Source organism: Vanessa tameamea, chromosome 4 (assembly GCF_037043105.1).
Source record: "Vanessa tameamea isolate UH-Manoa-2023 chromosome 4, ilVanTame1 primary haplotype, whole genome shotgun sequence".
NCBI classification, from domain to species: domain Eukaryota; kingdom Metazoa; phylum Arthropoda; class Insecta; order Lepidoptera; family Nymphalidae; genus Vanessa; species Vanessa tameamea.
The window spans coordinates 8359822-8504000 of record NC_087312.1 but is presented as its reverse complement, the minus strand read 5'-3'; the positions used below and the strand labels follow the sequence as shown (position 1 = coordinate 8504000).

Here is a 144179-nt window from a genome sequence, read left to right as displayed (position 1 = left end):
ACAGAGCCAACGGTCCTCCCCTAAAAAATAATAGTTAAGTTTGTTTCTAGTATTTAAAAATTACATATAATCATAATTGTTTTAATTTTTAATAATTATTTAACTACAAATTAAAAAATATCGATTTGCTATGTATACTATGAAATTTAATTGAAGTGAGTTAGGGGGTTATTGGCCTCATTTTATGGATTATATTTCATTTTAAACCAACCTTGATCGTATTGTACATAATGCCGGGCTTCGTCAGATCTCAAGGTATATTTCTTCATAACGTTGTCGTCCATTAGAGCTTTTCCCCTGAAGAGGGAGAAACATCCAGGACTACAAAGTACGCAGCCGATCATGTGCTCAGTCGCCTTTTGCAGCCAATGACCAATAGCGTACTCGAACATTTGATACCACACCATGGGACCTTAGAAAATTAAAAAGGTTAATAAATTAAAAAAAAGATCAACATTAAAGGGACTATAAAAAAAAATTAATTACCGGATCCAACAGGATGAATACGTCCACAGGCTGCACCTAAGTTTTTATTTTTCTTCATCAAATCGATAAGCAGTCTAACAGCGGGCGGTTGGAAATCAATATCTCCGTCAAGAGTTAACAAGTACGTATTTTCAGCCATGACTTCTTTACGATCTACTGATATCGGTAACTCCATAAGACGATGTCCGAGAAGGTAGTACATGTACATGACCTATAACAAAATAAATATTTCCTTATTAATTTGATTCCGCAGGACTAGTTTTCTTTGTAGCTAAGTTACTTACGCACATATTTAAGCTAGTTTTGATTATAAAGTGAACATTCAATGTTAAGACTACGTTTACCTGTGACCATCGTTTTCTGTGACGAATCTTTGCCTTATCTTTCAAGTGACAGATCATTTTAGTTTTTCCTGGTAATACCCACGATAATCGTCCCCCGTATGGAGCGGGATACCTTTTCGGCGGTCGTACACGAATTATAGTTTGATGAACTTCCGAAGCAGCTTCGTCTATTGTGTCCACGAGAAGCTTGACGAAACGGTTTACTTGAGAATCGTCATCACTATGGTCAGAAATTTCAAAAGCGTCGTCCAAGAATATATGAGCTGAAAATATAAGACAATAAATAAATATTTAAATAGATGAAATTAATCTGCATTTTAATAGATTTTGTAGTGGTTGAAAAACTTGAACTTTTTAAGAGAAAAATTGGAAATCCATTACGATAATATATGACGTCATAGAAATTGATAGATATAATAAAGATACTTATACGAAAATTCATGAAAATGTTACACAAAACAAAAATCGTACTTTCGAATTCGTAGTAATCTGGATCAACAACACGCAAATACTTCTGGGCAACTCGCCGAGCACACTGATCTTCGTCTAATCGTAGAATGGATTTTAAGAACTCCATCATTTCATCTTTAGTTTCGTGCCACATAGTAGCGCAACTGTAAATTCTCGTGATCTGATCGGATGACTTAATCGTTTTAGGAGACGAACCAGTGTTATCAGTATGAACAGAAATGGTTTCATAGTACTCATCGCCTTTCTCTTTTTCGATTTCAGCGAGATCCTAAAATATATTATACCACGATATTATATAAAGTAAACAAAAATTGGATATAATTAGTTATTAATATTTTATAATCAGGATTATGTTTATGATTATACCTCAGTTTTTACATCCTTATGATCGTCTCTTTTTCTATTGAGGGCCATACTTTGATCAATTAACAAGCCATTATACATTGGAAGTATGAACAATTTTTCAGTAGATGCCAAACGTTCCGCCTTTGGAGTCCATATATGAATCGTAATCCACGTCTGTGAAAGTAACCACAGCAACCATATCCATGCCATTTGACGAGATATGAAATCACTGAGTGAAAATACTAAAACAAATAACAATTAAATCAATCTCATAATAATTTAAATTGAAAGGTGATTAAATTAATCGTAGCAGTGATCGAAAAATAGTTTTACCTGATGGACTCTCGAAGAAAAGGTAGTCCGGAACTGTTCCATGGAATATACAAGTGTCGCCATTACGTAGACCACATGCAGCGATCAAGAAATTCACTACCAAAGGTATTACAAGATTAATCGGAAAAGCATAACTGAAACCTTGAATAAGGATTTTGCAAGCGAACTTTCCGAATATATAACAGAAATACGCGGCAAACACTTGAATTAATAATACGTAGAAAGCTGATTTATATACAGCTGCAACCTCAACCGAATCTCCTGTAAGAGTAGCGTTAGCTAGATCCGGTATAACTGTACTGCCGAGTTGAATTTGTACCTGAAAACATATTATATTTTTAATTAACTTATTGGCAATGAAAAGCAGTGTTTATTTATTATCATTAAATTGATGTAATTTAAAAATAAACTGTTAATTTTCACCTCTTCGACGACTATGTTATGAGGTCCAAACCCTGGGTTGAATAGTTGGAAGAACATAGCTGGGTCGTCACCTTCCATCCATATGGCTAAGAGAATACACATCAGAAATACAAGGATCTTCCAAATTGACATAAATCGATATGTATAATAGCGAGTGTGGTTCAGTTCTTCTTTTAATCTTCCCAAACTCTTGATTATCCCTAAAAGTGAAATAGTAAAAATGAACCATTTTTAAATAGTTGTGTGTTATCGTAAATATAATACAATTGAACAATTCTTTCAATTCTTACCGATCGGACTTTGGCGAGTCACATAGTTTTCCCACCATCCTAAAGATATACACAACGATGAAATCGGGATGAGCCACAAGACAGGTTTGTTTTCTAACAGTGGCCATACAATGAAACCAGTGACCTGTGCGACAATCGCAGCCATGTCGACGATAACTTTAACAAAGCGCTTCGAGTCACGCGAGTTCCGGGAGAGCAGACCAAGAATAGCAGGCACGATACACAGACAGTTGGTTATCATAGCACCTTTAACTACATCCAGTTCTGGAAGTATTACGAAGAACAATAATCCCATTCCTATAGTATGCAGAGATTCAGCAATGAAAATCTGAAATTATAACAATGACATAAATTGTAATCACAAAAAAAATTAATATAATTTACACATTTATTAATTAAACATTTATTTCTGGTAGTAGTTAAGTAGGTAGTAGTCTGGTAGAAGTAAGTTTAGAAAACGAATCTGTTTTTTATTATTAAGTCTTATAACTAAGACTCGTTAACTATTATATATATATTATTTAAATCTTTATTGCCGAATAAATTGTACCTGATACTTTATGCAAACTGAAGTTTCATAATTATTTTTATTGTCTTTCTATTATGAATGTATTTATGACATAAAAAATGAATAGATATATTTTTGTATAGTAATTTTATTTGAAATTTATATACTTATTTAAATATCAGGCTTACCACAATGAATTGTATGCTGGTAGGTGTCTTCGAAGATTTAAAAAAACATATTCTGACTGAGCGAATTAGTGTGCCTATCTCCGGGATCGCGAATGCTGCTAGGACCGCCCACATCCACGCAACTCGTTCCTCATCTGGCAGTGAAACTATAAATTGCTTATCTCTACCTGAAATAAAAAGACATAGTATATGAATCTGAACATATCATACATACGAGGAAAGCAGATCACAGGACGCCACATCATCTCATCTCATCACAAAAAAGTTTTGTGTCTTACCTAAATTCTTATTACAATATGCAAGTCTTTTATCTTTTTTTAGTTGCGAGGTCATGAAAAGTACCGTGCCCTTGGCTATAACGCCAGATCCCAAAACAACTATGAATGTTATTGTATACGCCAAAACTTTGAGTATCCGTACTGTAAAGTCCAAACATTTTTGTGTTTCCATAGACCCACTGTCCTGTTTCGGTGGGAACTCTCTGAAGACGTCCCATCCTTTTGTTTCGTGTACAGTTCTTTGACTGAAATAAAAAAAAAAATACGTTGATGCATTATACAGGCAGACCGAAAATTAGTTTACATTAATTCATTTAAAAACGAATTGAAATTCACAGAACTGGACGAATATATATATTTTTAATTATTGATACAATTTATTTTCTGTAATTATTTACAACAAAAATGTTATCTAGAGGTTTGTGGTTTCTTTTAATTTAAATATAGCTTACAAACTAGCATGTACAAGTATCATTTGATAAATCTATGTAGTTATCCAACATAATAATCAATATTATAAATTTGCCTCTTATTATTTTCTCTTGTTCCTGATATAATTTACACTTCTAGATTTCACGTGTCTAGCTAGCGTTCATATTAAATCAAGAAAAACAACTTTCACACGCGACCAACACAAGACGATATTCTCTCGCGTTATTATTGACACATTTTGATCGACTTCCTTCCTGAGTGTGTATGCATGACCTTATTAAATCGTATGTGTTAATCTACAATTTCTTATATGATACCGGTCACAATTATTTTTAAATATACATACATAGGGAAAAATTAATCTTCACCCTTTATTCAGCGTTGCCTACTTTTGGGTAACGTATAATATGACATGCACGTAACTATAGCGTTCGTAAATACAGAGTTCATATAGAGTAAAGAATTTTAAGAACGCATTCACGCTTTGTTATTTAAAAATGTAATTGTTGTTCTTTTTTCGTATACAAGTCGATCTGTTACAATGCCTGATAGTTTCGACATAGCGTTCTTGCTTAGCCACTGTTGTGTCAGGGGGTTTACGTAAGCTATGAGCGGGTAATGTATAATTTTAACATTGCGAATGTAGCGACCATTTTTATTTATCATTTTTAATTATGTATAAAGTTGTGTGAAGTCAAGTTAAATATCTGTTTAATTTAAATGTTTTAGCAAGCTGTTATGATTCATAACTATTATGATATAAATAAAAATCACTCAGTGTTAAGCAATTTCAGGTTTTTCATAATTTAATATTTTAAAGAAAAATTTATAACGCCACTGGCGGCATTAGAAAGTTGTAACGCTTAGTATGTCCCGCCTATTAATTTTCTCACAACATTTTTAAGACATTAGTAGGACATCCACGTAATTATATTGCAAGAATATATTTTATCGAATTTATTACATAAATTAAAATATATACATATTTCTTATATTTTTTTATCCATTTCATTGTGACTAGTAATTTTTAGATTAAGAGGATTTTATGACAGTAACTATATCAAAATTAGGAGAAAGCTTATCAAATGTCTAAACAAACCTGTAAATACTACAGTAATTGCTGTAAATCGAGTTGTTATTATTAGCCACATAAATAGGTTCAACTTCTACAAAATCTTGTCTCTCGTAATAGCTCTTACGGTCTTGGTCACTCATTTTTTTGCATCACTGTCCCGTAATAAAGAGAGCACTATTATCGCACATCACTAGTTATATCACAATAGAAAGGTATTTATTTGAGTTACGAGCAGGGAATGGGTCCTGACTGTTCGAATATTATTCAATAACTCATTGTTCCAATCAATCGAGGACGGCAAACGGTGCGATCGCAATAGCTACTGTTGGTGGCGGCACGCGCCTACCAAAGGCATCAGTGTGCCGTATTGCTGGACAAAAAAGGAATATTAATTTTTGTATTCGCAAACAATGTGAATGACATCTTCGAATGATGAGTAATAATTTATGTTCGTTTTTTTTAATCTATATTTAATTTGTTTGTTTTCGACCACCAATTAAATATTGACATTGTAGTTCAATTGTTTATTTATTGCACATAAAACCAACAGCAGCCTTATATTATCGAATGCTCCAGACAATTTAATCATCCACTATGACACAAAAAGTATGATGTTATGTACATAGCTTACACCTTTTTACTTAATATATTAGTGTTTCACAATTATCAAGACATAAAACATTTAACTACTCGTTAAAATTAGATTGAACAACAACTTTTTTAATTATGTAAGTTAATAATAACTTACGTAAAATCAGAACGCTATTATTATTAATATTTTTTAAACTATTTTTAATATATCTAATCGATATTATAAAAAAAATATGTTAAGAAAACGAAATAATGATACTATCGTTTTTAATAATATTTTTATATTCATATAAAATTAAGATGATAAAAGAAAATAACGATATATATTTTTCTAGCGATGTTTATTTAGCAGCATTGTGCACTGAGTTCTTCGTTCTGCGGTGGTGGGCAGGCGAAATTACATCGCCTCGATAATTATATTGTATTAGTAGCTCACACACCTGACATGTATGGTGCCGCGAGAAAGAAAGTGGCGTTCCAGAAATTTTGAGTATTTCATAACCTTATATATCAATTATCATTGTACAGAATATTACTATGCTAATACGTTAAGTAATACGATAACCTATATAAATAATTGTGCTCAACTTTAAATATAAAGTTACAAATTTGATCTCATAAATAATTAGTCTATATAAAGAGTAACTTCTTTAGATTGCATGATGTGTATATATAAATTAAAACTAGTTTAATAAAAAATATTTTTAGTATTTTTAATACAAAATATTCAATACCTATGTAATCTATTCCTGAATCATAATAAAAAGGTCCTGTCATTGCTAATATCACGATTCTGACGGCTATCATTAAAAGTAGAGTCTACCTAAATACGTGTCGTTTCCACGCGAATAAACTTAATCGACTTTAACATGACCTTTATTTTTAAGCCCATAAAGCTCATATTTTTATTATGTACTTTACTGTATACAAACAACACATCGGCTAATGACATCATGAGAAGTTACGAAGGCCCTAACATGACTAGCGTTTGGCGTTTAATCTATTAAAAACAATTTATAAGTTTTCAAGCTATTTAAGTGAAATGTAATAAAAACATAATAGAATATATACACAATAAAATTAATTAATATTTTTAAAATTTTTATTAATACAATGTTACGAATAACAAATCATAAAATAAAAACGTAAAATGATATTTCATTATATTGTTTTGTTTCTACATAAGCATGTATAAGGCAAATCTTAAGATTTCTCATTACGAAATACTTTCAACAGGAAAAGTTGTTAGTATGCGAAACACCTTCCCCAAATTCATGCCCAAGTCCAACGGTCAATGACCATGTCATAAAACGACTCATACACTTACAAGATTTTACCGATTTACCTTCCGTATAAATATAGCGTATGTTATTTTGTAACAACATCATAATCATTGTAGTCTAGTTGATGTGGTTGTATTTGATTTATTGAATCAAAAATCAACAAAACTTCTTTAAGAAAAAATAGAAATAAGCTAGCCAGACCCGTTTCTACATAATATTCGTCTCACGCACGACCCCGTGCCCGGTGTGTACTGTCCATCAGTTAAACCCAGACAAAATGCATCTATAGAATTATACACTTTATTTACATATTAATAAATGTCTAACTTCTTTAACCAGCTTATACTTACAGATACGACTTTGAATATATTAAAATAACGTTGAGCACATTAACTGGAAACGTATTAAAATGCAATATCGATGTCCTTAAATGCCTAAAAATGTTTCTTTTAGTTTTTGTTTACATAAGTATTCTTACAGAATTTTCCCGTTGTACATAGTTTTCTAAATAAATAAGTCAATCGTGATTATAAATGGCTTAACCATTACCGTCTTTGTAGGAAGAAGTGGGGCGCAAAAATGTGGCGCACTCGATCGAAAGTTGTGTCGTCAGAGTTGACAACCTTGGCATTTGAGCGGGTTCCGGCACCGGCCGCAGCGACCGATCGCGAACCGACCTCTAGCTTTATATAAAACGTAGCTATTGTTCACAAAATTTAACATTATCATATATCGTTAATTAATGATCTTGTATTCTTCACCAATTTATTTCTTGGTTAATTGATAAAATTAACAAGGAAAACAATCTTTAGATTACGAAAACTAAAACTATAAACTCTATTTAATATGGTTTTATCGCATGAAATTATTTTCAGGATAATAATGTAATATAGTTACGATTAATTACAAAACTCTCGTAAAATAACAATTACCCACTAACTATGGTAGCTAAGTTTATATCTATAGGTATGTTTTAATAACAAGTTTTTATTCTAATGAAACCCTTTTATAGATATTTTAATTTTATTTGAATTTAAAACTTGATCCAAGCTTACTTGTATCCACAATCTCTTATGACCTCTACAGGTAATAAATTCGATTATTTTTATTCTAACAGTAATATTAAATATATTATAAAGACTAGTGAAAATATATTCGTCTAAATTAAATTCTCACCTAATTATATTATTGCATACTTTTCACAAAATTACTCAACAGCTTTGTCAATGAGAGTGAGTAGCGTTCGTTATGACGCGATCTTCAGAACATTCACATTACTGATGCTGAGAATTGAGTCATACAGAATATTTCAAACATGAATAGCCAATAACATATTTATTTACTACAATTATATGATACATATAAATTATTCCCTTGAAGAAGACAAAATACTTATCAGACGACATAGAAATATATAATATTATACATTATTCTAAGATAAAATGCTAAATAATTGTTCAAAATTTACAGAATACGAGAAATATATAAACATATTCATTGTGTATATTATAGGAGATATGATGACAATTAAGATATTAATAAGATAAAAAAAACAAATGACATGTTTATATCACGTAAGTCAAAGCAAATAAATTCAATCTTGCCACGTATGATCGAAAAGAAACGGTTCAGTGAGATCGTTTAACAAACAAACGGAAACTTGCTTTCTAATTTATTGTTCCTAATTAAATCACGTGATTACACGTTACTTATTCTTTAAAATTATTTTTGATAAATTTTAGTTTCAGACAAAAGTCAACGAAATATTCTACGTTTAATCGAAAAGAATTTGGAAAACTTGATATAACAAAAGTTGCTACTTTCAAAACAAATCGTGAAAACTGAATGTTGACACAACAGCGACTGCTTGTTTAGCGTGACTAGTTAACATCAGAGATGCGATGATATCATACATTTGATGTTTATGTTAATTCATACAAGACTAAGGCGAATTGGGAAGACAGCTGGAACTATAACCTTGAGTTACAATAAGTATACTAGTTAGTAGACCATGGCAGTTACCAGACCTGAATTATTCTTAATTAAAGTTTATTACGGTTTACACCCGAATAAACGAGTCAGGGGATCCTCGCAAATGTATTTAATGCCTTTTGCGGGATGACCTACGTCCGATGTTATTTAATCATCTTGTAATAAATTTGAAAACTTTAAAAGTATCTAAAACGTTTACATCAATTATTTTTTTATAAGAAGGAATAATTCGATTTAAATAAATCGATCTGAAGTACTCATTCGCATTTAACTAGCTGTTAATAAAAATATATATTTTAAGTTAGCAATTATAAACCTTCAATTTGTGAACGACTTAGTGTTTGTCTTACCAGCTTTCGCTAGAAAAACGCGCGGCTTTCTCTAACTACGTTGACATAATTATTTATACATATGTCGTAAAGTACACTGCTGTATACCATGAACTCGACATGTAGTATATAATTTTAATAAGAAATAAACTATTTAGTCTAATTAAATTAATAGTAGTATAGATAACTATTGTGCAATAAAATTTATTACTTTACAAATTTTCTTTGTTCGAATACGAATATGAGATAGGTATTGAAGAAAGATCATAATAAATGTTAAAGTAAATTCTAATCTCTTTAGATTAAAAAAATATAATAGAGAAGTATAACAAAAAGTTTATATTTAAATGTCTATTTATAAAAAAAATAAAAAAATATAAATATATCTTCTACCATACACTATTCATAAACTTGAAGCTGCGGTTCAACAATACGTTGGCCTTTGTTTTCTTTGTCTTTGTTACTTAAAACATAAATATATTTTATCACATTGAATAACATTATACCTTCCTGTCCCCTACTGCCAATAAATACACCCGTATTCCTTTAATATTGTTGTCGTACTCTCTATATGAGACTAATACATTTTCTCTAATATGACGCATTCGAGTGCGACGAAGGTTATATCTTCGCTATTTTTGTATAATGTATAAACCAAAATACTATTTAGCTGAACTAGATGAAAATATATAAACATTGTTATAAGTATCTTAAATGTCATACGTTTAGTTACGTCACTAGAATCGTAAATTTTAGCCGGAAGATTTATTTTAAAACCTGTTACAACGTCAGCGGACTTTAAGATGGTTTTGACTATTAGCTTGTCTTTAAAGGCAATATACCAACCTCCCTCCATATGTGTCGTTTGCGAGCGGTAACAGCTCATCATCCGAATTGTCGCTCGTCTCCTCACGCCGCGACTTCCCCCCTGAAGTCGCCATTATTTGTTAGTTTCTGAAATATAATAATTAGAAAATAAACATATTTTTTTTGTATAAAGGTGCGTATCTGTATCTACTAAAAATAATGTTAAGGAATGCGTTGAAGTCTTTTGTAGCGACAGATATAATATATGTATATCATGACATTTATTTGTAAGCGGCTTTGCATGTGTCTCTTGTTGCTTACAAGGGGTTCTTAACACATTCTATTTTTGAATTTTCATATTTAGATTTTTTTTAACTATAGTTGTTTAATCGTTAATTTATATTTACAATAAATGAAATTTAATTAAAAAAAAACAGCGTATTTTTCTTGTAAGTTCTTCGAAGGTCTTATTTGTTATAAACAATAAGTAAAGTGAACAAATTATATTAAATTATAGGAACTCATACGAACTATAATTATAATATATATTATAAACTAACTTAACCTTACCCTACAAGCTATAGCGAAACGGGAATCGAAGCTTGTTTACAATTTAAAAAAATGCTTTCTAAATTATTTAGCATCAAACTTTTTTATTACTGTGAAATACAGTTAGTCGGAGAAATTGTTTGAACAAGTAACATTTCCCTTTTGCCTTTTTAATTAGTGAATCACGTTCCAGACGATCTGCGCATTCCGCTGCGAGCGGTCCCTTAGCCTTGTCGGTCATTCATCTTTCATAAAGACTTCGGCGTATTTGGTTTACAATTTTTCTAATATCACAAGAGAGATAATAAGAAATCTTAGTAACTTGTCTCCTAAATACCACCGACACAATTAAATTAAATGCAATCGTAGGAAATAATTTAATTTATTTATAAATACTTCAGCATTTTTTCGTTGGTAAAAAATGTTATTTACATTTATATGTTATTAAAATTCAAGAACTACCTTTTACCAACTTCAAAATGTAAGAACTTTTATATGATGTTATGTATATATATACCTATTTGTATATATGTCCACTGATTACTTGAAACTGCTTCTAATAAGATAGAAGATATAAATATATAACCACCGTGTAGTCACATATATATTGACTTTTTGTTTTTCGTAGTCGGTAAATATTTAGTAGTCTGTCATGAATATTTTATTTTACTTTACTTCTTAATAACGTGACAGCCGTTTTTCAGTTATTTAATCTACTTTATATTTATAGAGATTTGGGCAAAATCTTTAGGGCAATTTGTCTTTCAATTATCTTTTTTTTTTTTTGATGTAGGTTTAATATTTATTTTTAACTATATAACTATATAACTCACTTATTAAATGCGACGTATCTATTACAATTGGCATAGCGACTCTTATTAGATTGATGATGATTTTTCAAAAGTTGTTACGTCCAAGTCCCTAGAGCTAATTTTACGCAAAAATTATATAAACACATTTCTAAATAAACGTTTAAAAACAATGAGGTCAAGGTACTTTTTGAAACAATAGTTTAATAAAAAATAATTAACTAAATGTATAATAATTATAAGAATCTAAATCATTTTATTATTTATTATACTTTACGTTATGTTATATATTGCGGTGTTGGTGTACTAATTAACGTATAAAAAAATAATGAATAGGATATTCATATAAAATCGTGTGTTATATAAAAAAAATTACGAATGTACTTATAGAGAATATCATTGCAATGTTTCGTTTGTACTACGAGTAAATGCATAGTTCGTTGGAGCTGGAGGCGGAGGGCATCGACGACGGCAAGGTCAGCGACTTCCGCGCCTCCTAGCCAATAAAACAGCCTCTACTCACCGTAGTCAATATTTATATTACAATTTTGATCTAAAGAAATAGGAAAAGGTACATTGGATAAAAGTTTTAGCCATAATGTTTGTTTCCGGGTTCCTTTAAAGGACAACAGCTGTTTTAAGATCACCTGTTTTGACCAATTTTATTGTATCTTTGTTATATTATTAGATGTAAGAATTGTGTATGGATAGTAATGGTTTATAACTGCAACACAAAAGTGAATAATGCTGAGTAGAATATAGTCAATATTTTAGTTGTTTCTTTAGTTATACTATTTATGGCTGGTTTATTTTTAGAATTATTTTAATTTATTAGGTCATTGCCAATCAAACAGATATTTATTATATAAAGTTGATTTCGCGTTCTATTCATGTTTCAAAATTTAGCACGTAGCTACTAAGTATCGTAAGATTTGTACTGAGTATAGAATTCTACTCAAGCTCACTTTCACTATTGGCGGCCGCCAGCTGTTGCCCCTCCCTTCCCTCCATCCACTGCCTCAAAACCACCTTAGTACAACGCAACACTGCCTTACATTCTTAGCTTTAGCCAGTAACAGATTATTAAACATATTTTATGAATGCTTATCCATAACTAGTTCAAAGAATAAAAATATTCATAATTTTTCTCTAATGTATAAAAATCATTACCTTAAACACATTGATATTATAAGTAGAACTCATTTCACATGTAATACTCTTGTCCGATATTTTATTAAGTCACTTTTACTGTCTTTGATTTATTCAAGGCTATGATTGTAGTTTGAGTGGGTATCAATACGAATTAACATTAAAAAAAATGCTTTATTACAGTTTAAAAGTAAGCTATAATTGTGTTAGAATAAGTAAAGGTGACAGTTTCCTTCAGTTGCCTTTACCTTTGCCTCTCTATATTACTCTTTACGATAATTTAAAAAATAAACAAGTCTTAGGCTACGATTTGGGTGTTGTTTGGAATCATTTTTTACTTGTAATTGTCAAAAAATAATCACGATAGCATTACTTGCGGAATCTGACATGCAAGAAAAATTATTAATTACAAATCCACGAGGAAATCATTATTCTTAGACAATTAACACGCATATGCATATTGAGTAGGCTATGCCTTATCGATGTACTACAATTGCTTTTTGTAGGCTAGTTATTAGGGAACCGATTAATAACATGAAATCACCTTTATAAGTTAAGACCAAATATGAGTGTCTATTTTACATTAGTTTCGAACATTTGTTGTTGCTCTATCTAACTCATTAACACAATTTTATGCCTTTTATTTGACTCGTATTCATAGTTTTTTTAATAAATATAGGCAAATTTAATAACATGATTACCATTTTGTTAATATTATCTTAACTGACTAATGTCTACGCGGAAAAACTAAAATTTAACATAAATGATTGCTAATACAGGCAAAAAACCTTAATCAAAAACGAGTTTTGAAAATAATCTTGCATGTTTATAAATTGTGATTCATTGGTTTTGTTTTTCGTGTAAGCGTATTGGACTAATTGAGTAGCCTAGAATTAGTTCTCAGTATATGAAAAGCCGCTCTACCTGAAGTCTCGACTAAATAGGTAAATACTAGTTTGGTGTTGATTGCATTTTAGTTTACACAACATTTATAACCAAATAAAACTATATGTGGAATTTTCGTTAAGCTTATACTCAGCGTGCACTAATGATATCTGTTTATAACTTATTTATATTGAATCGTGTTTATGTTAGCGATCAATTGTAACAAAAGAGGTTTATCGGTGAAAATAATATCCAGTCTTGTCATATCCTTGTCTAGAATAAAAATATTATTAAAAAATATTTATAAAATATATAAAGTACTGACAAATATACTTTTATTAGAAAGCGTGTTTCTTAAGGTGAAGTTATCCGCAAAATGTCATTTATAGATCCATTATTTAATGTTATTCGATATTTGGCAATTAAAATAGCAGCGGAACGAAAATGGATAAATTAAGCGCAATAAGTTCAGCGATATCCGTTGAATTTTACATTTTTGCTAAATTTTTTTTAATACTGGCTTTATATTCTATATTTCTTCGCACAAGCATATTGTTTGTTAGACAGTTACTAAGAAACGTGGAGGAAAAGTTTTACCAGTACAATACTTTTAAATTTTTAGTTTCACTTAGATCAACCCATCTAAACCTGTAGTTAAAGTAAATATCAACTAACAATAAGTGAAGTTCGATGGATCTATTCATCGAACACATAACATGAAACACAAATACGGTGACAGTGAATCAATCCATAAGCATCTCTCTAGAAGAGCTGAGGTTGATTACTCGCTAGTCAGCTAAATACGAAACATGCACCGGCGACAATTAACTAAGTCTAGCGATTGATGCTATATTCATATAACTAATTAACTTAACTTAATAAATGACAAAATTATCAACGTCAAGACAAAACGAATCCATACTTACTTTATGTACCATATTAACAAGAATGATTAGTTTAAAGGATGATTAACTATTTGATTAGTTATAATTTGAGGTTTCTATTGACCAACCTTATTAATAACAAATATTCAACAATCACAGTTACGTCGTTTCAAATAAAGTTGATTTTTACTTGATTAAAAGTTTGCAAGCATCAATGATTATACATTACATGATTGTATTACAAATCACCCGAGACTGGTTGTAAGATAAAGTTACATAGTATACTGCAATTGCTAGGCCATTGATAGATCATGAGATAACAAAAAAAAAAATCGAAAGTAATCTTTATGACGTCTCACTCTCACATTTTAACAAACATTATACATATGTTTGTAAAAATGTGAGAGTGAGAGTGAGAAGCACAAATGTAATATTATCAACGACGATACTATGAATACGTAAGAATAATGCAGTAATATATTTTTTTAGTAAAAAAAAAAAGAAAACTTATTTAGCCTTTATTTTATTTCTGTACGAACGAACGAATAAAGATTATTTTAATATTCTGTATTGTTATAAGTAATTTAAGTCACCCATACTAAGAGGTAAAGTTTATAAACTGTATGACGCTACGATCGCGTTGATGTCTTTTACTCGAGTTGAGGCGAAGTTATAACATATTTTAGTAAGCGGTCGTGTACGCTTTAATGAATCAATAATATAATGATCGTAATATATATAATATTACAATAAATGGCTCACAATTACACCGCTATAAGTGAACCGGAATAGCTAACAATTATAAGATTACACAAAAATGTAAGCTGTCACTTGAACTATTAAGCCATACGTGATATTTTATTTTCAATGACCAATGGACATACAACTGTTTCGGTACATGTACTATTGTGAAAGTCTAATATTTCAAATTTGCAACGATAACAATTATCTTGTCAAGAACATAACTTTATGAGTTTAAAAACATGAAATGTATTTAGCCATATCAATTAGTAAAATTTTGTAACTAGCATTGCTTAAAGATAATAAAATATTTTTTTATTCAATAAAAAATATTCCTTGAACAGACCCATTTAGAGAAATGTATAAAAAATACATAACTTCGTAATAATGATGAATGAGTCAAGCCTTTTCTTGAAAAGCCTTATATTATTATTACCTTTAAACTGAATTAGTTTGATTGTCCTGGTCTTTCGTTTCGTCTAGTATTCGTAAAATAATATGGCACAGATACATTGAAGCTTTGAATATTGTGTTTCGACTCTAATCGAACAAGTGAAATATAAAACGCGCGATCGAAATCAATTGAAGAAGCTAATCATATTTATAAACACTGAATATAAATATTATCATGACAACGTATTAAAAAAAAATCGCAAGTCTTAGATCTTCGAAATTACACAATGGATTTTGATGCGATTTTTTTAATAGGTAGATGATTGATTCAAGAGGAAGGTTTACATGTATATTACATGCACAATATAGAGAGAAATGCTAGTAATTTTAGAGGTTTCTGAAGTGATGTCGTACATAAAAACATTTTTGCGTTTACATTGCTAACGTTGGCTGAACCCTACGAGATAGAACAAAATAATGTACTGTAGTATATTTAGTATCAGCATTGCACTCGTGAGCAGCCGGGGCGGGTCGCTAGTAAAATATAAGATGTACCTAAACCTAAAATTAGAAAGACTAAACACTACGCTAATTTTTTTTAAGGTTTATATATTAAATGCACTTGCAATTTGATATGATATTTTTACGAACATCGATAATTAAGGAAGTATAAAATAGTAATATTTTTTATATATAAAATAGTAATAAATCCATAAAATACCATTTTATCAAGTAACTTAAACGAAACACAGACTTAACAGAAACAAAGACTTAATTATGACCAAAGCCGGATTCGGCATTGCAAACGCAACCACTTGTTCTTAAAAGGCGGACTTTTTTTAAACCAGACGTAATCTTTATATGACACAAAATCTTTTTTATCGCTGGATGTAATATTTTTTTGGTATTTCTGTTATATTACATTCTGTTTAATTTATTGATGACATGTAAGTATTTGACCGGATCTGATGCTAAAAAGCCAGACATGGTTGGCAACCCTAGTCCTGAGGCTTCGGTACTAACTCGCTGTGGCTATCGATTCTATAGAATCGTTGTTCAGTATATGGTATAAAGCTCCAGTTTGGATCACCATTGGAGAAGTGTTTATTGTCTACGTTGTTGGCAGTGATAAGAAAATATATCCTTGGAAGTAGGGTTGTGTACTCTGCGCCCTAATTAACTTGTTAATCATTTTCCTTGATCTATGCATAAGCAATGCAGTGGAGGTCAATATTCAATTTAGTCGGTGCTTCTGCCGTAGTTTGACCTTAAACATATGATTAAATTTCATATATTCAACGGCAGATATTGCTATATCACAAAATTAATCATACTTTTTTATACAGCTCAAATTATTTTTTAAATATTAGAATCATCAAAATATATCATATACCGGTATTGAAAATTAGTATTGATAAATTTACATCAAATATATTAAACATGGAAATTTAATTAATATAATACTTACTGCTTCTGCTATATTAAATATATAGCAGAAGCAGTAAGAGAGTTATCGATATTAGTAAAAACTCATTCTTCTTACCAACCCATTTCACTGTTACATGGGACAAAGGCCTCCTTTCTTATTTTATTTTGCTGCTCCGGTGCGTGTTGTTCAATTATATATGTCAAAAACTTTATATTCAGTACATGCCGATGATCACAAGATTATCAACAATGAGCACGGATGATTTTTAAATACAAGTTAATCATATAAAAATTAGCTCATTCGGATTTGAACACACAATTTTCAGCTAAGATCTACGTACTCTATCCACTGGTCTATATTGGCTCTACGTTGCATATATTTTAAAATAAGTTTAACAGTGGCCTTTTTATAATCAAGGTAGGAATAATATGTACGTTCAAAGACGAAATAATGTACATTTATTATTGCGAAAGCGGACATCACTAATGAATGTTATAAGAACAATTAATATTAGCGTGCACATCGAATGTAACGTATGTAACATGTACGTTGTAAGTGAACATCGCTTTGAATGCGTAATGCAATATTTTTACTAATTATACAATTAATTTACGGAAATCAGAAAATGTTTTTGTTCCAGTGAGAACGACCCTCTGTCGGAACCGGATATACACGAGGCCTAGAAGGCCACGCTACCTCTTTCTCATACAATTATGTCAGTTTATACACGCCTACAGATGACTAAATGGAAACTATGAAATAATGTATCATTACCAACAACCATGTAATGTCATCTTCATAGATCATTACTTTTTTTATACTAATGGGTATAATCGTTCAAAAGATAGTAAGGTGATAATATTCCATTAACTACATTCGCCATATATACCATAAATGAACAGATATATATTTTAATTAATTTTTAATCATCAAGATCGTTAGACTACGATATTGAATCTTTGATTTCATTAAAAATATTCTTCTTTTACAACTGGTCATTTTAATTCGGCAATTAGCGTATCATTTTTAATTAATTGAAATTATCATAAAAGTGAAATTTTATAATATTAATGGTTTATTCATTGTTATGATATGGAATGCCCTCTGCGGCTAGTTACTCACTCTTACTTATGCGATACAACCACCTACATTCACTTTTGCTTGGCATTGCAATCACGATATCAGGTAAGCGATATGAAAGCTTCATATTATAATAACGTTTATTCGTGAATTACACTTTTATTAGCTAATATTTACATTTAACCTACTTCGCGGATTAGTAAGAGTTTCGAAGTGACAGATCTACACTTTCGAAAACGACACGATCTGACCATATCCGTAGAAACTTCTAAGCTCTGTCAAAATATTGTATTATTTTTAATTTAAATGTAAAATATATTTTTTATTTAAAAAGATATATCAGTGTATAGAGAATCAGATACATTGTGAGATCTATCGGATCGCCTCGCATACTTTCGCAGCTGATCACGTAACCTCGCGAACTACGAAAGGTCACACGAAAGTTTCACAAATTTTCCAACTATTGTTTAAATATGAAAAATACTTACGTTTTTATCCAGACGTATGTGAAATCCGGATTTACTGTCACTTCACAATTGAGTGGTATGAACACATTCGCGGGTCGCGCGCATGGTGCGTGTGGTCGGTCGGGTCGCCGCGCGAACACTGCGGTCTGCGACCGACAGTCGCTACCTCCTGACTCACTTGTAAGGCTTTTGGCTTATGGGTTTTCTACTTTGATCAAATTTATCTTAAATTGTCATTGCTTACATTCGAATTATATTTAATATATATGTAATGGAATGAAGATCTTGTAAATAAACCGATGTCATCAAAAAAAGAAACACGAAGCTACTAAAAAAGATTTACGCGCCTCCATGAAATCGTAATAACGTTTATGTAATTTTATTAAATTATTATCCAATGCAATTAACTAAAGTAATTGTATAAAATAAAGATACCATATTTTCGACTCGAAAGTGAAAAAAAGAATTATCATAACGAATATTATTTTGGAAGCAATATAATTTTCAACAAAATCATAAAAGTGAAAATTACACAAAAAATTAATTGATCAATCATTTTTCACGGTAAGTTTAAAAATAAAAAACACGAATTATTGCAAATAATTTATTAAAGCATATTTTTTCTTACAACAGTACTTATTGCATAAAATAGGCACAAACATATTGTATAAAAAAATCCAATTCCCTACAAAAATCACAGAATCATAATCCAAATAGGAGTATATTTTTTAATAAAATTTTGTCACTTGTATAGTTACAAATATATTTAAAGCAAAAAAATACTTTTACGTGTTATGTAAACATACCAGAACGTACATATTTAACATTAAACCATTTAGTATGACTTTACTTGATATTGTAAATACATATATTTTTTAATTAATTTATTTATTTTATAAATATATATATATATATTTAAATTTATTTATTTAAAGAAAAAGAAAGTATGTACATTCGGAAAAAACATGTCTAACCGTGCAACGAAAACAATAAATGCTTTTACAGTGCACTATGGATTCTATAGCAGTAGCAAAAAAAATTAGTTGGTTATATTATAATCAATAAGATCTTGAGTATAAAATCGTAATGAACAAAAATTTCATTTCTTGAAACCAAACAATAAAAGGATAAATAGGTCATAACATCATATCAATAACTGTCGACGGATTATGTTGATGGTGGTAGCGGTGGTAGCGGTGGTATCACTTGTAGATGTCCCGGAAGCGCACCGTGCTGCGTCGCGGCGCCGGCGCCACGTCTTCGTCGCTGTCGAGCGCGGGCTCGTAGCCCTTGTTCATGTAGGCGAGGGACGACCGGCCCGCCATGTCGTTCATCTAAACCATGTCATTTCAGTTACAATCACTGGCATGAGAAGGCTTGCAGTAATCCAACGGTTAAATTGATTAGTGGATAAAACTTTAATCAAAAATAAGTTGTAATTTTTTTTTCCATATTCCTGACACAAACAAAAATGTTAAAATCAAAATATTCTTTATTCAAGTAGGCTCATAAAAGCACTTTTGAAAGTTCATGTTACATTGTTGAATAAAATTCAAAGCTACCGTTCGGAAAATAGATTCTACCAAGAACCGGCAATAGTTACTCTTTTCCACCATTTTAATTACAGGTTACGTCAGTAAACAACTTTTTTAACTTTAATATAATTTTGTATTGTGTAATATATCTTGTTTATCAACGTTTTTTGATATGATAATTCTACAAACAAACTGACAGTTTATCGGAATCGAATCGTCAAATGTAACGATCCAGTTGTGATTTGGTCAAAGCTTGATCGGATTATTATTGTGATAAGTAGCATTGCTCCTAAGTTACGATCACGAATAGTCGAAGTCGGATCGAAATAGAATCGGGAACGTATCATTAACGTTATAAGTTAGTACAATTGCCGTCATGTTCTTTATACGATAAAATTTATTAACTGATTGTCAGCCTCGTCAGTCTAGCCACTGGCTATCAGCTAGCTCATGAGGCCGCAAAACTGAAGATTTTGGGTTGAATTCCCGGGATTGGCTAATAAAAAAATTATTGAATTTATTCGTCTACAAATTCTCAGTAGTAGTCTAGATTCTAGAAGTTTGGCAGTATTTACACTTCAGACCTTCAGATATCCAAGTGGAAAGCCGTCCTTCGTCTACTTTTTTCGGACGTGTTGGATTTGCCATCTCATTGGATAACGACGGAGAGAATAGTGCACTTGTTCTCATTCCAAAACTTCTACACAATAATATTGTCTTGTACGGTGTTTATTCTACAAAATAAAGTGTTATAATTACAACACTTAATGTTATCAGCAAAGTGTTAGATCAGTTATTGTAGCGAGACTGCAAAGGGCAATATGATATACAATCAGTCGACGTTACTACACGCAAATATGATTCTTATAATGGAATAGCAAAGTGATGATATTCCTTTATAACTACGTGTATTTAACTTGGAATAATAAACTCAACTTATACACCTAATAAAGTCGAATCTTGCAACATATATGATGGCTAATTTTTGTTTTATCTCACGCTCAGGTGTGAAGGAAAACACTGTGTGGAAATTCACTTGTATCGGTTGATATTCTAAATCGTCTAATCACATCAAACGACTGTTAGAATAAACTGTAATGACTTCTACTTCTCCTACTTGGCCGGTGCCCCATAATAGGATATTCTCTTAGAAATATACCTTTTATATGACTTTTCATGTTTCCGTATTTCAATGAAGAATTTATTACACAACACATACTATCAGCAAAAAACTACCATTAAAATACTACTAGATATTCGTTTTTTTAGTAGTTTTCTATATTTCTATTCCTTGTCTGTTTCCATGTTTTTTCTGGTTTACCAATTATTCGGAACGTAATCGGTTCGTTCCTATAACATATTTAATCTGCTACACCGAAATGAACACAAAGAATCTGCTACAGTGAAACGAAAACAAAAAGCTCACCGCCGTGATGGGGTCCTCGTAGAGATACGCGCCGGTGGAGTCCCGCGCGGCCTGCAGCTGCGAGCGGCGCTTGTCGGCCAGCACGGAGTCGCGCCGGTGCATCAGCGCGCGCAGCGTGGCGCGCCGGGACGCCGACGTGCCGCCCAGCGACGGCAGCCGCGACACCGCCGCTGAGGACAATTTTTTTATATTAATCTAAACTCAGTTATATATATTATCACGGCTAAGAGATTATTTTTCTTAAGATCATCTCAACGAAAGTAAACCAAAAATGTCGCATAAGGAAATGTACAGAAATTGGATGGACGTTACGGACTATGGGTCGTATAGTAACACCCGCCCCAACCCCTGCTGAGCGTGTGGCCTCACCGGGGTCGGCGGTCTGCAGTATGGTGAGGCGGCGCTTGAAGTTGGCGTCGAGGTTGACGGGCGCGGCCTTGGCGTCGCGCGCGCGCTCCAGGTTGTGCAGCGTCTTGCGGCGCGACACGTTAGAGTCGTCGACGCCGCGCCGCTCCAAGTCGTCCACGTTCAGCTTCTGCAGGTCTCGCGCGATATCCACCGCTCGCTTCTCGAACTGGGCGTCTTCGGACATGTCGTGTGGCTGTTTCGAGAACGTCGTACGATTTATTCGTGTATTTTCTAATCCAGCTTACGTCCGTAACTTGTTAGACTACGTATTATATTACTCGGAAGCGATACCAAAATAGGCTTACTTTTATTATTTCAAAAATATAAATTTACTTAGGTAGATAATAATGATATGATCGAAAAAATTGACTTTCCCAACAGTCATACATAAATATGTTCGCAATGACTGCAAAAACACTTTAGGTAATGGTACTTTGTATTTTTATAAGCGTAATAATTCGCCTTGTCTTGTATTACCGTACACAATACCCAGAAACATTGATATTTTTTGATTAAATTATTACATTTTAATTTTATTATTAAAAGATTTAGTTCTTAAACATAAAATAATGAAATTAAAAGAATACTACCATTAGATCTACCCTTTTAATGTCTTTCGATCTACATACAAATACTACTTTATAACAGCGATAATATTTAATACTATATTTTATAGATTTATATATCTCACCTTTTTAGTGAAGAACCAGTTCAGCTGGACGGTGGATAGCAAGTGTGTGAGTGTTCCCAGTCTATGGAATAACATTCCAATGAACTGAATGAGGAGCACCGAACCGAAGAATATGATCAAGACGGACCCGATTGGCTCAAGCATCAAAAACTCTCGATCTACCAGCACCTGTTACGAGCGAAAATAATTCATTACACATTTTAAACTTTCAATATCAGCTGGAACATTATTACCTTATATAATATATAACCTTATATTACTTAATTTCTTTTACGTTTTTGTTTTATTATTATTATTGGAAAAATTCTCAGTTCTGTTCCTCAACTCTAAACATGCCAAAATGATTGATCTTTGATTTTGATTTTTTCAATAATGTTCACATTTCTACTTATATTCTTGTAAAACTTTATCTGAATTTATTAAGTCTTTATTATTATGTTATTATTTTTGCACTTTTCAATGTGTTTTTTTTTAATATGGCGATATTTTTAATAAGCTATTAAACCTATGACGCAGCTAGATTTAATAATTATAATAATTACCGTATTAACATTCCGACTCATTTAGTAAATATTAACATCACAATTATTGAATCAACTTTTAATAAGATTATTTGTTTGGATTGGCTGGTACGAAAGCAAATTCGTTCGTTTTATACCGAAAATAATTTAGAAAAGTGACAAATTTATTTATGAAATATTGCTCCTTCCATAAGCCATATTAGCTACTGATGACAAAAATATTCAATTCAATACCAATATACTTACAACATTATCATTACCATCGTATGAGAGGGCTATTTTCTGACCGAAAGGCCACTTTAAATGCAACTCATCCTGTCGGAGTTGTAGGAGGAAGATCGCCATCACGAACATAGCGTTGAGCATCACAAACGCAAAAACCATGTTGTCACGCAATTCCTTCAAGTCATTTTTAATTCGTTCCTGTTAGCAAAACACGGTTATTAGTATACTGGGTACAATTTAAACATATTATCAAATTTGTTTAAATAACTATTCATAAGCACACACATACACAAAAAAGATCCACATATGGATAAAAATTACGTATACCTTCTTTTTATTAGTAAAAAGTTATTTAGATAATTATAAAGATTTTTATTTATTTGTAACAGAGATTGATTTTGTTCGATTTTGTTTGGCGGATGAGGTTTTAGCCACAAAGCCCCTATGTTCACACTCGATAGATTATTTTGCTGATGCTATATTTTAAAATATAAAGCACTTTCATAAATTAATCAGCTCCGTCAAGCCATTTGGACTACAGAGCGTTCCAAAAGAATATACATACAAAAACATTACTCTTGGGGTAAAAACCAGACACATCTTCTAAATTACACAACATATGCGTGCATACGTTTAATCTTAGGTAATTTATATATCCAGATGTGTCGCACTACAAAAGAATTAAAACAAAAGAGCCACCTTTTTTATGTTTGTGGGCGTGACAGCTACGCTTGACAATCGCCAAACTTCATACTACTTTACTAGTGTGCGTGTACTTAGTGGTCAATCGTTGGCTACTATTTTTCCAAGTTGACCTCAGCTTTGACAGTTAATCAACATTTGGATATTATGAACAAACGCTATATAACCTGTTCCTCCTTGTTCTCGTCGATGGGTCTGAGATACGTGTCGATCAAATCTTTCCAGAATTCAGTTTCAGCTGTCGTCAAAAAGTCTACCTCCCCCTTTTCCAGATTTGGATCTTCAATCCAGTATGGGTTAATTAAATCGTCTCTCTCCTCCTATAAAATTATTATTTATGATCAAGGTATTGGCGCAGTATATAAAAATAAATTAACAGTCTATAAATGCTGGGCCGAGACCTCCTCAAGAGGACTTTTGAAAATTATTTTTGGTCCTCACCTCCAACTGTCGTTGACTGATTGAGAGACACTTTTAAGAAACATTTTTTGGAGTGGGGTCTATAGGTTTCGTCAATAATATAGATGATAATTGTATCTGTTTAAATCCCATTGTCTAGACACTAAAAGTCGCGACCGGTATCATATAACCGGTAATTAATATATAACAATTTGAACAAACCCTAGGTATATCCGTGGAATCTTCGCTGTCTTCGTACTCAGGCAGCATCGATAACGTATCACCTCGAAGGCCCATTGAGGATCGACGTCTAGGATTTTTTTCCACCTCTGCCGGCGCACCCCTATAACAACAGATAAGCGAATCACTTTGGGGTTTAAATTGCGGAACCCATGCGTTATTCATAAATATTCGAGGGCTTTGAGGGTTTTGTAAAAGTCCCTGTGGATAGGTTAACCGGTAGCCCGCCAATCAGCTATGCTTAATATTGTTATGTTCCGTTTCGATGGATTTATTAGCCAGAGTAACTACAGGGACAAGGGACATGACATCTTTGTTGTGAAGGTCGGTAGCGCCTTGTAGATGTTAATATTTCTTACAGTACAAATATCTATCGACGGTGGTGACCATTTACCGACAAATGGAACATTTCCCATTTGCCTCATTGACTTTATTAAAATGCGAAGGCTTAAAATATATATTACATGGTAAGATTATATTGTTTCGATAAAGAAACTATAAGATGATACCAAAATAATTTTACATAAAAATACAACAATGAAGAAAACGTCCGATCATAAAAAAATACCAAAATGAAAAACGAAAATGCTTACAATGAATCTAATCTCTTATCAATCTTATCCAGCGAGTTCGAAATCTGCAGAAGATGCAAGTTCTCGCTGTAGTCTTTGGGGTTGGTACAACACAAACATTTGAATAAGCCGCCGATGCTGAACTCTATCGATCCAGAAGTCTCTTCGGATTTTCCGAACCAAGTCATAATACTCTTTGTGTCCATTTTCTTTTTTGCTTCTTCGGATTCCTTTTTCTCCATTTCGATTTCCTAATAATTAAATAATAATATAAGATTTAAAACAGTTTATTTTTTCAATTTCAGATTTTTCACGAAGCTAAGTGTCTGACAGTGGATGTGCAAGTTGTTCAAAATGTATTTTAGAATTGTTGAGAACCACTCCGATTTCAGTCGTTTTCACCAAACGTATTGACCGACTTAATAGCCTAACTTACTAAAATCCGTCCTGTTAGAGCGACGTGACCTTAAATAGTTATTAACGTATGACTACTTAGGGCTACACCTAAACACATTACCGTAACGTGCAATGTGCCACGTCACGACGTTGTGACTTATTATATGACGCGTGCCAAAATTTAGTTTCTTGAAATGGAAATCTTTCTCAATTACAGAAAACAATTATTTTCATTTTAGTGTAATGTGATAATTATATTTTGACATTATTGCTTCGAATGTGACTCTTTTGAAGGAATTCGATCATTAATTATATCGACGACATGTAGAAAAAAAAATAAAGATGAAATAATCCAGTACTACTACTAGTACTTCTGCTAGTAGTACTAGTAGTCACTGCTCAGTGCAATTTATGCAATATAAATAATGTATCTAAAACAATAAATACCTTTAAAGTCTTCTTCTGCGCCACTTCCCGAGTTCCCCACGACACGTTGTTGAGGTTACAGAGCGAATATATGATGAGCAACATGTACATGCTAGGGATGGTTATATAATATATGACCAAGTACGCTAAGCAAAAGATTTCCTGTGGATGTAAAGCGCCCGTCACGAAGAATATACCGAAAGTCGCCACAAAGAACATACTGGTTGGAGCCAACCATCCGTCCTGTACGATCTGGAGCGCTATGCCGACTATCACCATCAACATTATCATCGCGTAGACGCATGTTATTAGATTCGCCACTTGAAGCTGAAAGTAAATAAATTTCTATTAACATCACCCCCCCTCCTTAACGACTTATTTTTGTTTATCTGTGTGTAATTACCTGAATTTCTGATTTGCACATCAAGCACACCACGACGAATATGAAGATCGGAAGTAAATTGAGTAAGAGAGCGTAGATATTGCTCAAGCCGGTGAGGGCGTTTATAGCGCCTATCATCATGAGAAAGATGGTCCCGGGACCCAGGATTGTACCCAATATCAACATCGTCTGAAACATATTAATCATCAATCACATTATATATTATAAAATTAAAGTATTTCATGTTTATGATTTGGATATACACAATGTAATTATATTAAATACTACTGCAGAAATTAAACAATTGTCAAATAATATTGTTAATAGCGCAATAAACTACGTGGAAAAATAAATTATAACACAAAAGAATATCTTTGAATTAACTTTTCAGTTCAAAAGAACGAATGAACTTTTTAAACGTATTACCTGATATGCAATGTACAATGTAGATATATTATCGTTCATTTCGACAGTGCGTTTTGACTCAGCAAGCAGGTCGAAAATATTGGCCATGGTCGATGGAACCCATCGTCTGCGCTGGTTGAAGAACTCGTTGAAACTCTCCGGGCAGTGCGTGTACGCGTCGGACGCCGCCGAGTACTCCACGCGATAACCTCTTTGTAACAGCAATGTGCAGAGCCATCGATCCTCTCCTGGATTTCAAAATGTATCATTATTTACATATTTTAACGAGAAGTTAAACATATTTCACAAATCTGTTTTTAAGAAGGTTGTTCATAATACGAATTTAAGAAAAGTGTGTAAATATGATATCGGTAATTTCATAAGTTAAATTTTACTGTAGTTGTTCGATTACCAGCGATGACACGATGAAAGCTTTAAATAATAACATAAAATGACTCATTCACCTTGCTAATGCACCACAAACCACGGAAACAAAGATGATATGACCTTTGTAACTGTAACTGTACTTGCTTACTTAACTTTCAAAGTTGAACGGTTACCGAAACATTTTATTCGTTCACGTGACCTTGAGAAAATGACATGTCAAACTGGAAGTTCAACGCTCAGGTTGAGGTGGTGTAACGACCACATATATATATATATATATATATTTTAATTCAGTGTCGGCCTTCATATCATAAAACGAAAAGTTTCCTCCATTTCAAGTCTTAGTGTATTGCGCTTGTCATTTCTCTTTTATATATATAATATAAAACTAACTAAACAATAAGACATTCTGTTTGAGTATATACACATATACAATAGTATATATGTAGGTGGTATACATACTATTGTCGTAAATATGTCTTGAATGGTAGTTGTCGTGCTGTGGCGCCATCTACTGGCGAGTCACAAAAAGTAAATAAGATAGAAAACTTTTCCATGAAACAATACATATGTATATCCATTTTTATGGTAATTAAATAAACCATAGACTATAATTACCTTGATCGTATTGTACATAGTGTCGAGCTTCGTTAGATGTCAAGGTATACTTCTTCATAACATTGTCGTCCATCAGAGCCTTTCCCCTGAAGAGGGAAAAACATCCAGGACTACAAAGTACGCAGCCAATCATGTGCTCGGTCGCCTTTTGCAGCCAATGACCGATAGCGTACTCGAACATTTGATACCACGACATAAAACCTGAAATGTATTCATTGCGTATAAAATAGTCAAGTAGCGTTCATAATAATTTGCTTTTAATTTTATGAAGTTTTATAAATAAATATAAAATATGTTATTATTTTTCTAACCATTCAGAAGACAAATATATATAGCACATAAATATAAACATATAATATACATATATATCGAATAAAAATACAATACTAAATATAGCAGCTAACCTATTATTGCATAAACATGTATAATATTATATATATTTATTTTATATGAAAATATAAAAATAATTTCGTATCTTTTATAAGTTTGAAATTTCTTTTGTAAATAGCGTTCGAAGTTAAACTTATCTTGTTTTGTTTATTACATTTTTTTATCAATTTCCGCATAACACAATCAGTTCATGACACTTAAATTAGTTCTAGGAATTGATTAAAATCAAGATTATCTTTTATAACAGAACATACGTTTTTTGTGGCAATTAGTCTAGTTTACACCTAGTTAAATAGTAATTTAGTATTGACACTTACACAATATATTATGATATCGATGGAATCAAGATTACTAAAAAGGTTGCTTAGCTTTTACTTAAAACTTTTAATATTGTATAATTTCTTAATGTAATGACTGACCTGATCCTACAGGATGAATTCTACCACATGCAGCTCCAAGATTCTTGTCTTTTTTCATCAGATCAATGAGTAGAGTAACGGCACAGGGTTTGAAATCGATGTCTCCGTCAAGGGCAAGCAAATACGTATTTTCGGCAATATTTTCCTTACGATCTACAGAAAGCGGCAGATCCATCAGACGATGGCCGAGGAAGTAGTACATATACATCACCTTAAAAAGATAAATACATTCAATTATTTACCGTCTATGGTTTGAAAAATTTATGAATCCCTTGAGCTATTACTACCAACTACATAGATAATATACAAGATTTTAGAGACATGCAAAGTTTTAAATATTCTTCACGGTGAATAATTAAGACAGTTATTTGTGATAATTGAAACGAGCTCAAAATCCAAGCAGGCCTTAACCGAAGATAGCTCTGTCACTGGCAAGCACCGTCACATTTTATGATCGAAGTTCCAGGAAAATATCGTGAGGATACCTTCATTTGTCTATTGAAATTTTGCCACATGTGTTTCCATATTTTCAAAGATGAAACGAGTTCAGGCCATAGCCCAACAGTGAGATGTTTACAGACTGTTACTTCAACCGATCCATTAAATTAGAACAAGGTAAGAAAGATAAATATGTCAAATTTGTTTTCGACGCAATTTTTCGTGTATACAATCTTTTCTGCAAATTTTATTATGACTTAATCACATTAATCCATCATTATCAATTCAAACTTGGAATGTCAGATGCACTGTGACTAATTTTTAGGCCAAGATCGACGCGGATCAAGAGCTGATATCATTAAGGTTAAGGCAAAGCATTATAGTAACTCCTTATCAAACGGCACTCGTAACCAAAGATTATTCAACATACTTGCGAATAGTAAAATAGATACAATTCTAATTAACATTTCCAAAGGAAAATGGGATTCTTTTTAAAATACATACACTTTTAGTACAATTTCTTTTTAGTAGTTTCTGATAATTATTTTAAGAATTCTGAAGGATATTTAATGTATAATAAAAAGTATGATTTTTAAGTTATGTAGACCAAAATACCTCTATTCAAAGGACGCCTTAAATAGATATATGTACATATATGATTCATGAAACAGTGTAACCAATGCGTTCCTTGCCATTTCTTCGTGTTCTTCCCGGTTCTATACTCCGATCCCGTTTTCAAATAAAATGACGATTCCAAAGGTGCTTGTAACAACCCTCATTCAAATAACGTTAAATTTAACTTTTAAAATAGTGCTATACATTTAACTTCATAAAAACTGTATATTTAATTGCTTTAGAAAAATACCTGTGACCATCTCTTCCTATGTCTAATCTTGGATTTGTCTTTCAAATGGCAGATCAATTTATTCTTCCCTGGTAGAATCCAAACCAATCTACCGCCGTACGGTGTGGGATACTTCTTAGGGGGACGTAATCTAACGTTGGTGAGATGAACCTCAGACGCTGCTTCATCTATTGTCTCTACCAGACATTTCACGAAGCGATTCACTTGAGAATCTTCGGTACTATGGTCTGATACCTCGTAGGCGTCGTCCATAAATATGTGCGCTTAAATTAAATAAATAAATAATTTCTTATCCATAAAATGTCTTATTTAATAACTGTAACTAGTATTAAATTAAATACATAACAAGATATATATATAAAAATATAAGGAAAATGGTTTCACGAATCGGACAACTTAACATCCTGTTTTATAATTTAAAAAAGGAAACCAGACTGATAGTTCACGCAATGGTAAGTGAATCATCGAACAGACATTGGATTTAAAAGAAATATTAATATCTATTCCTCAGAGTCAATGCGGTATCAATAATATAAAACAAGATGTTATGTTCCTAATGCATGTTACACTGGCTTACTATAGAAATCAAAGTATTGATATTTTGACACCACTAATGATTACTAGGCGGTGTTTCCTAGCAATAGAATTTACATATATTAGACTTAAATATATTTCATTATACCTTCTAATTCATAATAGTCTGGGTCTACAATACCCAAGTATTTCTGAGCTACTCTACGTGCACTCTGGTCTTCGTCCAACCTAAATATAGACTTTAAGAACTCGATCATTTCGTCTTTTGTTTCATGCCACATGGTCGCACACACGTAGATCCTGCGTGGAAGTGTAAGATTAAGCAAAACGTTTAAATAGTTTTCAATCGCTTTATGGAAAGCCGATTACCTGGTTATACTATCGGAAGGTCTAACATCCTTTACAATATTTTCCACGCTACCATTCGATATTTTATCGGCGTCTGTGAAGTCATCGAGATCCTGAAAATAAATATTTTACTTCTTATAATCTTGTTCCATATTAATTAGAATAAATACGCTTCTTATGTACACACAACAGCTGTAAAACCTCTTTTAAACATACACATGTGGCAAATTTCATCCAACAGGCATATATATATAGATTATAATTCGATGTCAGGAATGTACAGTGTTAATGTCTAGGGGCTGTGATGATCACTCACCATCCGGTGAACCATTTTCCCGTGCGTCTAACTATATTATAAAAAAAAAACTTCTGCTAAGTTTGTTTTTTATGTTTTAGGAGAAGCGTGGTAAACTTACCTTCCTTTTAAAGTAGAAGTGTTACTTTTATTCTCTTCTTGGCTATTTAATTATATTGGCTATAAAAATCAACGATTGTATGTTTTTACAAACACATTATTTTTGGTTATAAAGCTAAAGTACTTACGTCGACATGCAATTCATTTTCATCATCTCTGGTCCTACTCAGAAGTAAAGATTGGTCTATTAGTGGACCACTGTACCAAGGTTTCGCAAAGAGCTTGTCCGTTGAAGCGAGACGCTCACATTTAGGTAACCAAGTGTACATCGTGATCCAAGACTGAGATATTAGCCATAGCAACCACACCCAAGTCATCTCGCGACCAATGTAATCTTTCAGGAAGTAGACTGAAAATATATATATTATTAGATTTTTATCTTATATGTTAACTACAAATTTCCAGAGTTTTCTGGTTAGCTTTGATATTATATCATATTCATTCCAAAAGATAAGCGCTATAATTTTTCAAATGGTAATTGTGTTTACTAACCCGGTGGTATTTCAAAGAACAAATAGTCTGGTATGGTATATCTGAAAGCGCATGGATCTGCATTCCTTAATCCACACAAGGCAATGAGCAAATTCACTGTAACTGGACCGACGAGATTTAACGCGAATGTGAAACTAAATTTTTGAATAAGAATCTTGCAGGCGAACTTCCCCGCCGCGTAACAAAGGTAGGCTGTCCCGACTTGTATGAGAGAAACCCAAAGAGCAGACAGCGGCTTCGCGGCTACTACGAAACTACCTCCTGTCTTCGAGTAATCTACTGCACCTTGATATAGTTTTTCAAGGATCACTTGGACCTAAATATATTATGCAAATTAAATCAATTACACACAAAATACTTAAATATTCAATTATGTCTTATAACTTACTTCATGGACTTTATAATCACGTGCTTGGAAGGACTCTTCAGCTTTCGTAAAGAAAGCGAAGGGATCATCATCTTGAAGGCTCAACGAAACCAAAATGCAGGAACCGAAGACAATTATTTTCCAAATCGAAAGTATTGCTTGTGAGAAATATCGAGAACTCTTGATGCCGTCTCGAAGTTCGCACAGGTACGACATGGAAACTAAAAAATTAAAACTTGTATAGAAACTATAGCACGTTCATAAATAACTAAATGTAATTTTTTTGTATATTAACTACGAACCCGAAGTATTTCTTCCCATATGTCCAATGAAGTTCTCCCACCAGCCAAGAGATATAAGAATACACGCAAATGGTATACACCATAGAGCAGGAGTTCCATCGAGAAGTGGCCAAACAACAAAAGCAGTCGCCTGAGCGGATATGGCCAACACATCCAAGATTATCATTATAGTGAACCGAGAGTCGCTGCGATCTCTTGTAAATGCGTTCAGTATCCCGGGTATTGTACACATAGCGTTCAATAACATGGCTCCTTTAACGACATCCAGTTCCGGTAATATAATCAAGACCAACATTGCAACCCCAATCGTTTGTAATGTTTCTATTGCAAATGCCTAAAATCATGTTATATAATAATTTACACAAAGTGGGATCGCACACCTGGTCTTAATCCAGACACCTTAGATACAAGTACAATTCCTTGGTAGGTACAAAGCAATAATTATTTAATTCTATGGCAACTTTTGTAGATGTTCATTATAGTATTATGTATCGAATTCATTTGATTTCGAGTCAATACGAAGATATTATCATTTGATCTCAAGCTACCTAGAAATTAAATAAATTCACGAGCGAAAAATCACGAATGAGATATCTTTTTTAAATGTTCTGAAAAGAAATAGAACAGAACGCCAATCTTTTAACGAAGATATATATTTTTCTCTCCAAAAACGTACTACTTAAAATGAAATAATGGGTTGACAATATTCATATTTGTAATATCATAACGTTTGTTACGTTAACAAAACTAGTAAAAACTTACCGCAATAAAATGTAGAAGCATAGGCTTTCTTGCTGTCTTGAAGAAGTATATCCTTAAACTTCTGAGAAACATGCATATCTCTGGCACGGAAAAAATTATGAGCACCGCCCACAGCCATGATATTCGTTCTTCCAAACTTAGGATTGTTATGAATTGCTGATCCAGAGCTGGAATAAAAATTATATTAATAAATATATTCTATTCAACCGGATAATAGTGACTCGAATTATAATTATAGCATACCTAATACTTTATTACAATGACTTATGAAGCGGCCTTTCTTTAGTTGTGAAGTAACAAATAGCAGTGTTCCTTTAGCGACTACTGCGGAACCCAGTACTAAGACGAATACGACGATGTATGCTAGAAGTTTGAGGATCTTCACACTGAGTTCGATCCATGAACTTGTTGCCATAGATCCACTCTCCTTCTTGACCGGAATCTCGCGAAATAGATTCCATCCTTTTGTTTCTTGGGCTGTTCTTTGGCTAAAAATACAAATATTTTTGAAATAAGATGCGAGCTTATTTATGTTACTTACATATACTAATATTTACGCATTACCATCATTATAATCTGCGGCACGTTTTAAATATCAATTATATGTCCGATTAGTTCAGTATTAAAATAACTCTTATAAAAACAAACTGTACTAAATATTCAAATAAAGAATCTCTTCTATTACAATTATAGTCATATTAAAACTTAAACAACTTTGCACTCGGTGGTAGTACTTTGTGCACGCCCGTCTTGGAAGGTACTATTCATCATCAGATATTCTTAGTATTATTGTGTTCCGGTTTAAAGGGTGATTGTGCCAGTGTCCTGGCATAAGGGACATCTTAGTTTCCATTACTGGCGAAGTAAGTAAAGGTTATTATTTCTTACAGAGCCAATATATGTAGGCCGTGATTACTTACCATCAGGTAGCCCATGTACTCAACCATCAAACTGATACTTAAAATATATATATATATATATATCATTTTTGTAAACACTGAGGGTAAGCTCATAGCTATATCAATAGTAAATATTACGCCACAATTTATAACAACGCCACAATTTTTATATACCTATCTTGGAAAACAAAATCACGAGAAAGATCAAAATTTCTTGCTACTGATTAATAAGTACATACATATAAACAATTTATCAAACAAATAACAATATCTTATCATTAATCAATTTATAAGTATTGTTTTCGCTTTGATGACAATTCTTAAGCCCTCTTGATTGCTAAATTGAGTATTAAATTCCGTTTGGTGTTATTTGTATCCATAATTCTATTTGTTTTTTTTTTTTTACTATTATATCGTCATGTTCGAAACAGACGATAAAGTTCATGATAACATAAACAAAATCATTTACAACAAAAATCAGATAAAACTTGAGAAATTCAAAAATAAATAAAATTACCAAATTGTTTATTAGAAACACTAATGGATGTCAGTAAACTGTAAAACATACATAAAATTGCACTAGAAAATGTAGAACTTTATCGCTAAGATCGACTGCTCCTTTGATAATACAGGCTTGTTCAATTTACTTAGTGGTAGGGCTCTGTGCAAGCCCACCTGTGCAGATACCACATACTCATCGTATATTCTACGGCAGCGATACTTAGTATCTATGTGTTCCGGTTTAAAGATTGAGTCAGCCATTGTAACTACAGGCACAAGGGACTTAACATCTTAGATTCCAAGGTTGATGGTGCGTTGGTTATCTAAAAAAGGGTCAAATTTCGCACGGCGCTAATGTCTATGGCCATTGTTGTTGCCAATGTTTGTATTTATTATTAAGACGGAAAACATCCAAAATGTGTGTTAGCATACTATTAACTATTGGTGTCAATTTATGATGAAATACAGCGGTATATACAAAATAAATAAAAATGCATACTCCAATTCATCGTTGTCGTCATAGAGGGGTCGGAACTCTGCGTCTGATTGGTCAGAGTCGTCGTCAGAAAGACCTTTGAATTTTTGACTATTTTTGGCCATAACCTAATAATCTGTAACATTTAAAATTAATACTATATACTTCAAAATTGGAGGCTTATAAAATGTAATAAAATTTCTTTTTTCATAATTAAACATTTTCAAAATGTTATATTCAGATTGAGTATCGGATACAGAATGGCGGTTAAGACCCGGTAAATATACAAAATGTATATAGTCAAGAATCAAATCTTGACTTTCAAAACAGTTATAAATAAATAACAACAAAAAAAATCTGAATTATACCATATGCTCTTTATTCTAAATGTTTATTTAATTACTATTATACGTTTAAATATTACAATTAAATATGAATACTACAATAAATTATATAAAATAATCATAATCTCTATTGAAAAACAGTATTTCGTTTCCATAAATATAAACGCGATAATGTCTATAAAAGATTACATTTAAGCCTGTTTCTGCTAAATGAGTTTTATGTGAAACAAAATATTAATTGTATATAATACAACACTATACCTTGCATGTATTACGCAGTTAAATCATGACAATTATAAGTAACACTCGTAATTAATACCAATTCACAAACACTTAAAATCATACCCAAAGCTAAGCCTCAAATACCTACATCATGTATGTAGTGACGTACTTGAACCACTTGATAATTAAACGCTACATATATTGATATAAATTTTATTGTAAGTACATTTACTATTAGCACATAAAGTATTTCAAACAAAACATCATATTTCAAAATTGACAATTTACTTTAAATAATATATGAAAGAAATACCTTTATATGAGTTCTCAAATCAAAATCAACACATAATTGAAAACCACTATCTTTTCACTATGTAAATTATATTTATTTTTATATCACAACTATCAGTTTGAACTTGTTTGTCACTCAACAATGCCAGGAGTCTAATAATATTCAATGCATTGACTTGTTATCAAAACAACGTCATTATAATAATATTATCACTGATTGGATTATCATTTATCGATTCACCGGCGACCGTGATTTCTTTCGGTTCTAAGGAAGCGACATTGATATAATCTTATCAGACATATAATTAATATGAAACTAATTTCGAATTCCTTTGTGAATCGATTATTTTACATATTTATTCATATTGCGATATAATGTTGCGAATAAATTGAAGGCTTTAACCAAAGAAATATATAAATAATGTTGCGCATAGACTACGGGGATTACCCGTATATTTTTTATACGGGTAATCCCCGTAATAAAATGGTATGTCATATACAACAACGAATATCTTTGTAACAGTCTCAATAAATTTATAGTATTATAAAAAAAATATTCCTGATTTGTTTTGAAAGATTTCATAGTTATGTATTTGTTTCTGTAAATGTGTCTTTAAGTAAAAATACCTTAACAGCTATGCACACATAACCATCAAAGAAAGGTTTATAAACATTGATACAATGTCATTATTTAGTAATTAGTTCTCATTTTCACTATTTAAGCTTTTATTACTAGAAAAATCTTGACTTTTGCTATAGTCGACCACATCATCCATTTTACTGAAGTTGCCCATAGCTACTTGCGCGATGGTGTCTGCAATACTAGCAGCGCTAGAGTAAGATAGCGGATTTGATTGTATCTTTTGTATTTCTTCATCTGTAATTTTACGGCTTTGACTATAATCTGTTACGTAATCCGGAAGCGTCGTTTTCTTAGTCAATTCTAACATTTGATTCAAAAAGGGGTCGCCACCGATTCGCGGCGAAGCACCCAGCTGGGAATAGTCTGTCGGCTGAGATTCTGACAAAATGGATTTAGATGATTCGCCTTTAGGTGTGCTTAAGTCCGTATGTTTCATAGAGTCTAAGGAGCTCTCCTTGCCTTTGCCTATACTTCCAAAGTCTGGAGGTAAATAATCCTTGCTACCACTTTTGATTAAATCATGCGGACTTTTCATCATCATATTCTGATCGTGACTCGCTTTCGAAGGTATTGGACTACTACTTGACAAAGGTTTAAGCAGTGACTCTTGCATCTTGAGCAAAGACGGGGACAAAAACATGTTATTAGCGGCAAGTGTTGATTTTGACATAGGGTCCGGTATTCCCAATATCCCAGCACTAGAATATTTACTTGCCGATAACAAAGCATTCGCTATATCTGCGGAGCTCATCATTAAGTTCGAAGCGATATTTGCAGGAATAGGAGCTGCAGATGTGGTACAACTTGTTGATGTACTAGTCGAGGTTTTTTCAAAGTTTACAATATTACTGGACAGGTTCTGTAATGATGCTGCGTATGAGGGAAGATCGGGAAGCTTAGAAGATGATAAAGCCGCTAAATTAGAGGACATACCAGGATTGAAACCGGTGAGCATACTATTTGCAGCTGCTAAACTTTCTAATCCTGTGGTGCCTAGAGGAAGGGACATATTAGGAGATCCCAATCCTAAAGCCATGCTCGTCAACATGTCTAAACCTGTTGGATAAGTTGGCGGAAGAGACGGCGTAGTTGATTTAGACGGCTTCGCAGAAGAAGATAAAACTGGTATGTTCAATGGTGGTGTATCAAATTTATGCGGGGAAACAGGCCCTATCGCCGATGACACATTAATTGGTGGTACACCAGGTGGTCTACTGACCATTTGCTGCAAAGTACTAACTGATGGGAAGTTAGATGATGAAGTCTGACTAGGTTTACAAGCTGGAATAACTTGAGGCACAGCTAACAAGGCGTCCAAATCCATTTTGTCATCATTTTCCGACGAACAACCTAATTCATCTCTTATGAAATGCCATAGCAGACCATCGCTTTGTTCTCTTGGAAATTTAGGTGTTAGGGTACACTTTAATTTATCTAAAAACGTTATATCTGGTTTATAGTTTTCTTTAAAATTAACAAACGCATCATCTGTGAATGTAATGTAGTACTTGATACTTTTCTTAATTTGCTCCATAGCATGCGTGGATAAATGACTATCATGAACCATATTATATTGCAATAATAATGGACGTGGGTATTCCGTAGGCCTCTGTTCTGGTGGCGGCATCACCCAGAAGAATGTTAAGGAAGATTCTAGAACTGGACTTTCTGGATTGTAGGGTGCTAAAATGCAAAAATTAAATAATTTAAATAAAATAAAAATAAAAAAAGAGTAAGGATCATGTGACTAGATTACAAAGAACTCACAGCAGATAACCCCAATGCACGGAATGTAAGATATTTCTGATGGTCCCCTCATTTTAATTTGATATTCTAGCTGACTATCGCAGTCTCTCAAGCTGGGCATGGCAGGGTTGGTAGGGTGGGAGTGATACCATCCCAAAAGAGTCAGACCCAGTTTTTCGATTTCCATTTGAATTTCTAATTCAACTAAAACTCTAGGCCTTGTGTCATTTTTACTAATCAAACATGGGAATGTGTGTGTTATCATCAGATCTGTAAATAAAAGTAAATACCATTTAATTCAGGTACATAACTTAACGGTAAGTTGTAAACATATTTTACTACAGTATATTCTACTGTCTATTCTAACCACAAGAGGACAAAAGCCAAATTAACAACATCCGACATCGATTTGACGCAAAATCAGGTTGAAAGTTTGAATAGTCTACGATAGTATCTATGTAATGGATACTACGGATTAACGAAAAAATGGCGTTTTGAACGTCGACGAAGCTGTTATCGGAATTAAATTGGATACAAGTAGTTAAGAATTATAAATAAAGATATATTTATCGAGAATTGATATTAGTGTACAATAGAGCTATTAACAAATCGCATGGAGTACGTAAATCTGGGGTTCTTTTTATCTTTATTCTTTCTTATTTATTTATTGAACAAGTTACACCATCAACTTATCACTAAGCACTTAAAATTAATATCTGATGTGGGTAACATTCTAAGTTCTTAGATTGGGGTAGGTATAAACATAGTTAACATCTATATAATTTCTAAGTTTAAAAGAAAACTCTAACAACAGATTCTAAAATAATGCAATAGAATTATAACATGCCATTGAGTAAAACCAAATTTTTTATGTGAAATTGTGTAGCTGAATGAATATATGTCGAATAGTTATGCTATATTAGTATATTTACTTCAAATTCTCAATATTTAATCCATTTTTCAATTTATGAATGAACTGAATACATTTTTAAGTTAATTTTACAATTTACATAAACCCAAAATTTGTCTCACCTCACAATTTTCATCTATAAATATTGAAAAAAAATATTATTTAAACTTACTATGATTGTTCAAGTCCCAAGTTCCTGCAAGATATCCATAAACTTCTTCCTTTTTCAAATGACAGTGAATATCAAGGAGAAGAAGAGCATTAGAACTGACTGAAACTAGAAATGGTTGAACTTTCCCAGCTGATGAAAATGAAACTGCCTCAATTAACATATTTGCATCACTGGAATAAAATAAAACAAGTTACTTATTTAAAATCATCAAATTATGTTATTTTAAAACTTTGCAAGAAAAAAGAATTGGGCCTACTTTTGTAGTGGGCCACCTGCCTGGTTGTTATTGCTTCTATTGGTAGATTGGTGTTTTATATAGTTCTTGCCATTGTACAGTTTGGTGATATAATAATTGCATAAGATATTGATGTGTAAAATTAGTCTAGTTGGTTCTTAAGACAATTTCTAAGCCTGGGATAACTCGAAATAATTTTAACATCTAATTTAATAACCAATTATAATGATATTTATAAAAAAATCAATATGAATGAAATACATACTGTTGCATCATTCTATTAGGCACTGTGTTATGTTTCATCACAACTCTCTGTGGTGGGGGCTCAGGAGGACTTTCTACTTCCATTTCTGTCTCTTCTGAAATTATTTATAATGAAAATGTTAGGAATATTACATATTAGTGAAAATTTGTAAAATGGTTTATGTTTAAATCCTATTATCGTTGAATAGATACTATGATAGAATATGTACGGAAACTCTGCCGAAATTAGAAATATTTAGTGCTCTGGAAAACTTTACAGTCTCTGAATGAAACTGAGTAAAATAATAATTTCGAAAATTCCAATTAGTTTACAGTGCATTCTGAAAACAATGTGGGGATATGGGTTTAAGTTGGATGAAAATCAGCCACAGATTATTCACCACTAAATTGGTGTTTGCATTGAAACAGTTTAGGTGAATAAGGTCCACCATTCTACTAAGTGAGGTCTTAGTTTGGATATGGTATACTTTACTTTTACCTTCCTAAATGTAACATGTTTTATAATAGGAAAAACTGAAGTAAAAATTTTACAAAAAAATATTTTTACTTTTATGTATGAATTACCATCAGTGTGCATGTTCTCCCTTTGTAATTGTTTTTTCCGAAGATATGTTGCTTTAATTGTATCAAGTTTTTTGCCCTTATATTTTACTGATGCCCAACCACAGCCAGATCTTTTGTCAGGGTTAATAATCCTTTTGCAATGTATAGCCCAGGCAGAGGGAGAACAAAAAATTGTTTCTGTTTCATGTGACTTGATTTTCCCATCAGGTTGTAAATCACCAACAAATTTTTGCCCCTAAAATGTTTAAGAAAGGATGGGTTAACTTGCAGTTATAAATCTAGACACTCTTACCGATTTGTTAGAAATAAAAAATAAAATATTACCAGATATTCTATAGTCATTGCAGCAGTGCCTGGCTCTAACATTTTATCTTCTAACAGCATTTGTAGAGTAACACCTCTACCAGGTATAGATTTGTTACCCGGCTGTGTCTCAGATTCCTGAAAACAAAAATTAATACACTACATATCAGTGTATTTTTTACCTGTTTCATTGACATGTATAAACCAATTATTAATATTATTACAATAAAATTGAAAGAATAGTTATAAATATTTACTGGTAACTTTATTATTTTCTTTAAACAAGTAATTTTATAGACATTAGTAAAAAATATTGTTAAGTATAGCAATTATACTTAGAAAATAAAAACCTTTAATAATATCATACATAATTCTATGTAAAAAGTACGTAAAATATTTATTACATACCTCATCTGAGAACTCTTCTTCTTCTAATTCCTCCTTTTCTTCAAAAGCGGTTTCTTTTTGAGTTTCATTGGTCTTTTCTTTTTTACTTTCACCGTTACCAGTTTCTGCTGTTCCACCGGCAGGTTCTTGTTGTGGTATATTAAACACATTGTTTCCCGACATTAAAGCTGCGGCTAAGTGAGATGTTTGTAAATCCATAATTATATTTACTTAAAAAGGTGATTTTATTAATATAACTTTGTGAGACACAATTTTGAGAATCGTAATAAATAAACATCATACAGTATATACACCATCCGAACGCTGACAACCATAGGCATAGATAATACATATATACTGAAAGCTGACAGTAAGCACTAAGCAAAGCTAAAAAGCAATATTGAGCAGTAAGCAATTCCAGTTTCCACTTGCCAGTGTGACTTAGCACAGACTGTATATCTATTTATTTTATTTTTTCTTTATATTTGTCATTAGCATTATGATGTATGTATATAATCTTATTTATTTAAAATAATTATGACGTTATTTTATTTTAATATTATATATTTAATGAACAGGCATAAATCAATAACAATAATCATTTTTTAAATACAATTATTATCTTAGTAACTTACATTCTATTCCATGTCATAACTGTATTTTTAATTTTAAGATATTTACTTAAAAGCATATAATTGCACTCTTATAGAACTTAAAGCAACATTTAACTCTCACTGGGGCTACATTTTTTAAATCGTCTGATCGTGGTTTTATGGGCCGACGTTAGTAGTGTCCGTATTGTAGCTCAGTATAATTCAATATGTATATATGTAATGTAGCCTTAAAAGACTACTTTATTTTACTTCTGGCTATACAGTGACTAAGTTGTCATATTGGGTAATCTATACTCTATAGTCCCAAATGGCAAATCTTAAATTCTTGTTATTGCCATCCTGTTAACCATTTGACATTACCGATTTCCAAAATTTTCAATTCTTATGAAATTTGACTGTCTCTTAAACTAAACATTTCAATAACCAATCTAATTATTATTTTTACTATGACTTGAAGAATGTTCTAGGCTTTTGTGTTAAGTAAATGGGTGTATTTGTTATTTATTGAACAAACCATAATTTCTGAAGACTTCATTACAACGAATATTAATTAACAATGGCTGTTGTTAAAACTCCTGTGCTTAAAGTTATATTATGTGGTGAATATGGAGTCGGAAAAAGTTCAATATTTCGAAGGTTCATAAATAATACATTTTTACCTAATGCTGATAAAAAATCTACTTTAGGCCTAGATCACTTTGAGAAGATGTACCGAGTGGGTGACAAAGATGTCAAGGTTATTTGCTTATTTAATTAAATATATTTAATTTATTTAATTACATTGATTTTTAACAACATGAAACATTTCAGTTACAGCTTTGGGATACTGGTGGTATGGAAAGAATAGCTTCAGTCACATCAAGTTATTATAAATATGCCGAGGCAGCAGTTTTAGTATTTTCATTAGATAATGCTTCATCATTTCATATCTTAAGTCAGCATCTCTTGGATATTGTAACATATGCTGAAAATGCTAAGATATTTCTGTGTGGTAATAAATCTGATTTAGAAGGATCATGCCCACAAGTAACCGATGCTGATATAGAAAATTTCTGGTAAGAAATCTTTTCTTTATTATGGATCATTTTATATAATAATGATAACAACATTAAATGCAAATTAATATACCAATATAGAAGATTATGATATTTTTGTTGGATTATTATGTTAGATAGTAAAATAATATTAGATAATGAAATAGAAAGAATAATAATGTAAAATTTGGACTATTTGTTTGCTGTTAGTACAACATCATACAGATATCAAAATAAAGAAGAAATAATTATTTTTGTATGTAATTTTTAGATACATATAATTTAAAATCATTTTTATATTTTAGTGAACAGTGCCACAATTTAATAAGCAGCACTTACAAAACATCATGCAAAAGTGGACAAGGCTTAGAAGAGATGTTTTTAGATATAGCTCAACAATTAGTTGAATGTAACCGGTCAAAAATTGAACTTCAAAGGTTAGATCACAATAGCTTCAAGATAACACACCCAGAACCCCCAGATGAACCGTCCTGTAGTTGTTAAGGAGCAACTTATTTACTATGATTTAATATAAAGCTTGGCTATATTAGTCATACTAATATACTCCATTTAAAATATTGTCACTAGTTTGTATGTATTTATCATTTTTATAAAGTAGGTGTATGCTTATTATTTCTTATGATCAGCAAATTTTGTATAACGTAAAGTATTAGTACGTAACTTGTATTATAAACTTAAATATTATATAGTGTCAATGTGTAGTATTTATTATAATTAAAAATAAGTAGATTACTCTACAATGTAGGTTTTCAATTACAATTTAAAAGCCTGTTAATTAGTTAAACTGACATCAAAGGTTGCTTTGGTTGTTTTGAAATCTTACAAGTACTAGCTACTTTTGCATTATATATTTGTAGACTAGGATCATTGCTACTAATACATATATTTTCAGTCTAATCAGTGATAGAAATTCCAGCTACTTCAGTACAACTATTATGTTTTGAAGATTTTTATTCATGGCCAGTTCATTTTAAGTGTGACATTTACTATCTATTGACACTAAACCTTGATATAATATAGTTCTGTATAGGACAGGAACTGTGATGATTTTATGTGATACCTGGTACAATGTTTCATTGAAGTAACTTTTAGAGACATGCATCCTATCCTTCTTATTCACCCTTGTTTCTGTCACATGTGGGAGTTTATGGCCCACAGAGGCATTGGATGACAACTCAACATCAATGATGACAACAAAAATCACAAACTAATTTAAATAGGCTCTTAATACCTATTCCCTGTAGCACCAAAATCAAAAGAAAAGATTAATAACATCTTCTAAACAAATCAAACCCACCTAAAATTTGAGAAGATTAAATTTTGCACAGTCAGTTCAGAAATTTCTTCTAGCTGCATGTTTTATTCTTTTGTGTGTGTAGCATTGCTATTGCAAAATGAAAATATTTGTAGCATGACCCAACTGTAATAATCACACAATATAGTATAAGTAGCATGTGCAGATATGCCTAGTCCATGAACAAAGTTACTTCTATGTCAGTTGATAATCGTATAGCAGGTATGCCAGTGAACTAATAATATTAAAAAAGGTTAATGTACCATTGGTGATATTGTTGTCTCATCTCATATATGGGTATTTTATTACTTGAATTTTAATTTATTTATGATAAAAAAGATAAGTTTATATGATTCTGTAAAAATAATTCCAGATTACCTTATAAGATACATGATATTTTTTTAAGATTATCTTTGCATTTTGTATTTGTTAAATTATTTACATTTATATCAGTATTTGCATTAACTTTTGTCATCAAATGGTTATTAAAGATCCAGACTCAAGCAAGTATTATTAAATTGCAAGTTTTGCTTTCCTGAGATTTGACAGAAATTTAAATATTTTGTAATTAATTATTTTTATCTTAATGGTAAACTTACCAGACTCAAATGTTATAAAAATAATGCAATAGCACAAACATGCTTACCCATAAACTTACTATTATTCTGTATTAAAAGATAATTGTTGAAATATTACTATAGTATGAAGTATTACATTATTTTGCTTATATTCTTTGTATTCAATTGTAAGATCTTTTTTATTTATGTACATACCTGAATCCAGTAACTTATGTTATTATTTTAATAATCTCTTCTAATATTATTAATTATTTGTAGAATTTGTTATATAAAATGGATAAATGTAAAAACCTCATTAATGTTTTCATGGTGGATTTTAAAATTTGTTTGCAATAATTGTAATCTCATTTATTTCATATAATATGCTGATATTAAAAAAATAACTTGTTATTCGATAATTTTTAATAAGCCATTGTATGAGTTGAATAATAGCTTTAATGTTTTATAAATGTAATATCAAATAAATTAAATGTAGTTGTAATAATAATCTCTTCAAATAAATATTTCATAACTTGAAATAAAGAAAAAGTTATTGTGTTCATGTTATGTTTGGTATTTTGGTTTCAAATAAAAAACTTTTTCTAACAATATAATTTCAGAGATTTCTCCGTTTATTCATAAATATTTCTAAATTATCTACATTACATTTTTATTTTTTATTGAGTGTTTGAGAATTTTGAATTAAAAACTGGTGCCATATTTTCATGAATAGCAGCCGAATTACAGTGTAATTGTTAAAAATTGTGTTGAATAATTTATACAATTCAGTGTATGACAAAAAATATACAAATTATTAACTAGCAATGAGTAAAGTATATTTTTATTAATACTCTATATATATTCTGAAAATTTGTGATACATTTTTTTCAACAATCAACTGAACAGACTTTTTTTATTTAATATTTTAAACATAAAATTAAAAAAACCAAAATATGTCTATATAGTCAATTATGATCAATTTTTTTTTCTTATTATATGAGTAGAATAGGTAACCAAGCTTATAAACAGACAATATAAGTTCAAAATATTACAACTTTTGCATTTGTTTTTGCAGGATCTAAAACTTATATGAATAAACTGTCAAAGAAAAATTAAATGATTGAAAAATAACAAAACAACAAACATAAGAATATAGTTTGTGTTGCAATACTTAGTGCATTATTATCACATTTATATGTCACTATAAACTATTATTACTGATGTCATCATATAATTAACGCAGTTATGTTATATAATGAATCTAAAAGTTTTAGCCAGATCTTTGTCCTTCACCTAAAAATTTTGAATTTCATGCATAGTTTTTAAATAATGAAGTGCCTCATGTGATATGATGTCGAAGCTAGTGCTGGGACCATTGAATTGTTTTTATGTCAACTCCATCTTGAACCATCTCCCAAAGTGGGCTCATCTCTCTTAGTCGTTCTACATGTCGAATTGTCTTTTCAGCTGTATAATCTACCTCTTCTAATGTAGTAAATCTTCCTAGTCCAAATCTGTAAAATTTATGTAACACATAATATAACTATGTATGCGTTATTTTGTTATTTGTAATGTGTCTTTATTTGACTGGGTGGTTATTGGTAAGTATTTGGTGGCATAAAGTACATATAGTTTACCTGATTACATGACTACTTTCTATTGAACATGTATTCAAACATCTGCTCTTCTATTTTTTTCGTAAAATAACAAATACTATAAAAGCTATATTAAATCAGAATATTTTTGTTCAAGTAGGCCCTTATCAACATGTTTGGATTGTGTTAAAGGTTAATAAGTCAGAATGAAAATTCTACTAAGAATAACCAACAAGAAACAGTAGTTGCTATATAACAATACCTTATAGAACTATGTGCCAAATCTTCATCTGTTCCAATAGCTCTTAACACATATGAGGGTTCCAGAGATGCTGAAGTGCATGCTGATCCACTTGATAAAGCCACATCTTTTAATGCCATTAGTAAGGACTCACCTGAAGTAAAATTTCAATATTATTTCAATGTTGAAAAAAAATGGAAATTTGTATATTTGTTTCAGATTAATAATCTTCAACAACATTTGATTGGTCACCATGGAAGTTGGTAAAAACCTATATGTATTTTAATACTACTGCATTTCATCTTCTATACCAGTTTACCAATCACTATGGCAATTGTAATGTCTCAATACCGGGCAAAGGCCTACTCTTAATTCTTTTAAGAGCTTATTCTCCCGGTCCACTCCAGCAGGATAGGTGGTAACAAATGAGAAACAACAGAATTTTTTCTGTCACATACATCTTACCCCCATAATATTTTGCTCAATCAGTGAGCAAGAGATGAATAATAAAGTATAAATTATTGTAATACTTAACACAAAATAGTATTATTTTCTATATAACCATTTTAACTTTACCTTCAACATATGCAAATGATAAATTAAGACATCCTGGATATGTATACTTAGGATCTCCATTTCTTATCACATGTGTCAATTTCGAATAGATTTTGTCTAAAAATCTATCAGCCAACTTCTGCATCCAAGCATGATCATAGGCCATTTCACGGTTTGCCAAATCACATGCTGCACCTTAAATTGAAGCAGTAATATTATTTATCAGTATTCATTAAAAAATTAGAACAGCTTAAGATTATAAAATATTTGAAACACGGAGAATTCCTGATGAGATGCTATTCTACCTCACCATCATAACAAACATACAAATAATGAGGTCATAGTCAACCGACGGTTATGATAAACAAAAAAAAACATCATAAAATGTAGTACCTAATCCCACAACTAAAGGTGTAGGGACTGTTCCACTTCTCATTCCTCTCTCCTGCCCTCCACCACTTTGAATTGGTTCAACGCGTACTCTTGGCCGACGCCTTATATACAAGGCTCCAACACCTTTAGGCCCATATATTTTATGGCCAGATATTGACATGAGATCAATATTCATACTATTTACATCTATAGGTACTTTGCCAATTGCTTGAGCTGCATCAGTATGGAAAAAAATCTTTTTCTTCTTACATATTGCACCTATGTCAGCAATGGGTTGCATCACTCCTAAGGGAAAAAGGAACAATATTAAATAAGAATCTTTTTAAATAGAATAATTTTTAGTTCAAGTTATCATGTACTTACCAATTTCATTATTTACAGTCATTATTGAAACTAAGCTTGTTTCAGGTGTCAGTGCCTCTTCAAGATCACTTAAATTAATAATACCATTAGGACCCACTGGCAAATATGTTATTTTGAACCCTTCTCCTTCTAATGCTCGACAAGAGTCCAGTACGCATTTATGTTCCTTAAATGATTATCATTTATAACAATACATAGTTTGTAATACACAAAGTTTTCAATTGTAATTTTTTTTTAAATATTGCACAATACTTGTAAAATGTATGAAATGATAAATTATAGTTGTAATTTACAAAATATATACACAATTTTAAATTCATATCACAAAAAAAATAGTGTAATTTAAATGCTAATTATTAGGATTAAACTTACAATTTGTGTCGTTACAATATGTTTTTTTCTTGGAGCATAAAAGTGAGCTACTCCCTTAACAGATATGTTATTAGATTCAGTTGCTCCAGAAGTGAACACGATTTCTTTTGGATCAGCGCCGATGAGATTAGCTACTTGCTCTCTTGCATTTTCTACTCCTGCTTCACTTTCCCATCCATAAGCGTGTGTACGAGAATGTGGATTGCCATGATAATTTACCAAGAATGGTAGCATTGCATCCAGTACCCTGGGGTCCTAAAATTCAAAAACAAATCAATCTCAAAATCAATAGGCTCTGAAAAGAACTCGGTGGTCATTTAAATTTTACTTACAACAGGGGTTGTTGCTTGTGCGTCGAAATAGAGCGGACGTCCAATCTCCTCGTGTTTAAGAGCAAATCTTTCATTTGCTAAATAAAAACAAAGATTAGATTTATTATTTTATTCTTAATTACTCATTAAAAAAAACGTAAGTAGTATTTATATGTATATAATTTATGTTTACCGGAATCTGATAAGAAACGTTTGTCTTGTATAACCATCAGAACTGCATTTACTTTTTGGGGACATCTTTGTAATAAATTTTTAGAAACAATTGGCGAAATATTTTTAATAACCCGAAACATCTTTAAGTTCTTTTTTCTTGTTCAGTTTTTTTTTATATTTTTCAATAACTTAGTGACTACGACATTGGCAGTCACATATGAGAATGACATTGTCATTTGTCACTGATAACTATGGAAGTGATCAAGTCAATAATATAATATTTGTTCAAGGGTTACTCATACTTTAATTTAAAATAACATATTCATTTCTTTATTTTCATTGATATAAACCGCAATATTGGCATGAGATACAATAACAGAAACTGATTATTTCAATTTTTAAAGTAAAGTCATTTAAGTACTTTTACTACATTTTATGTTGGTATTATTACGTTCGTATTGTACTAAAATAAACTAAATTTATTATTTTTCCCATTATTATGCACGGTAGGTCTGTTAAATTTGGTTGATAGCAAAGGTAAATGAAAGACATTTAGAGATTACCACAAGTAGTTAATTGATAAAAAAAGAACAAAAAATCTTGACATAATATTTAAATAAAGAACAAAACACAACCCTAAAATGAAAGTCAAACAACGTTCTCAATAAAAAGAGATAACATTAATTCCGATTTTAGAATCAATATGAAAGTGTTAATCATATCTCTGTTGAATTGAGTTTTAAATTTTGAGTAAGACTGACTAAATATATAATTATTGAAATAAAGCTGAACTTTGAAATATTAACAGAAATCAACAAAATAAAAATATGGAATATATTTATTTTAATTTTAATATTTGCGCAATATTTGTTTATTTAAAAATCTATTTATAGCATACATATTATCTATGATTACTTAAATAGGTGTCTATTTATTTTCATATTAAAAAGGGTGCCAATAATTAGTATGGTAGTTGCCAATAATTTTGGAGTATGCCAAATTCCAATAAATATAGATATACAGCGTTACTAAGATCATCGTTTATAAGTGTAAAGATGACACAAAATACGTCTTATTGATAACTTGAATCTTTAAGTACCAATAAATGGTTTGCATATCCAGCTTTATTTTAATATTTTTCTCATAGTCATTATATTAAACTTGCTATAATGTGTTTAAAATGGAACCACTTTTTATTTACCTGTTTCTTATTTATGACATCTTAATTTTATAGAACAACTTGATTTTCAATAAATGGATTTGTAAATGATTCATTTACCTGTAATATTGCACATCTTTTTCTATTTATCATAAAATTTTAATTATAAAAATAAATATTAATGAAAAATTAATCTTTGATGTTTATATATATATCTTCAATATTTTGTTATATATACATGAATATCAGACGCGCTACATTGGCATTTCATTTTCTATTTTTGATATTAAGAAACAACTCTCTCTGTTGGTATGTTAATAGGTATTTAAAATTTAACGCTTACTGATAATGCATAATAGGTTATTAAAGTAGATAGAAGACTCATTATGACGATGTAATCAATGTTTTATTTACTAATACATAAGGTTACAAGTAATACTACAAATAAAAATGTTTTAAAAAGAAATATTGTTACTTATAATGTTCTTTTACATAAAAAACATGTTTCCTCGTTTCGTAACATTCTTAAAATTTCTTATCATTTATCTAAAAATAAATTATTGTCTATGATAATGACGCCGTAGCAATAGTGATGATCACTTCAACAAAAAAAACAGAGACGTTCTGGTCTTTAGTCATTTGAATAAAAATTATAATTGTTTTATTTTGCTGTAAGATTTTTGTTTAGAGTTTTGGCAAGAGGCACCTTTTACGTTTATTTGACTCTTTCGGATGTAACTAATTTAACTTAATTATATTGAATTATTTGGTTCTGAAGTTGGTATATGGTTAGAACCAAATTTTTGACGAATATGCACAACGCAACGTAACGTTTTTCATAAGTACTCTTAACGTAAAGTTAAGAGTACTTATGAAAAACTTTTCAGTTTTTCTGGTACCTTTCAGTCAACATAAAGTCTGAATATAAAGGTTATAAAATAAACGAAAACCTGCAATTGCTTTAAACTAGATACTGCATATATTAAAATGTTAATATGTAGGTACCTGTAATTTCTGATGCAATACTTTGCACAATTTTGGTTCATTCACAACAGACCCAAAAGTTCTATATAATTTCACCTACAAAAAATCCTAACGTATAAAATTATCTGCATTCTTAGTCCAAGCTGTGATATTTTAAATTAAATATCAATGTATAAAAATAATGTTCAGCTGGTACAATGTTTAACAGTATAATTTTAGTTTACACCAATTTTTGTTCAGTCTTCATTCAAAAATGTCATCATAAGTCACAAGAGCACGCTTTGAATCTTTTGGTGGAGGAGCATTTCTTGGAGTTGATGCTGGGGTCCAAGATCCAGCAGGTTGTGGAAGTCTTCTTACAAATGTTATACGCCATCCTTCTTCACATCCATCAAGAGCCCCTTGTGCATGAGTTGCCATTTCCACAGTATCAAAAGACAAAAATACTCTGAAATAATTTATATACTCTGTATAATACGTAATAATACTATTTCGAAATTGTAGAATACTAAAGAGCTGAACGGGTAAAAAATTTGAATCTATCATAATGGATTAAAGTTCTAGCTAATGTCATCATGTTCTTATGCTTTCATCTCATGCTCAATAGTTAGGGAGAATGTGAGAAACCTGCATTTGTCAGATCAAATTCTGTCACATTTATATCTATACAAATGCACTGAAGCAATGTAGTGAAATAAAATCTAAGAAAAAAATCCTTCTTGTCCTCCTCTTTCTACTTCTTGAGTAGCAGAAAAGAATTGCTCAGCAATAATGCACTATTATAGACTTGTATTTTTCATTTAAAATGCTAAAAGTAGATTGAAGCTTAACAGTGTCTTAAGTCATAATTTTTCAAATATAACCAAGATAATTTTAAGTTAAACAAACAGAAATAATTTTGTATATTATTTGGTGAGAGGGGATTTTTACATTTTAATTAAAATAAAATAGAGTAATTAATAATGAAATGAAGCAATCAACTTCCTATACTTACTTTTCTTCCTCTGGTTCCTGTGTATATGTAAATGGTTCAAATGAAGCTAAGCGACGTCTTATAACCTCTTCAGTTATTCGAGGGCCTAAAATTTGCAAATAAGTACTTTTTCCTGGAGTTGCTGGGTCAGACGGTTGATTGCGGGCAACTTTTTCTTCTCTGAAATAATTTACACATTATATTTAGATAACACTCAAATATTTTCACAGTTATGACAGTTAAATATTTTATAATAGAGCAATAATATTATAATATTGTCTTCTCAAATCAATGCAAATCCTAAACAACAAGAAATATAATTTCATAAGGTTTATAATCAATTTAATCATTTTTATTATTAATCAGTTTTAATGAAAATAAATTCCACTGTTGACACTTACTTTTCCCGAGCAGTTACGAAAGAATCATATAAGTATTTAACTCTGGGTGCAGCTTTCTCATCAGGCGGTGGTGGTTCTTGAGATGCACTAAATGGTTGATATGAAGCTACACCTCCTGTTGTTCCAGTTGAACCACTAAGTTTGCGTTCCCGACCTAATAAATTAAAAGTATATTTTATTTGTCAGATTTTAATAGTTTAGTTACAGTTTCGATTATTGTATATATTATACAAAATATAGATATATTATACATAAACAAAAATAGTATTTAAATTAATTTAGTGATAAATTACCTGCTCTTGGTCGTTTAAATGTAGCATTTTGTGGTTGTGTTGGTGGACTTTTTATAGCTTGGATGGCTCCGCTTTTAATAAGTTTTCGTGCTATTTCTCGAGCATCTCTTGCTTCAGTAGGCCGTTTCGGTAAGACAGGTTTTTCTGGCTCTTGTTTAGGAGCCTTCAAAGCTTGCAGAGCTTTCTTCTTTTTCTTTAACTTCTGATATTTTGCCTGAAGCATTAATTCTTCTTCGGTTAAATTAGATGGAAAATGAAGATACACCATTTTAAATAATTTTGTGATAATTTAGTTTGTCGTTTAATTTGTATGAAATACTAACAAAAGCTCTTTTTAGTAAAGAAAGTTTAAATATTAAATGAAAAATGAAAAGATCTCGTGAATAAAAATTCGACTTTAGTTAAGACTGTAACTGTCAATGTCAAAGAGACAGCAACAACAAACAAAAATTGATTTCCATTCTTTTTTTTTGTTTATAATTGTGTTCTCATGGATAAGGCAAAGGCATTGTCAAACACAATTTCTAAACAAGTCTAATTACTTCCATAATGCTTCCATCCGTGTATTACTCATTTATAGAATGAATTACATATGGAACAGTTTTTTATAAATTGGCCTGTTAAACAATTTTAAGCTCATGTCAAAAAAATATTGATAAATAAGGCAATTCAATAAAATATAATATTAAAGATACAAAAGCGTGGATAAAGATAAACAGATAATTAATTGTACTTTAATGCATACTATGTAATTGAAATGGTGAAAAAGAGTAACTACTGAGCCGTCTTGCCGGCTGTTCTCGGTAGAATCTGCTTTCCGAACCGGTGGTAGCTTTACATTCAAACATTGTAACATGAAATTTTAAAAACAATATGATTACTATGTTATAGAACATTGCAATAGGGTACTTTCAGTAGGGAAAAATAAATTATGAAGTTTGATAAAAATTAAAATATATGTGGAAATATACTTAAATATTTTGATTTTGAGTCATAAAAGCGCATAATTTTATTATATTTAAAAGTCGTAATTTTTAATCTGTATATCACGTAACTGAGCCGCCATGGTGTGGCGTCAGATAGGCAAAAAGTGTAATTTCAATATAATCTAGGCTATAATCTGGCACTTTGTTAAACGACTTTTGTGGGAGTTTTAATGCTAGTATTTGGTGTGTATACCACCAATAGCGATTTTAATTTATTATTTTCCCAAAAAACACCAAATATTTATAGCTGTTAACGTTGAATGAGTGCCAGTCGTACATACACAACTGTTGTTTATATCAATGTGACGTCACCAAAATGACTGATAGCGTTTTTGCGGGAATAAAAAAGGTTTCAAATTTAATTTAATTTTATGGCAACAAAACGTGTTTATTTTGACGAAATATATTTTTTTGTGGCTTTTTATTAGTGAAATCAACATTTTGAAGTACTTTTTAGAACATAGTGGGATACCCTATTCTCATGATAATAACGTTCATAATCAATAACGCTATTTATTTGGTTTCCAATTCCACCATAAATATTATGACCTTTTGTCGTATATATACTCTTACTTTGTCCAATACAAACGATGGAGAGCAAACACAGGTTTCGTTCGTAACGGGCTCAAGATTTCCTTCATTTTCTTATAGCCCTTTCCTAATGGAATCTTTAATATTAAAGTTTTATTAATTAATAAATCATGACAAATGGGTATTATGGGTAGTATGGCTTAAACTCCATATCATATATTGCAGATTGAGTTTTCTTGATTGTTTGTTGGAGGGCTTATCTCGTTGTTTTACACATTTATTATAAAACTGCATGATTTAGATCGAGACCTGAGGAATTTTCAACTTATGGTGTTGATATTTTTATTCTATGTTTGATATTAGTGTGTATGTATGTGCTTTTAGTATGGAACCTACCGTAACAAGAGACTATTAAATAAAATACGATCAGTACGGTGTAATATTGTATGTATATGAATAGTTATAATAATTTACGCTACGATATGTGCTTTAAAATGTTTATTTTAAGGGTTAATAAATTCTAAAATGTATTTAATTTCCTACCTACTTGTATTACCTATTTAATATGTAAGAAAATCTTTTTTTTAAACATCCGTATAACAATTTCAGTATATGGCATTTCTACTTTCTGCCTAAAGTGTAATTTATTAAACAAACAAATGAGAACTGTTTTATTTTATTTTTTCTTTTACTACCGACTAAAGTTATAAATAAATCATAAACAATTACTGTTAGGTGTATCAACAACTTTTCTCGGTATTTGTGTCATAGCAATGATTAGCAAAATAACATCATACGTAATTAAATCAACTGACTCATGCATGTAGGTATATTAAGGAAAACAGTTATATTGACCTCACAGAAACGCAAGCTCATTTCGTATTTGTTCACGTATAAAGTGCTCTTTGATTTTGTGTGAACTAAGACCGTTTAACAATGGGTTTTAAGGGAATGTATTTTGTCCTAATTACTCTTTCTATTTATTTAATACAACATACTGATGCGTTTCCAAGAGACAGTAGTGTGACGAAAACAGAAACCTTGTTGGAATTACACGAAACAGCGTCGTCTACGGTGAAAGGCAGCCCGGTGCAAGTCCTTAGTGAATCAGGTAAAAATTAAAATATACATTTTATTTATGTACGTTTTTCAAGTAATATTAATTTGAAATAACTTTTGAGTTAACTACTGACCAACCTAACCACATAGTAAAGTCAATCTGAAATATTTTCTGTTTTATTGACATGTTTTATACTTACCTACCGGTGTTTTGTAAATACTTTCACTATTTTTGATAGGTACATTGTGCAATTATGTGTAATTTTTCTGATTTTATAATTTACTTTTTTTTTTAAATACAATTCTAGACTTATAGACAAAAGACTTCAAGTCCTTAGGTCATGTAACATTAGTTATTATGTGGGAATATGAAATATTTATACTACATTACTATTTCTGTTGTCCATTACAAATTGAAATTGAGTTTTATTAACTTTGGAGGGTATTTGACAATATTATTATTTTTTTAATTTTTATAAAAAAAATATGATACTGAATACAGCTATTTTTTGACATTGGTTTATTTGAAGATGTTATAGTTGATTGTGCACAATACAGGTGCATTCTATTACTTTACTTACCTCCTATTAGAATAGACACCCGACGCGGAAATCGAAGCTGGAATAACGAGACACTTGTGTATTGGCTTTTTATATAAAATTCATTATAAGCATTTGAATTCAATATCCGACTACGGCGAGGCAGAAACCAGGGTTATGTGTCGTTCGCGCTTTTCTGAGTACGATTATTTCCGGAGATGGGTTTTACTTTTAAAATGATATTATTTGTGAAATAATTTGTTGTTACTTAGCTGTTTGTTGTGAGAATAGAATGAAATCATAATTACAATATTTCCTTATATATAAATGGGAAAGGAAAAGTTTATGAGAAAACGTGTACAATCAGAATTTCTGAGACTTGTATTGTTTTATCACCAAACCACAGAATTCAAAATAAATTGATGTATTAAGTCTATAGAATATATATCTGAGTTTTTCTGTAATTTGTCTTAGCGGTTTTAAACTATATATTTCAGTACCGACTACGAATATAAATAATAAGGATGAATTAATATTTAGTTTGTGTAGATGTGTTAGATGTGTTTTTAAATAATCTCAATCATCAGAGAAAGAGTTGATTTTTTTATGATGTAGTAATTGTTTTAATTTTGTTTTTCTCTAATTTCTCAGATGTCAAAATACCAGGCCGTGTGAGCTGTCCCTACGAGGAGGCGACCGAATATGCTATATGTCAAGAACATTGTCTACCAAAGGGTTATTCATATGGCATTTGTGTCAGTGAAACTTGTAGTTGCATCTAGATAATTCGTACACATTTCTAAGAAAAATGGATTAATAAAGTAAACAGTTTCGTAAAATGTTGTATTCATTTATTATTGAATATATTTCACGATTACGTATATTATGCATCGTAGACAAATTTAAATTAAAGATTTTCTTAAAAATAAACAACTAAATGATTCCACATCTGTTAGATACGACTTCCCTTTTAGTAAGGCAATTTAATTTATAGTTTAAATTATGACGCAAAAAATGTTATCTTCGAATACAAGTGTTTACCAATGTTTACAATTAATATACATACTATCTTTAAAACAAATATATTCCCTCTCGTTCTTAAAAAAAAAACTCAAGTGATACGAAAATTATAAAAAAAAGAAGTTCATAATGGAGAAGCATATTCTTACATAACGCGAAATGATTATTTCTTAAACATTGATTGATATCTTTGCGCCCGCAATTAGCCCTTTACCAATAAATAAAAGCTTCTGATATTCTTACCTACATGGTACACACATACACACATAAACAATGATAGTTTTAGTTTTTCTTTTCAATAAACTTTATAAAATTTATTTTCTGTATTCCTTTACCCAATAATTAAAAAAAATACCATTATTTCTCTGTTAAGTTAATACTTAATAAGATAAATAATATTACTAAATTATTTATTATTTGCATCGTCTATTAACAAATAACGAATTAAAAAGTTGTTATAAATAAACAAAATTTGAAAATTGTATTTAACACATATTATTTAAACCACGTGTGCTCTCGTGTAACTATCTTATATTATAACCTAATTTTAATTAAATTCACTTGGATTTTTCACAAATATGAATACTGTCAAAATGATCGATTGTAGAAATTGATTGTGATTTAGGATTTATTTTGTCTGGACTCATCAAACGATCCGTTTCTTCTTTAATAAAATTCCAGCTCGTTTCTATATGTTCTTTTGTGGTGAGTCTGGAGCATACTACAAATCGTATAACATAACGATTTCTAAACGTACAAGCGACCATGAATAATTTTTTTTTCTCTATTAAATTTTCAAGTAATTTTTTCGTGTTGCTATCGCCGTCTTGAAGTCTGAAGCAAACAAGACCCATTGACGGTTCTGGTTCGACGATAAATCTATTATCCGAACGTACTAATTTTGCAAAATGTAGTGCTAAGTTTATTTGATTTCTGATATGATCACGAAGGCCATCGGCTCCGTACATTTTCAGAACAGTCCATAATTTAAGTGACCTAAATCTGCGTCCCAATGGCATCTGCCAATGTCTGTAGTCTGGTATTTTTACTGTAGTTTTTAAGTCGTCCAAATACATACGTTGAACGTCAAAAGCATAGATCAAGTCATAACAGTCCTTAACCCACATAGCTGAACAATCAAAATTTACAAGAAGCCATTTATGCGCATTAACAACAAATGAATTGACATATTCAACGCCTTTCATTAAATGTCTATATTCTGGACATATAAATGCTGATGCAGCATAAGCAGCGTCAACGTGCAACCATACATTTTCTTCATTACATACTGGTCCCAACTCATGGAGGGGATCGAAGGCGCATATTCCTGTAGTACCCAAATTTGCAACCACATAACATGGTATTAGACCTTGCGCCTTGTCTTCTTCAAAGGCCTTTTTTAATGTTTCTCCACGCAATTTACCATTGGGATCACTTTTCAAGAGCCTCATTCTCATAGATCCGAGTACACCGGCCTTTTCTACAGAAGAATTGCACTGATTTGACGTATATGCGACAAATTTAGTTTTCAATATATCATGATCAAAATCAGGATTGGTTTGCGTAAGTGTACGAACCATTTTATCTTTAGCTGCTAATAAAGCAACAAGTGTAGCTTCGCTTGCAGAACCCTTAAACGAATTTTAAAAAAATTAACACAATATTTGATGTGATCTATTACAATAATTTTATGAATATTAAGTTATATGTTAAATACTTAGTTATATGTTAAACTTAAAGAAATGAGATTATATCCAATTAAGATACCTGAATAACTCCACCCCCAGGACCATCTGAACAATTTAAAAATTCTTCGGGTAATCCTAGCAGCTTACCAAGCCAATTCATGGTCACAACTTCTAGTTCAGTGCACGCTGGACTCGCCATCTAATTAAAAATAATTGTTTTTGACCAAACGAAATCACATTGATTGGTAATTATCAAGTTGCTTCTTAGTAAATGATAAAGTATTTTTAGTTGATTTGTACTTTTTTTAGGTCTTTTCTCAGTATAGCAATTAGTTAGCTTTAAAATAAATAAATAAATATTAAAATTGTGCATATCTTAAAACAAGTGACACCATGACAACAAAACCAAATATTATTAGCTAAAAGAACCTTACCCAGGTAAGTCCTATGATTCCTAAACCGTCACTAAGAAGGTTTCCAATAATACTGGCGTACGAACAACCACTAGGAAAATAAGCATGAAAATGTGGAGAATTCCAATGCGTTACCTAAAACAAACATTACTTAGTTAATTTTTTCATCCTTCTCTATTTATCAATATCATTAATTAAATTCTATGTCTGTAATTTTAAGCCTCATTTAGCTAAAATAAGTACATTAATTTTTATTACAATAAATCTTTTAATACTATAATGTTATTTATAATATTTTAACAGTATATAAACAGTTATAAGGTATATTAATATTCTGTAATATGATAGGAAAATTACAAACATTGTTTTAAATTCAACTTACGCCGGGTAAAACTTTCTCGTAGAAGTCCTTGAGTACAGTTTTCCAATCCTCAGGTTCCTCGGGTGCATTTTCGGGCAATAATTTCATGAGATACCCGGGCTCCACTGAGGGTAAAACGTTACTGCCAAGAAATAACATTGTTACTGTTTCGTTTTTATGACAAAAATCTCTCTCTTAAATATAAACGTTAGGAATATTATGTACAAAGGTTATTTGAATTAAAACTTTGATAAGTTGTTAGAGTAATTGTTAAAAAAGAGAAAAAAGCCGCTAAAGGCCTCAAGTATTAAAAACAGGTCTCTATATGTTTTTGGCTCGGCGCATTGACATTTAGTCATTTTTCTGTTACCCATCCTAATTAGTTTTTAAGTATATTTCATATTATTTTATACATTAATAGGATAATTATATGTCTAATTAAATATGAATCAAGTGTCTTTATGTTTCAGAAGAGTATCCACAAAACAATCTTTGGAGAATGCACAAAATGCAAATACTTTCATCTATGGTTTATTATTTGATACGAATTGTATTAATTATTTACGTCATTTAGGTACATCGACTCATAATGCGAAACATAAGACAGTGCTTTATTATCGATTTATTTTCATTTCATTTCGGCGTATATTTTTCTCATTATATTCTTGTTAGTTCACGAAATCAAGTTAGCTTACATACCGTTATAAAGATATTTTAATAACGATCAATTCGGTTCTTTTCAAAATATGATTTAATGTGACAGAAACTTAAAAAAAATAAAAGTAGCCCAAAACTTTTATTTTCAATCACGTATTATTTTCAATAATGTTACAGTAGGTAATTGTCGTCCATTTATTGCGAATCTCATATATATATATATTTTAAATAAAATTCGTGACATTTAATGATAATTAAACAAAAACCAAAATAAGACTACTTTTGAGTAAGCTTAAACTATTTTTTTTTATTTTGCGTAACATTGTATGTTAGCAATAATATTTAGAGCCATAAAAGAACGAAATTCCTTTGTTTAATTGAAAAAAACTTTTGTAAATATAAGCATCATTACAAGTCATTGCTAGTTGCGTTATGTAATATAAATTACAGCAATTATTAGCGGAATTATTTCAAGCTTATAAACACAATGACTAGGACGAGATTTCATTGTTGACAAAGAACATCATAATTATGAATGTTACATATTATGGTACTCATATTCTATTGTCAAATGAAACGCTCGTTCTCGAACCCATGTGAAATGAAAACCAACAAATAATGATGGGAAAACTAAAAGTAATAAACATTTTTCTTTTCAAATAACTGACAAAAAAAATCGAATCTAAAAACAACATTGGTTCAACAGCAGCCGGCCTGTTTGTCGATGCAGTAGCCGCGTGTTCGATCCCAAAGAGTTATTTCTGGGTTAATATTGTACTTATTATTTCTTAACCACTCGCCCAAAAGAATAATGAGATTGTTTGTAAAAATACATAAAATATTTATTAATATTTCCAAAATATGAAAATATTAATTTACATATTATGACAGTGTAAGATAAGTCAAAATTATTACCTATTATCTATATTCTCGTAATAATCAATCAACATCTCTATCGTCGCTTTAGCGCACTCGCGGAATTGGGCGGAATCCATAATGCAGTGCACTTGATGAACTTGAATCACGACTCCTAATTTCCTTTACGTATAATACTTTTAATATTGAATACAGTGAAAAAGATTATGAGGGATAAAATGTTCGATTAAGTAAAACAAGCGAAGGCACTTCGAAGTCGAGAGGCGTTCAGAGAGACAATGGTAAAACAGGTTGTGAGATCGCGTTTATATGCGCTACTCAGCTTTCCACGACCGATTGTTTGTATTCGCGAATTCAGCGTCCAAAGGAATAAGTCAACAAGCTCTATTTTAAATTTTTACAACAAATTATCATTACATAAGTTATACGGATATTGAAAAGTTGTGTGATAATAATAAACAACACAACAAAATTATCTCTACAGCTTATAAGTTTAACTTATAGTTTCCGGTGTCTCATTTTTATAAAAAATAAAAAAAATACTACATATATTTTATAAATAAATTGAATATACGTAAGTAATAATAAGATAGAAAATCTGTTTTTATTTTATGAAAGTTCTATGTTCAACGGTAAAAATAGTTTTTAGATATTAATATAATACCTATTGTGTTAATATCAACCAAATTGATTACACAATATAACAAGCATATATTTTATTTAATTAAACATAAAATTATATCAAATCAGATGCTTATTAAAGTTAGTTCACAGTCCACCTTTGAATCGTCATGTTGTATTGAATTAAATGCAAAATTACTGCTTATTCGGAGAATAGATTATACCGAGAAGAATCGGCAAAAAACATTTTCTGTCATGTTTTATTTTGTCTAAAGATAAAAGAGATTTTTATCAATTAAATTCAAAGACTATAATATTGTCAAATTAGTGTGACAATATAACAGTTTAAGCAAAGAATATATACATTTCATAAAATATAGTTAATAAAAAATCATATAAATATAAATCTAATCATGTTAAAAAAACAATGACTAATACAATAAAATTCAAACTAAATCAAGGAAAGTATTTGCAATTACTTAATTACGTGAAAAGCTGGTTCCTGTTATAGGCGTAGTTCCATTTTACAGAGCACCAAATTCTCACTCTCGGAATCATTTACTTTTTAATGTTGTAAAAAGAGTATCACAATTATAATAAAACTGATTGCTATTAGATATTATATTAATTACTTATTAATACAAATTATAATTTATTTAATAAAATAAATGAATTCGTCTGATCATAAATTGTTCCTTTTGCAAATCTCATATTTTTTTTAAAGTTTACAATTTTGCAAAACGTAAGTCCTGTGTAGCTTTCACCTTCATATTCATTTACTGTCTATAAATAGATACAGTGAGAGTAAAACTAAAAGTGTTACCAATTTTAAAAAGTTATCAAGTTTTTTCGGAATTTTGTTTGTCGTTTCGTAATTATTTTTTTAAAATTTTTAATCAATGCATCAACACATGTATAGCTTGAGAGTAAAATAACAAATCATCTAGGTACTAAAATAAAATAAAATGGAGGCAAAAACAATGATTCTACGAGTACCTTTAATTGAGTATACGGGTGTGTACTTTTTAAAAATTAGTCCTTAAATAACGTTTCCGAATATTATTTTTAGAGACTGTTATCTGATGATAATAAGGACATATATGTAGGAAACGATTGGCCATTAAAAAATAATTAGGTTATCTGTCGAGATATTCTCAGCAGCACCCCGGAGTCTGGATGTCAGTGTCTATACTCCCGTGCCTTGTAAAACACGTAAATACGTGGGCCTTCCGCATGAACTCCATGTGTTCGTGACGGATTTGCCATTCCATCTGATTATGAGAGTGCTGGAATAGAGAACGTGTTTGTTATAGCGCACACACTTGGGCATTATCATTTGTCTTGCACAGTTACATAGTTTCCATTGAGAATGGTTAAAGAAAATAGTACCTATAAAATAATATTAAAAGCAATGGATTATTAAACAGTGATTTTTAACGAAGGAACTATTACATTCTTTTAACAAAGTTAAATTGTCTTATAAACAATAATTGTACATAAAAATTGGTTTTTGTATATTAATTATAAAATCCTATATATGAAATGTGATGGATGTTTTGTATATGACTTTAAATTAATCATTATTCCTAATGTAGAATAAGTTCCTTATTCATTAGAAGAGTCATTTAGGCGGACAACGGACCTTTTTCCGAATTTTATCCAATATAGATCTTTGGTGAAAATGAGAATTGTATTGAAAGTGTAATAATTCAATGAAATACTTCTAATTGTTATATGATGACTTCATTTAAGTTTCATATGTCTAGTAAACAGCTTTAGAGACTACATATAGTATATATCTTATCTATCTATATATCTTAGCTAATGCATTCTAATGACTCTTTAACTTTATCTGTAAGCATATTGGTAGAGCGCTAAATGGGATAATGATGGGAAGCGGTCAACATCGCTTATAGACATTGTTACTGTAAGAAATATTAATCTTTCATATCGTCGTTTTACCATTGAACTTGGGAACTAAGATGTTTTGTCCATTGTGTAACACTGGGTCTCTCGCCCTTTAAGCCTGTACACAGTATTAGTAGGTATTGTTGTATGTATGTCGGTAGAATATGTGATGAGTGGGTACCTCCCCAGTCTTGCTTGCACAAGGCTCTACCACCAAGTTTATTTATAAGTTGTATATGGAGATTCAATCATAGATATATTGTAAGTATATGGAGATTCAATCATAGATATAAAAAAAACCACTCATATTGTCGGAATCAACCTCGTACAGCTCTAAGATTTTCAAAATATTACATTGCTTCGTCTCAACAGTATCTTCATTCTAAGCCTACCAAATATAAAAAAAAAATGTTATATTTTTTTAAAAGTTCTTGAAAGTCTTTGTAAGAGAAAATTTTTTCTCACGACATATACTTATAGGCGGTAAAAAATACTAAGATTTATTATTATTTATTTGCCTGCTTTCAATCTCTGTAAAACCCAGTTTATTTATGAAAATGGACTAAGGAAGCTATAGATGGATGAACAAATTATGGGTATGGATGAATAAATAATGGGAAACAAATCAGAAAGGTCAATAATAGTTTACTTAAAGTCAAACATTTGCCGCTCGGGCGAGCGTGGCTAAGTGGATCGGTCAAGGCGACAGACGCGCGGTGGTACCGACATCTCTTTTATACCAGAAGTTATTGGTCCTGGTGTTTCCGTACTTGTAAATATACTTTTTGTAAAGAAAATAGAGAAATTTTCCCAATTAAAAGGCAAATTAATCAACTTACTGTTACCACAATAAGACAAGCCTTATTATAACGATTTTTATAGATCACATCTATGTTTGAGCGCACACAGATACACTTTAGATTTCCTTACTCTCATAGTCTAGGCGATTTCACAATCATAAGGCTATATCTGATACACGGCAACTTTTGAAATCAGGATTGTTTCTGAAAATTATTTTAAAGAAAATCCTTCTTATCTTTTATAATCGCAAGAGACTTCTATAGTATGTCCAGCAGCATTTTAAAGAGATTTATTTATATATATTTTAGTGCAGTCTTCATTCACTAACTCTCATAGTTCGAGGAGAAGGTAATCATGAACGGAGAATCACGCGCATACTTAAAGTTTATTGACAAAAACAACGGTTATTGATCATCTAGGAATCGGAACGCTGGGTTAATGTAGCTTAATTAATAAGCTCAATGACGGAAGGACATAAAATTAAATGTTATTAGATAGTTAACACTCATAATAATTAAAATATATTTTATAACATTACGTCAAAATAAATTTATTTTTAATTTATACACTCTTTAAATTAAATAAAAATGTGTTACCTAGTTAATTTCAAATGTAATTTTATAATTGTCTTGTACTACGTAAGTTTATAAAAAATTTGCATCTCAGGATACAGTTCTTCAAACAATATATAAGAATTAAATTAAATAGGAATATATTAAATGAACATACAATGTTTAATTAGCATGTATACATATTTAAGGCGTGGGTCCACGAGATTTGTGTATATGTGTGCGTTTTTTTTTGTGTGTGTGTAGTGTTGTGTATTTGTGACATGAAACTTAATTTAAAAGTTTTTAAATTAATTTAAGAAATTGGTTTTGATTTATACATTTTACTAGGTTGAATTGTATAGACGACTAGTTAGGATTTTAGTTGAGGCGACTAGTCATGTTGTTGCTTTTGAGGTTATATATAGCAGCAACGTTAAAAGCTAAGAGTGTCACTTCTGCTATGGGAAGCATTGTTATATTCATCGGTAAGGAGAATCCGGGTTGTTGTTTGTATATAGTCGTAGTTAATAATTTGGTGAATATGTGTGAGCATTGTTTGGTGTATACTATGTCTATACTCTGTTATTTATTTAGACTTTCTCACACTATCAAGGTTGTTTAGGAGAGAAAGATATTTAACGATAAGATATCTTTGTTACTTATTTTAGGAAAAAAATATATTTCAAAATTTAATTATCAATCAAAAATAAATTAAAAGATATAAATAAGACACCCTTTACAAAAATTATACAGACTATCAAAGTTAGACTGACTTGACTAAGAGTACACCGCTTTAAGCTAAACTGCCTTCTTTAATCGACGATTGAGTTAAAACGCTCCAAACTCTTTGCTTTATCAAAAGACAGAGTAGAGTCACTGAATCAATTGATCTGCTATGGATTTTACATAAGGATACTCTAATATCTTGATTGTTCAAATTTCGAAAACTAAGCTTTGTCAAAAGTGAGAAAGACAGCGAGGGATGTGGATCGAACCTGCGATCGACGTCACGAGGTCAATAAACCACACAAAGCACGGTTTTGGCACATAACATTCGTTTAATATTAAACTATTCAACACAAGGGTGCTAATAGAATTATTTTTTAAAGTTTTAATTTACTCTTTATTGCTTCATAATAAAATATATAACTTTGTAGTATTCGTTAGCTATTAAATACGATTTATTTATGAAGGTAAATGCAAGTACCATAAACTTGATTAATAAATAAGGAACAAATTACTATAAAGTAATTGTATCAATATGAAATTGTTCGACCCGGAAGTATTTTTTTATAATATTAAAACACGTCAAATACAACGAAATGATAACTACATATTCAAGGTTAGTTTTCTATTATTGTTAAAGTATATATAATCAAACTATAAATTTTGAAATTATACACGCTATTAGTGCATGTATTATAAAATACATTTCCTTTATATTATTATTCGCTATACGATTCAATAAATATTATTCTATAAGTACGTATGTCCATTCCGCACTCAGATGTTAGTGTAATTGCATATTTCTCTGATTTGTCTTTCGCTGGTATAGTCACAGGCAGAGCTAAAAAGGCGTTTGTATGTTGAGCCAAAGTTACTTTTTCGAGTCTTGGAAATAGAGTCTTAGAGGTAATCCGGAAGGTAGCTTCGCTTTTTAGAATATGTTGCACTTCTGATAAGTTTGAACCACCTTCTTTTAAAAGCATCCCTAAGATAATCTTTCCTGTAGCAGTTTCTGAAATAGGATAAGATTAAAAAATATGAATCAAGTTATAATAACAATAGTTTTGTATAATACTTTGTACAGTACATTAACTAAATTTAGAGTGACCGAAAAATTAAATATCATACCTATTAGCTGATCAAAAACGTGAATCATTGTATCTGACGCTTGTTCAAGTAATGCATAGCGTAACGATTTTACCATTAACTCGTTTCGGTGAGGAACCATTACGGCTGTAGTTCGATAGCACTCACAAGCTTCTCCGCAACTACAGGGGTCTATAGGCCACGTTTGAACCTTTACTTGTAAAGTATCTATAGCTAAATCCCAACGAGGTTGCGTTGTTATACGGATAAAAAATTCACCGACGTCGCTTCTGAACCATAACCATGAATTTTCAATTTGAGTACTAAGGCAAACAATTTGAAAATATAATTTGTATTCTAGAACTTCTTGCCCACTTTCTTTGGGTATGCCACTTAGAGTAATTTCCTGATCAATAAGGTAAAGTCGGTTTATGCAAAACTTTGGTTGAATATCTTTTTCAAAGGTAACAGGTATTACAGGTTCATTGTCAGTCAAATGTAATTTAAATACAGCATTTACGGCAAACGGGGATGCTACCAAAACGTCTACTTTATTTGGTCTATACAAAGGTCCCGTTACTTTACACTTCCTTATGGGATAGAGCGATCCTGCATGTCCAGAGAGTAGGAAAATAATAAAAGTATCAAATATTCTTGTTTTATTAAATCCATGCACGAGAAGTACTGCTGTCTCTTTTGCAACAAAATTAGCTGTATATTTAACACTGAGGTATATTTTTTTACCAGTGTCAGCGGATGACGTCTTTTCAACAGTGAAATTACTTTTTATATTATTTAATATAATATAATTAAATATTAATGTTTCTTGATTTGAAGGACTAATAGCTAACAGTCTTGTTGAACTTCTAAGAAGAGGAGGATTAAACTCAACCAGATCTTTTGTTTTAAACATAGGCAATGTTACGAATAAATGTATAGATAAAAATAACATAACTAAAAAGTTTGGGTGTAAAAAATCTTTAGTACTTAGTGGAAAATATAGTTTTAAAATATTCATTGCTTCAATTATAAGACAAGCATTATTTATAATGTTATTTTCTACACAGTTATTGCAATCGTCACAAAATAATTGAAAATGTTCTTCCATAAACGGACAATAAGTCAATATAGTTGATATTATTGCAATTCCATCTGCTAAATCTGTTGTTATATTGGTGATAATTTTCGGAGTTTTTTTCTTACCACGAAGTTTTTCATGTTGTAATAAAATATTTTCATTATACCATTCTGTTAATATTTTTATAATATCTCTCGGTTGTGTACTCATACAGACGCATTCAAAGAAACAACTGTCCATCACAAATACTTTGTAACTTTGAAGAATTAAATCAATCCAACTTTGTTTACTTAATCTATTAAAAAGCACAACATCGGCTAGTAGTTGTTGCGTTAAAATAATATCAGCATTGCATCGTGGGGTCGTATTATCAGAATATATAACAAATTGTTCATAACTTAGCAAAAACTTCGCCTGTAAGACTCCTACATTTGCTCCGCGAGATCTTAGTAATATTAATATTTCCCGATATGTGTCATGAATTTCTTTAACACATTTATATGACTCGTCCACGCCAATTACTCTAAAAATATGAGTTGAATATGTTAATAAAAACACTTTAATTTATGATAAACGAAATAAGAACAAAAAAATAATTTCAATAACTAACGATATTTTACGTATGTGTTTCATTAGTGGCCCAGCAATCCTCCGAACAAAATTTAAGTATGAAACATTAATTCCTTTTGATTTGGCACCGCCTGATTGAGTTGATATAGATGCTGAAATAGCATGAAACGTGTCTGGTATAATGGGATACAAATCTCTTCGAAATCCTTGTTGAAACATCCATTTTTCAAGGAATGAGCAGCAGACTTCCATGTAATTATATTGTTCAAATTGGGTTTTTAAAGGAAAATATGGGTATGAACTTTCTTCAGCTTTAACTAAAAACTGGGAATGTAAAGTTAAAGGACAGTAAGTGAAGCAAAAACAAACTTCTACTTCACAACATGAACCGTTAGTGTGTTGAAAGTTCAAAGTAATATTTTGAACATAAGTTGTTTGACAGGAAACTGAAACTTTTACTGAAACATGAGTATAGTATGTTTCATTTTCTAATTCAATTTTTGAGTCAATGAATTCTACTGTAAGATTTGGTTCTTCTTTGGAAGAACAAGAAAATAATTCTTTCGTAGACTGACCGTCCATTTTTAATGTTAGCATTTTTCTTAATTCTGTACCTATAGAACATGGAGGAAAAATAATTTTATATGTATCAGGATACATATCTGGGATTTGTCTTTTTCCGATAAAAGTTAAGTTGTAGTAAGGTATGGTCATAAGTTTGTCCAAATATAATAAAGCCGTCGAGACGAATCGACCGTGACCCTTTGGTTGAAATTTTAATGTGAAATTGGCTGATTTTCCAATATTTAATTCGAATTTCATATTATTTTCATTTATAACAATCTGACTGTCTTCTGTACTATGTATATCTAAGGTAAATATTGGAGACAATTTTGAGGTGACAATTGTTATGGGTATGCAATATTTGGATACATTAGTCATAGCAAAATCCATAGTATTTTCAATATTTTGTACGTAAATCATTTCAAATTTATCAACTGAAAATGTTATCCAAGGTACTGTTATTACTCCTGTTATTCGACAGTAACAAATATCTTTATTCGTACTTTTTATTTTTATTTTAGGATTATTTTCATATGACCTAAAAAATGAACAAATGTATATTATTAAAAAAATACATGTGACTGTTATATCTTAAGGATTACTTACTTTTCAGAGTCTTCTATATAGTGCCGAAGTTCTGTTGAGCATAGATTTTGATTAGGTGGACCTAGCAAGCCGTTTGTTCTAAATGGTATATACATTTCATATTCTCTTCGAAATATGTCATATACTTTAATATATACTGTTTTGGATTGTCCACCATCTAAATTGAAATAAAATATTCTCTTTCTTTCATTCCCTTGCATTACATATACGTCAAAAATATTATCATCTCCTGTATCCAGTACATCGACAACTGTCTTTAATACACTTACATTTTGAAATGTTACAGGTACAAAAGTAATCATATTACATGGTATTCGAGGCATGTATATATTTTTAGGGTGTATTAATAATTTTGGTTCCACAACATTTCCACTAACCGGTAAGATGACATTTTCTTTATTATTTATCTTTATATATATGTCAAAATTGAATTCAAGAATGCATGGAATTTTCACAATAATATCGAAGACCATTACTACTTTTGGACGTATAGTACCGCACATTGGCTCTATCCTTAAACCTTGAATTAACGGTTCTACAACATGAAAGAGAGCAATTTCCCTCGATGAGTTTTCAAGCTTAACGTTTTCAACAGTTTCCATATTTAAAGCAATATCTTTGAATGTTACCACTGTCTGTAAAAATTTTATCGACAGTTTACGAGTAACAACACTGAGTTCAAAAGGTATATTTCTCGTACATTTACTTATTGATAATAATTCAACTTCATGTGTTTTCGTTTTGTTGGGCTTGCATATATATTGCACATCACATAATCTACACGAGTGTCGTGGTATAGTTCCAGCCTTTGGTATTATTTCAAAAGGCGTATCTGGATGTAATTCATCCCACTTAAAGTCAACGGGTAAATTAAAATGATTATAAATTCTAATGGGAACTGAAGTTACAAATGTTTCAGTTGTAACCATACCAAATTTCAAGCTTTTTTCATTAACCATTAAAGTTGGATTTCCAATTTGTAAAGTATATGGATGGTTCCGGTGATATTTTTCATTTATAGTGTATTGAAATGTATGTGAAAATGTCCCTTCCATATGTGCTAAACAAAATATTGTTAAATTCGCTTTTACAAAAGATTTTACTTTCATTTTTAGTGTTACCTTCTTTTCATCTGAATAAAGTATAAATTTATCTTTAAAGAATTCCACTGATATATTGAATTTCGTATTATTATGAATTATCAGATTATGTTCCCCATAAGTTGATGTACCGACTCTTCCAAAATTTATAGTAAAAGGGATTAATCTTATTTGGAATAGATCGTAGGTTGAAGGTGTTTCTTGGATAGTTTGATAAAAAATGTTGTCTTTAATTTCCATTGATGCAATTGTATAACATTTGTGTTTGTCCGTAGTGTACTTTTCTAAAATAGGTATCTTTTCATATAACATTTTAGACATTTGAAGATATTTTAGTCCTAATTTATTTCTTTCATTATGAATTAATAATTCTTTGCCTGTGTATGTATAGGTTGGGTTTAATTCGTTTAATTTATGCAATGATTCAATTTGTATTTGTTTCGAAGATTTTCTATAAATTACATTTATATTAAAATGGACAGTATAAGTTATACAATTTTTGTCAGACGATTCTTTAAATACGTCGTGTGGATTAATTATTTCGAATATTATGCTATTTTTTAACTTGAGACATGTCGACTTGACGGTTATGGCGATTTTTTTCGACGTATTCGGTGGTATTGTAAATGTTTCGGGGTGTAAATTAATACCAGGTATTCTAACGTATTGCATTTTAGCACTCAAAACAGATTCATTCTGTATTCTTATAAATTTTGTTGTTTTAGTATTTATAATGACATCACCAAAGTTTATGTTTTCCGGAGTGTGGTGTACATTTGGATATTCAAATTGGCCACTAATATAATATCGGCCAATTTCGGAATGAAATTCATCGTAACAACACCGACTTCCATCGACTTTTATTAAACGTAAATCAAATACAAATCTGTTATCGAATTGTTTATCGTATTTCGCTTTCGTTATACATTCGTTTTTAGGTGTAAATGTTATTTCAATCGTATGGCTGTTTTTATACTTTACACTAAATGCTCTATGTGCGGCAGAAATTTCAAAGGCTTCATCAAATTTCTGAAAAAAGTACAAGTTATTAAAGTCTCGAATAAATTACATATGTTGTTGATATTACGAGTTATTAGTATTATTTACCTTGACTATTTGATATTAAATTATATAAAATTACTATTTTAATTTATAGTTTAGCTATATTACCATTAAACGTCCTTCGCATAGCGTTTTCAGATAAGCAGATGTGTCAAGATCGAATTCAACATCTAATTCAAGTGTTGTAGAAAGTCCTACAAAAGATATTGGAAATTCCACAACTTTAAATCTTTTGAAAACATCATCAGGGTTGTAGGAAGTACAATTAGACATAATTATAATATGATTATTTTAAAATAAATTGATTTTATATTAAAATGACGATTTATACAATAAACTTCAAAAATACTGTTTAGTTATGACATAGACAAAATAAACTTTAGAATTAACAGTTAAAAAATACCGTGTGAAGTAGTCAAATAGTTAGTATATTGAATTAAATAAAATAAAATTGTTAATTTTATTTTTTTTGTAGAATACAGAATGCTATATAGATATGTTAGTATATATACGGGTTTTACTCAAGCATTTTAGTATCTCGAAAATAAACATAAGAAACGAGTACTAAATGCGAATTACAAAAGTCTGTTATAATTTCAAAATTCCCTTTCTTCGCTTCGGTACGAGATAAGTAGGAACGAAGTGCCCCGTGAACGGTATAACGCGCTAGAGTAATATTGTAGATGGATGTAAGCACGGGGGGTGTGTCGTACGACTCGGGAAAATTAGTTCGGGGCGGGGGAGCCCCTCGTCACCCCGGGCCCGGGGGTTTATCAGATTCAGGGGGTGAAAAATTACTTCTCAATGGGAGGGCGCGGCGAAAGCGAGGCAGGGGCGGGCGTGGGCGGCGCTGCCACGTGGGCCAAGCCTTTATCCGCCGCGACGACCACTGCACTTCTTTCATGCTTCAATTATGAAAAGGTGCGTGTGTAAGACTCTTAAGCCGTAACTACTACGGGATGCTGTGGTGTCGTATTGAGGGATTAATGCTTTGTGTTTATCGGACAAATTGGATGTAAAGATACTAGTTTCTGTGAAGTTAATGTTGGGCGAAAGCTTCGTGAGAGCTCCATGGACCCCACGCTGGAGGCTATGCATCCTCTGGATCCACCGCCACCCGATGTTTTACTTGCATTGTTAGCGAGAAATAAGGCTCTGGAAGGTAGGTACGATTAACAAGGCAGGATACTCCATTAAGATTCGTAATAACTTGGTGATTACTGAAAACTTTATTTGTAAATATTAAATTAAACTTACATTTTTTTATTCGTGGGAATAACTGTAACTATTAAAATTGTTTCATGATAGCAAATTAATAAAATAGTAAATAAAATTTATTTACTTCGTGGTATACGATATTTTTATAAAACAGTAGCAGTGCGTTGTTTGTGTTAATAAGAAAGGGAAATAAGCCGTTTTTAAGTTAAGAAATAGTTCTGTGATTATGTTACCTTATGTTTTTTGTAGTCGATCATTTTATATATTTATTTAATTCTTTGTTACGTAGAATATAAAAAAAAAGCAATCATATGAAGTGTAGCAAATAATCAGGAATGTGTAAATGAAAAATTATATACAATACAATATATGTAACCAACATACATATGAATAAATATAAAATATTACATACTTAAAACAGCGTGAATTAATATATAATCAAATACATAAGTGTATAAGCTACATATAAAAATGGGTTGACCATCTTTGACGGCCGACTGCCACTCCGTCCACCCCTCCACATTAATTTAATTAATTTTTAATAAAATAACTTAAACAAACAAAAACGAATGTGTATTTTTTTACTGTCTTTACTCTTAATCGTCTCACTCACACTAAGATATCTTGTAAACAGGAACGTCACTCACTCATACCAATGAACGTCTATAATAATTTAATGTTGTGTATAGATCTGGTTGATTCTGGGCTGGTTCCTTCTGTTGCGTGAGATGGTTACTTGCTCTTATCGATGGTACGCTTAACAATCATTTCCTTAATATGCTTTTACGTCATACGTTTGTGATGGGTTAGATCTACGAAATAGATAACTCTTTAATTACATAGTTATCAATCTTGTTAAAATTTTGATGACTTTTTGAAAATTCCAAGCGATTGCAAACATGTAAATTTATACATAATTCTTTTTATGGAAAATTACCGTATTACATTTATGAGCAAACAAATATTGAATATTTCAAATATTTGGAAAAAAAATGAGATCGTTACAAACTATATCTATTCATCTTGCAATAAGAAAGTACTATTGTAAATTTATTTTGTTTAATGCCATTTGTGAATTTAACAAAAAGTTATTTGACAAAATTACTTTTTTTAAATGTATTTGTTACCTTCACAATTAAAGAAAACTCTAAAGGTAATTTCTGTTTAATATATCATTGCAGAAAATAAGTAATTGTTACCTTGAAACGAATTGTAGTACTTGTTGAAGTTGAATTTAAAATAGGGATGACGTTTTCATAATGCTACAATTACCGCGTAGTGAGCCGCGTGGCTGTGCGGGCGAACGGCGGCGCACGGCACGTGCCACCTACCCTCTTCCTACCAGCACGGCGTTTTGTTTATATATTTTACTACCAAGTTTTAATATTACACTGTTAATACCACAGAAATCAGAAATGTCATATTCCTTTTTTATTACAACTAAGTTAGACTTCGTAAATTTCAAACTTTATTCAAGTGTTACAGGATATTATTCAACCATACTTTACTGCCAGTTTTTATGTATTACGTAGATTTCCAATCAATTTATCGGGCGATCATGCACAAATATATCGTGAACTTAAACAGTGAAAATTTGTGCATTCTCTGATTTAAAAGTTGAAACGAAATTCCTTATTAGTTCAAATGTACGTATTTTTTATACTTACTGAGTGTTTCAGCTCACTATTAGATCTATTAGGTCATATTTTATTATAAACAAAAATCTTTTTTTTCTTCTATTTCTGCAATTATATTCACTAAAACTTAAAATCCTTGCTCGATATTATTATGATGTTAGGATATGATTTATTTGATTCATATGCCACTTCTATTCGACTTCCTGTTCTTAGGCGAAGTTTATATTTTTTACCAGTAGGGCTTCAAATGCACGTAATCAAGTTAAGTGCTCTTGCCCAAAAGCGTCGATGGGCTCTTTTTGATTTTAACGCCAACGGCACCTATTATTCCGATAACGTCGCACTCAGCGAAATTGATCTAATACTTTTACCTGAATATTGATTCTGTTCGGGATCTGATGTATGTTTAAAGAATTATTTAAATTAAACCAATATGAACCATATAATATCGTGAAAAGGTTTTTTTACTATATATCCAAAAGTCAAATAATTAGGTTACGACTAGTGCCATAGCAAGCAAGTTATATATTATTTTTATTTAGCGTGTTCCTGTTACGTTTAACCAAATATTTAGTGTATTTGAAATTATAATAATGACGTCATCCACATATGACAAAATATTTGCCTTTTCACACAACAATAAACGTAAGTGCTGTGTTGCATCGCTCTTGTAAGTATGGTGTTATGCACAATAAAACTATACTATAGGTGCAAATTAAGCAAATATAATAATCAAATAGATGTAATAAAGATGTAGAAGATGTACTTGGGAGTCGTACATTTAAATTTTCGTGTAACGTCAAAATGTATTTTCTTAAATAGAAAATAAGAATATTATTTATTCAAGTGAGCCCTTATGATTACTTCTGGCCGTGTTACAGATTTAAATTTAATGTAAAACTACTATCGGTTCGGCATGTACCGAGAGGAACCGGTAAGAAAATCAGTAGTTAATATTTTGTTGTTAAAATGGAAATAAAGCACTGAACGACTTCTTCTTCTATTCAGGCAGGCAGCCTGTTGCAGGACTTGAGACAAATGATTTAATAAAAGAGTTTTTATATTAATGGTAAAGAGATGATTAGAAATTTAGTTTTCTCTCAGACGTCGTAATTATTATTGAAGACTTGAAGAAATTTGAATAAAATTGCATATTTCGAATATTTTATTTCTATTCTTGGGTTGAATTTTTTATTATTTATAACACTAACTGACATCAACTCGTGAACTTCAAAGAAGGTTGAATTAAATGGCACTGAATTGTTTTCCCTTTGCCTATTTATAAATTACACTATTGCCTATATCTTTAACATCAAACATAAATAGTAACACATAATAATACACTATTTATAAAGACGTATACACGTATTATATTCATATTTTTTTTATATACGTTTTTTTTGTTTATTACTGCGAATTAGTAAAAACCATAACCGCATTCAATTCCATTTAATATGAGATTACGACCCTTTTATTATGTTTAAAAGCTATGATTATGTTGATAGGGAGCGCTTTCGCCTGTGGCATAGGCGCTTATTATTTCTGTAAACTTGTATTGTGTTGAACAAGCTTTGTAGTAGAAATCAAATCCCAATATATTATCTTTAAATATTATACGAAAGGGATCGTTTTTGCATCTCTACTAGCGTGAGAAAAAAAATGCAATTTTATCACAACATTTTTGTAGTTTTAAAAAATATTTCCAAAAATATTTCCATTGTAATGGTCATATATTTATCATATTTTGACAATAATTTTAAACATTTTGAATGTGAACATTTATTTCGTTTAAAACATTTATACATTTTTTCATTTATGTAAAGGTACACAATAAAAAGATTAATTAAATTGAAAACAAAACCAATTTTTAAGGGTGGAAACATTATTTGTAGGAAGTATTTAATGCCAGAAAGTGGAGATGTCACCTATTATGTTATCGCATTAACGCCGGAAGGGTGCACGTGTCGACGCGTGCGCAACGAATCGTCTCCTTCCGGTTCCCCTACAAACCTCACTTGGTCACAGTTATTAAATAGAATTAAATCGACAAATTTAACCAGCACAGTTCACCTAAACGATATAAAGGAAAAATAGGTTATAGGTTTTACCAGATTTCATTAATCATCAGTACAATTTTGCTTTAGATATATTGTTTATAATTAAGAAACAAGAATTCTTCTCTCTATATATCATCATACCTAGATATCGATATAAGAAGAAATTTAATTTTCACAGTGACCCATCTCATGCCATCGGAAGTAGTAAGGAAGTATCAATGCAGGCGTCAATTATTATTTTATCGCCAAACAAGGCTGATTCGTTTTATTTTCGTATCGATAGAATAGGGGTGAGTGAGCTACAAAGCTACAAAGTTAGAGTTAAACCGCAAGAAATAATGACATCAACTTAGCTTACGTATGGCAATGTATTGGGAATCAATGCAATTATTTATTATTAAAATAATCGCTTATTATACACACGACCAATCATGGAATGAAATCTTGAAATCATCATGAGTTGTTCCTTCTAAAAAAGAAAATAATTTTGTCAAGCAAGAATAAATTTTGTACGTAAGCACTCGTACCTAAATAGCTTATACCATGTTCAAACCAAAGTGTGATTTTATAGCACCTATATATATTTTTTCTATATGATGCGTCTCTGGTTTAATGTTTCATTGTTACCAAACATCTAGGCTTATAATACAACTTAACTTACCCAGTGCCTCATTAAGAGGTTCAAATATATCATTTCATTTGTTGAGTAATTTTTATTGATAAATATGCATTATTTTTGTGTTAATTTTGAAACAATAACAGAATAAGTAATACAAAACTTATAATTCGTTAAAATCATTTAATTTTAATTGTATTTAAAAAACCATTGGACCTTAAAACTGATCTTAAATCCCTGATCAATATTTCAAATTATAAATGTAAAGAATCTAATTTTCTGTGTAACCCTTTCAGATGAGTTTCAGATATCTTTTCAGAAGTCTTTTATTTTTCTAAACCAATCAATTCCAAACAGGAGAGGCAGTTTGAAGAAACAATGGCAACTTTAATTATATTTGTTAAAATTTTACTTACGTAAACGTATGAATAAATATAATTATTTAAGTAAGAAGTGCCGAAATAAATCGCATAACAAAACCGTCGATTTATCGCTGATAATAGATATATTTCGCAATTAGTAATAATTATTACGAAATATAATACTAATTTTAAATCTCAGTATTATAAGTTTCTCACATATCCAACGTCCACCTCGTGAGATTTCACTGAGTAATAACTCAATGATAACATCACTGAACATTAAAACAAAAAATACTTCGAATAATAGTATCGGATATATATTCAAATAATTAAATAGGGAAACAGTAACTTTATGGCTTATAGCTTAAATTGGGGCGGAATCATCACTCGCTCAGCAGGGGTCGACATCTGTCCACTTATACTTAAACCTGGCTGACTCGGTGTACCTACTGTGTCGCGTACCTGTTGAAATTTTATAGATTTTAGACAAAACAAGAAAAATCTTTATCGAAAGATTTTTTGAATTTGGAAAACGATTCTTTATTATTTTGGACATAATATAAGTTTCACATCTATAATGAGAGTAAATATTATTTTATGGAACGTAATCCTTAGATCGATTTGTTCAGGAAAGGATTTTCTGTTCTTGGCAAAATAATTAATCATAATTTTTTTTATCAATGTAAAAAGCTATAACCATGAAACGGATGAGCTATAATTTTTAATCTAAATTTGCAAAAAAACAGCAATATGTATATAATTATGAAAAAATCCGCGATTATACTATACCATCAAACATAAACGAAGCCCAAAAGTCATTTGTAGTAGAGTAATTTAGTAGGGAGAGGTCTTTGATTACTTGAATATAAAGGGCTTCTGCACAAAGCCCGTGATCAGCTTTATCCCTTTGTTAGAGTTTTAATCAATCACTGAGATCTGTTCAGACTATTCGAATCGTTGGTCACAGTTGGTTGTTTTCTTAGATAAGTGTGGCGAGTTTTTATGTATGTTTAATAAATTAAAATTATTATATATATTTTTAATACAAAGCTTTTGTTTTAATTCACTAAAAATAATAAAAATAAGGCTTTCGCATGTATTTGATCGCGTGTTCATCGCTTCGTATTATCGATTTAACTATTTATGTTATTAATAATAATACGTTTTAATAATAAACCTATTGCAAGTCTCATAATAATAAATAGTTGTATTAATATACTTTAATCAATGTAGACAATAATGTCGGCACAGAAGCAAAATCCTGAGGAGATACTTTAATAAAAATATTATGTGGAAATATGCCCAACTTATTTAGGGCTTAAGGCAAGGCTGTTTGGGTAGGTACCATCCGCTCACCATATATTCTAACTGCAAACAGCAATAGTTATTATTTTTGAGCTCTGGTTTGAAAGTTTGGTGAGCCTTTGTAACTATAGGCACACGGGATATAACATCTTAATTCCCGAGGCTGGCGACGCATTGGCCTTGTAAGCTGTGATTAATATTTCTTACAGTATCAATAAGGGCGCAGGTGACAACTTACTATCAGAAGGTCCAAATGCCTTGCCAATATATATAGTATTGTTTATTCCAGAATAGGACTTTACATATTCTAGAATACATAAGATCTTAGAATAGAACCGTTTATTAAACTATAGGTATCATAAAATTATAAAAATAATATAACAACCTCAATCATTGACTCGAGCTAGCTGAGAATATAAGTCACCGACGCGTTGGTGATTTTTATCTTAACAAGTATTATTCCCTAATAAATTCATATCAAAACAATGTGGGTGCGCCACGTGAGACAGATGGTAACAGGGGAACCGTTGCGTGGGTAATTATATTGGCTGGATGAGGTAGCTCTTTGACTTCTATCAACGCTACTGAGGGAACCAACAATTTGAACGTTATTAGGCATTATTATGATGATGCTCTGTTGTGAACTACTTAGTAGGAAGTTAAAAATGACAGTTTGTGTGGATAGATGTTTTTTCCCCGTTACCTTTGATTTTAGCTATACCATGCTAGAAGATAATTGACGCAATTATACCACAAACATCAATAATAATATCAGATTACATAGATTTCCCTCGCCAATTTTCACCAGTAAGCTCCCGTTTAATCAAACAAGATTTTTTTTTAAATCACGTGTTCTTATTACTGCGTCATCTCGTATCTATGGGGGATGAAAGTCTACCATGTCATGTATATACATCCCGTGGTGAAGCAGGAAGTTCCAGTAGTAAGCCAGAGTAAGCCACACTTCGTGGCGATTGCTAGAAACTTTTTTCATAACCTAATTCCATCCATCAGTCAAAAAACCTATATATATATGTTATACATATGTTTTTTTAATAAAAATATCTCCACAGACTTTTTGACCGTGTCCTTGGTGTAACTTTTCTTCTTTTTTTTATGTGACCGATTTTTTTTTTGTGGTATTTTTATGCGTAGACGCAAATGGGCCACTTGATGGTAAGTGGTCACCACCGCCCACGGAGAATGGCGGTGTAAGAAATATTAACCATTCCTTACATCGCAAATGCGCCACCAACCTTGCGAACTTTAAGACGTTATAGCCAAGTTTAAGACGTTTAAGTAAAATACACAAATATTCACTTGGTATCAGAAACGAAATAAGATAATAATAATATAAATAAATACATTTTAAACAATCGTTAGGCAAGCACCACTGTATTTACAAAGTATAAGTAGAGTGTACTTAATTTGTATTCCTGATTCATCTAATGCTTGGCAGCGAAGGAAATTATTGTGGAGAAACCTGAACATGTCGGATGAAAATCATATGTAAATCCAACAAACATTGGAGCAACGTGGTGGAATAGGTTCCAAATCTTCTTCTTGAAAAGGAGAGTAGGCTTCAGCCCAATTGTATTGCTATTATTTACATTTTAAATCATAACCGTAAGAATACCTAACGACAATTACTCAGTCATCAGTCGTCACTTGTTTTATTTTCTAATCTACATATTTAGGATATGTCCGTAAGGTATCGTTAAAGCGTTCGACTTAGGAACGGTCAATGTTTGAGATTCGTCTTATCTAAGTTACCTACTACTTTATTAAATTTTGTATCGTATTAATTACATCTTTAATTACATAAATATCTTATTTCTTGTTTTATTAAATTATAGATAACTTATCTCGTTTTTATCTATCTATATGTTGTCTGCTAAAAAAAATTTGCTAAAATGCTAAAATTTCTCACTGCTGGGCTAAGGCCTCCTTTCCCTTTGAGGAGAAGGTTTGAAGTATATTCCACCATGCTGCTCCAATGCAGGTTGGTTGATACACATGTGGAGTTAGCGTAACTGCAGGAACAAGAGGCATTATAGTTCCCAAGGTTGATGTCGTAGTAGTAAATTAAGGCATGGTTAATATTTCTTACATTACCAGTGGCTATCCTACCTATTAAATAAAAAGCAAACAGTATAAAAATAAATCAATATTCGTGTTTTAAATGACTGAAAATAGTATTTGTTAACCGTCTATGGTTACAAATTGCATTGTATACATCTGTAAAAATAATTAAACCGTTTATATGGATTGGTAATAATTATAATTTTAAACTTATATTTAATGATTGAGTCCTTATGAATAATTATTTAGAATTCGCGTGTCTGTTCGATAGCACGAAACATTTTATTTAAAGTCCCTTTTAAAGAATTAATCGTATTTATAAAATTATTGCAAATGAATGTTATTATTCTGTAATTATAAGCTATAGATACGTTTCATATCACATTTTAAACGTTTTTAAAAAAAATGGTCATTGTTTTTTTTTATTTCTGTTTGTGTATTCCCCAATAGGTTAGTTTATCAAAAACAAATTTTGACAATTATTTTTTCTTTCGATCAGGTATATTTCAAGAGTCAAACGTTGGAATAAGGAAAGAAATCTAGTAGATTAGTCGATTGTTTTACATAAATTATAAGTTATATTTAACTATTCTAAACTGATTTTAATGAGTATCAAGATATGTGTGGATAATGCATGCGTGGATTTTGACTGGATAGGAAAGAAGAACTTTTCATGTGCTTATTTCGTTTTTATAACTCATTTGTTCTTCGGTATTGAAGAAAAACGCTTTGAAAAATTGGATGTATCGTTTAATTATATCGTATAATTTTGCCACGTGTATCCGACTGGGGCTCCGTGGAATATGGGATTTACGATATGTTATTTATGTAGATATTATGCATGAAAAATACAATATATATTAATTTGTAAATTATGTAACAAATTAATTGAACTAAATTTAAAAATTTTTTTGTTAAGGATTAGTATTTAAATTATTGCGAATTTTTCTATAATAATTTTGGAGAATATCGTCGGTCTTTAATAGTTTTGGCAGTGTTCGCCTGGATCGCTTTTCGGACGCGCAGATATCTTTGCGACAAATCTACGTTAATCAAGTATCATCCCTTGGTCATCATACTATGAGCTAATATAAATTAATTATATCAGTCAAGTTAATAGTTATGAGTGATTCAGGAATGAAAACCGACGAACCATCAATAGAAATAAATGAACCTTTATTTTATTAGTATGATTGATATTTTGTTTAAAATTTCTACATATATATTTAGTATGAAAAACTATTTAACTGTTAACAGCATGTGAGATTAGTCATTATGGACAATCATAAGTATTCTTTTTCTGTTCTTAAGTGAAACATTCTCAGTCCAACACTTTCCCCTATATAAGAAATTACCTCGTATTGAAGTTGGAAAGGTCTACGCTTACTGTAAAACTGCGGTACGATTCCCAGGCGATACATTGGAGAAAGCACGTATACACGTCACCTCAAGGCTGTCACTGAATGACTGAAAGCCTCTTACGTTAAATATAACATTTAAATAAATGACTTCTATATAAATCAATATGAACTCTGAAAATTATCTAGGAATGCTCATTTTGACCTCAACCAGAAAGAGCATGTTTATTTGGGTCTTCAAAAGCTTACGCAGTTACGAAATAACTACTGAATAAAGTACGATACAACTTGGACACAATCTTAGTGCGTCTCGATCTAAGTAACATTAAGTTCTTTGGACTAACTAGGACATAAATAACGGCTTATACTTTATGTGACCAAATTATATAATACATATTTTATTCAGATATATTTAAAACGTCTAAACTATATGTAAGAAACTAAGGAAATATATGTAAAAAGCTACGAATATATGGAAGCCATACTTCTTGTAATTACGATAAAATAATAATAATAATTGAAACGGAAGGATTCTTGATTTCAATACAAGATCAAGTAATTAATACTAAAAATTACAGGAAACACATAATTAAAGATCCAAGCTCTCTAGACGACCGCTGTAGAAAATGCCACAAAAATCCAGAAACTATTCAGCACATAATAAATGCATGCCCACTTTTAACACAGAACGATTACACACACCGACATAACCAAATCGTACATTATGTGCATCAAAAACTTGCCATTAAATATAAACTGTTACCGCCTAAAGTAGAACCATACTACCAGTACACACCCAAAGCCGTTCTGGAGAGTCCCAGTTACAGGATGTACTTTGACCGAGCTATACTAACAGACAAAACGATTTATTGTAATAGACCAGACATCACCGTAGTTGATAAAGCTAACAAAACTGCATATTTAATAGACATAGCCGTGCCCAATACCCATAATATAAAACAAACAATTGCAGATAAAATACATAAATACTCTGAACTTAAAGAAGAGATACTTAGAATATGGAATTTGGACAAAGTGTATATCGTTCCACTGGTACTCTCCAGTACGGGAGTAATCCCAAATCATCTACACCATAGTATTAAATTACTACAACTCCCAGAAAATGCATATATCACCATGCAAAAAGCTGCCATCCTAAATACATGCCGAATTGTACGTCGTTTTCTTCAGGATGAACCTACATAAAACATATTGACTACATAAATAAGATCATTTACTTGGCCATGCCCGTAAATGGTTTATAAAAATACCAGCTCTCGGCTGAGAAAAATACATATCGTATATAAACAATAATAATAATCTTGATGATTGAAAGAAAATAAACAAGTGAAAAAATTGTTTGGTTACAATGAAACAGAAGATGGTAAAATAAAATCATTCACACATTTACCTCAACTCATAAAACAGCCATTGTAATAAATTGCCAATTAGACATAACACACTAGATCTCCTTGTGCTGTATGTGGAAGAGCGGAGACTCCTAGCACAAATTAACTGTTTATTTAAAATAATAGTTAAATTCGTTGTAGGTTGAAGTACGAGAATAACTTATTATGACGTCATATATGAATAAACTCTATCGGTATATTATTATTCTTATACAGTATACGAGTATGTAATGGGCGTTAAAATTTAAAGGAAATACTCTCTCTCTTCAAGAAAAGAGAGGGGTACGCCGAGGCTACACTGAACAAAAAATATAGATCCTATGCCCATTTCCAAACAAAACTTTATTGTACCAGTACCTTCCTGATAAAATATAATTTAATAGCATCGGTATAGTTACTTACACGATAATTTATCTTTTTTATCGGATGTCAAATTACTGATGACATATATAATGAAAGAGAAACATCGTATATAACTTTATTAGTATTGCCATATGTTATACGTTATAAAAAAAGAATTACGAAAGAATCATTCGTATTATTTTCTTATATATTTTCTAGTTGTTTTCAGGTATGTAAACATTAACGTTTTCTTAAGTTTTAATAATTTTAACGGTTGTTGATGCTTTCATATATAAATAAATAAATGGGTCTTTTATTTCTAAAATTAAATTGGTAAATTACGAGTATAATGAGCAATTTAATATTGGAACGTTTTCACCTTCACCTTGTTAAGGCGAACAATTTACCTAAATAGCACGTTAGAGAGAATATTAAGGAGACGACCGACCTCCGCTGCTCATTACTGGGTAGTATTAAAAGCAGGGCCCTTCTGATAGAATATGTATTTTTACGAGCACGGGGCGAAACTTCGTGCATATTTGATGCCTGTAATCTCGGCCCTTCCACCAGCTTCGCCTGCGCCATCTACTGTAAAATATAACGATGGATAACCCTTAGTATATATATGTCCACTTATTAAATGGTTCCGACTGAAGGTATAAGTAATTATTTTAGTCTTATATCAATCATACTGTACAGTTATAAAGTACTTTTGATAATTAGTATTGTTGGTTATTTTTTTTGTGGTAACTTTATTTATTGGTGGCTTTAAATATTTTTGATAATAGTATATTTTAAAGATGTGAAAGTATATTTTTATTACGATGTCCAATATAAGGTTAATTATATACTCTGTTCTCGATTCAATTGATTTTTATATTGTTAAATAGTTATGCAAAAAAATGTTTCAAATATAGGTATGACTGTGTCATTGTAACTTGTAGGCAATTGGTAATGTAGGCTTATGCAGCAGGGGAGGTAGGGAGGTGGAGAGGAGGCATGGGGAACTGTAATCAAGAAGAGTAGAGCCGTCCCTAGGCGCCGCCCGGCCCGCACTCCCCTTTCCTGAAACCCGCACCTCAACCTCGAGGGCAATGCTTCAAAACCTCTATTGACTTTTCGTTTGCTAAAGAAATATTATATTTTCTTTGTTTGTTTGATACGTCAATATCTATGACGACAAGTCTTTGATCTAAAGGGAGTTTATCTTGTCATTACATTCTGAATTATTGTAATATTTTTATATACAACAAAATTATGTTCCTAAAAAGGAAAACAAAAAGAGTCAGTACGTGATAATTTTCTACATTGTAAAATATAAATTTAATAATAACATACTAACGAATAAACAGAGATTCGTAAATAATTAAAAATTAAATAAATACATTTTCTTATATAATAAATAGGTATATTAATTACATTTTCAGCAAATAATTCCCGGGTATTCATTGTTCATTATTTCAAATGTAATCAAATCAACCACCGGAAAATAATAATGAATTAAAACTTGGAATAATTATTACTGCTAAATCAACATAAAACGCTCGGTTATACTCAACATTTGTGCCAACAATCAGTTGTTAATGCTCGCCTTTTGTAAAACAACAAAAGTTAACCTGTCCATCCGTCCGGCTTGGTGGAATGGAACGATTTTAGGGTTGCGAGGGAATGACATACCGTAGTCTCTACAATGAACTCATACCAAGTTTATTATTGCAACCTATACCACGATTGCTATTCAAAAATAGTCCTTGTACCATTGAAATAGAAGCGTCTAATACGCTTATTGATTATTTTACATAATGTGGTGTACAAACAGACTTGCCATGTGTTATATACCGCATGTCGCGTTGACAGCCAGTGCGATCATTATTATATATGCAGTTCTGACGTCAATCTCCTAATGGACAATTGTTTCCATTGATTTAATAGCGTTTGTAAAAAAAATGTAAAGCTGTAATTTATAACGCTGTCCTAAAAAATACTTTAGTAAATTAGTCAATCTGATTACAGCAATTTTATTGTGTAATGAAAATGTGAGAAACAGGACAAAAACATGAAAGTTTGCATTGTTAGATCTACTACTAGAATACTAAGTAGTATTTACGCTTATGCGTATCATTCGAATGGCTAATCTATTTTTTTATAAACGCTACATAAACAAAGCAGAATGACAAAGACGTAAATCGAGCGATTTAACGGCCTAATAGCTAATACCATTAAGTGATAAATGCAGCAGGCCGCGTATGAATAATTCCACGGGATGGATACAATGTACAGCTTTCGTTAAACGGCTCCATATTTTCAAAATCCCCATAGAGCAATCATATTCAATGAGCCGAGTGAGATGGATGTATTGTTGCGCGTAATGTAAAGTGAGATAGGCGATTTCAAGGGACATCGGATGGCAAATCCTGGAGATTAGCGCGACGAGAGCGACATGTGGCCTCCCGGCAGTTAGCGTTTCACAACCCTCTGTAGGCATCCCCGGACTGCCGCTGACGCAATCTCCTAACGCGCCCATACGTGCTAGCTCATTCGTCATGTATTTTAAATATTCATTTTTATGATATGGCTTTGTGAAGTAACGCCGTTGACAAAATATTTCACATCCATACGATACCTAAAATTGTAACAATCTTTGTGTAGTGGAAGATTTTTATTTTTATTATAACATAATAACTAAAAAATAATTTAAGGAACAAAACAGTGTGCAAAGGCTTTATCACTTATTATCGAGGTAGACTTGGCTTGGAAATCTTGACGTTTATATTTGCTATGCGCATCATTCATGGAACTCTACTACATATAAAACCTATTAAATATTTTAAAATGCTTTAGCAAGTGGACATTATGCGGGTTATTTGTGAATTTGTTTTCTGTACAAAAAAGAAATACAAACACTTGTCACAAATAATGAAAATTTTGAAGTAGCTACACTCGAGGGTGCTACAATAGGTGTCCACTTGAATGATACTATCTCGATTCACAGACGACCATGAATCTAAAGGTCGGTGCGGGTCATTCGGGTATTTGATGGCATCGAAGCGTAACGCGCCATACACGAGCCAGAGGACGCGTACGATGCCATATGCCACACGCATTACCGTTCTACGCTTACTATACACTACACCCTTCAAGATTGATGACTACTCTACGCACTCGTGCGTATTAGGGCATGTAAATGTTATGCGTTCACTTAGATTAATAGCTATTAAAACTTTATTGCAAAAAGTATTTAATGCAAAAAAATGTTTACTACTGGAAAGTCGTATAAAACGATAAAGTCACTTTCAGACAATTACAATGTCTGTTCTCATTGTATAATATAAGTATGTAATAATAATATTATTGTTATCTGCTTTGACAACCTCGATCTTATTCATTTGATAAGTATCACGTTCATATCAACATTAAATCGATATAAACTTGTTTTCTTTTAGTTAAATTATAACAAAATATTTTCCTTGTATAAAATTGTCGTTCAAACATTGTAAATTGGACTAGTAGCTATAAATATCGATTTGAAATAATATTACATTGAGTAAATTGTGATTATTTTACAAAGAATATATTAACTGTTCTCGATTTGTATAAATAATAGCAATTGTTAAACACATTGGCAATCACGAACGCCTTATTCAAAGATTCGTTTAATTCTTATCAAGTATGCAAAAGGTTAACATTAACAGGTCATTTAGCCTGCTTGCTTTCTTTTTCTTTCCATTTCGTGATACTCTTATCGTTCCGAATTTAGTGAAAATTTAATAAGAAATGTTTCTATATATATGACTGCGACTTCTTAATGACAATACGCTGTTTGATTAAATGAGATTGTTTTCATTCAAAAAAAAAATACATTGTCATTCCGACATTTTAAATTAGACTATTAGTTTTAGAGGTAAGTATGAAAATATATTTAGAAAATGTGTTTTTGATAACAGTTTGTTTTCATAATAAATAAATTATGATTTTAAAATAGCTTATACACATAAAAGTTAATGTTCAAAATAAATAAAATAAAAGAAGGTCGTTGAGAGCATATCATTCGCTTCGTAGGGTCGTTTTCACCCTTGTAATACCACCAAAACACTTGGCACAAAAAGTGTAATGGAGTTAAGTAAAGACCCCACTGGAAAACAGACACAAGCTACGCTAGGGCAGAATTGTTTTATTTTTAAACGAAAATTTATGGATTTTTTATTAATTTTCATTGAAATACTATCTATTGTATATATATTATAACACAACACCATATACAACACAATTCTACTTTTGATAAAAAAAAAAAAAAAAAAACATTAAGCCATCATTTTGGTCGATTTTAGAACACTATTGGCAAACTATAATTAAATGATTTGCTAATGACGTTGACTTTTTCCATTTAGTACGGAGACATCCCCTTACAAGAGCTCTGGTTAGGGAAGCCACATACGAATCAAATGTATCACTAATAATGGATCCGGGGCCGGTCTGACCCTCGCGATTCAATTATCACGCGGGACTCACATAGATCTGCCGACGGGTGAAAACGATACTTGTGAGAGATTGCTCCATTGTTTTTTCTCGCGGCTAAAAAGTTACTCGCACGCGTCAACGTTTTGATAAGGGTGAATTTATGTTCTTGTGTAAACCGAACGTGTATATCTCAATCGAGATTTTTTTACGAGAACTAGCGTGAGATACTTCAATATATATAATTTATATCGATCTATGATTTTCCTAAGTATTTTTTAATTAAAATTATACGAGCCATTTTTTAATACTTAGATATATTACTATTAAACGTAAAACTTAATACTTTTTATTAAAAGTCCACACATTGCCCAATTTTGACCGTGCCTTCATTTCTTATGATATTGCCCGAAAGAGATCATGAAACCTATATATGTTTTGAAGTTTACCTTTTTGTATTAATGTAGCATATGTTCTTATGTACTGTCTGCAATAAATATATCAATAAATAAATCAATGTATAAGTAATAGGGATAATCCTACTTTCGTATCGTACACATTTAATATTTTATTGCACTATTAATAAAATTACTCATATATTTATAATGTACTAATATAAATATATTATTATTATCATGTAATAATATTAGAATTTTATTTAGTAGAACGGAAGTGTTAGAATATTTCCTTCGTTTCTAATGTGATTGTTGTAAATATTGCAGACAGGTGTGCGAGTAGAATACGAAGCGTGAACTCCGCGGGTAACAGATTGTTTACTAAATTCAATTACGACACCACAGGCAGTTCTATGCTTTGATAATGCGATAAGCCATACTATATCAACCAGACCCAACCATGTGAAAGTTCATTGTTTTTATATAAATATATTTCGTTTTCCCTAGTCCCACACACATAACTTTTTTTATTTCTTAAGACTTCTGTAAGTGTGTTTCTGTACGTTTGTGTGTTGGAAGATTCAGTCTAAGTAAGAATTCAGTCATTGCTGATTATTAATTGATAAATAAATGAACAAATCATCCAAATTCTAATATACGATGTATATGCATGGTTTAATTATTTATTATATATTAAACAATATTAAACTTTATACTGCATAGAGTATCAAGGTCGTTTTAGCCTCACCGAAAAAATAATCTTTCAATAATCTGAAAACTACAAATTAATTTTACAGTCTTATTTTAAGATCTTTATTAAATAACATAAATTAAATTAGTTGTCGTTGGCGCGGCGGCTTCGCTGCGTTTTAGGGGTTGGTCGTCATAAAAATGTAGCTTATATGGTTTAACTGATAAATAGCAACAGATAGATAGAGTTACTTTCGAATTTATAATATTAGTTTAAATTATAAAAACCTGTGTCAATTTCAATTAAGTTCTGGACACGGCCCGTATTATTATAATTAAGTTACAGAAAATTTTAACAATAAAAAAATATATACTAAAAACAATTACAAGACTCAAAATAATTACAACTATACATTTTGCGAATTACTCATCTCAAAATGAGATAGAATTATGCGAAGACACATAGATTTACGTATTTCATGCGATTTGTTAATCGCACAGCTCTACTCCATACTAAGATTTGTTAAGCTATACTGTGCACTACTAAAAGTTTATGATTAATATATCTTTATTTATAATACAACACTATTGCACTTAACTACTTATTTCCACTTTAATTTTACTTCCAAAATTCCGAGAACAGTTTCGTCGACGTACAAAACGCCATTTTTTGGCAAATCCATAGTGAATATTATCATAGATTAATCAAGGTCATAAACCAATGATATCGCGTCAATTTGCTGTCAAATGTAGTTTTTTTTTGGCTTTTTTCCTGTTATTGTTGGAATAGAGTATATACCTTGTCATATTTCCGTTATAGTTATACGACTTCTAGGTAATAAGTTATAGATAATAAATAGTTATTTAATTGGTTTATTTTAATTATAAAATCGTAATAAAATCAGTTTATAGATCATGATACTGTTCGATTGTTTCGGAGTTCATAAAAAATACTTTTATGATTCCATCTATAAGCATATGGCGTATCTAACAAATCACTTATTTTGATGATGTTTCACAGTAATTACTAGTTACTTCGTAATAAAAACAATAGGGTGGATCACGCAGCGTGTGCATGCAAAGCGCCCTAGTGAATACCTCAACCAGATGGTCAAACGTGGTATTTTTTTTTTCCATATAAGAAGTGAAACGAAATCAAAATGTGAAGATTGAAGAACATGATGTACGAAAGCGTATCTATTAGCTATTGTAAGTTATTATAAATATCCTTGTAATTATTTAACCCTTAACCTACCCATTTATGTAGATTTATATGGTAAGAAATTAAAACGTAGGTGTATAATACAAAAGGTTGGTACTTAAGCAATATTTGTACATAAAAAAAACTAACCACTATACAATATATAATAAACTGAACAAAGGAATTGGTATGAACAGTAAGAAAACCACGTTGAAAATTCAAGACTAAATACTATTATAGGTTATTATGCAATTTTCATGGCAAAAGCAAGAGTTTCAAGCGTCGAAATGATAAATCTATTATTTTTCCTTTTATCGTATGAGGTGAAGGTTAAATTTCTCACACTGTCAAGAAATATGGAAAATCGCGTGCAGTTTTTATGTACTTGTAAGATGAGGCGTAGACACTTAGAATAGATTGCACCATGGTGTTATGCATTGTTAAGGAGTTGATTTCTTACGCTTACGTACGAGGAGTTTTATCGTAATTGTTTCGCGATATAATTAACCCGTCAATTAATTATTAACACGTAACACGATTGCAAGTAACTGACTTTTGTATTATATTTTTAAAGACGTTGCTTAGACGTTAAATTAAATTGAATGTTATTTTTTCGTAAATGTATCTTATAAAATACGCTGTGCTAATAAAAAAAAACCTTGAAAAATGAATGCCTTGATAGATTTGATTGCCAAGGCAATACAAATACCGAATGGCCATTTGATCATGATTATTGTCCACGTATAATAATGAACACTTTTAAATTGACCGGGAGTATTGTGCGATATTATCTATGGTCGGGCGCGGCGCCATCTGTCGGGCAGATGCCGCTGACGTCACGCGAAGCCCCGTACGGCTTCGGAACACTCCGCACGTGCCACATCTCCCCATGACAGCTGATCCATCCTGATTTGCAGTTCGTACGTTTTATGATTTCCTGGAGATCGTACTTACTCATCCTTGAAGGGTTTGCGGTTACCGCTAGTTCGTACATTTTGTACGTTAGTCCATGTTTTACATTTCTTTCAAGTTGTGTCTAATTTTGTTGTTATGGCTCAACCTTTTTTTTTAAAGATAAATTATATTATTAGTATGAATACGATTGGAACTGAATGTAAGAATACTAGCAAATTTCGATGCATATTTACGGTATTAATATATACTTAAATATTTTTTCAAAATAATATCTCTTAAATTTATACTTCTCAGTTTAACGATGCAAGTAATTCAATGATGATAAAATGTACCTTTTAATCTTAGGTACGTTGTATTGTTACTTGCAATAATTTTAGTATAGAATAATAAGCGGTGGAGCACGCGATGCTGAGTCAAAGGAAATGTTACATGGTCACGTCTTAATAAATATATCTAAGTGAGTATGTATTACCCATTGATGCTATGTGAATTCATCATATTAATTATTATATTAGGTACAGAAATTTTTTAGGGCACTTGTCAATGTTACTTTATGTAGAATACAATATAATATAATTCAAGTTAATATGTCTTCATGTCAATTTGTGACTATATTTTCATGTAAAAAAAAAAAGATTAATACGTATAGAACCATCAAATCATATGTATACGTATTTACAATAAAAACTATTAATCTAGAAATCGCACCTACAATTTGATCGCTTACTCGATATATTCGATGACTGCTCTTCGAATCTAGCACTTAGCTATTTGTAAAATACGGTCAAAGCGATTAAGTACGAGACAGCGACATAATATATACACGAATTAGGACGCCCTAGACGGGTAAAAAAATTAAATTATACATAATTTTTAATTGTTACAAACATTATGCAGATCAATCGGAACGACAAGCGAAGCGTTTCATTGTTCTTACACGAATGGTAAATCGATGATTTCAACGATAGACACAGGAAAATGATTTTAACTGCTATTTTATTAAAATATAAGCAAACCCGTTAGACGTTGTCTGCCATGTATTATATACTAAAATCTCCCAAACGCGCTATAGAGAGATAATAGATATATAGATATAGATAAGATATTCTCAGATAAGTTTTATCTGTATAAGTTTAGTTAGTAATTTTAGTTATGTTCTTCAAAACATCGTTGTTTCTTTTAATGAAAATAAAAAAAATTAATATAATAATAGTTTACTATTCATTATAGGAATTTATTTATAATTATGTTATTACAGTATATACATATATTTATATAAAATTGCAACGAAATATGTTCATAAAAAGTGTTAGGTATAAATTTTTTGTTAAAAACTTGAAGAGGAAGCAACGGCTAGTAATCAGTTATACCTTTGCACAGGCATTTTGCAATTTCCAACTTCAATTTTTTTTCATGTTCCGCATTGTGATTCGACTTGATTCAAAGGTTTCAATTCGAACGCTAATAATTTGACTTTTGTATTTGAAACTGATATTTCTGTACAAAGGGATTATGTATAGTCATACATATAGAGTAAGTATTATTTTATATTCTTTGTTTTAAATAAGTTTTTAAGGTATTAAATGTTGACCTGTGTAGATTGTTATTAATTTTAAGTCCTCGTCTTGAGAATGAACGAAGGCATTGGTGAAAGCAGGGCTGGATCGGAATTGCAACGGAGTAATGCTGCTAGTATTTTTGTCACCTAACCACGCGGTCATTATATGTACAAAAATAATTTTTATTTATGTGTTATCAAAGAAGTAGCATTGTATACGTATTCTTTATTATCTTCTAATAATTTAAACTTAAAAGAGACAAATCAATATTATAAATGAAATGAATAATTCTCATTTTCATGGTAATAAAATAATACAATAGAAAATTTATAAAAAAAATATTAAATATCATGTAAAAACAATTTCATACAGTTGTAGGATCGAACATGATCGATATTTTATTCCATGAAAAATAGCTACTACATAATGTCTAATTTATGTTTTTTTATTAATTTATTGAAATAGCTCGACTATGAACTTATCACTAAACACTTTAAATTAAAAACGAATATATAAGGTAATAATTCTTCTCGGGAGAATCTAAATACTTACTTAAATATATTTGGATTTTGACTTTGTATAGAATTGAACAGACACACTGTATTGGTCTTCTTTAGAAATAGGATGTTTTCTTTGTATATAAGACGTATTTAATGTAAATGTTTTATGAATATTGTCTTTAACTTGATATAAAATGAATGTTGTCGCATACTCTTATACTGTACGCTATATTATACAAATACGTTGAGCCCGAAATCCTCTACCGTAATAGGACCTTTTCTCGCTAACAATGTATTATATTGACAGAAATTGACGGGCTGTCATTTTATGGTTATCATTAAGGAAAAAAATAATAAGGTACTTACAAAAAATACTCAAACCTTTACTGAAAATGTGAATTTGTAAAAACCACAATCAATCTCTATGGATTTGATTCATATAATTCATTAATTAATAAATTATTTGTTTTTTAATAGTACAGTACCAACGTCGATGTTTTATTTTGACTTATTATGGTTGCGAGCAAGCATAGCTAAATGCGACGTAGAGCCGTCGGCATGCCCACGGATTCAATTTCAGCTACCGAATGCGAATTGACGGCGACTTCGACACGGTTGCGTCACGCCCGCCGCTTTCTTCTTAATGTAGGTACCTCATTAACTCAAAAACTCGTTCACACCAAAACAATGTGAATGCGTTCCAACTTGTAATACGATTCTCACTGCAGGCAAATCATGATATGGACATAATATTAAACCAGAACAAAAATCTCTACATTAATGAGAAAGCTTCCCAACTAGATTTCTCGTTTTTCGTACTCATAATCATTTATTATAAAGTAAATAAATGCGGGTACGCTTATTAAAAACATTTGCTTAATAAACAAGAACCCCTCTTCCACTGGTTACCCTCAGACACGGTCTTGTAGTGGTGAGCAAACATAACTAGATCAAAGCGCTGCAATTCTTAAATAAAACAGTATAATATTTTTTAATATTATTTAAATATACAAATATATAAATGCGGCCATTTGAATAAACATCTGTTAGTAAATAAAATATATAATTTAATAGAACTCAATGTACAGGTACAACAAATTGTCCTGTATATATATTTTTGTATTTATTGTAAAAATAGTGAAACTTATTCTAACCTCTTTTTTATTTCAAATGCCGCGTGCCAGATATGCAAAATATTGTGCAAAAAATCGAGTTATTTATTATTTACTCATTATTATTAGTGCATTTTTGTGACCTAATGTAAAAAGTAAAATTTATTAAAATTTTACTCGTACCTAAATAAAACATCGTATCGTATAATAATTTGGAAATGGAAATATTACTTACAATTGTATCTCATTTAAACATCGAGCAATAAATGCACAGAAATGTTTAAATCTATCCAGTTTGGGTATATTCGGAATTCTGGTATAATAAGCGTACTATGGCATGGTTAACTTTGTTTGCTAAATATATTACTCCGCTATTGACACAGTGCGATCATTAATACAGGCAAGGGCCCACTTATTAATTTTAATAAGTGGGGTGACTCGTTTAGGAGGGGGCGACGACAGTTCGCTGTTTGTTTTATTAGTTTTGATTTTATGGTTTCTGGCGCTCTTATTCAATTATCTGCTCTAAAAAATGTTTATCTCTTTTTTTATATTTGAAACAGGTTTTGATTACTGGTTAAAGTCTGCTTAAAATCTTATGTTTATAATGAAAGGGCTTGATACATTTTTTATTAAAAAATGCCTGTGCGTGTTTTTGTTTTTATGTGTTACTAGCGGCCCGGTACGTGCTTCGCTACGTATAAAGTGATATAATACAAAAGTGAGTTAGAACATCGATTATTTTCTTAAAAAAATATATTTACTTAATTGCTAGCTATTTAAAAAATTAATACAAAACATTTGGATAAACAATATTTTTGGTTTTTCCACTTTGAGTGTGAATAAACAAACGGTTGGGGGTACCGACTCTGGAACAGGCAACATAAAGTTGGCCGTGTAAAAACATGATTCTTACAAATTCACACCACAAATGTGAAGTGTTTGCCCTTGGGCCTTGTTGATGGACTTCGCAAATGATAAACGAACAGGATATTGTAATCGTTTGAACTCGAATGGCATATCAGTTTGAATCATAGGGACACGCGGTATCAAACAAACTTCACCTTCTAAATAATAAATCTAAATAGTCCGAACAAACCCTGAAAATTTGGTTTGGATAGATGAGCCCCTTCTTGAGTTATAAAGTGACAAAGAAAAATACCACTTATTTTTATATATAAGATGTAACGTAAACACAAAGTTTATCTATACGTAAAGGTATAACAAAGGTAGATTTGAAATATATTTTTAATTATATTCAATTGTGGTTCGGCATTTTTTTTCCATTGAATTTACACGAGAAATAGTTTGGCTATAAAAGCTTAAGCGTTCAAGTAAATCGACGATTCTTCTTCTGCGCCTTATTTAAAATAATAGCACAAGACTGGTGCAACAGAGACAATTCTTACGAAAAAAAAATTTATTGTCTATTCGATTCAACTAAAAAATAACCATAACAGATTCCAATTTAAAACTTTATAGTAATATTTTGGCAGCAATGAAATGTATCATAAATACTTAATAAATATACAAAATTAAAAGAAAACAATACGATCTTTAAAAAAGCCACTAGTTGCAAATGGGAATCGTGTTACGGTGAGATTATGTTTAAATAAAGAATAAAACCTAAGGTTTTTTATTATTTGGTAGTATTCGCATATTTTCTTCTTTTATTCGCATTTGTATGTTTTCTATATGTTCGAAAATATTTTATTTAAAAATAATATCCCAGCAAGCGAGCCTTTAACATTTAAATAGCAATTACATTCAAAATTACTTATTTGAAAATAAAATATTTATATAATTCTGCTTTATGCCTTGATCTATTTTTTTTTTTGTTTAATTTGAACATTACTCATGTGGATTATATTATTACTGTATATAATATTTACTAAAAATTGTGCTAAGATATTTTTTAAATGACTTTAAAGTAGTTTTACGACCAAATAATAAGTAATGTGAATTGAATATTCAGGTTATTGAAATATATATTTTTAGGTAAGGCAAACGGTTAAAGCACTAAGAGAAACCCCGCTGGTAAGCATCATAAACTGATGTTGGGCGCGGCGCGTGTCGCCCGCCGCTCGTCTCTAAATTGCATTTTAATCTAATTGTATGATGATATAATTTTTCGCTTCCATCGTAATTAGATAACAGAGACATTATCGAATTAAACCGTCGTCTGCGATGGGCGGGTGTGCCCAGCCGTGTCATCCATCCATAATTATTCACGTTAATCTTTTTATATCGAAAAACATAATATTACGAATAGTTACGTCTTCTAATACAAGATACTACGGTATATTTAAATTGTATAAAATCTTTGTACATACATATTTTATACATATTTTGTAAATACTGAAAGCAGTAAACGTGAAAATACTGAAAACAGTAGTACGTGAGTTCAATGGTTAATATGATTCATAATTTCATATAAATCATATTATTCAATACAAGATTATATAGATTATAAAAAAGTGCGGAGCCAATACTTATTGACTACCAGGCAGAATATATTATATACTAATATAATTGTATTTAACTAACATAACTTTGTATTTTAAATTTTGAAAAAGAGTAACTACTGAGTTTTTTGTCGGTTCTTCTCGGTAAAATCTACATTCCGAACCAGTGGTAGCTTCACTTAATATAAGTTGGAAAATGATGATTCAAAAGTGCTTGTAAAAGCCTACTTGAATAAAGTAGATTTTGATTTTGATTTTTTTATTGGTCAACAGACTTCACCAACTAAATGCTGGTTTCCTCTTGTCTGTTCGACTACTGACTGTGCTAATTTATAAAGGGCTTTTGAAATGAAATTGCAATTTTTAAACAATATCAATAACCTTTTGTATTAACCGCATCTTTCGTTAAAATTAATTATTTTTATTCTTTACTGAAGAGTTTATTAACATAAGAATTGATAACATTAAGTGCTTAAATATATACAAATATGAATTAAATTAAATCTTTACTTGGTAATATAATAAAAAAAAAAAACAAATATTATACTTTACATCTTCCGCCCTTTATTATAGGATAGATAGAAAATCAAAGCTAAGAATGCATCGTAAAAAATAGTTGCCAACTCTTGGTCACTTTTATTTTTCATTATACATGCACACTTATAAAGTAGATGACGTTACGGAAATTTCAAGTGTAGCTGTCCCGCACATCTAGATAATATATTTGGCTCGTCTAATCTAAGCTTCCACCTTTATTTTATTTATAACGTTTTGACTTTATATTGAGCAATGCACAAGAGAAAAAGATGTAATCTTACTTTTGTACATTTCGTTTTAAACGAATAAAGTAAATGTTACCAATAGAAGGATCAGCCAGTTTTTGGGTATGAGCTCCCTTCGTTCCAAATTTTTTCTCATACCTTTTTAAGGATTGGATTTGAATTGCTAAGTGAGACTTGCTTCCATCATCGCCAAGTGATAGGCATTTTTATTCTTGTTATGTAATCTTGTGTGTGGAGTTCAGCCACTTCTTTCATGCCCATATTCAGACAAGCTAAAGCCAATTTTTACTTCGAATTCACGTGTAACTCATGATTAAGAATAGGTTTTCGTTTGATTTATTTTCATCATTTTACTTAGCTCAATGGTGATTTGGTTTCAGTATTCTTACACGGGCGTGGGAAATTTCTTTTGGAATCGTGCATTTGTTTTACGATATAAGTTTCGTTCCCATTGTATTAATGATGATGATGACTTCCTGACTGATTTCGATAACGGTGGACATTCTCAGAGAGACTAGCGAACTGCGCAGGACATAATATTACAGTGGACAAGTGTGAGTGTGAAAACAGGTGCATTCTCTGTTCCTTCACTTTCATAACCTGATTAGACGACAAATCTGACCCGACCGGAAATTTCAACCGCAGGACAAACGACTTAACATGCTTCCCGGGCATGTCAATAAATAAATAGAACCAATGGATTTTTATGCTACTTATGTTAACAACCTTATTGATAGTCAACTCATTATAAAGTACTTTATAAAACACCACGATTACTAAAAAGTAGGTTTCCATTATGATAAACTAGAATATAATGTTAAATAGTCAGATTAAGTCACGCCGATAGCAGCGATAAATATTAAAATAAACGCGATCTTTATATAAAATGGAAATTATAATATTTTTTATTTATGATTTGTTTTCATACTTGTTCTTAAATAGTTCATAGCTAGTCCTGACAAAAGATAAATATATGAATAAAATGTTTTGTTACTAAAACTATACTCATCTATCGAGGGGTATGATGGGTGTTTGTTGATTGTCCCATACGATAACTATTTTCCCATAGTAACATAACACTAAAATTGAGGGCGCGCCGCACGCTTATACCTTATACAAACTATGTCTTTGGGGAAAGCAGAAATTATGAGACAAATTTTATTTATTTGATTTCGTCTGAATCAACGTGGGAAGCGCAAAAACGCTTACATATTTAAAATCAATAACAGATGTCCCTAATATTTATTATATTGTATAAACTTGTCGTAATTCCTATCGACAAAATGTATGAAAGATAATATTACAATAAACATAAACATAATAAAACATAATCAGCCTGTAAATTTCCCACTGCTGGGCTAAGGCCTTCTCTCCCGTTGAGGAGAAGGTATGGAGCATATTCCACCACGCTGCTCCAATGCGGGTTGGTGGAATACACATGTGGCAGAATTTCGTTGAAATTAGACACATGCAGGTTTCCTCGCGATGTTTTCCTTCACCGCCGAGCACGAGATGAATTATAAACAAATTAAGCACATGTAAATTCAGTGGTGCCTGCCTGGGTTTGAACCCGAAATCATCGGTTAAGATGCACGCGTTCTAACCACCGTCACTTAACCACCACCAATATTTAAGTTCGAATATTGTAATGATAATTATTATAATATATTATAAACAAACATACTACTTAATATTGATGTGAAAGAATATATCAGCATTTGGGGCTTTCCTCTCCCAGGCTTCTAAAAAAAACAAGTAAAAATACAAGTATGTACACTGATGCATACTAAGTCTTAAAATTGTCAATATCCATAAAAAGAAAGTAAATGTTTAAAAAAATGCGCTGGCAAGGTTAGCCTTTTTAATTAATGCAATTTTGTAAAGTTATTTATAACATTATCACCAGCAATATGTAAGAATTCACTTCATATCTCACTCGTAAAATGTTGGCGAATTACGGTGTTACGGCACTTTGATACGTGAATCCTATACATTTTATAATTATTATAGTTAATGTCGCATATCACATTCTGTCATCTACAGAACTCAAAGTGTGTGATTAATTTATTATATATATTTGGATCTATTATGGATATATTTGAATATTTAGATCTAAATTGGGTGGACTTGGCTAAAAATTCAGTAGGATACTTGATAGATTATGAAATTAATGATAATCTGTATCGATATCGAATTTCACAATTCATTTATTGTATGCGAATAAACAAGGTGTTACATACCAAATCAAATCAAATCAAATCAATTTGATTTGATTTGATTTGATTTGATTTGATTTGACATTTATTGTATGCGAATAAACAAGGTGTTACATACCTTTATTTTATTATTATTTTATTAGAATATTTATGAAATAAGTCGTATTTATAACCAAGAATAATCTAACGACGAAATATTCTTATGATGTCGAGACGATTGAATACTTTTATTGACAAATTTACACCTAACAATACATACTTAAATAAAAATGTAAATCCGTTGAAAGTTTTGAACGTTACTTAGGCTTATTGATTCCGGTTGAACAGACGGCTGTCGCATCCGATGAGAAGATTAGCTAACCGGCAAGAAGCTCTTGCAATGCGGACCCAACCCTCAATTACGGAGCGCACGCGCACGCGTCTCTACCCGAGGGACACACGCGACCCTCTGCAATTATAGTACAAAATATTTTTACATAGTTATTTTATCTTATCGATTTGTATTCTTGGCAAATTTTAAACTAGTTTTCGTTTTTATGATTTTAAGTGCTTACAATATACCTACTAAATATAACTGAATATTTATAATGTTAGCGAGCCCGAATCTTCAGGCTGATATGCATATCAAGAATTAAACAGACTAAAACGACGTACACCGTAAAGACACTGGACAGCACTGGCGAAGGAGGGCTAGAATTGGTTGAAGGGGTTAACTTAGCTCGTATACTGTGCATCGGCATACACAACTAATTTATCTTCCATATTATTATATATATTTTAATTAGTTTACATAGATTAGCTTGCATAATTAACAGTTTGCACTCGAGCATAAAATAGTGTGTCAGGTATGTACGCTAAGCTAAACTCAGTTAGCTTAGCTTTAGGTCTGCAATTCGCTTTACTTAAAGCAACAGCTTGGCCTTTTCTCTCCTTAAAGAGAAGGTTTGAGATCCGCAGGGGCGTGTCCACTCTGCTACAGTGTTGGATTCATAATTGGCAGAATTTCGTTATTTACAACTATATCCGAGATCAATTTTATAGACATAAATTAAGCTCAAAGCAGTGGTGTTTGCCCAGATTTTACTTTAGGTTAGGACTCACATATTCTAACCACTCAATTTCATCTCACAGTTTATTAATATATTTTTTGTTCAAGATTATCTGTGTTCAATATTTTAAAAAATAAATTGATTACATGACAAATTGCATCAATGACCTCGAAATGTTTCTTTCATAAAACTTAAGGAAATTTCAATATTTTTTTTATATATATAATTTCCTTTTAGATACCGGCTAGAGTTATTATAAATACCATTCAATATAATAACATTTCAATTAGGTTTATGAGTGCAATTTATTTATGTATTGTGTTTGTATGTTGTAGTGACGTTTCCACAATACTGGACAAACTAACCTAAAATATTATTAATGAAGCTATTTTTATGACACTTGCGATGTTTTAATTTCATCCGAAGATGTGCAAAGTGCTTAAAAAAACGTGGGTAGAAGTTTGTAATATTTGAAACTAGCAGGCCCGGCCACGCATTACTATACCGACGTTATATGTACAGTGAAATATATTGTACGATAATATTTAACGAAAACCTTCTATAAAATACGCTGAATATAATTATATAAATTTCATGTCAAATATTCAGCGGTTTTTGCGTGATATTTGACACGTACTTATTATCATTTATTAGAAACGCTTAAATTGATACTTAGGGTTTTGGTTAAAGAAGGCAATGACGTGTTCCAAATATTTTTGAATAACAACAATTTACAAAGTGTAGCAGCATTTTTGAAAAATTAAATGAATTAAAAAATACTTTTCTTTGTTAGTTTTCAAATATTGTATATCCTTAAAAAATAGCACACCATATACATGCAATGAAGAGTTACGAAAATTGCAAAACAAAATTGTCAGTTTTAACCAATTAAAAAATTGAGTTTTTATTGAACTTTTTTGTAAACTATCAGACAAAACATGATTTAGCAAAAATCTTAGTTGATATCGAAATAAGGAAAGTCAATTTTTGGAAACATGCGTATCCGATGTAAAAGACTGTTCCGATACGGGTTCCAAAGTGACCCGAGAGGGCTAGCACAGGGAGTGACCGTACACAGTGATTTATGTGCTCGTAAACTCGCACACGCCGCTGCCCTCGCGCTCACTTGTATAATTCATTGTGCCAGGTCACGCTTGACCAGGGCCTAGACCGGATTGCGTTACAGATTTATCGTTTGTATTTATAGAGGAAGTTTTGATATACAATAAAAAGTTAGGAAGTATTCGTGCTTTGTTGCCAAATTCCGAACAAAAAGTTATGTAAGTAGTTTATATTGATTGTTTTTCGTTAGATTATATTGTATTTGTAATGGATACGTGTCTGCGATATTTATTACTGTTTGCGTAACAACAAAAACATAATAAAAATAAACGGTATAATGAAAAATAAAATGCTCGCGAAGCTTAGTAAACTGAATCACTAAGATGAAAATGAATTCTGCAGTTGGTGTCTTTTCCATTTTGTATCAAATATTGCATTTAAACATTCAATGTATAGATACCTATTAAAATTATAGTCTTGCTACCCTTAAATTAATTGTTATTAAGTAGTGAAATATAAAATACATAAAAATTATCCATAATAATTATAATTATAAAATAAATGGTGAAATCACTATAATTCATTTCATATATAATAGGTATAAGAAATTTATTGTACTAAATACAAACATTTTAGTTGATATTTTTCACTGATTTCAATTTTCGAACATCATCGAGATAAATTGTAGTTGTTTTTTATGCAGTTACATATTATAATAAAACAAATACGCAATTACGAATAATAATTCGAATTAGTCCATAAAGTAAAAAATATACATAAGTATTTTAAGATGTCGTTCCGCTATTGTAAAAGACCTTTATAAACAGTAAATAAAACTACAAAAACTTGGTACCAATTATTTTAACTCATATTACCTCATTTTACGTAAACCTAACTCACTTCTATATATTATATACCTTCACCTAATTATCGACAAGTACCTAGGTATTGTGAAAGGAAAAATAATAGGCAAAAAGAATTCCATTTGTCTACTAAACACTCTCAGTGTAAAACGTTCAATATCATCTGCACTGAAACGCGAATTTTCCTGCAATCGATCGCTGGGTGGACCCGATAACCAGGATTGGTCGAGGGGCGTGGTGGTTGTTATCATTAGAGAGAGGTCGACCAATCGTGAGGAGGTACTGATAAGAGGGTTTGGGGTTGGTTTGTGGGGTGGTGTCAGTACGCCGAGCGCAGCGACTGAGGTCGGCTGTTGATCATGCTGGGTGCCATGATGTATCCCGGCGCAGAGGACGAGCTCGGCGACATGCGCGTACCGCCGATACAGCTCGAACATCTGCCTGAAGTGTTTCTATGTACGTAAATTCAAATACGTGATGTGTTAAATTGTTCGTGAATTTAGTGAATAGTGTTACATACATTTTTGATATATTCTTATATTATTGATTGTGATCATAGTATGTTAATGGTATAAAAGTATGGTGGTACCAAAACAATCGGATTTATGTAGGAAAAACAATATAGGTTAACTAATCGTCATTAAAGAGTAGTTAAAATCTAAACTACACAAAAAGCATTTTTATGTATAGATTACTTACTATACATATGAATGTTTTGTTTAGTTACAAGTATAGTTAAGTAGTTATTTGTTTTAGTTTCGTATTTTATATGTAACAAAGATGTTTAAATAAAATCGGAGAAGTGTCTCTTTCTAAGTCGGTGCGTTAAAGACTTGGAAATGAAATTCTTTACAATATGGGTAATGAATTAAATAGAAAGTTATTTCTGATTAATAATTATTACTATTATAAATTCTATGATATAAAAATAAAACGTAAACATGACATTTTATAAACTATTTATACATTCACAACATTTACAACATAGAATAGGTCCTATAGCCTATTGCAACCGAAGGAAGGAACAAAGATATACAAACTTTAGATTTACGTATGCCAAGATTTTCTAATAGTTCAGCTATATTGTGCACTACTAACAGTTCTCGAGCAATATATCTTTATTAAAAATTCAACACTGTTCCTCTTAACTATAACATTATAATTTTACTTCATAATTTTCGACGTTTAAACTGTTTTCGAAAATCCATTAAGAATACGACGACGACGACGATGACGACCTCCGTGGTCGAGTAGTGTGTACACCGGTTTTCATGGGTACGTCACTACGAGGTCCCTGGTTCGATTCCCGGCCGAGTCGATGTAGAAAAAGTTCATTAGTTTTGTATGTTGTCTCGGGTCTGAGTGTTTGTGGTACCGTCGTTACTTCTGATTTTCCATAACACAAGTGCCTCAGCTACTTACATTGGGATCAGAGTAATGTATGTGATGTTGTCCAATATTTATTATTTTATTTTTTATTATTTATTTAAAGGATACCACAGATTATTCAACTAATGATATCGCGGCAATTTGATGTCATTAAATGTTGTTTATTTTGCTTTTGTACTGTTGTAATTGGAAGAGATTATAGAGCAAATAAAAGTAAAGTATATTTCAATTATGTAAATATATACATATATTGATATGTAAACAACAAAAATGACCTTAGGTTCGTTTATAGGGTGAAGGAAAACTATATAATTCCATAGATACATTTTTAATTTTTTTGCACGAAAATATTTTGCTGTACGCAATACTAGTCATATATTTAGAAGTCACCCGCGGCTCGTCAGGTGTTAGGTATAAAAAAGGCTATCTCCTTTCTTAGGGTTCAAGCATCCTTCATACCAAATTTCAACAAATGCGGTTCAGTAGTTTGACCCTGAGAGCGTAACAGACAGACACATAGACAGACAAAGTTACTTTCGCAATTACAATATTAGTATAGATGTAGAATTTTATTTAATACTAAATTCAAAATTGCACATTTTATTATAATCATACTATTCATTATTTGAGAGCCTCGTTGATGTTCTGAGCGAGAGATTTTCCGGTATCCTGAATAAAACAGGTGAAATTCTACGCACGATTCAGTTTACAGGTGCTTAATTTATATCTTTATCTCTTGTTTAGCAATCAGCTTTTAAAAATAGCATCAAATGGAATCATACATTTGTTATACATATGAAATTATGGCACTTGTTTGTCCACTTTCTAAACTTCTACGTTTAGATTCTTCTTCTTAGATTAATCTCAAATAAAAAAGCAAACCAAGGTCCACCGAGGTTCGATGCGATAAATTAAAATTCAAATCAATATTATGGTTATACATCTACATTTATTTGTAATAATAAATATATTTAAACGAACAACTAATATTCTCTTCATTTTATCCATTAAAACTACAAATAAAGAACAAAACCTAAACTTCGAGATAAGAACTGATTTATTTCTGAAGCGTGAAAATTTAGCGCACTTTTATGTTTAACTAGCTAATCATTGGCTCGACTTATAATATTGCTAATGTATATAAAATATGCAATAAATTTGTATGCTTGGTTCGTAAATGACATGCATTGCAATGCCTATTTCATTTGATATCTATATTACAAGATACGACGACGTAAACCTTTACGTTAGTGGCAACATAGTTACAAATCGACCGAAGAGAGATTCGTGAATACTAGCCTTATTTTTATGTATTAGCAATAATATTTTATATTAAATTTCTCTGATTTACTGATAGGTAATCAGAACCTGCATAATTGTATACTTGCCTCAGATTATAGAAAAATATATAGAATGAGATAAGAATATCTAGTCAAGATATAAATATATTATCTTAAATATTTGTTTGTGGCATTATAAGTTAAATGTACTAGCCCAAGCTTTATTTACAGAGTTGAGAATTGTTTGTATAGCAAATAACTTCTTTTTCATTTCAATTTGCAAATTTGAATATTCGACTCGTAATAGATCTGTTCGTTCACGACGGCTTATTTTTTTAACTAGGTTTTTTTTAAATATATTTTATTAGAATATGTTTCCATATAAATTAATTCGAGAATAAAAGCCTAGGAAAACCCGTCTACATACTCAGAATTATTCTTGACAAACTTATACAAACAAATAACCTATTTCTTGAAAACAATTTTATTCTAAAATATTATAAAAAATGTTTTTGTGGTACACGTAAAATATATATTTATTACCAACGTTTACCTACTTAACTTTTTTTGTATCAGTTAGACAAATCTTACAACTAGTTCCATTCAGCAGTGCAATTCTGTAAGAATTCACATTTTTTCATAGCGTAGGTAGGCGGACTGGTGGTCATCACTGCCCACGGACATTTTAGCCGTAAGCAATGGTACTATTTCTTGCATCGCCAATGCACCATCGACCATGGGAACTGAGATATTATATTCCTGGTGCATGTAGTTACACTGACTCATTTATTTTTGAAACCGGAACAACTATACTTATTAATGCTGCTTGGTGGTAGAATATATGATGGGTGGCACCTTCCCAGACTGGCTTGGATAAAGCTCTGCCATCAAGTGAAACTTACCACTTTGTGTCTCACTTGTGACATGTTGACAACCGACATACGCCATTTTGATTTTGTTATTATTAAAGACAATGTCGCATATATATTCTGACGTTTCATGTACGTGTTCTGCGATGATTTTCGAAGGTTCTTCTTAACAAATACGTCTACTAAATTAGATTGAAATTTTGCATATCCATTGAGGGTGTATGTAACAAATTGCAGGTTAACAAAACTGTTTTTTTGATTGAACATTTTTTATACTTACAAAGTATTTAATAAGACTTATGAATATAATTTTAGTAAAAGACCAATAATATTATAATTTAGAACGAATAAATTGTAAATAGTTCTCCGTCGGAAATAATGAAAATTCTAGAATTTTCCATTGTTTGGAATATTGAACGTTTTTCCCGCTCAATGTATTATCTATGACTTCCCTTTACTACTAAACTTACTTGCGACTAATGAATAAAACCGGCCTTAACTTTTTCGAACTTTTTAATGCTCTACGGTATTTTTTGTGTTCCAGTCCAAAAAGAGTATGCAAAATTTCAGTCCAATTGGATTAAATTAACTGTTTTAACATTTAGTAGCGAGATTTGACTTACAAAAACTAACAGATGAATTTAAAAACAACAGAGGGCTGGTACTAAATAAAGTTTTTTTTTTTTATTTAGATCGAATTAGCAATAATATTTTAGACTGCGCCCAACATCAATACTTGGTATTGCTCAGTTTTGATTTATAGAGGTATATTTAGGTTTATTCTTATTAGAATGCTGTCTGTGTATATGTGTGTGAATAAGTAATTTTGAGTACCGCTTTTATTCAGGATTCTTAATTTTGTTGTTTGTTGCAGCCAGTATACCCAAATGTGGCGGATGTCATGAAATGATAGTAGATCGGTACGTGTTGAAAGTATCCGATCGCACTTGGCACGCGGGTTGCTTGCGCTGCGTGGAGTGTAGGGCTATGCTCTCTGGAAAATGTTTCGCGAGGAACAACCAACTCTATTGTACTGAAGATTTTTTCAAGTAAGCCTCTGTACATTTATACATCTTAATATATAATAGTGTCGGTGGTCTTTTTTATACATTTATCATATACTACACATATAACATAAATATTATAAAAGGCTGTAGTATATGATAAATGTATATTTAAAAAACATACTTCATTACATACAAAAAACATACTAGTGTTTTTTCTGTATTATGTTTATTTGTATTTAATGTAATGCTTGGTTAACCTCAAATGATAACGATTGAACTTTAATTACAAGTAAATTTATCTGTACAATAAAAACTGTAAGTAAAAAGTTTAATCGAAAATCAACGATATTAGTGAAATAACAATCATCGCATAACAATACAATTAATATACCTTTTTAAGAAACAGTAATAACATTAAATAAATAAAACTTAGTATTAAAATTATACAGGTAAGAGTTAGGATTTGATATTCGTTGTTTTTCAAACAGCCTATGTAAAATTAGTTACATATGATTACTAGCTACTCTTTCCGGGAGAACATAGGGACAAAGATTTTTTTTGTACCACTTCCATCCCTGGCTTAGGTAGAAAACCTCACCAAATTTTAATTAGTATCAGATGAATAGCTTAGGAATGCATAGAAGACGAACATACCACATAAACATTAATTTTCAGTTTATTAATAATACTTTACATAATAGTTGTGGATTAAACTAAGCATCTTTCTACTTATATTAATATCTTTCTACTTATATAGGGTATTAAAAAAAATGTACGAAATGGGTCTTAACTTCTCTAGCAAACCGTATTAAAATATATCTACCGTAAATGTGTATTATTTAGACTATCTTCTAATTTCAATTTATGTATATTAATCAGATTTTAATAAACATAAATTGAATATATACCACGCGGTATATGTTTTTGATTTTCTGTTTGGCATTACAGTTAGCTCGTGACCACAACTATTGCAACTCTATCAAAACATCGAATAAAATAAAATAAAAATAAACCCTGAATATATTCAATTATAATATATTAAAACGTATAATATACACCGTAAAAGCATTAATACAATATTTGTTTGCTTATGTTTTTTTAAAAATGTAATTATTATTTAATTACAAAAACAATATATCTTCAAAGATATAGAAAGAATTAATAACAAATATCACTTTGATAATGTTGTTTGTTGCGGTTGTTGTCCCAGGCGGTTCGGTACGAAGTGTGCTGGGTGCGGTCAAGGCATCCCTCCGACGCAAGTGGTGCGACGTGCGCAGGCGCACGTTTACCATCTCAGGTGTTTCGCGTGTGCAGCGTGCGCGCGTACTCTAAATACTGGAGATGAATTCTATCTAATGGAAGACGGAAAGCTTGTATGTAAGCCAGACTATGAAGCGGCGAGAGCAAAAGGTAAATATAGTATAATAAAGTTGGTATCTTTCTGTTCGTTTAAACACGAAGCACTATAAAAATACTAATATTAGAGTTTTACTTTTAATTATGACAGTTTTCAATAAACTCGTCTGGATCCCAATGGATGAAATGGATGTACATCCCAACAATTAATTGTCAGAAATTGACCGCAGCTGCAATGTTTAATTGCTGTTGGAGTGACCCAGTGTAGTACAAGTAACTCATACAAATACAGAACCCAGATCAAGTAAACAGACCGTTCCGTTATAGGTGAAGGTTCCCTAGACGGTGACGCAGCTAGCAAACGGCCGCGAACTACCATTACTGCTAAACAGTTGGAAACACTTAAAAGTGCCTACAGCAGTAGTCCCAAACCAGCTCGGCACGTCAGAGAGCAGCTCGCTCAAGATACCGGCTTAGACATGCGTGTCGTTCAAGTTTGGTTCCAAAATAGGTGAGTTATTTAATATTTGAAATTCAGTTACAATACAAATTATTCATATACCTACTAACTGTTTCTAACATCTGGCCCAACATTTGAAACATTGGAAACAAATTATTGTTGAAAAATTCAGTAGAAATAAATATCTCAGCTTAAGTGCACCCACATTTTTTGTTTAACAAAAATACCTACTGGTGCTTTTATTCTGACACATTGTAACTCAATCAATACATGCAAGATACCATTTTTATTTATTTTGATTATGTTTATCAAATTAGAACGATAGATTTTGGTGATAGAAAATATAAAGACTAGCCAAAAAAAAAACAATTTTTAATGTATTTTTTACTAAGGACTTCATTATAATGTAGATCATTAAATAGGTTGCTTATGCTTTAATTTTGCACGCTTAATAAATATTACTGACAGCTATATTTAAAAAATAAAAACACAAAATATTCTTATTACTTTAAACGCCTATATGATTTTTTTTATGTCTCTAGCTAGAGAGTCAATCAACCGTTCAAGCGTTAATCGTTTCTGCGACCATATTAATTATAAATCGATTTTAGATGTCAATAATCAATTTATTATACGTATACAGCGAGTTAGGTCCTGATTAGCACAAATAACTTATAGCGTACGGAAAGTTAACAAGACATAAACAAGATTTATACTTTATAGTCCAAGCTAGATACTTCTATAATGTTTACGATTTGATAAAACGCGATTATAGCATACTGTGTGTGTACTAACTGCTATCTTATATTTCTTTTTTTAAATATAAAATAAATAAAAATGTTTGGTGGCCATAACCCTAACATACCTAATTGACTTAAACCTTTTATGTATGTATATTATATATATATATATATATATATATATATATTGCAGTCGAAACTCTTTAGTCGCAACATTATTGTTAGAATTTAAAAAAAAACGAACTTCGCCTTTAAAACTAAAATTAGGTAATTTTACTATTACTGATTGTATTTGTAATAAACTCACATTTATAATATATACCTTTAGTCAACTACCTTGTACCTAATTCCAACCAGTCAAACGTGATTTTGACTGATTGTCTGGCAATTGAAAGTAGTGTTGACTAACAACCACAAATTTAAATTTAAAAGCAATTAATCAATGATTTTCAGACAAAACTACTTTTGATCAACCTGTTCAGTCAAAATCACTTTTGACAGTTTTTTCAGGTAAACGTATTTTTGCCTGGTTAAGGGTTATGACTGCAACATATTTATAAAACTGTCTGTCTTTTATTTCCGAGTTTAATTTCTTGCTCTTGAATTTTACGACTGATGTCGCATTCATTGTAATAGATTTCTTTATTTAACTCTTTTTCTGTCTAACAAAACTCAATAATAAAAACTTCACAGTCCATTACATGTTAGTAATACAAAATATAGTGTATTTCAAATAAAACTATATAGCTAATACTATTACTATTTCTATATACAGGTGTGAAATTAATATAGAGTTGGCACGCTACGATTATACGTGTTTTTAATGGATAATGTTGTTATGCTATCCATTTTGTTATAACTGGCTGCTACATTGCGCTGCAACATTTTGTGTTTTAAATCGTTCAATTACCATGAATTTTGGTATCATATATACATACATGGACTGGATTACACAGGCAGGACAACATCATTTGGACTCCAATTCCACTTACCATCATTGTGGAGTCATATAATAATATTTAAAAAAAAATTCTACCGGGTTCTGCTAGCCTATTAAAAACTAAGACATAGAAACGGTATAAGAAGTTAAATAACTTCTTTTTGACCTCCGCGGTTATTACAATCAAATAATAATTGCGAAGGTCATCAAACAGACTATATACATTGATGGAATAGCCACAGCAATCTTTCTCAACGGACACTAGTAAACTGAAAAGGAGATATGAAAATACAGATGCATCCCTTATTCCTACACTCCCACATTCAGAGATTAGACGAAGAAAAATCGGTTTAATGTGATTTTTTATAACATAGCAGTTTAAGACCGTCAATAATTTTAAAGACTGAAATAAAATTATTAAATAGTTGTCAAATATGATAAAATTTCAATACGCTTGTCAAATTTAATGAAAAAGCTAGTGGCATATAGTTACTATTCGGATAATCATTCATTAAACTTAATTAACAAATGAAACAACTAATAAAACTCAAACAACCTGTAACTTTGATATATTTTGATTTCTATGATCTATGCTCGGTATTTTGAATATTAACATGGTGAATATCATAGTATAACGAAGTACAAAGGTATCGATTCAATTTAAAGAATACGTATAATACCTTTGCTACTCACAGCGACCTTGCTTTACAAAAGAGTAACCTTCGTCGAGTGAATTATTACCGGTGTTTTTTTTATTGTGTTTATCAAATTATTAAAATATACACTGGCACAAACAAAATATAAAAAAAATATATAGATACATATGTTTTGATAAGTCTCATGTCTAAATGAATTACTTGTGAATTAAAATATAAAAATATATAATACTATTAGATTAGAATCTTTCGGTTAAAATAAATTAAAAATTAAATACGCGTTATATTTTTCGAACTCAACTGTAGTGCAAGACTATTTGAAGACAATTTTTTATTGTTCATTTATAGGAATAATAAAACGTTTGCTCGTAACTGAAAAAAAAAACATTTATGTTTTTTTATCACTTCTAACATGCGTGAAATAAATAACATAACATGTCAAAATAGAACTAAGTATAAGTCTTGCCTTAAAGAGAATACTTCTGTGTTGTTATGACTTTACAGTTATTGTCTTATTTAACTACTAATCTTATATATAAAAGCGAAATACCACTCACTGATTAATCAAGAAATCTCAGAAACTATAACACCTACAAACTTGAAATTTGGCAGGTTTGGATTTTACGAAACTTCACCTCTAAGGGGGTGAAACGGGATTGGAAGTTTGTGTTTTATAAATTCCGCGCGGGTTAAGCCGCAGGTACAGCTAGTTACATTATATGCTGATCTAACAAAGTCTTCCAGCATAGACCCTACTCAGCTATAACCTTTTTTTGTCAGGAGGCGTAGTTTTCAAATATTTTATATACTAACTAACCAAAAACATAGATAATTTTATTACTTTTTATTCATTGTTATACTTTCGCCTAATATTTCCTGCTCAAACGAGAATTAAAAAAGAATTATATAGATTATGTTTGATTTATTCAACACATTGAATTGTACTATTATGTACGAATTCATACATATACATGTTTATTATATTTCACATGTAGGTTTACGTTTGGCTATCATAGAATGTTTGGTTTCGCGCGAGCGGCTTCAGTCACGGCAGCCGTCACGCCCTGCGCTTTAGCCTCGCCTCGTAAAAACTGCGCCCGTTATCACAATACCTGACTTCTACTTTAAATTAGATACACCTTATATATATACAATTATATTGTATGTAAGCCGCAATTACGTAAGTTAATTGTATGTCGATTATCTTGCTATTATTGTCAAAAATATATATTTGTATATAAATCTACCAGTAAATACAATATAAATATTTATATAACGACTTACACTATTTTAAAGTATTTTTTTATTTATAATAGACTGGAGATTAAAATGAACGATTTAAAAATTAATATGTAATATCTAATTCCTATGGAAAGACGTTTTATAACGACGCTTATGAGTATCATATAAAAAGATCAATAAGTTTACACAACACTAACATGGCAGAAGCTATTCGGGCGTTGTTCCAATAATCCATCGTGGCTATATCGCAGCACGCGGTCCCTGCGGACAGGGCGGAGGCGCATTAATTAATCGCGCTTCGCTTGGACTCCCTGCCGCTTCGCTAATAACACACGCTAAACATACGCAATAGGGAGCTTTTATATGGGTTATTTAGGTACTTTCTGAAATCAATAATTCCTGCTACTGCAAATAATAAAAAGGAGTAAAATTATTTTTAAGATACATAGTTATATTAGAAATAAAAGTTTTGTAGTGTAATGAAATTATATATGTGAATCACCTATATGCTTCAAACATTTGCATCTGACCTTTTATGCATTGTGTTTCGTGGTAAGGATTGTGAATCGGGTCAGAAAATATACAGATTAATTAAATAAAACAAATATTACCTATTTAAGCAATGCTTGAAATTCGAACAAGAAAAGATTCACAGCTTAGGAAATATAATAGAAAACTATATATCAATTTTGTATATTAGGCTAACAATAAGAAGTCATTAATGTATTTGGTTAACAATGACGATAAAAGAGTTCATATTCCATGAATAGGATATCTTTCTGTCGTTCTCAAATTTTCCACAGCAGAATGCCATTCGTTCTTTAACCGTTAATTTTTGTCTGAAAATACCTTTATTTAACGTTATGTTAAAATAATTAACCTCGATAACGTTGTTAACGGTTCTTACCATAACGTAACTCATTTTACCTCGTAAGGCACTCCATTCCAAAAGATTCTAATCTAACAATATTTATAACGATTAATCCATGGATTTTACTCATCAAAGCAAGTGTTGCTTACGTTTTAAATGTATATACTTCCTTTTTTTTAAAGGAGAGCGAAAGAGAAGAGGTTGAAGAAGGACGCAGGACGGACACGTTGGTCGCAATACTTTAGGTCAATGAAAGGAGCGGGCGGAGGATCTCCGAGGCACGACCGGCTCCTTGACAAGGATGAACTGAAAATCGACTTGGATTCTTTCAGTCACCATGGTAAGTTTTATTGTTAAGTTCAATACTTGTCTTAATTGGTGTCGAATTTACGGTAACGATCATTGTTTGGATAGCCTTTCTTAATTTATTTATTTAATTGTAATAGCCTATTCATAAGGGCTATTTTCAGTACTTTTAATAAAGGCTAAGTAAGCACAAATGCCCCACTCTTGGGTAAAGGTATTTTATCCTACTTTTATACGGGTTGTTAGATCTGGATATACGTTAGTCGCAATTTCACCCGAAAATGCAATTTTCCCTCTCGTATTTATTCCTTTACCGTTGAGCATGAGATTGAACCCACGACCTTCGGTAGAGAGTTACGTGTTCTATAAATTATTTATTTATATTATATGTAATCCTTTCAGAGTTAAGTAACGACAGCTATAGCACCGCAGCTCTGGGTGGCGAGGAAGGCTCGCCAGCGGGTGGTGCCTCTAGTGCCCGCTTCGGGGCCACACCGCCGTACCTGCGTGCTCACTCACCCCCACACGCGCATTACCACTACCCACCTGACCATCTTGTATATACTAATATTGGTATGTATAATATAACTTTATAATGCAATTGACGAGTTCTAGTTTAATGTTTTACATACTGTGGTTAAATAACTATTCAACACTATTTTTCATTAATTATCTCTTGATAATACTAGCAGCTTGCTATGAATTGCAAATCCATAACAGTTTTTATTTTAAAATAATTCAATACATGTAACTAAGAGTCAATACTTCACTGTACAAGGACTTTGATCAGCAATATAATATTAAAATTTAAATCTTCTAGGCCAATCAATGGGCGGCGCTGGCTTGGGAGCGGGAGCAGGAGGTGCATCAGACATGAGTAGTTCGTCTTCTCCAGCTGCTGGAGGATATCCCGACTTCCCTCCTTCCCCTGACTCTTGGCTCGGAGAGTCTCACCACTACTCGCCACGAGGCTATCCCTAGCGGCGGCCACCTCCGGCGCACGCGCAGCCCGCGCCCCCGCCGTTACCAGCACCCTGCCCTCCACAAGTGATTGGCGTGCAACCGCTTGAGCTAGTCGTCAAGCGTGAGCTGTGATTCACATGAATCTAAAATGTTGCATTTTACAAAAGCAAAGAAATGACACAATGAAGCTATTGAGTGTAAATTAAACCAGTGATTAGCTAAATTGAAAAACTTTGAATAAGTTATTTATGTATATATTATGACAAACAATTTTAACGGATATGGATTATGTCCCAGCGAAAGAAACTAACATTGTTTATATCATCACAGATAATTTTAAATTACATAAGCTTAACCTGTAAATAATTGGAGTCATACAATTTGTGATCGCAAATCTAAACGCCTAAAATAGCAATTAACTATGTAAATAATTTTATTAGTAGGACGTAATTGACAGTATATTGTAAGTGATTTGCAGACTTGATAAGGATCTGATTATATTTTATTGACAATTGTAATTAATATTACTCTTTTTTCAAATTAGTCGTTATAATTATATTTAATTTCGATATAAAATTATATGTTTGTGTAATCAAATCGATATTATTGTACATACATTTAATGTAATTATTACTTTAGAATAGCACTTTCATAAGGCCATAGTGATATCATACTTCGTGCAAAAAACTCTAGTCGAAAAATAAATGGTATATTAATAATAACACATAATACGGTAATTACCATGAAGTTTTATTTACAAATTGAACATATTTTTTTAAATTATAGTTCCGTTGTAGCCACTCCCCAATATTGTTGCATGCGGCCTTCGAGGTCTAACGATTCTTGGGATTGAGCTGTTTTTTCTTGAATTACAGCAAAATCGTATTCTAAGTGGTACGGCATAAGTCTTTGCAGGGAACCAAAGTAGGCAGCATTTGGTCCACCATTTGGCACTCTACCTGAACCATATCTTAATTCTGGTTTCAATGTGTTACCAAAAGATCTCGCGCTGCCAAAATGTTTTGACAGAAATGGAACTTTGGGCTGCTTTCCTGTTAAATGTAGCTGAGGGCTACTTCCTGATAGCCCTTTAATGTTCCTCAAGCTGTTACCAGTAGTTTTAATACCTTTTGACAGATTATCCAGTTCCTTATCAAATAACATTTGAGTATTTTGCTCTAACATGTACTCCCAACATTTAAATTGCTCGTCTGATGATGGTATATCTTCATTTTTTCGTTGATCTTCTTTATCTTCTTCGACTCTTACTCTTATTGCTCTGGCGACTCCACCACGAGGCCTCCTTTCTGATGCTCTTATATGTGACCTTACGCTAGCGTAGTGTTGATGGCTCACTGACTCATTGGAGGGACGATCACTTTGTCCACTGGGAGAAGATCTTTCGCTACCAGATTTAGGCGGGCTTATAGAATGGCAACATGGTTCTAGTCGAGAACAACAACAATCAGCTCGACACACGGATTTATTTGTGTTGATGGTATTTCGCAATTCTCGCATTAGCAAATCGACATCAGATCGTGCTGTATCAAATCGAATAATTACAACCGATATACAGTCTTCAGTTCCGTAGCTTTGAGCTAAGTCTTGTAATCGTTTTGCTGCTAGAACTGGATTTCTTTCGGCTCTTACTTCAGATACGGCAGCGTCTGTTGTTATATATTTCCAAAACTTTCCATTCCCTAATATTAAAAATTCGTCATCTTCTTTAATAACAGTGTGTATGACATCTGGGTCAGGGACTATGTTTGGATATCGAGAAGAATAACCTAAGCGTTTATTATTTCCTACTCCTAAGCATAACGGGCCACTTCGACGACTTAACACGGCTCTTGTATCACCAACATTGGCTAATCTCATATTATATTTTTTAGTTGTCTGACCAAAGCTATTTTCGGTTGCATTTATTGGAGATAAGTGACATAGTATAAGACAAGCACCTTTTCTTTGGCCTTTTTCCTTAAGTTCCCTGTGAGCTGATAAAACAACATATTTCATATATTCATTTACGGTTTCTTTAATTGACTTTTCTTCAAGTACAAGTCCAGGTAAACTCGTTTGCAAAATCTTAGGCACCTCAACACCGGTTTCACCATCAATTATAGCAAACAATCCTTCTTTATTGCAGAATGATGGAAGACGAATTTGTGCACATGTTAACTGCAGTTGTTTGGTTGGACATTCTGAAAATCCAACAACCCAAGGGGTTGCTCCATTTAACTCTTCATGGAAATTATGTTTTTGAGACATGGAAACGGTATTCTGTCCTGAGACGTCGACAAGACTTAATGGACGTTGGCATTTGTATGCATTAAATTGCGACGGGTCCATTTGTAATTTTTTGTTGCAAGATATATCCAAAAATTTCAATTGTTTTGGTGCTAAAAGCTTAAGGTCTATTTTATCTAATTCGTTGTGAGCAATATCAAGTATTTTAATTGAAGCACTGCATGCAAACATAGGAACAGAGCGTAATCTATTAGAATGAGCGCGTATAACTCTGATATTGTTTAACTGTGGCAAATTATCAGGTAGCTTCGTGAGAGAATTTCCGGACAGAATCAACTCCTCGATGTCTGGCCAAAAATTAAAACAGCTTTCAGGTAGACTTGTTAAACAATTATAAGCAATGTGGAGTATCTTGAGGCCACGAAATGTTATGATAACATCGATTACATCATCTGTCAAACAGTTTGCCGTTAAATAAAGACGCTCCAAGCAGTGCGGTGAAGCTCCTCGGACACGCGGTAGACGACTTAGTCTATTGTTTGACAGATTCAATATACATAATCTATCGCATATTGAGAAGAAATTTTCTGGAAGCGATTGAATACAATTATCATGTAAAAGCAGTTCTTTTAAAGGAGATCTCAGACGTGGCATTGATGGGAAATTTATTATTTTATTATGAGCTAAATGTAGATGACTTAGACTAGAGAGTTCGCTGCAAAATAAATGTTCCGGGAGTGATGTTAATTGATTATTACTTGCGTATAATTTTGTCAAGTCTGAACAACCACTTAGCCATTGTGGCAGCGATGACAATTTGTTATATGATACGTCGATCTCCACCAAGTTTATAGGCGGTACCATCGTTGTCAAACTATCCATTTCTGAAATAAAAAAAGATTAATTGGTTTGTAATCGTTTAGATAATATTCAAGAAAACTATAGGTAATTTTCAACTCTAGGAATATTCAGTAATCGGCGTCACTTTCTTATATAAATAAATTAAATGGATGAGATATCAATGTACAAAATAAAAAAAGTTATACTTGTTTTCTTACGGTTATATGGGGCGTGTAAAATTCGTAGTGAAGCGCCGTGCAAAGCCAAATGTTGAATGACATTGTGTGCAGCATACAATTCTCGCAGGCCACGTAACGCTGACAGCACTAATACTTCGACAGCGTTGTATGAAACATCCAATGATACCAAATGCTAAAAAACATGCAAACGATAAATTTAAGATTACAATTATATAAAATAGTCAAGAGAAGAATTTAAATTTCACAATATACACACAATATAACGAACAAATATTTTATATGTAATAACAAAATTAATTATTGAGCCAATTTCCACATTGATTTATTAAGAATAACTTGTCACCACGGCTTCGCTCGCGTTTGAGTGGTTGGTCGTCAGGTTTTAGTCATAAACTATGTCTTTTTTGAATACCTGTCCCACCTTAATAAATACCAAAATACTTCAAATTTGGTTCAGTAGTTTGGCGGTGAAAGAGCAACAGATAAACAGAGTATATAAGTAATATATTATTTTTTCATACAAAAGATTAGCAATATTACATCATGTCAAAGAACTTCTTTTTTACTGAGCAATTTAATTATTCTAATTGTAATTTTTGTACCTAAAATATGCAATAAGACCGTGGAGATTTTATTAACTGTAACTTTATTTCGGCCATATTGTTTAGGCCCATATATCAGATTACAATAACATTTAACGATGATGACATATCTAAATAAAAATATATGTTTAAAAACGTTAATTAAACGTGTATACACGGTATAAATTGTAAGGTCTAACTTACTTCATAATTACCAAGGATAATGCTTCCTTTCAATCTATTGTGACGGAGGTCAACGTTTGTTAGTGGCGGCCTGTAATCGCATTTATTCTCTTCATTTGGACCCATTTGCTTTGGGTTATTGGACTGAAATTATAAATAAAAGAAATATAAACATAATTATGTAAAAGATAGGGTTAAGACAATAGTATTTTTAATCTGTGTCGATAAAGGACAAACACACAGCAAGTTTTTAATTATAATTAATATTGATTACGTGTACCTATTTATGATATATGAATATAAGATATTTTTTCGCAGTTCGCAAATATAGGAAATAAATTGTCGATTTATTTAAAGGTTAATATTTCTTACACTAGTGTGAACAAGAGGTGGTGACGTTTTACCATTAGGGAGGCAATTTGTCAGTCAGAATAATTTATCTTAAGTATTACCTATATGAATTATAATAGTACTTAATTTTTAAAATGTCTAACTTTGCGTTGTATCGTGTTTGTTAAACAATATTTATATTTCATGTTTACATTATATGTAATGAAGGTTATTTCTTCCGCAGTCTCATTATTTTTGTAACGAAGTAATTTATCATACTGATAACAAGATAAGCTTTATAAGAAAAATTTCGATTGCTACCTATGATAACTACGCAATATGAGACAAGAATACCATAATTAGCATTCTGGTTTACTTTTCGGTTCTAATTTATACGAATTTGTGTTGGTTCGTTGGTCTTTTGTGAAGCAACATAGAAGGCAACGGACTTCATTTTTTTGCTCAGAAATAATTTATGGACAGGAAAACATATACCTATATATTGAGCACCAGTTTTAAAATATCAGAATTCATTATGAATTAAATTATAAAAAAAAGTTAAGCATTATACGTACTCCAAAATGCCTTATTAAATTCCGGGCAGCTACGAGCGTGCGTAGTCGAGGCAGACGCAGAACGCAATCGAGTGATGATATTTCGTTGTCGCTTATATTAATCTCCTCTAATCTGAAAATGAAATGAAAATTTCAATCATTTTTCATACATTACATATACTGATATAAAATAAGTAACTTGCTTGTCATTTTAAACATCTATACATTTAAAACGCAATTTCCTGACAATATCAAGGCACAGCATATATACTCGTATTTACAGTAATTTTGATTTGAGGGGAGCGCTGCAATCTTCCGCTTATCTAATATATCCTTTCAAAGTTTAGCTTGTTACTTTTTGCTATAGTAAACCATGAGAAACAAATATTGTCGTATACTATTTTTTGACTAGACAAATGTGTTGCGAGAAACCCTATTTTATTTAATTGCATGTTTCACATGTTTTCGCCTCAATGATCAGTGTTTTTGTTATAGTTCAAGTCGATGTTACGAACAAATTAAGGTTGAAAGAACAAAAAAATTGATTATACTATTAATATTTATTGCTCGATGTACGAGTATTTATAAATTCATTTTTTTCTAGTTACCCAGAATTCATGAAACTTAAACGCATAATAATTGAATTAATTCATTACGGTAAAAAAAAATCTCAGGATTTATGCACGAGTTTCACTTTTGCGTCCATTTTGTGTACTGCCGTTCGTATTGATATAATATATTTTTTGTAATTATAACGAAAGTTACGTATCTTATTTCGAGATTGATGGAAAATATATATTATATAATATTAAAATAAATCTCTATTTTAATCGTCATGCGTCTTACGTCAGAAAATATATATCATTTGTTATCCGCATACTATCGGACTTATTTATAAAGGTTGTTTAGTTAAACATTGATATCTCTGTTTCTGTTATTCTGTCATCATCGAAGAAGAAGAAGAAGAAAGAAGAACACATAATAATTATTAAACTAAGCACCTCGTAATTAATATGTATAGACAAAGCCGTAATTTTTTTATTGTTCATCAAGTTCATAATGGATGTGGATGGATATAGAGGTAGGGGACGACCAAAGAAACGATGGATGGATTGTGTGAAAGGCCATATGGTTAGAAAGAATGTTACTTGTGAGATGACGTCCGACAGAGAAGTATGGAAGAAGAAGCTGCGCCAACCCCAAGTAAAAATTGGGACAAGGGCAGGAGGATGATGAATCAAGTTCATAATGTAAATTATGATGGTGATATTATAATGATCATCAACATGATATCCTCGAATCAGTATCAGTCACGTGAGCAATAGTGTCCAAGTTTGTACGCAAGCACGAATACACTCTCTATTCCTTCAGATTTAGAGTCCTATGAGAACGTTTTAAGCTCAATCTATACACATACATAAATAAAAATGAATGCATATATATATCGGTATAAGATTAATCGACTTTAACACTGTTTCAACGATTACCATGAAATTTGCCTCATGTATGTATGTATTCATAGAGATGGCTTTTTTTAACACTTGTTCTAACACGTCCGTCAGATGCGTTGCAGGATATATAGTTTTATATAGTTTAACTGATTACCATGTCTTTTGTCATATATATACGGACAGCGTCTTGTTTATGTATATAACGTAATATGTGATTTGGAAAACATTAGTTCGATTTATACATTGTCTTTGATAGTGAAGAAAATAATTTTAAGCAACTAGTAAATAAATACTTAGCTTTATAACCTTGACAAGTTATTTGGAGCTAGGTATAACAACTCTTTATGAAATGAGAAAGAAACCCGCTTAAGTATTTATTTAGTTTGATGTATTACAATAGATAGGTTTTTCGACGAACAACAAAAAAATTGTTTTGCGTAGTATGTATTAATTGTATCATAATTATCAAAAATATAATATGTATTATCTATAAAAATGTTTTTGTTCGCATTCAACGTATTTTTTTTAATAAAGTATCGTTCATCGATTAAGTTGATACTTTGTGGTGTGTTGTTAGCACGTGTGTGGAGGTTACTTTAGACTGTAGGATATAATATAATGAACAATAGCAGTCATGAGATTTATAGAAAAGAGAGCCGAAAAAAAACTAAAAAAAAATTAAAATGGGATAACATGCCGGCCATTAACTAGTGATTAACTGTTTAACATGTCAGGATAATTATTATCAATTAGCTACAATTGTATGTACTAAGAAGCCTGTACTTTAATAAAAAATATGATGTGGTCACTCCACAATAAAATATGCTTCTTTCGACGATGCGTCGCGAATTATTATGAGCTTACGTTTGCGTAGAATAGAATTGGTAAATTGTATGACACTTTAGTTTATATATTGTTGTAGCTTATGCTCAAATAGAAATAATATTTGATGTAATAAAAGCTGCGTTCAACACGAAAACTTTTTGTATGAAAACATCACAAGAGTAACAATGTTTTCATAATTATGTTTCTTTTTGGTTTTTTTATAATGACCTTTTTTATAACTTGTGCAGTTATAAAAAATATGTATAATTTTACCTTACAATAATTAAACAAAAGTATTTTTATTTGCACATGTCCGGATGATACTGCCGTTAAATAATGTAAAAAAATAATCTTTCCTTTATACAAATCTTGCGAAACTACCGCATCGTACAATAATTACATGTGTTCATTGTTGCTTTACGGTAAAAAGTGCATATTTTCTATCAATTTACTTCAAAGCTAAATTAAATGAATTGTTTTATTTATTACACAACAAGCTACAATTCTATTATAAATCCATAGCTTGACTTTTTACGTAAGATTCATAAAAGTCACATTATTATTATTACTAAGAATTGTTATTAATATTATTAGAAAAATACCATAATATATTGTTATGTGACATATAATAAAATCTTTGAAATCTATCTAATTTGAAAATCAATATTAATATGTAAAGGAATATGAGATGAGACAGGCATCTTCAATTTTATAACAGTATCCAGAAAAACTTTTATTATAAAAATGACAAATTATTCCTTTAGACAACATTAAAAATATTGTTTTAATTGCGATTAATAAATTACTCGTAATTTTATCTGCTCTGTCTGTTATTTCCCATTTTTATATGATGAAGGACACGGCTAAATAATTTCAAATTAGGCGATGAAACCGCGGCCCTAAAATCGTGTCATAAAATTGTTTTAAAGCCGAACTAAAACCATACTTACATTACTATTAACTTATTAACAGCAACATACGTTTTTTATATTAATACATTTTTTTAAGCTTTGTTTTAGTGAGATTACGTACGTAAATTTTTGGCCCACAAGAGCACGTAGCGTGACTAACTATAAATTTTCTAAGCTACAGAAATACAATCTAAAATAATAAAATTCCGTTCTAAAACCATCATGTAGGTTGTCACCTAGGCCTAAAACGTTCTAAATTTCCATTTAAATCATAAAATAAATCATGTAAATATTTTATTTTATCTAATCAATTGCTTATATAAAATTGATAATATTAATTGGCATTTCTGATATAACTTACCCGGGTTTAAAGTCACCATTACACTTTCATAAAACAGATCCAAATTTTAGTGAGCCACAATAATATCAATAAAGCACATTATTCCGAAAAAAAATGACCGCGTGTTTATATCCGAGTTCGGTACGTATGACCATTACAAAGAATATATTCTTACTGACCATAGTAGATTCGCGCCCCGCTGCATATCTTTCGTGCACAACAGACACAAGACATTTTAAACTTAGTTACAGCTAAAATGTGATTATTACAATATACAATATTTTTTCTTGAATTTAAGCAAAACAGACAATTTCATTCCAATTGAAAAATTTATAGAAATTTATAATAACTTAAATATTATATTTCGTTATTTTATATATTAATAGCGTAAGTCGATTTTTGTCCCAGTGACTATGGGAAGATAGCAGTATATAAAAAATCGGTTATAATCTCATTTTGAAGAGCTCCAGACGTAGTTGTGTAAAAATTAAAGAAGATTCTTGATTGCAATTTAGTAAATTGTTACGATTACACAAAAAAATAATTTTAGAGTGTGGAACAATGTTCCTGGCCGGTTAGAGAGTGGTACTACGGTTGTATAAGAAAAAAATGAAAACTTAAACATTCTAACTGAACTAATGTATACATTAATAAATCATTTAAAACAGGTTTCATAATTTTGGCGCCAAATGTAGACGAGTGACATGCAGTTTACAATGAAATCAAAACAAAACTTGTTATAGGTTCCGAAATACCTAAAACATCTTTTGAAACAAAGCGAAGTTTCGCGGGGGACCCACTAGTGTTTTGTTAAATAGTGCGACTGCCTTGTCTTATCGTGTCTTGTGTTTGTGCTACCTATCACTGTTTGGCAATAACACCTAGACGAAATGGACTCCACCGATGTTACAATACACACGCATTATTGTATTTCTTATCTACTAAAAAATCTATGCAATCGTTCAGCTTTTCACTCTCGATTTCCTCTTTCGACAGAACTTCCTTTGTTCTTGTGGGTATGTTTTTAATAGCAATATGGGGATACAATTATCCATTTTATTTGCATAAATGCTTCAGTTCTAGAGGCTTTACTCGTATGATACGAATGTATAACAGTCTTTTTTTCTATTATAGACGTTAACAATTTGTATGTTGGAACATGCTAATAGTTTAGCCAGTTTATTAAGGAAGGTTATAGGTTCCGGGTGAACATGTGACCTCAAGACGCGGAGCAACAACTATAGACCTCAATCAATATGGAAAACTGTATGTAGAAGGTGTATAATTGGTAAGTGGTCACCATCGTTCATAGAGACTAGCATTGTAAGAACTCTAAACGGTTTTTACACTGTCGAAGAGCCAACTGCGACCCGACACTGACCCTTCATACCAGAACATAATAATACACAGTATGACTATATAATAATAACCGATAAACGGGTGGAATCCACCTAAAAGGGTCACAAAAGCGTTCAGTTTTCTATTATACTATGGTCAATGTATAATTATATCACATTGCTTCTTTTTGTTTTCATCAATTTTTTAGTAATTTTCTTCCTTTTTGTCATTGTATTGATGAATACTTCAGGGTGTGTAGTTAAACTATGAAGTTAGACAAAAACTTGTAAGAAAAAGTTGTTTCTAGAATCGCGAATGCAGCAACTTATCTGATCAGCACGCAATTAATTATTCACGGAACTAAAGAATGAGCGGAAACGGTAGATACAAAATAATTCCCTCCGAAGCCATATGCGATTCACGGCTGCTGTCTGATAACATCAAATTATTTAATGTTAATTAGGAATTTAGCTACGATGCACAACATACCTAGGAAATAATTATTTCTTATTATTATATTAAACTTGGTAATACCAAACGTCGTGTATTCCCTTTGTCAGTGAAATATAAGCTGATGATTGATATATTCTGACCAATTTTTGCCACGACCGCTAATCTCACGGGAGACCAGCCAAATACACCAAAGATAAATCCCATGGAATGGCAAATACGACACGATCGGATAGAGTTCAGGCGCAGGACTAATGGCCTTGCGTTCTTTCCGAGGCACGGGAGTGTACACATCCAACTCCCAGGCTCTTCCAGGTTGTTACTGAGAATTTATCATTAGAAAAACTAAATAACCTTTTATCGGCCCGGACCTGGGGTTCGAACCCAACTCACCTTAGGCTGCGGCCTTATATCTAATCTCTAGATCAACCAGGCAGCAAATATAAGTAAACCAGCATTGAATTTGAAATTTGGTAATGACAATGTAAGTTACGTTAAGCAACGTCCGTTTGTTGAGTGAATACGTCTATTGAACGGAAGATGAACTAACTTTGAAATAACGAAAAAATTACGATAAAAATCTTACTAACGAATAATACAATTATGTCCACTTACAATAAATATTCTAATTACCGGCAAAATAAATAGGACGACGTTTTATTAAATCCATACTGTGCTATTACAAGTTTATATCAACTGTTCCTTTTTGAAGTTCTGATCAACTGAAAGACCTCAGAACATCTCTCAACAGCCGGACTTTAATTACAAAATTAATATTCTGGTGGGACACCTTTTATCAGTCGAATAAACTGGTACGCTTTCTACCATAGATTAAAAAAATGGAAGACGAAGCGATTAGAATATTTAACTTACAGATTTTGGAGACCGAGAATTAAGTTAGTCGCCGAAATGTCTGTCTAAACGCGAAACGAAATCGCATTTTCGATTGATATATTTTGTTATTCAATAATTATATTAACAAAACGCATACAAAGTTCTATAATACTATATTAAATAACACAAGTAACAAACATTTTAACAACGCTTACCTTCAACAACTTGCAAAACTAAACTAATTTTATCGATCGTAAAAAGAAGTATCATATAACTAATTATGAACTAGTAGTTATCAATCATCGAAGTTTTCATTTTTATCACGCAATATGCTACACGTTTATTTGATAAATATATAAACAAGGCCGTTAGTTAATAGGGGTTGCGCGTAAAGTGAACGTAAGCGGCATGCTTCGACGCGTCGATGTAGATATGCCCTCAGAACAAAGGATTACTACAAATGCCATAGGTACATAAAATATTATTTATTTAATTTAATATCATAAGCAGTAATGTATTCATACCATTCCGAAGCGATAATACATATTTCCATTATTTAAACTCTGTCATTATCAATTGAATGACTATATTTAAACCAATTTACTATCCAAAATTGTAATGAAACGTGAAAATAAAAGCGCATTAAAGTCTTTTGTTTGTTTTTATAGATCGTAGCGACATATATTAACGATATTATTCTTATTATATTATTAAAACACAATATACTATCTTTATTATTATAATATTAAAACAATGACTTCGTATGAAAAATAGCAATTAAATTTAATTTTTATTGAGTTCGTGTTCGTATAAAAATATTACCTAATATGTTTTATCGCGTGTACAAAACCTAAGACTACGTAAAGCGTTTCTATTCAGGGTATAATGTATTTCATCGAAAAAATCTTTTAACATACCTTCGCGAGAGAGAATTTATATTTAAAAGTTCTAGTATAATGACTATTTAATTAAATATTATTATGTATAATAAAAAAGAAAACATTATAAAAACAAATAATTTAGAGGAATGTTTTAAAATGATTTTTAGATAATTTAGTTCGATGTTTATTCAATTGAGGAATGGCTCATTATTACCACACTAAGCTTCTTGTTTATCAAATTAGATATCTAATTGCATAGACTAAATAAATAAATTTAATAGGAACTATCTTCATAAACTCATTGGGCTAATTCCTAACAAGAACATATTTGTTAAATGTCATTTCTAATTATCTCTATATTCTGTGACACGCCCAGTCAGCGCTCGTATAACGTGCACTCGCTTAAAATTGGCACACAACGGAAACGTACCCACTTACCATCTTATAACTGTTAGCTTAATAGATATAATAATGACACAAGTTTTTTCTCACTGACATACATATGCGTTTATAAATGCTGTGATTACCCTTTGAACTTTGATTTCAACTGAAAGGTAAAAGTTATGACCATTTTTAAATAAAATATTATAAAATAATTTTCTTTGAACTTATTTTTGTCGGACTTAAATAAGTCACTAAAAAAACTATAAAAATAAATTATTATCAAATTGTAATTTTTTATCAAAGTTAGCAATCTATTATCAACACAACAAATGCCAATTCCAATCACAAGAGGACTAAAGAATCACTATTATATTATGTAAATTTAAGGTTTGTTTATCTCTACTCTTACTTCAATTGAATTGGGCATTACACCATAGAGTAGGTAAAAATGACGATTTAATATTATAAATTCGAAACTCTGTCTGTATATTTGTTACCTAGTCACTATGAAACTACTGAACTGACCTTAATGACATTTGAAATTAAGGACTGTGGCTTACATGGGCTTAAAACATCGATTATTACGAAAAAAACTGTAGCGAATGAAGTCGCGAGGAACAGTTACTAATTAATAACCTAGCTATTGATAACAACAAATAAAATTACTTAAATAACTTGTTCTATTAGTAAGTTTAGTTGTTGTCGTTAGTAATCGTATTAATTCATAAATATATTAAATCTCGACACTAAATTACGTCTACGGTAATATCAGATCTTATATATTCATGCACGGTGATAGACATAACAAAAAGTATATTCCAATATTTACTACGCCATATTTCTCTAAGCAAAAGCAACTTATGTTTGATACTGAGATGCAGAGCGCCACGGTCCGTCAGCGAAGCGTTAAGAAATAGACCCGTAATGGAAAATGTACATACAGTGATCTAACGTAGTCGAATTGTTGTTCAGATATTTAAATAAATATCTTTTATCAGTAGTAAATTACACGTATCAGTTTTAAGTTTCTAATTTATATTTTATGTTGTCAAGAAAAAAAATAGTGTACATACATAATAATAAAAACAAACAAACACGATCAGCTGTACAGAATTAAAAACGATTCGATATCAAAGTGGTCTACATTTCTTAACTTGGTAGGCTTTGAACTATTTGGTAGAATTTTATCATTAAATATTTGTATGTAAATCCGGATTTAAGATTAAGGTTTAAACAATGAATGAGACAACGATATTACGGGAATTTAAGATCATATATCTAGTTAGTGACGCAGTGACGGTGAAACGAAGATGTTTATTTTTTTGCAGTGCTAATATCTAAAGGCGAAGGTATCCACTTACAATGACTTAATTTTATTGGTTGCAATTTATTTATAAAAAAATATATTTAATTCTGTAGGGATAGCACATGGTTTCTTTAAATCAAATAATGAACTAATTTAGCATAGGTAAGTATGTAAGCGTTTATTTTTGTGCAATCAATCTCATATTCGTGTATCTCTTATATATCATTTGTATAGTTTGGTGCATGAAAGAGTGAATAGGAATATTACTAATTAAAAAAAAGTACTAAGTAGTGTTTACCCGGATTATAATTCTCGGATGTATGTACGTTAATGGCTTTATCTGACATACATTCATTCCTTTTTTCTCGGCAATTCTTAGCGGAAAAAATAATAATAAATATATGTAACCTCCGTCTGATAATTTTTCTCTTCTTCAAAATTAAAAACGTTTAGACATAATAAAAATAAATTTTCCTAAGCTATCAATCAGTAGATTTTTTTATATACGTTAGGATATAGGGAATCTTTAGCTTATTTCTGTAGAATATTATTTTTAATATTTTTCTTAAGATTTTCTTACTCAATTGATATACGCAATTCGCTATGCTCTTGCTCTCTCGCCTAATAAATCTATGAAGGATCTATAAAGTGTGACATCTCTATGAAATTACAGGGCATAGGGGGTGTGAAGTTATCGATATATTATCGCGACATATTATCAGTAAAGTCCAAACCAACAAGGTCAACTACGTATAATATTTCTTAAGGCTTAATTCAATTGGTCTTTGTTTAAATAAATTGGCAATGAAACTATAAAAAAAATAACTCATAGGCACACATAAAGTAAGATAGATTATATAAAACGTTTAAGTACTTAATTAAATGTAAATTCACTTTAAATTTATTTAAATAAAATTTCACTGCGAGTGCTATCTTTAGACATGTTCAAATTAGACAATATTACATCTACATATAAAATAATCTGTCTATCTGTGTGAGATTAAAAGACTTAACAATGTTTAACCAATTCCGCTGATAATTGGTGTATAGACAGACAGGCTAAAGTCTGATAGGTTTGGCTACATATTTATAAAAGAGTTTGGGCATTATATTCATGGCTGCTTTGCAATAATAGAGATAAAAACTCTAACTTTCTCTAATAAAAATATATTGTAAAATTTGAACTATGTACAATTTTATTTCAAACAGGTATTTTGATAATAAATAGCGTATCTATATCATAGAATTTATTAAGAGATCACCATCAACCAGTGCGGATATTTCCTTAGGTACATAAAATATTATATTAACTGAAAAATAGCTTATAAATAATTTATTGAATTTCTTCACAGTGGTTATTTCTACGGGGAAGTAAAAGTCTTATTTAGTTTCTTATTAAGTATTTCGTTGTGTGCGTTTTATATTAAATTGCTTTCTAATAGAATAAAATTATTTGACTCGTTTTTTTGTTGATTACGTAAATTTATTTGTTTTTAAAGTTTATTGCACTTGTGAGGTAAAATTTTATTATAAAACTGGAAAACGTGGCAAATTATCTTTTTCATGAATATATTCCAGAATACAATTTTACAGATAATTAATTATAATAATTGAAAATAGATAGTCTTAGATTGTCTACCGTAATCGGTATAGAAAAAAAACTTAAGGGAATTATGGTCATGTGAAAGTCATGTAATAATCATACTGTAAACTGAAACTAATAAATAATTTCGCTTTGAATGCTCAAAAAAAATGTAGTTTTTTGTAGTATGTACTACAACTGGGTGTTATGATTTAATATACAAATATGTAAGTACTTACTGTGTCAGCTGACATAATTCTTTAGGCAGTTCAGTGATCTTATTGTCAGTAATATCTAGATGTGTAAGGGATTGCAGGGTGCTCGTTTGCGGTGGCAGCGCGGGTAGAGCGTTGCCGCGCATGCGCAGAACCCGTACCGCAAAGCCGTCGGATGCATGCTGCGTAAGGGCTGTAGGCAGGCAGGAACGACCGCCTCCACTTAGATCCAAGACGTTTGGCGGTTGTGAACTTTGCGTACCCTGATGATATGATAATGTTTATAAAGCCAGCCATAATGCCAGAGTATTTTTAAGAATAATTTTGGAAAAATTACTAATACAGAGTTTATTAGACTAAGAATGTATAAAAACTCTATATTATGGTACAAAACTCAGATGACACAATGGATTGAATAGGTTGTTCTGAAAGATGACATTTCAAATAAAGCAAACAAAATTGATTTGCAAAGTTCTTAATTTGTGTTTATTTTTCATTACGTAAAGGAAAACATCGTAAGGAAACTTCCATATTTTATCCGCAGCGGAGTAACATGGTCGCATGAGATCTTAACCTTCTCTTTAATCAGTATAATTGAAATGGCTACCCTAAAAAACATTTGTTTATAAAAAAAGGAAATCTCAATCTCATACAATATTAGGTTAATTAGAATTTAGTTTTTATTTACTTTTATATATCGAAATTCCGCCAAAGGTAACTAATTCAAAATATATATCTAACATAAACGACTTGCATTGGAATCAAATTTAAAATAAGTATTTGAAAACGTACCGAGTTTTCACATATTTCTTTATAAGTAGTCGGCTCTAAACTGTCCAAGAATACATCATCAGCAGTCTGTTGTGAAAACACATCTAAGCTATCAATCTCCTGCTCATCACGCTTCATCGTTTCATGTTCGACCATTCCAGATAGTTTTGGAACAACTTAATCCACTAATACGATTAATTAGTCTAAGAGTTTAATTAAACGTCAACACTGCACTTTTAGTTATTCATGTTTTTGAACATAAGCACAACAACATTAACAAACCTATAGTGGTTAATTTATGTTTATCGTGAAGTATATATTGCTCAGAAAATTAATTAAATCAGATTATGAGCTTTCAAGTTTTGAACTCGAATCGTTACCACCGCGGCCGACGAACCCGAGCAATTGTATGCTTAAAGACTACGAAACAATTTCTAACAAATCATTCAGTATTCCATTCACGAATGTATTCACTTGATAAACGACATTTAAGTGTCCTTGCACATCGCCTTTGGCAATATACCTAATCTTAAATTTTAAATAAGAATCGTCACTTTTTTAACTTGAAATATTTATGTGCTTATTTTTTAGTGTCGTTAAATTCGATATTACAATTTATTACATTTTTAAATGTCAAAGAGCGCGTCAAAGGTTCTGCTCAGCACGGTTTTGACTGACAAAGATGCTCGCCCGTTAGGCGTTCAGGATACGTGAAGCGTGACAATTCGTAGGGCGGTGCATGCATTTTCTAATTAATTCAATTTATATTTATATATACATATTTCTTAAAATATTAATTGAATATTTATGGTAGAGAAATTCGCTCTGAGGTCATTATCATATCAAATTAGAATGGTAAAAAAATAATATAAAAACGGTAATTAACGCATTCATAAAAATTACATAAAACATAACAGGTGAAAGTGAACTAAATAGATTACAATAGTATTTACGTAATACATGAATGAAGAGCAAATTAAATGTCAACACTGTTTTATATCATACGGAAAAATAAAAACGCTGTTGTACAATTAATAATATTAAAATTAGTAACATTTTCATGTTTCATGTAAATAAAAATACGCAACCCTAGTCTCAATAAAAATTACACATTGGAATGTCAAAAAGTTATCTAAGTGAAAAGATTTCTAACAATTTGCCGCTGTTCCGAATGGATCGTTAGTTTGCGAAGTGTACCGGAATCGAATCCTAATCCGTTTAAAGTTTACGTAGATTTCAAAGAGTAGAGTAATTTCAAATGTCAGTGATCAGTACTATTATAGATATAAATCGAGGATTATTATGAACTTAAATGCCAGTAAACAGCTCTTTTCAAATTCTACAAGCTTACAACTTCAAATCGTAATTCTGTTAATTGCGACGTCAGTACAATATTTTCAAAGGAACCTATAAGTTAATTACTATTTTCACAATAAACTTTTATACATTCAGGTTGAACATATTACTTTTGTCTATATTTAATTACGCTCGACATCAAAAACTTTATATAATAATTCAAATGAATGGACGCAAAATTTCGTCTTAATAATGACATACCTCTTTTAACCAGCAAAACCACATATTTCGCTCCCAGATTGTATTGAATCCAAGAAAGAGATGATTCAGAGCAGAGTCTTGTAAGCTGTTGCCTGAACATCGTGGTTTCACGCAAAGAACCAGCCTCTGTGCCTTCGGTTGACAGAGCTCGATGCTACCTCCACTCAGCTCTAGCGAATCCCATGATACACCTTAAAGAAAAATACTTAAATGAAACTTAAAATTAAAACTTCTTAAATGAAGTCTTTGCCGCCCCGGGCCTCTGATGGGCCCCACTGATCGTTACTGTATCAAATCAAGCTTTAAAATTATATTAAATTAAATATTATCTTTTTAATATCTATATCATTTACTATTTGCATGTTATTTGTTATATATAGTTTTTTTTATGGTTCACCCCTACTCGTATGAATCAAAAATATTCACATACAAAAAAACAAAAGCATACCTAATGTGTGCAGCTGCGACCCAATGATGTGAGCAACCCTCGGTTTCCATTGTGGAAATACGTGTCCTTTCAGCACATAAACCGTGCCTGAACGAAGAACTCCACCGGACCGGCTGGCTGGACCCGCACACCATCGAAGAGAATGACGTAATTCCGGATCTACTGCAAGCCTCAATCGTCTTGCTTCAGACGTCCAACCACTTTTCGCTAGAAATTGCTCTTGAATCCGTAATGGAAATTCCGTTAATTCCAACCGTCGAGAATTTTCCCCGCCAATTTGTAACCACAACGTCAACTCTTCATTGAAACCGAGCTTCTTGTTGACATCTTCGACTGTAGTGTTGAGGGAAACTTTTATCAGTTTGCTGGAGGCATCGACTGAAAAGGGTTCGAGGCCATCGAAAACGCGTATCCAGGTGAAGTCGGAGCGCGGTTTGAAACCTCGTGTGGAGGAAAGTCTGCGAAGCGATTTGCGGGGCACTGGAGGCGATGAGGCATGCAAGCCGTCGTCACAGACCATGGCGCGGCAGATGGACGAAAGGCACGGAGGCCGACGGCGCAATGCCCGTGCGCCGGACGAAGTACGCTGTTGCATTACAATTGGGTCGACTGTGGTGGGGGTGGGAAACATGTCGCTCGGTCAGTCGGGAATACGACATGCATACATGCAAATGGTAATTTGGCCATTTAATGTTGAATATTTCATTACATACAAGTACACATGAAAATAGTGACGTAATTGATTTTACCTTTGTTTAGTAAGGATATATTTGTCCCATTTTTCTAGAAAAATAAGTCTAAAATATAATAAATTTACTAATAAAATGGGATAAGAGACCGTCGCTCGTAATGCTTGGTTCCGCACCAACAATCACCCCACCTGCTGACTCACCTGCTGTGTTCGAGAACCATGGACCCTTCTCTTCAAAGAAAACATGTGTTGTATACAATAATAATATGTATTAAACTAAAATAACATTTACGTTTATGATAAGTTTCACATTTGAAAATCACATCAAAATATAGGTAAATAGCCAGAGTAAGCCGTGCGAGTTAGCGGGGCAATGAACATTTATAAATGCCTTAAGTTAAGGTAAGGGCTACATATATCATTTAAAAATAAGTAATCAGTTCAATCAGAAAACTGAAACTCATATGATATGTATCATTTCGCTTTGAACTTTATCGTGTAAAAGATATAGAGTTTCAATTTTTCTTATAAAATGTTCTATAAATCTTAATTTTGCTTTTAGCTGTTAATGTAAAATAAAGTTTATGTACAAAATAATGTTAAAAAAAAAACATACTTGATAATTTATTACATTTATACACAATTTAACACGGTATTGTTTATACATTTTTATTTATGACAATAACAAATGGATTACATTTACGAAATATTTTCAACAAAGCTACCAAGGATAATTTTTATATATTTTTCCTGAGTTACACGTGCATGTTGCATTGCAATACCCTTGGGAGCACATATCGATTACTTTGCTTAATGAATCACAGTTTGAGAAATAGTCTTTCACTGGACAGTAGTTCGTGCACAGATTGCCTGAAATGCAGTGGTTTGGACAATCTCCACAATGCGGCCCTGCTTTATATGGGTAGTGAATGATGGTATCGTAGTTGCCCCTGTAAATATATAACAGATTTTATTTAACTTCAGTGAGACTTTTTAGAATACAGACACAATACTTATATATATACTATATCTTTCATGCAACCTTAAGGATGAAAAAAGTCTTAGATTGTTACATTACAGGCGAATGATGAAAAATTAAATTGTATTTAGAAGACTAACAGCCTAAAGTGTAGAAGATTAAGTTCTATAGTATCCCAAGGTTGGCTAAATGGTCCAAGTCCGAGGTCCGCTTATCGAGAGAGATATATTGGTTTTAGATTTTCTACATCAACAGTTACAAAGTATTTTAAATTCAATCATATGCCTTGAAATTATTCAGTAATAAAATTTGACCACGGATAATAATTTTAGATATTCATTATATTGTTTATTTTCGACATCAAAAATCATAATGGACCTATTATTATAATATATATTATTCTAATATATTATTCATTACATGTTTGATTAATAATATATAACTAGAAAGACAGAACCAAATTTGATGAAATTTGGTATTAAGCAAGCTTGAACTCTAAGAAACGACATAGGCTACTTTTTAAATGCGTCTTCTATAAAATCTGGCTTCAATAATTGATTTTACTTTTTATAACTCGTATAATATTATATTGTATGAGATTTTTTTTTCTTAAATTTTTTTTTTTTTTTGTGTAATACATCTACAAACGTAAACATCCTATGGTTGGCTGGTAGAGAATAATAGCTTTCAGTAATATATTTATTTTATTTTTGATATAGTTTGGTCTGTTTTTAATAATAATATTTAAATATTGGTACATATAGTTTACATTAGGCAAAATCTCTCTAGAGAGATGATACTAGTATCGTAAGCTATTTTTACAAAACGCAAGTAATCAATTCAAACAAAAACAAAATTAGTTAATGCGAGTTAAGATAAAAAGAATAACTAATCAAAATGTTGCCCAGTTTACGTACAAAATTGTTGACTAATTGAGTCAAAAAGTTTATCCTGTGTTGTGAACTTGCAAGCTTGCTTACACAATGAGATGTTATCTCAAATAAAACAATGAAATGACCTAGACGTGACATCAGTACGTGTAAACTCAATCTAGGTACAGAATTCAAATAAGTTTGACTAGAGGACCTATTTGTTTCTGTAAAGCTTTAGCTGAAAAAAATATTCGTATAAAAAAATATTTTTATAGTTTTTTATAATGAGAATTCGTCAATTTTATTGATCTATTATAATGTCACACAAATATATCTGCGGAATAAAATACGAGTCCAAATTCATAAATCGAATTCGATTTATTCAATTTCTTAAATAAAATAAAGTGAATTTGTTTAAAATTAAAATTGTTTAAATATTAAAAATATTAATACATGATTATAATAAGTTACTAGGTTTACCATAAAGCTATAATTTATTATTTGGTTCTTTGATATTTTTGTCAATTTGACAATATATTTTATATTATCTGTTTAATTTACTCAGTGAGTATTTAATTTAAATTGTTACCTTTATTTATTTAATAATTAAGTTATTATCGCACTACACGATATATATGGTTGATGGTGTAACGTTTTAAATAAATAAATATGTGTATACTTACAAACATTTATGTCTGTTTTTTTTTTTCGTAATTATAATTTTGTCTATTTTTGCCCTTACCAGATATACTGACAGGTAATGTTGTAGCAAGTTTGCCTAATTTGTGTATGTGTGTGTTATGAATTCTATAGTTAATATTATAAATCCAAAAATAACTGTCTGTCTGTTACTCTTTCACGGTCAAGCCGCTGAACCGAATTTGATAAAATTTGGCATGAAGCAAAGTTAAAATTCCAAGGAAGGACATAGAATATTTTTATACCTAACACCTAGTAAATAAAATAAAAAATATATATTTATAAGTAGTCATTAATATCTGTTAATTATTATTAAAATGTTCATTCGTTTAAAATGAAACATCTGTTCCAATACTATGAAACGATGTTTGCTTAAGCATATTTAAAGAGGTCAAAACAACTAACGCAATTTTACAACTGTATACATTGTTTTATTTCTAAGTTAATTAAAGTATAATATTATTAGAAATGAAATGAATCGTTAGATCGACACACGATATACTGATTGTATGTATAAAAACAAAGAGTCAATCTTCATAGATAATTCAAAACATGCTTCTAACCATTAACCACAAATACCATTATTATACATATGTTTGTATGTTCCTTATTTGTATGCATGCAACGAAAGGCAAATTTAATATATTATATTGTATCGTCAAACTAGAAATAAAATACAAATTAGATTCGTCTTTGTTGTAAGTTTATAACTAACAACCCGCCCCGGCATCGCACGGGTAGCATTTTGTAAACAAAAGTTACAAATTTCATAAAACTGTAAAAGAAATATAAATGTGTTTTAGGCTGTCGAATAATAATACCCATAGTATTCTAAATAATGGCGGAAGCGACATATATCAAAAACCGACGTACAATTCAGTAGTTAGCAAACAAACAGAAAAACCAAGTGTTCTTTGTGTTATTCTACTTAGTTATTAGTATAAATAAGTATTTAATTAATATTTAAGTATATTAATATAGTATATTATTTTACAGCAAATAAAATTGATTTTGAATAGACCTATTTTCAAGATTTATATAGTTAGTTACTAAACGTTATAAAAGAAGTGTAACATAATATAAAAGGAAGTATATTGTAATTTACGTTAATAATAAACCTTACGTACGATTGTTATCGTGGTAAATTTATTGTTAAATTTAATTTTTACTTAAATCTTACTTCCATAATAAAATAAAAAAAATTAGGATTTACATATTTATAACTTAGTCTATTTTTAATAAATAACTCTTTGAAAACTGTTATTATGTCGCTCTAATACATGGATATAAACTATAATATTTTAAAGTAAAAATAAAACGACATTTAGCAAATAACACGCTTGTTCCTACTAATCAAAAATAAGAGATTTTACCTCACAATTTAAACTATTTTAGACTAATTTAATCATATATCTTCAGAACACCGTAGATATAAAAAATTGTTAATTCTTAAACGTAGATAATAAATAGTAAGATGTAGATACGTACGTAGGACAATAATGACAAACGTAATTGTAAAATTGGCCCCATGGTCCTCCAGAGCAGTGGGCCACACCGCAACCAACCTTATGGCTTGTAGCCCAAACCATCTGAGTGTAATGGCCTACGGCTTTTATATCGGTTATGGGTGTACCATACGTGAAGTTCTTGTACTCCAGAAACCAGTTCTTTATGGCGAAAAACCTGGAAAATATAATTGTTTCATAAAATAATGTTTAGTTGTTACTTTCCTTAAAACGGTTTATTGAATATATGAAAGGCTTACGTGAGCTCAGCCGTATTATGAATCATGGTTCTTTGGAAATAAAGCTTAGAATCGTTTATATTTCGCGATAATTATAGAGCTTTGTATTTTAAATTTTCTAGGAAATTCCTTTGCACAGACACAATGCGAATTCAATGAATTAATCATCAGGCACAAAACATTATACTTAGCTATCTAATTTATATCTTGACGGAACGAACAGAAACACCGTACGTGCAACTGAATGATTCCATTGTCAATTGGAACAATTATTTTACGAAAAGAACTACTAATTAACATATTTTTTGTCCGTATTATATTATATTTATTTACAGGTGCATACTCTATTGTTTCACTGTGATAAACCGATTCGAGACGTTCGAAGAAAGTTTAGAAAGGACTTTGACGTGCTTTCCGATGTACTGGATTTGGACCCAGGACGTTTAAAAGGTGAAAAGACTTAGGGTACGTCGTTTTATAAATACATATATAGGCTCAAATAGCTCGAAGGAATCGAATCAAATTCAAATAGTGGGATAGGTCATAAGGATTTTTTTAATATCGAATCGAATATAGGCGAGGGAGATCTTGTTCTATAGCCAAATTATTAAAATAAAATATAATATCTAATATTTACATTCATCCTAAGTATATATTTTGAAATGAATGTTTCAAATCGAATGAACATATAATATCAAAATAATAATATAAAGGGCAAGCAATTATTACGATGTCAGTACGTGAAATATTTAATTACACATTCACGAATTCCTTATTATCTTCACGGTAGGGTTAAAAGATCGTGACGAATGAACAAAATACAACGGTCAGGTGAGGAAACGCGGAATATTAGCAAAAAAGATGTAAGAATAAACAAACATTATAATTTATCATCTCGTTGCTAGTTTTGCATCAAGCATAATAAGGTTTAATATGAAAATATTGGTTTTTTTTTCTCAAGTCAGCCGTGAGATGTTTTTATTTATATGATGAGACTCCAAACAAAAGGTACATATCACATAGCTAATAATACTGTACAAAAACATTGTGCTCCTTCAATTATAGGTTAAAGATCTGTTCAATCAGCGCCACTCTATGTTAAATTATTATCGGCGTGCATTAATACATATGATTTTTTTTTTTTACTTATTGATGGCACGAGCCTCACTCATACTGTTTAGCGTGAATGTACTCGCCTTCGTGAGTAAATAGATCTACAACACTACAAGATTAATAAGACTGAGCTAATTATAAAATACAGATGATAAATAATATATGTTAAATAATATATATTATTAGACCCCAATGATTTTGTAATTATAGTAGCGGCACGCTATGATGGCCGTTTTGACGTTTGCCCGCTCATGAAGTTTCGTATTTAATAAATAATTACATCAAAGGACCAATTTGTTGTTCTTTATTGTCAATAGTGACGTGCAGTTAGTCATAAAATTTATCGAATGTGATTTCTAAACTACAAATATTAGGGTACCGCGAAGATAATTTTTTTTTTTTTTGCGTAAACGTGTACGTCACACTCTCACACTCGACCTCGTAGTCGGTGTTATATTTGTGTTGACAGTAAATATTTTATCTATTTTATAAATTATTTATTTTATTTTATTTTATTTATATATGTTTATTGTAGAAAATGATAATAGAAATAATATTAGTATTCAGAACGGGCAACAGAACGTACCTACATCATTACATGGGAAAGACGAAAGAGAATTTCCGGTCGTTAGAGTAACCTATTTCTTGTATGTAATGTGTTTATAAAGTTATTCATTCTAATTCCAATTTTTGATTTAAATTGATTTCGTTCGAATATATTACTTTAACTTATTTTATATTTATTTTTATTAAACCTTTTTAATCAGATACTACTTGCAACAAAAACTTGAATTAAATTACTTGCAAAAAAAAAAAGATTTGAATATATTATATCGATAATAAATTTACATTTCACATCACTTTTTTAATGTGTCAAAACGGCCATCGTATCTTGCCGCTAGTATAGTCCGATGTGAAAACGTAATTTCTGCGATTACTCGTTTATTATAGAACGTAGTATTCGTAAAAACATTTTTTTTTCTAGAAACTTGATGTACGTGCTAGTAATACAAGGAACAAACATAAAGCTCCTGTTACCTGCCTACATAAGATTAGTACTTTTTTGTAAATATATGCTTTGACAAGGCACAGAAAGAAAAGCCTACATTGATGCCCTTATATTATTGCCGTTGCTTGTTTACGATAATCCCATTTATTTTTGGCTGTTCGATGCACTATAACAATATTCTTAATCGGCTCTTACGGTCTCCTATAAATTGAGATGGAACTCTAGTCTACTATACCGGAACCTCGCGGTAGCAAACCACGATTTATTTGAATGTATGTGATAGTTTAAGATCTGGTAAGTGTAAAAGGTACTCACCAAGGTGTCTTTTGTGATGATACAAAAAGATTTTGACCACAGCTACCTAAATGCGGTACAGTGTTTTCACTGGCGTCGTTGTGACGTAAGAAAATGCACTTGTCTGCATAATTCTGAGCTTGTTGAGCAGCGAGTGGATGCCACGACTGCGAATTATTATTTCTTTCTTATCTTAACTAATAAGCGCGAAGAAAAATAATTCAATTTCAACTAATAAGGTGCGTTTTAATGAACGTGTGTATTTAAATATTTTTGGTCTATATACAAATAATAAGATAGGACAAATCTTGTAATTTATTGAAAAAAAAAACATAATTATACTTTTTTGGGCACATTTGCTTTTAGCAATTTATTGGATTGTCTATGGACATATTTTTATTTTTAAAACGCTATATATATTTTGACCTGACTAATGAAAATATACATATAAGCATTATGCTATATATGGATGCAGTCCATTACTGTCCTTACTAAAAAAATATTGTTCAAAGTAATTATATAACTTTTGTCCACTAATTCACTCACCATTAAAAGCATGTTAGAAGCGGTCGGACGGACTTTTGTACGGAAGAAATTGTGGTACAAGACAATTTTCCGCCTTACTACAGATCGACGTGGGCTTAAACCATCTTCTGGAATCTTGCTTGAGGGAAAAAGTTCTGAAATTTTATTATCACTAAATAAGTTTACCTTAAAATGTAAAAGAAACAAATTTAAAATAACCTGCTTACGTTTTTCACTCCATGGCTTAACACTATGCAATTGTATTATGACGTTGCAAAAGAAAAACAAAAACAGCCAAAAAACAACTCCGGAAACCATTATTGTTTGAATATTTAACCTTAAATCAGAAAAAGATAATGATTAGTAAACGAATATAAGTATTTCTGATGAAAATTAAACAGAAAATAATCTAACTTCCTAATTTAACGCCACTGATGAGATACAAGCTTGTTAAATGACGCCTCCTGACCGATTTCACCACGACGGCCGTTTCAAGGAAGACTAACCAACCGCAGGAAATATTATAGTCATGGCCAGATTAACCATATCGGAGCCTAAAGGTAATGTACATCTCGGGGCCAGTTGCCCTTCTAGCAACCAAAGTTCAATTTTATTCATAATTACGATTTTTTATCTTTATGATAAAGATATGGCATTACTCTATTCAAATAAGAGCAATATTTGGGTTCAACAATTTCATTAACAATGATTATTATTTAAAGCCTTATTCCTAATTTTTGATCGGCTTTGCAGCACTTGCTTAAACTGCCTAAAAATAATAATACGGCCGTGGTTATACATAGAGTACAAATTAGTGCGCAAATATAGGGGCATTCTATTCGATTTTTCATAATCCGACAGGAGCAGGACCAACGGCTTTTTGTACTTTCCGAGGCACGGGAGTTTCACACTGCAAACATCCTCCAGAATAATAATTTTAATAATAATTTCTTGACAGATAAAACATTTTTTTTTATTGATTGGGTTAAATCTTTCAGTAGGCTTTAAAAACTGGCATAAAAAATTCAACATAACGAAACGCTCACAACTTTAAGACATACGTGGATATGTATCGGGTAAATTTGGTTAATTTGTAAAAACAGTCATATTAACGAAGTCCCTTTTATTAATATAACATTGATTGAAATAGCTTTTGTATAAATAGCGCCTACTTGTTATTCGCAGCAAAGCTTTGATATGAAGGAAATTGGTTCGCATCACGTTCTTTATTTACTATTTATTTCCCACAATGTTGACCTTAAACGTCAATAACTTGGACAGGAGACCGACGGATATGTCTACTTTAGTTTATTCTGAAAAGCAGGTTAACGAGCTATGTCAAAGGATAATCAGATTTACTTTTTTTTTTTCATTACGTGCCACTGATTCGTTCGTTTCATAATTAAGACGAAGAAAAGGGTTATGGAGGTCACATAGCAAATGATTTGTGTATGAATTCGTTATAATACATACATATTATCTTTGAACAATCTCTACTTTTTTTTTAAATTACCGTCTCATTTTAATTTAATTTATTTTTTATTAATTTACCTTTACCCGGAAAACAATCAGTACAAATTAAAAATAAATAAATACAAGATACGACGTAAATCAATCAACAAATAACTAGAACATAATTTATATTACAATACTAATATCTAAAAGATAATATCATCAAGTGAAACCCATTCAAAATGTCTTTATTTAAAAAAAAAATTAAACTTCTATTAAAGTCCTTTGAAAATATAAATCATTCATAAACAAACTATAAGAGCTCCACGCAGTAAACCATATAAATTATTAAAATACATTACATTCCCACCAGCGCCAAAAATGTATTCTTAATTTAAGTTATATCTTTCTTAGAACTGGTTTAAAGTTTAATTGCGAAATTTAATTAACACAAACTAAATTATGTGTATACGTAAGGTTTTTGAATATTATAAAATAAAGACCCGAAACATCAAAAACTCAACAATAAAAATTCGTTATTTCGAATTTGGAAATTAAAAAATTTCTTAAACTCTTTATAATATATTAATGAATTTACGTTAATTACTAATAATTAAACACTATCAAGTAAATATCTCAGCTCCATGTCCATAAAAATAAATAAATTTATATGAAAATGTTTAAATAAAAAAAATTAAACATACATATATATTTATATATACATAATTATGTGAAATAAATATACTATACGCACTATGTTATAGTTAATATGAACACCTAGTCAATTCCTGTCTTTACATAGTAGAAATGAGCATATCTCGTTATCAGCTGTACTGCTTATTTACCTCATTAGCAACGCTAAACTACAATAGCTTGTATTTATTAATATAAAACTAAAACCGACACAAAAAATATAGAAAGTTCTTTGAACATGAAAATAATAAACTTCTTATAAATGTTTAAGACGGTACCTTTAAAAAACCACGCCAGATACGATTCATTAGGTAAATTAATCTATTTAGAAAGATAAAAAACAAAACAACAGAAATTTGATACCTCACCTGACTATAACTAATTGATGATCGCCCAATATAATTGTCTACGTTTGAAATCAAGCTCTTTTACTACCACTGGCAAGAACACGTAGAGTTCATCACACTATTAATTTTAAAACGTAAGAAATGATATTTATTATTTAATAAATAATAATAATCTCGGTACTAGCATTATATAATATCTATCGTTAAAATCGTTTAACTGGCCACCGCGTCTCGCGGACGACGGAATTGAAATAAATGAATACCGACTAGCCGTACAGCGAATTGCTGCAAAATGATCCTTCGTATAAAATTTATCTTCAAACAATGCTTAGAATCATCAAATTTTGACACAGTACTAGATATTTAATAAAATTACTTATTTAATTAATATACAAGTAGACAATACAGGTATTTATTTTAATATCTATAATGATTTATAAAGTATTTAAACAATTTGTAAAACGTAATATTTGTTTATAATA

General features: G+C 31.0%; 12 protein-coding genes across 19 annotated transcripts in view; 3 read left to right on the top strand and 9 right to left on the bottom strand.

Annotated features, from left to right (window-relative positions):
- LOC113394309 (chitin synthase chs-2) overlaps positions 1 to 18727 on the bottom strand; it is a 23642-nt gene extending 4915 nt beyond the window's left edge. For 2 of the 5 annotated variants that reach the window (XM_026631570.2, XM_026631569.2), the window contains exons 1-13: positions 18583 to 18727; positions 10215 to 10322; positions 3667 to 3911; positions 3389 to 3555; positions 2693 to 3020; positions 2403 to 2602; positions 1980 to 2298; positions 1668 to 1888; positions 1302 to 1569; positions 831 to 1093; positions 487 to 697; positions 212 to 412; positions 1 to 20 (exon numbers count right to left, since the gene is read on the bottom strand). The exon at positions 1 to 20 is cut by the window's left edge and continues 207 nt beyond it. In XM_026631570.2, the coding sequence (XP_026487355.2) occupies positions 1 to 20; positions 212 to 412; positions 487 to 697; positions 831 to 1093; positions 1302 to 1569; positions 1668 to 1888; positions 1980 to 2298; positions 2403 to 2602; positions 2693 to 3020; positions 3389 to 3555; positions 3667 to 3911; positions 10215 to 10309 (2538 nt within the window). In that variant the 5' untranslated portion in view covers positions 10310 to 10322; positions 18583 to 18727. Of the gene's footprint in view, positions 21 to 211; positions 413 to 486; positions 698 to 830; positions 1094 to 1301; positions 1570 to 1667; positions 1889 to 1979; positions 2299 to 2402; positions 2603 to 2692; positions 3021 to 3388; positions 3556 to 3666; positions 3912 to 5197; positions 5436 to 10214; positions 10323 to 18582 lie in introns of those variants that run through there. The other 3 variants (XM_026631568.2, XM_026631565.2, XM_026631564.2) reach the window with 3 other exon arrangements.
- Positions 18728 to 19632: 905 nt separating this feature from the next.
- On the bottom strand, positions 19633 to 36318 carry LOC113394500 (chitin synthase chs-2-like). The gene is made up of 24 exons (XM_064220758.1): positions 35981 to 36318; positions 35126 to 35237; positions 33470 to 33714; positions 33227 to 33393; positions 32465 to 32798; positions 32184 to 32383; positions 31796 to 32111; positions 31432 to 31652; positions 30910 to 31001; positions 30689 to 30840; positions 30007 to 30269; positions 28704 to 28914; positions 27895 to 28095; positions 26911 to 27137; positions 26506 to 26673; positions 26124 to 26429; positions 25302 to 25531; positions 24691 to 24811; positions 24237 to 24389; positions 23389 to 23565; positions 22622 to 22789; positions 21892 to 22123; positions 21523 to 21692; positions 19633 to 19895 (listed from the first exon to the last, which is right to left on the bottom strand). The coding sequence occupies exons 2-24, from the start codon at positions 35224 to 35226 to the stop codon at positions 19764 to 19766; spliced, it is 4587 nt and encodes a 1528-aa protein (XP_064076828.1). The 5' UTR covers positions 35227 to 35237; positions 35981 to 36318; the 3' UTR covers positions 19633 to 19763.
- Positions 36319 to 36545: 227 nt separating this feature from the next.
- Positions 36546 to 41434, bottom strand: LOC113394501 (MPN domain-containing protein CG4751). The gene is made up of 7 exons (XM_026631832.2): positions 41204 to 41434; positions 40817 to 40933; positions 40493 to 40727; positions 39930 to 40023; positions 39430 to 39599; positions 38369 to 38617; positions 36546 to 38284 (listed from the first exon to the last, which is right to left on the bottom strand). Exons 1-7 carry the CDS (start codon positions 41399 to 41401, stop codon positions 36657 to 36659), a joined length of 2691 nt encoding a protein of 896 aa, XP_026487617.2. The 5' UTR covers positions 41402 to 41434; the 3' UTR covers positions 36546 to 36656.
- A 654-nt stretch (positions 41435 to 42088) lies between these two features.
- On the top strand, positions 42089 to 43782 carry LOC113394505 (ras-related protein Rab-14). The gene is made up of 3 exons (XM_026631837.2): positions 42089 to 42532; positions 42607 to 42851; positions 43136 to 43782. The coding sequence occupies exons 1-3, from the start codon at positions 42353 to 42355 to the stop codon at positions 43332 to 43334; spliced, it is 624 nt and encodes a 207-aa protein (XP_026487622.1). The 5' UTR covers positions 42089 to 42352; the 3' UTR covers positions 43335 to 43782.
- A 2068-nt stretch (positions 43783 to 45850) lies between these two features.
- On the bottom strand, positions 45851 to 48948 carry LOC113394503 (cysteine desulfurase, mitochondrial). The gene is made up of 8 exons (XM_026631835.2): positions 48726 to 48948; positions 48554 to 48630; positions 48222 to 48476; positions 47850 to 48015; positions 47487 to 47771; positions 47115 to 47288; positions 46560 to 46692; positions 45851 to 46216 (listed from the first exon to the last, which is right to left on the bottom strand). The coding sequence occupies exons 1-8, from the start codon at positions 48844 to 48846 to the stop codon at positions 46063 to 46065; spliced, it is 1365 nt and encodes a 454-aa protein (XP_026487620.1). The 5' UTR covers positions 48847 to 48948; the 3' UTR covers positions 45851 to 46062.
- A 2079-nt stretch (positions 48949 to 51027) lies between these two features.
- LOC113394504 (negative elongation factor E) lies at positions 51028 to 109269 on the bottom strand. The gene is made up of 5 exons (XM_026631836.2): positions 109256 to 109269; positions 52517 to 52846; positions 52224 to 52377; positions 51844 to 52002; positions 51028 to 51297 (listed from the first exon to the last, which is right to left on the bottom strand). The coding sequence occupies exons 2-5, from the start codon at positions 52782 to 52784 to the stop codon at positions 51093 to 51095; spliced, it is 786 nt and encodes a 261-aa protein (XP_026487621.1). The 5' UTR covers positions 52785 to 52846; positions 109256 to 109269; the 3' UTR covers positions 51028 to 51092.
- On the top strand, positions 54784 to 56470 carry LOC113394506 (uncharacterized). Its single transcript, XM_026631838.2, has 2 exons — positions 54784 to 55144; positions 56283 to 56470. The coding sequence occupies exons 1-2, from the start codon at positions 54970 to 54972 to the stop codon at positions 56411 to 56413; spliced, it is 306 nt and encodes a 101-aa protein (XP_026487623.2). The 5' UTR covers positions 54784 to 54969; the 3' UTR covers positions 56414 to 56470.
- On the bottom strand, positions 57092 to 60951 carry LOC113394502 (aromatic-L-amino-acid decarboxylase-like). The gene is made up of 5 exons (XM_026631834.2): positions 60686 to 60951; positions 59135 to 59255; positions 58774 to 58887; positions 58419 to 58538; positions 57092 to 58282 (listed from the first exon to the last, which is right to left on the bottom strand). The coding sequence occupies exons 1-5, from the start codon at positions 60763 to 60765 to the stop codon at positions 57209 to 57211; spliced, it is 1509 nt and encodes a 502-aa protein (XP_026487619.2). The 5' UTR covers positions 60766 to 60951; the 3' UTR covers positions 57092 to 57208.
- LOC113394466 (uncharacterized) lies at positions 65969 to 71609 on the bottom strand. Its single transcript, XM_026631784.2, has 5 exons — positions 71428 to 71609; positions 69158 to 71286; positions 68028 to 69089; positions 66382 to 67940; positions 65969 to 66265 (listed from the first exon to the last, which is right to left on the bottom strand). The coding sequence occupies exons 1-5, from the start codon at positions 71590 to 71592 to the stop codon at positions 65973 to 65975; spliced, it is 5208 nt and encodes a 1735-aa protein (XP_026487569.2). The 5' UTR covers positions 71593 to 71609; the 3' UTR covers positions 65969 to 65972.
- LOC113394345 (LIM/homeobox protein Lhx3) lies at positions 72205 to 115791 on the top strand. Of its 4 annotated transcripts, none has more exons than XM_026631624.2 (7): positions 72205 to 72481; positions 107382 to 107556; positions 108725 to 108927; positions 109201 to 109384; positions 113965 to 114122; positions 114491 to 114661; positions 114909 to 115791. In XM_026631624.2, exons 1-7 carry the CDS (start codon positions 72391 to 72393, stop codon positions 115067 to 115069), a joined length of 1143 nt encoding a protein of 380 aa, XP_026487409.1. In that variant the 5' UTR covers positions 72205 to 72390; the 3' UTR covers positions 115070 to 115791. The 4 variants fall into 4 exon arrangements, with proteins under 4 accessions (XP_026487409.1, XP_064076531.1, XP_026487407.1 ...); XM_064220461.1 differs by having other exon boundaries at positions 109186 to 109384; XM_026631622.2 differs by lacking the exon at positions 72205 to 72481 and adding an exon at positions 103300 to 103425.
- Positions 115781 to 133925, bottom strand: LOC113394344 (protein phosphatase PHLPP-like protein). The gene is made up of 7 exons (XM_026631620.2): positions 133280 to 133925; positions 132832 to 133022; positions 130528 to 130766; positions 120008 to 120119; positions 119124 to 119246; positions 118357 to 118510; positions 115781 to 118182 (listed from the first exon to the last, which is right to left on the bottom strand). Exons 1-7 carry the CDS (start codon positions 133908 to 133910, stop codon positions 115832 to 115834), a joined length of 3801 nt encoding a protein of 1266 aa, XP_026487405.2. The 5' UTR covers positions 133911 to 133925; the 3' UTR covers positions 115781 to 115831.
- A 658-nt stretch (positions 133926 to 134583) lies between these two features.
- Positions 134584 to 143971, bottom strand: LOC113394346 (cysteine-rich venom protein TEL1-like). Its single transcript, XM_026631626.2, has 6 exons — positions 143719 to 143971; positions 141433 to 141542; positions 141227 to 141360; positions 140702 to 140847; positions 138009 to 138203; positions 134584 to 134920 (listed from the first exon to the last, which is right to left on the bottom strand). Exons 2-6 carry the CDS (start codon positions 141521 to 141523, stop codon positions 134692 to 134694), a joined length of 795 nt encoding a protein of 264 aa, XP_026487411.2. The 5' UTR covers positions 141524 to 141542; positions 143719 to 143971; the 3' UTR covers positions 134584 to 134691.
- Between the last annotated feature and the right edge of the window lie 208 nt (positions 143972 to 144179).

Excerpts from the sequence above, each read along its gene's own strand:
- LOC113394500 (XM_064220758.1), bottom strand. The coding sequence starts at position 35,226 with ATGGCCAAAAATAGTCAAAAATTCAAAGGTCTTTCTGACGACGACTCT. Across the intron at positions 33,715-35,125 it reads GACGACAACGATGAATTGGA|CCAAAGAACAGCCCAAGAAA; the intron begins GTATGCATTTTT and ends TTGTATTTTTAG. Across the intron at positions 33,394-33,469 it reads TCATTGTAATAAAGTATTAG|CTCTGGATCAGCAATTCATA; the intron begins GTATGCTATAAT and ends TTTTTATTCCAG.
- LOC113394501 (XM_026631832.2), bottom strand. The coding sequence starts at position 41,401 with ATGGATTTACAAACATCTCACTTAGCCGCAGCTTTAATGTCGGGAAAC. Across the intron at positions 40,934-41,203 it reads AAGAAGAGTTCTCAGATGAG|GAATCTGAGACACAGCCGGG; the intron begins GTATGTAATAAA and ends TTTTGTTTTCAG. Across the intron at positions 38,285-38,368 it reads GTGCATTGGGGTTATCTGCT|CACCCTACAATCCAGAAAGT; the intron begins GTGAGTTCTTTG and ends TTTGCATTTTAG.
- LOC113394505 (XM_026631837.2), top strand. The coding sequence starts at position 42,353 with ATGGCTGTTGTTAAAACTCCTGTGCTTAAAGTTATATTATGTGGTGAA. Across the intron at positions 42,533-42,606 it reads TGGGTGACAAAGATGTCAAG|TTACAGCTTTGGGATACTGG; the intron begins GTTATTTGCTTA and ends GAAACATTTCAG. Across the intron at positions 42,852-43,135 it reads GCTGATATAGAAAATTTCTG|TGAACAGTGCCACAATTTAA; the intron begins GTAAGAAATCTT and ends TTTATATTTTAG.
- LOC113394503 (XM_026631835.2), bottom strand. The coding sequence starts at position 48,846 with ATGTTTCGGGTTATTAAAAATATTTCGCCAATTGTTTCTAAAAATTTA. Across the intron at positions 48,477-48,553 it reads CACAAGCAACAACCCCTGTT|GACCCCAGGGTACTGGATGC; the intron begins GTAAGTAAAATT and ends TTTGAATTTTAG. Across the intron at positions 46,217-46,559 it reads TTGGCACATAGTTCTATAAG|ATTTGGACTAGGAAGATTTA; the intron begins GTATTGTTATAT and ends TAAATTTTACAG.
- LOC113394504 (XM_026631836.2), bottom strand. The coding sequence starts at position 52,784 with ATGGTGTATCTTCATTTTCCATCTAATTTAACCGAAGAAGAATTAATG. Across the intron at positions 52,003-52,223 it reads TTCGTAACTGCTCGGGAAAA|AGAAGAAAAAGTTGCCCGCA; the intron begins GTAAGTGTCAAC and ends AAATTATTTCAG. Across the intron at positions 51,298-51,843 it reads CAGGAACCAGAGGAAGAAAA|AGTATTTTTGTCTTTTGATA; the intron begins GTAAGTATAGGA and ends AAATTATTTCAG.
- LOC113394506 (XM_026631838.2), top strand. The coding sequence starts at position 54,970 with ATGGGTTTTAAGGGAATGTATTTTGTCCTAATTACTCTTTCTATTTAT. Across the intron at positions 55,145-56,282 it reads GCAAGTCCTTAGTGAATCAG|ATGTCAAAATACCAGGCCGT; the intron begins GTAAAAATTAAA and ends CTAATTTCTCAG.
- LOC113394502 (XM_026631834.2), bottom strand. The coding sequence starts at position 60,765 with ATGGATTCCGCCCAATTCCGCGAGTGCGCTAAAGCGACGATAGAGATG. Across the intron at positions 58,888-59,134 it reads ACGAGAAAGTTTTACCCGGC|GTAACGCATTGGAATTCTCC; the intron begins GTAAGTTGAATT and ends TGTTTGTTTTAG. Across the intron at positions 58,283-58,418 it reads CTGGGGGTGGAGTTATTCAG|GGTTCTGCAAGCGAAGCTAC; the intron begins GTATCTTAATTG and ends AATTCGTTTAAG.
- LOC113394466 (XM_026631784.2), bottom strand. The coding sequence starts at position 71,592 with ATGTCTAATTGTACTTCCTACAACCCTGATGATGTTTTCAAAAGATTT. Across the intron at positions 71,287-71,427 it reads TATGCGAAGGACGTTTAATG|AAATTTGATGAAGCCTTTGA; the intron begins GTAATATAGCTA and ends TACTTTTTTCAG. Across the intron at positions 67,941-68,027 it reads AAACACATACGTAAAATATC|AGTAATTGGCGTGGACGAGT; the intron begins GTTAGTTATTGA and ends TCATATTTTTAG.
- LOC113394345 (XM_064220457.1), top strand. The coding sequence starts at position 103,329 with ATGCTGGGTGCCATGATGTATCCCGGCGCAGAGGACGAGCTCGGCGAC. Across the intron at positions 108,928-109,185 it reads TGAAGCGGCGAGAGCAAAAG|ACCGTTCCGTTATAGGTGAA; the intron begins GTAAATATAGTA and ends TCAAGTAAACAG. Across the intron at positions 114,662-114,908 it reads TCTTGTATATACTAATATTG|GCCAATCAATGGGCGGCGCT; the intron begins GTATGTATAATA and ends TAAATCTTCTAG.
- LOC113394344 (XM_026631620.2), bottom strand. The coding sequence starts at position 133,910 with ATGTTTCCCACCCCCACCACAGTCGACCCAATTGTAATGCAACAGCGT. Across the intron at positions 118,511-119,123 it reads TTATCCTTGGTAATTATGAA|CATTTGGTATCATTGGATGT; the intron begins GTAAGTTAGACC and ends CATGTTTTTTAG. Across the intron at positions 118,183-118,356 it reads TTTACACGCCCCATATAACC|AAATGGATAGTTTGACAACG; the intron begins GTAAGAAAACAA and ends TTTTTATTTCAG.
- LOC113394346 (XM_026631626.2), bottom strand. The coding sequence starts at position 141,523 with ATGGTTTCCGGAGTTGTTTTTTGGCTGTTTTTGTTTTTCTTTTGCAAC. Across the intron at positions 141,361-141,432 it reads TAAGCCATGGAGTGAAAAAC|AACTTTTTCCCTCAAGCAAG; the intron begins GTAAGCAGGTTA and ends ATAAAATTTCAG. Across the intron at positions 140,848-141,226 it reads CTTCTAACATGCTTTTAATG|TCGTGGCATCCACTCGCTGC; the intron begins GTGAGTGAATTA and ends AATAATTCGCAG.